The 112407-nt window shown below is 46.9% G+C and overlaps 2 protein-coding genes across 2 annotated transcripts; one reads left to right on the forward strand and one right to left on the reverse strand.

Annotated features, from left to right (window-relative positions):
• Positions 1 to 15132: 15132 nt before the first annotated feature.
• LOC140426437 (nmrA-like family domain-containing protein 1) lies at positions 15133 to 37007 on the reverse strand. Its single transcript, XM_072511227.1, has 5 exons — positions 36618 to 37007; positions 24303 to 24569; positions 21635 to 21890; positions 19343 to 19536; positions 15133 to 18349 (listed from the first exon to the last, which is right to left on the reverse strand). The coding sequence occupies exons 2-5, from the start codon at positions 24564 to 24566 to the stop codon at positions 18155 to 18157; spliced, it is 909 nt and encodes a 302-aa protein (XP_072367328.1). The 5' UTR covers positions 24567 to 24569; positions 36618 to 37007; the 3' UTR covers positions 15133 to 18154.
• Positions 37008 to 37106: 99 nt separating this feature from the next.
• Positions 37107 to 111554, forward strand: ncf2 (neutrophil cytosolic factor 2). Its single transcript, XM_072511226.1, has 15 exons — positions 37107 to 37383; positions 48115 to 48197; positions 48572 to 48680; positions 50299 to 50433; positions 51492 to 51596; positions 57347 to 57406; positions 61412 to 61455; positions 66443 to 66584; positions 72897 to 72944; positions 73573 to 73648; positions 81091 to 81149; positions 91294 to 91445; positions 97803 to 97917; positions 98041 to 98125; positions 110947 to 111554. The coding sequence occupies exons 1-15, from the start codon at positions 37195 to 37197 to the stop codon at positions 111051 to 111053; spliced, it is 1509 nt and encodes a 502-aa protein (XP_072367327.1). The 5' UTR covers positions 37107 to 37194; the 3' UTR covers positions 111054 to 111554.
• The last annotated feature ends 853 nt before the right edge of the window (positions 111555 to 112407 follow it).

Below are 112407 nucleotides of genomic sequence, written 5' to 3' on the forward strand. Positions count from 1 at the left end.
ATGACAGGAAAAGCTACGATAAAATAATTGAGCGCTTCGATAACTACTGCCATCTAAAGAAAAATGTAACGTTTGAGCGATATGTCTTTCGGATGGGTTACAAAAATCGGCGAAGCATTCGACTCTTTTGTATCAGATTTGCGTCTTAAAGTGCAATCCTGCAATTTTGCAAACCTGCAGGATTCATTAATCACAGACCAAATTTTTATGGACTTAAAAGCGACACGTTACGTGAACAATTGCTGCGCGAATGTGATTTGACTTTATCCGTTGCGGTATGGATATACAAGGCCAGCGAAGTTGCTTTGCAACAAACCACTGAAATTCAAGCACGAAACGAGAAAGCGAGACCGACGCCACCTTGGCTGTGTTGCAGCAAAACAACCAATGTGGTCAGCATGGGGTCGGCCATTTTAGAAGACCATCGGACATGCTCATCTTGCCTACTCCGGATGGCATTTTGCAATGTAGGAGAGTCGTTCTCGTTTCATTTACGTAGTTGATGCTCCTCGGCCCCTGTGTTTGTTCCAAGGACTGACATTGCTGGGAAAAATGGTTGCACTTTGAGCATCTGGCACACGTTTTGCCATATGCAGGGCACTTACGTGGGCTGTGCGTTTTGCCACACCTCGGACACAAAGAGAATCAAACTAAATCGGGTACTAAGCCGACGACCCATGAGCACCTCAGCGGGGGCCACCCAAGTTACTGCATGTGGAGTGGCCCTGTATGAAAATAAGAAATGTGCCAGCCTGGTGTCCACTGAGCTGGAAGTCTGTTTCTTTAGCCCCCTGTATAACCACAGACATCGGAGCGAAGGTGCGCCGTAACCAAGGGTTGCAAGGGCATTGCCCAGTTTAACGTCGTCCTCTCCAACGCTTCGCACCTGACGTCATGGTGTTCATTCATAACTTCACCGACAGTGCTAGCAGGCTCTCTGGGAGTGCCGTCCGTCAAACAGGATCAGTCTCTTACCAAGTTTGGGTCCAGGGCAACTGATAGATGGTACTTGGGTCACATGGAGGTTGCCCCCTCATGAGGTTCCTCAGAAGAAACCTGTCCTGGGTCCTCCGACTCCATTGCTGAACCAGCCTGCTGTGACACCTCCAGCCTATGTCGACGCCAACATGCCCAATGTTGTACCTTCAGATTCAGACATGGAAAAGCAAACGTCTGAGGTCTCAGATACAGATTCAATGGTCTGGCCGCCTCCTGCCAATCGTCCACCACGGCATTCCTGCCGCAAACGACATTCCTTTGCGAGGTATACAGCGACTGATCCACCGCATCAGGTGCACGATGATTTACCGGAGCCAAAGAGAGTCCGACCCCGCCTCCTGCTCCTCCTCCTCCTCATCAGCCTTCAAGGGGGTCTTCGGACTTTGGGGGGGGGGGGCGGGGGGAGGAATGTAATATCCCGCATGGGACATATGGAGTGGGAATGATTATCTCCCCTGATGTTCTTGCGGAGTATGAGCTCCCCCGCTGAGGGGCGGTGGAATTCCATTCAGCTATATATGAAAGGTCGGTCAGCCCGCCAGGCACTGACCAAGGGTCCCGGTAGTGATCTACCAGGGGTTCTATATAACCTAACTCAATAAACCAAAGTTCTTTATTTTACTCGATGTGGACTCTCTGTGTCCTTATTAAAATCTCTTTCCTCCCAAAGGTCTTTTTAAAATTTAGAGTACCCAATTCATTTTTTTCCAATTAAGGGGCAATTTAGCGTGGCCAATCGACCTATTCTGCACATCTTTAGGTTGTGGGGGCGAAACCCTTGCAGACACGGGGCGAATGTGCAAACACCACACAGACAGTGACCCAGGGCCGGAATCGGACCTGTGACCTGGGCGCCGTGAGGCAGCAGTGCTAACCACTGTGCCACCGTGCTGCCCTTTTTCCTCCCAAAGTTAGCCACTCCACCTCACTACCAAGGACAAACTGATCGACAGAGCTTTGCTGCAGCAGGTAAGATAGTTTTTGAGAAATTATATGTGTAACCATTTTGGTGGGAGGTCTGATGGTGCAATGGGCCAGATGCTGGATTCAAGTCCCACTTCAGGATTTGATGGCCACAGAAGCTCTGTACAGCAAGCAAATTAATGGACCAATCTAATGGAAGTCCATGGTCATTAATAGTCTCTTGGAGCCTGGTACCTGAAGGAGGAACAGTTTTGATATTTGGGCAGATTCGAATGTCTTTTTGACATAACCATACCAGATCACTACTGTATCTAGAAATTTCAGTTAGCCCTCAGCCAAATATGTATAATCCATCAGTTAGAATAGTTCATATCAAGTAGAGTTGAAACTGAGCCCCTCAAGGCACCTCTACCATTCAGGATGCTCATGGTTGATCTTATCGTGGCCTCAACTCTACTTTGCTGCCTGCCTGCTATTATCATTAATTCCTTTGCAGTTTAAAAATCTGCCAACTCAGCCTTGAATATAATCACTAACCCAAACTCTACTGCTCTGGGTAGCAGAGATTAGCGAACCTCTGAGAGGGGAAATATCTCTTGGGGTCTGATGACTGAGGTCAAGAGGAGGATTTTACATACCATTTTCATTGGGTGGGAATGGCAGAGGATGCGGAGAATTCAGCGGGAGTACCAAAATGGTGTTTACCCAGGTGGGATGTCCCCACTCGATTGTCCCCGCCCCTCGCCAATTACTTCTCTTTAAGTATGCAGATCGGGTGTTTACGCCTGATGGCTGCCCTGACGTTGAATTGTCCATTCATGGCAGCCCTCACGCTGACAGGAATTACGACAGGTCCCCCTCGAAGTGTACCTGGTGCATCGAACATGCCACGGGTACACAGGTGAGTGCAGCCCCGCGGGAGAGAGGGTCATGCCCGGGCAGTACCCTAGCACTGCACAGACACTACCCCCTCGTACTGGCCCCTGGCACTACCAGGTGGCAGAAACAGAGGCAGTGCCTGGGGTTTAGGGTTTGTGTCTGTGGGGAAGGGGGTGGCATGGTTGGATTCCATGATGGGGGGTATTTTGTGGTGTGGTGTGGTATGGTGGGAGGGGTTTCCTTTATTTTAGAGTGCCTTGATCTCTCAAGAGCCAAAGTTGGTGGTAGGGTGTGATAATCATAGCCTGCCCCATCAGCGTTACATCGTGGAGCCTGCCTCTTTGATTTCTTTTGACTAAGCATCGAAATATATGGCGGGGAAAGCAGTCAGTGCAGCTGGCGGGCTACATCCTGCTTTTCCTGCCTGAGTTGACACTTAGTCAAAAGATTCCGCCCCACCGTTTGTAAGGCCCCAAGTGATTAAGCTGTGTGTGTGTGTATGTTGTAATGATATGTATAATCTAAGGAGAGTAAAGGGTTAACAAGCTGATGTTCATGTATATCAACACTAGATGGCATCAGTGAGTAGTCTTATAAAAGCTGCGTCTCTAAGCATTCTGGGAGAAGCTGATGGAGAAGCTGTTGGAGAAGAAGGATAGTGTGAGATTAGAGTGTCGGTTGTATTAGAGAGAGATAATTAATTACTGTAACATAGATTCAATACTATTATTTTGTTAGCTGTTACTCAGTCGAGTCTGCGGACCATATTAAGTAGTGTAAAATAAACTAGCTTTGGTTTAAGCACATAGCTTTATGTTCTTTGTAAACACAACGACTCTGGCTATCTTGGAGAACAATACAAGGAACATAACGTGGTACCAGGAAATTACTGAAAACCAGCGCATGCTCAGACTTCGATAGCAAGACTGCTTCCAGACCTGTTACATCGACACACACAGACAAGTCCAAACCTCATGGAGAAACTGCAAACCCTGAAACAGTTCCGGACTTCTGGGACAATTGATGTAAATTGGAAAATATTTAATCAGCAATTTCAACTATACCTCTCTTATCTCAGATTTAGATAGTGATAACAGAAAACTTGCGTTATTTTTAACAATGGCTGTACCACCAGGCTGTTGAACTACATAACTCTTTCCAATTCTCCACGGAAAATGATAAAAAGAAATTTGCTTGACTCATTGAAAAATTTGATCTCCAGAGCGCAAATTAATGAAATGTATGAACGATTTGTCTTTAAAACTAAATTGCTTCTTTGCAGATTTAAGATTAAAGTCACAAATCTGTAATTTCTTGGTTTTATCAGACTCAATGATCAGAGATCAAATTGTTTTTGGCATCAAAGATGAGAAATTCAGAGAACGTTTATTAAGGCAAAAAGAATTAAAATTGGGAGATGCAATTGAAATGTGTAGAGCGAATGAAATATCCAAAAATCAGTATTCAGAAATACTGATTCAGAGAAAGGGCGCGAAAACGCACCTCGGGGCCAATTGCTTTGGATCTGTGGCGCAGTTGAGAAAAAAGTGGTTTTCAGATGGCAACTATATTGCGCATGCACGTAGTCGATCTGCACATGCACACTTCAACAAATTATGCGATTTGGACAAAACCATTCTGCGCATGCACGCAACCAATTTGCGCATGACGAAAGTAACGTCAAGACGTGTGGACACTGTGGACACTCCCACCCACATACAAAATGCCCAGCAAATGGAAACATTTGCTCCAAATGTGGCAAACTGAATCACTTTGCTGTCCAGTGCAGATCTGCATTAAAAGGTTCACTTTAAAACTTCAAACTTAATGAACAAACATATGAATGTTCAGAGTGTTAATACAAGTGCAGAAACCTCCAAAATGGATAACCCTAATGTTAATATAGATGCTCATTGGCTTGAAGATTCTATCTTTGTGGGAATTGTAGAGAAGTTCCAGACAACTGTAAAGAACGCTTCCTATCCACAGATACTGCATCCCAGACAATCGATTAACACAGAATCTGAATGGAACACTCCATTATAAGTTAATGGTTCCGAGATTGTGGTCAAACTGGACACTGGAGCATCTGCAAATTTAATCAATACTCTTGATTTATCACAACTTTGTCGTAGTCATAAGATTCAAAAACTGACTGCCAGTTACGTGACTACAATGGTAACACAATTGCTTCTTTAGGGTCATGCTATCTCTTAGTGACAAACAACGACACTGTGATATCCTTTTGGTTCGAGATTGTTGAATCCAAACGATCTTCACTATTAGGTGCACAAGCCTGTCAAGACTTACACCGTGTGAAATCTACAGCACAAGCAAACTTCTTCCACCTGTGCAGGAAGATATTGAAAGCATCCTCACTAAATTTCCTCAGGTATTTGAAGGTGTGGGTACTCTTCCTTTCCAATACAAAATTCAACTAACAGCGAATGCTAAACCAGTGGTGCACCCTCCAAGAAGAGTTCCTGCTCCATTATGTGACTGTCTCAAGCAAGAACTGGAATGCATGCAGCACCTTGAAATCATTTCCAAGTTCACAGACCGACAGATTGGATCAGCTCGATGGTGTGCGTTAAGAAACCAAATGGTAGGCAGGTGGCAACTTCCGGTGATGGCGGGCAGGGGGCAGCCGCACACTGGAGGGCTCCCACTCGGGAATAGAAATTTCAGGGTTTTAACGCCCGGTCCCAGGGGCAACGGAGGCTGAAAACGCTGTAAGAAGGCACAGGGAGGAGAAATGTCCAAGCTTGGGAGAAGAAGGGCCGTGAAAAAGGGGTTAATGAAAGTCCGCCGGTGAGTGGAAAAGTCAGCGCAGGAACTGTAAGGAAAGCGGAGGCTGGAGCACCAGGGGAGGTTGCATCGCTCACAGCAGAAGAAATTACCAAGGTGATGGTTGTGGAACTTGAAAAACAGTTCACAAAAGCACATGGAAGCGATGAAGAAGGAGATGGGGCGGTAATGAAAGTGCTGGTGGAGGAGGCAATTGCCCCGGTGAGGGCGGTGGTATCAAACGCAGCGGCGGATGTGTGGGAGCAAGGTGAGACACTAAAGGAAGTGGAAGAGGCATTATCGCAGCACAGTGTTCAACTCACCTCGATGGGGAAGGAGGTGTGGAAGGTGACAGAGACCAACAAGGGTCTGCGAGCAAAAATGGAAGACTTGAAAAACAGATCCATGCGTCAGTCTGAGGATCGTGGGTCTGCCCGAAGGGGTGGAAGGCCCGAGGCCGACGGAGTATTTTTCCACAATGTTGGCGGAGCTATTGGGGGAGGGGGACGATCCCTCCCGATATGAACTCGATCGGGCTCATCTGTCGTGAAGGCCTATACCAAAGGCGAGTGAGCCGCCAAGTGTAGTAACTGTGTGTTTCCGTAGGTACAGCGTGAAGGAGAATGTCCTGTGCTGGGCAAAGCAGAAGCGGGTGGTGCAGTGAGCTGGAGCTGGTATACGTGTATACCAGGACTTTACGGTGGAGCTGGCGAGGAGGCGGGCTGCCTTCAGCCAGGTGAAGAAGGCACTGTACATCAGCAAGGTGCAGTGTGACATAGTATATCCAGCTAAGTTGAGGGTGACCTACGAATCCAAGGACTTTTATTTTGGGACGGCGGAAGCGGCGGAGGAGTTTGCGAAGGCAGAAGGACTGTGACAGAATTGAGAAATGGGACTGAGAGCGGGTCGTGTACCGATGTAGCCTCATGTAACTTTATTTTTTCACTGCGTGTTGGTGTATGTACGAAATGAGTCGACGGTGTATATTTGGACAAGGGAAGAGTTGGGACTTTCCTTTGCAATGATGGTTCTTTGGGGCTTGGGTGTGTATGCTAGGGTTGTTTGGCCAGTGAACGGGAGTGAGGTGGGGGAGGGGCTGCGGCCATCGGAGCCTGGTAGAACAGATTTTGGTGAGTTTAGCCGCGGTGAAAAGTTCGGGGAAGGAACTGAGGTTGGGGGGAAGAGTTTACAAGAGGAAGTGGAGGGGAGGAGTCCGGGAGGGGGTGGGGGGGTGGGGGGGGTGGGGGGGGGGGGGGGGGTGGGGCGGGGGGGGGGGTCTACAATTCATGGGTGTCATTCACGGTACTCTTTTGGGGATTGGATGGCGTTGAATATTAGGGGGGGGGGGGTGGACTATATGTGTCAACGGTGACCTGGGGCGATTCCTGATTCCTTTTTCCTCCTTGGGAGGTTTAGTTTTATTTGATGCTTATATTGTCAGGTGGGTCGTTATTTGGGGGGTGGTGGGAGGATGGGATCGTTGTTGTTGGTAGGGGGATTGACCTTGTATTTGTTACCGTTTACTGTTTGTTGGTGGGGGGGGGGGGGGGGTAAATTCTGAAGAAAATGTGAAAATGGAGAATAAATATATATATTTTTTAAAAAAAGAAACCAAATGGTAACCTCAGGATTTGTATTGATCCGAAGGATCTGAATATGAACATCAGACATGAACACTATCCAATACCGAAATGTGTGGACCTCCGGTTGCGGCTATGCGGAGCTAAGCCGCACGATTCGGCAGCTCCCGCGAACACGGACTTTCGGGCTCGCTAGAAGAGCCCCAACTGAACTTTTTTTACAGCCAACCCGTGGGGAAGAGAGGAGAGAGGTCCCCTACTAACTTGTATGGACCGGACACGCAGCGAAACGGCCAAAAAAGTGGCATTGGAGCAGCGGGAGAAGAGAGGGAAAATAAGCAAAATGGCAGCGGCCGTGGACAAAGAGGAGATGCAGGAATTCATCAAGCACTGCTTCGAGGAGCTGCGTAAGGAGATGGTGGCGCCGATGTTGGCAATAATTGAAGGACTTGGGGCAACCCAGAAAGCCCACGAGGTGAAGATCCAGGAGATCCAGGAAAAAGTGAGTGAGAATGAGGTCGAGCTCTTGGGCCTGGCGGTGAAAGTGGAGTGGGACGAGGCGCTACACAAGACGTGGGCGGGAAGACTCGAAGAACTGGAGAACAGGTCGAGGAGAAATAATCTGAGGATCCTGGGTCTCCCAGAAGGAGTGGAGGGGGCCGATGCCGCAGCATATGCGGGCACAATGATCGGGGCGCTGATGGGCGCGGAGGCCCCCCCGAGGTTGCTGGAGCTGGAAGGGGCGCACCGGGTGCTGGCGAGGTAGCCCAATGCAAAAGAGCCGCCAAGGGCGATGGTGGTGAGATTTCACCGGTTTACGGACAGAGAGAGGGTCCTGAAATGGGCCAAGAAGGAGCGGAGCAGCAAGTGGGACAATGCAGAGATCAGAATATAACCAGACTGGAGCACGGAGGTCGCTAAGCGGAGAGCGGGTTTCAACCGGGCCAAAGCGGTGCTGCATCGGAAAGGAGTGAAATTTGGAATGTTGCAGCCAGCGCGACTGTGGGTTACACATAATGGCCAACACCACGACTTCGAAACGCCCGAAGAGGCGTGGACCTTTATACTAACTGAAAGGTTGGACTCTAATTGAGGGTTTGTGAGGGCGGGGGGTGTTTGAGGGTTGAAGTATGATGGTTGTTGTATATAGGGGGTCAGGAAATGTTATATGGGCTGGGGGAGAGAGACAAGGCCGTGACAGGAGCTGCGCCAGAGGGGGCGGGGCAGGCTTTGGAAAGCGCGGGGTTCTTTTCCTGCGCGCGGGAAGAAAGGCGGGAAGGGGAACGAAGGAACGTATATTGATGGGGAGACTCCCACACGGGGGGGGGTCACGGGATGGCGGGGGAAGCCGGGGTCAGCAGGTGTCAGCTGACTTACGAGAGTGATATGGGGGGAGCAAAAAAAGCTAGACAGGGATCTAGCGGGGGGGAGGGAAGGGGGGTAAGGGGGGAGGGGGGGAAAAAGGGTTGCTGCCGCAATGGCCGAAAGGGAATGGGACACAGAAGAGGTGTTCGGGACGGAGGTCCCCCAGCTGGGGGACGGGATGGTGTGGGAGACGCGGACACGGGATTGGCCCAGAAAAGGAGATGGCTAGTCGGCGGGGGGGGGGGGGGGGCGGGGGGGGGGGGGGGGGGCGTGAGAGCCCCTCCAATCCGGCTGATAACGTGGAATGTGAGGGGCCTGAATGGGCCGGTGAAGAGGGCTCGAGTGTTCGCGCACTTGAAGGGACTGAAGGCGGACATGGCAATGCTCCAAGAGACACACCTGAAGGTGGCGGACTAGGTCAGGTTAAGAAGGGATGGGTAGAACAGGTATTTCACTCGGGACTGGACGCGAAAAATAGAGGGGTGGCAATTCCTGTGGGAAAGCATGTGTCATTTGAGGCCAAGACTATCGTAGTGGATAATGGAGGGAGATATGTGATGGTGAGTGGTAGGTTGCAAAGGACGTGGGTGGTGTTGGTAAATGTATACGCCCCGAACTGGGATGATGCTGGATTCATGAAGCGCATGTTGGGGCGCATTCCGGATCTGGAGATAGGCGGACTGATAATGGGAGGGGACTTCAATACAGTGCTGGACCCAGCACTGGACCGCTCCAGATCAAGGACGGGAAAGAGGCCGGCGGCGGCCAAGGTGCTCAGGGGGTTTATGGATCAGATGGGGGGAGTAGACCCATGGAGGTTTGCAAGACCGCAGGCCAGGGAATTTTCTTTCTTTTCCCACGTGCACAAGGCCGACTCCCGGATAGATTTCTTTGTTCTGGGTAGGGCGCTCATCCCGAGGGTCGAGGGGACGGAGTATTCGGCCATAGCCGTTTCGGACCATGCCCCGCACTGGGTGGAAATGGGGCTGGGAGTGGAGAGGGACCAACGCCCGCTGTGGCGGCTGGACGTGGGACTGCTGGCAGATGAGGTGGTGTGTGGGAAGGTGACGGGGTGTATCGAAAGGTACTTGGAGGCCAACGACAACGGGGAGGTGCGAGTGGGGGTGGTATGGGAGGCGTTGAAGGCGGTGATCAGGGGAGAGCTAATCTCCATCAGGGCTCATAGGGAGAAGACAGAGGGCATGGAAAGGGAGAGGTTAGTGGGGGAGATTTTGCGAGTGGACAGGAGATACGCAGAGGCCCCGGAGGAAAGATTACTTGGGGAAAGGCGACGGCTCCAGACGGAGTTTGACCTGTTGACCACGGGGAAGGCGGAGGCACAGTGGAGGAAGGCGCAGGGGGCGACCTACGAGTACAGGGAAAAGGCCAGTCGGATGCTGGCACACCAGCTCCGTAAGAGGACGGCAGCGAGGGAAATAGGGGGAATCAAAGATTGAAGGGGAGCCACGGTTCAGAGTGCAACAAAAATAAACAAGGTATTCAAGGCCTTCTGTGAAGAGCTGTACAGATCCCAGCCCCCAGGGGGCGAAGAGAGGATGAGACGATTCCTAGACCAACTGAGGTTCCCGAGGGTGGAGGAGTAAGAGGCGGCTGGTTTGGGGGCACCAATCGGGTTGGAGAGCTGAGTAAGGGTTTGGGGAGTACGCATGCGGGGAAGGCCACGGGGCCGGACGGGTTCCCAGTGGAGTTCTATAGAAAGTATGTGGAACTGTTGGCCCCGCTACTAGTGAGGACCTTTAACGAGGCAAGAGAGGAGGGGACCCTGCCCCCGACAATATCGGGGGCGACAATTTCCTTGATTCTGAAGCGAGACAAGGACCCACTGCAATGTGGATCGTACAGGCTGATTTCGCTCCTCAATGTGGATGCTAAGTTATTGGCAAAAGTGCTGGCCACGAGGATTGAGGACTGTGTCCCGGGGGTGATTCATGAGGACCAGACGGGATTCGTAAAGGGCGGCAATTAAATACTAATGTGCGGCGGCTCTTAAACGTGATAATGATGACATCGGAGGAGGGAGAGGCGGAGATAGTGGCAGCTATGGACGCGGAAAAGGCCTTTGACCGAGTAGAGTGGGAGTACCTCTGGGAGGTGTTGCGTAGGTTTGGGTTCGGGGGAGGGTTTATTAGCTGGGTTAAGCTCCTTTACAGCGCCCTGGTGGCGAGTGTGGTGACGAACCGGCGGAGGTCGGAGTACTTTCGGCTGTACCGAGGAACGAGGCAGGGGTGCCCCCTGTTGTTTGCATTGGCGATCGAACCCTTGGCCATATCACTGAGGGAGTCTAATAAATGGAGGGGGGGTGGTCCGCGGGGGAGAAGAGCATCGAGAGTAGGTAGGAGTATTATGGGGTTTGTGCGGGCGAATAAGACCCCGAGGGTAAGGAGAGGGTTCCTCGAACGCAATAGGGACTGAGGAGGGTTGGCGCTGCCAAACCTAGGGAGCTACTACTGGGCAGCAAATGTGGCGATGATCCGCAAGTGGGTTATGGAGGGAGAGGGGGCGGCATGGAAGAGGATGGAGATGGCGTCCTGTAAAGGAACGAGCTTGGGGGCATTGGTGACGGCATCGCTGCCGTTCTCGCCATCAAAGTATACCACAAGCCCGGTGGTGGCGGCAACGTTAAGGACCTGGGGCCAGTGGAGACGGCACAGGGGTGCAGTGGGATCCTCGGTGTGGTCCCCGATCAGGGGTAACCACCGGTTTGTCCCGGGGAAGATGGATGGGCGGTTCCAGGGCTGGCATCGGGCGGGGATTAGAAGAATGGGGGACCTGTTCATTGACGGGACATTTGCGAGCCTAGGGGCACTGGAGGATAAGTTTGAGTTACCCCCGGGAAATGCATTTAGATATATGCAGGTGAGGGCTTTTGTGAGGCGACAGGTCAGGGAATTCCCGTTGCTCCCGGCACAAGAAATTCAAGACAGGGTGATCTTGGGTGTATGGGTCGATGAGGGCAAGGTTTCGGCAATACACCAAGAGATGAAAGAGGGAAGCCCTTGCAGAAGAGTTGAAGGGTAAATGGGAGGAGGAGCTGGGGGAGGAGATCGAGGAAGGTTTGTGGGCTGGTGCCCTGGGTAGGGTAAATTGCTCCTCCTCATGTGCCAGGCTCAGCCTGACACAATTTAAGGTGGTCCACAGAGTGCACTTGACAGGGGCGAGGTTGAGTAGGTTCTTTAGGGTAGAGGACAGATGTGGAAGGTGTTCAGGGAGTCCGGCGAACCATGTCCATATGTTTTGGTCATGCCTGGCACTGGAGGGGTTCGGGAGAGGAGTGGCGGGAGCAATATCTCAGGTGCTGAAAGTCCGGGTCAAGCCAAGCTGGGGGCTAGCAATATTCGGAGTAGTGGATGAGCCGGGAGTGCAGGAGGCGAAAGAGGCCGGAGTTCTGGCCTTTGTGTCCGTAGTAGCCCGGCGAAGGATCTTGCTATTGTGGAAGGAGGCGAAGCCCCCTAGCCTGGAGGCCTGGATAAACGACATGGCTGGGTTCATAAAGCTGGAGAGGATTAAGTTTGCCTTGAGAGGGTCTGCGTAGGGGTTCTACAGGCGGTGGCAACCGTTCCTAGACTACCTCGCGGAGCGTTAGAGGAAGGTCGGTCAGCAGCAGCAGCAACCCTGGGGGGCCGGGGGGGGGGGGGGGGAACGAGAGATTGTTTGAGGGGATGGATGAGCAGAAGATAACATGGAGGGTGGGGGAAACTGGCAGGTGCGGAGAGCCAGTGTATAAAACTATGTAAATATACCATTTTGCCATGTATATATCTTGCTCAGTGCGATTTTGTGTTATTTTGTTACGGGAGGGGGGGGGGGGGGGTTATTGTTTGTAAGGGGAAAAAATTGTCTGGTTAAAAAACTTTAATAAATATATATATATTTTTGTTAAATACCGAAATGTGAAGAACTAACAAGTGAGATGGCTAATGCAAAGATATTTTCTAAGTTAGATGCTTCCAAAGGTTTTTGGCAAATGCAACTGGATGACACAAGCAAAAATTTGTGTACATCCAACACACTGTTTGGTCGTTACTGTTATAACAGAATGCCATTTGGCATAATCACAGCATCGGAGATATTCCACCGTGCCATGGAACAAATGACAGAAGGCATAGGTGGAGTTCGGGTGTATGTTGATGACATTATAATCTGGTCAGCTACTTGTGAAGAGCACAATGCAAGTGTTGCAGAGAATACATAAATATGGATTGAAGCTCAATCCGGCTAAGTGCAACTTTGGTATCTCAATGTGAAAATTTCTGGGTGACCAAATTTCAGAACATGGTGTGCAAGCAGATAATGATAAGATTGCTGCTATCCAGAAGATGTCAATCCCAGAAGACAAAAACAACAGTTCTGAGATTCCTTGGCGTAGTGAATTTCTTCAGAAAATTCATCCCCAGTCTTGCTTCATTAACAACTGCCTTGTGTAACCTCATTAAGAAGAACACATTCTTCTCGTGGAGCACAAAAAAGAATGGTTAGATCTCAAGTCAGCTTTGACTACCGCACCTGTCCTTTCCTTCTTTGACCCTGGACAAGAAACAAAGATTTCCACAGATGCGAGTCAGAATGAGATTGGGGCAGTCCTCCTTCAATAGAATGTTGATGCTTTTTGGAAATCCATTGCATATGCATCCAGATCTATGACTACCACAGATGCTCAGATCAAGAACAAGTGTTTAGGCTTGCTTATGGGAATACAGAAATTCCATGATTACGTATATGGACCTCCGATGTTCACGGTTGAAACAGATCACCGAGCATTAGTTCATATCATCACGAAAGATTTGAATGATATGACTTCAAGACTGCAAGAATAATCATGAAACTAAGAAGGTATGACTTTCAACTGGTCTACACTCCAGGTAAAGAACTTATCATTGCCGACGCATTATCTCGTGCTCCAGAAACAGATGAACAGCAACCAGAGATAGTTCAACTAATAGAAGCTCAAGTGGAATTTCTAGCTGAAACTCTTCCTGTCTCTGATGAAAAACTCAAGCTCATCAGAGCAGGGACTGAAAAAGATGCAATGTAATCAGCCATATGAAAATGGTTGACCGAAAGGACACTATTCAAATTTCAGAAACATTCAATCTGATCTCACTGTTGTAGATGTATTTCTACTTCGTCTCGATCGTCTTGTTATTCCTACAACACTGAGGCACATGATCCTCCAGAAGGTTCATGAAGGTCATTTAGGAATAGAAAAGTGTAAACGCCGGAGAAGGCTGGTTCCGGCCTTCCCGCTGCTGCCACCATGGGGGATACAGGACAGAGTTGTCGCCAGTACCTGGGTGGGAGAGGGGAAGGTATCGGATATTTACCAGGAACTTTTGGATGCGGAGGAAACTCTGGTGGAGGAGCTTAAGGGCAAGTGGGAGGACGAGCTAGGAGGGGAGATAGAGACACGTCTGTGGGCAGATGTCCTAAGCAGGGTTAACACATCCTCATCATGTGCCAGGCTTAGCCTGATACAATTCAAGGTAGTCCACCAGGCACACATGACGGTGGCCCGGATCAGCAAGTGCGAGGTGCAGGAAGCCCAGCAAATCATGTCCACATGTTTTGGGCATGCCCGAAGCTTAGAGGGTTTTGGCAGGGTTTCGCTAAGGCAATGTCCACTCAAAACATGGGTGGTGCCGAGTATGGAGGTAGCGATCTTTGGAGTGTCGGAAGAGCCTAGAGTGCAGGGGGCGAAAGAGGCCTAAGTCTTGGCCTTTGCCACCCTGGTAGACCGGAGACGGATCTTATTAATGTGGAGGGATTCGAAGCCCCCGAGTGTAGAGTCCTGGTTAGTGACATGGCTGGGTTTCTCAGTCTCGAGAAAATAAAGTTCCCCTTAAGAGGGTCAATGGTTGGGTTCACTCGGAGGTGGCAGCCGTTCATCGACTTTCTCGGGAAAAGCATTCCAAAGGGGGGGGGGGGGTGGAAAAGAGAGGGAAGAGGGCCGGACTGTTGTTTTATGGTTGGGGTGTGTGAAGATTGTGATGGAGGTGGAAATGTTTATTGAACCATGTTTATGTCGCTGTTATTATTATTATAAAAAGTTGCAAATACCCTCATAAAAATATTTTTAAAATAAAGAAAAGTGTAAACGCCAAGCGAGACAGGCAGTATATTGGCCTGGAATAAATACTGACACAGCCAATTTTGTGCTAGAATGTGAGACATGCCAGCGAAATCAATCATCACAGAGTAAAAAGAAACTCACAACTCACAATCTCGAGAAGACTCCGTGGTCGCAAGTTGGTATTGAATTTTTTCATTTTCATGGTCGTGATTATGTCTTGATCATCGACTATTTTTCAAACTACCCGGAAGTGATGAAATTGTCTGATTCTACTTCGAAATCCGTGATCAAAGTGACTGAAGAAATATTTGCTCGTCATGGGATACCTTGCAGAGTCATGACAAACAATGGACCTTGCTTTGATTGTAATGATTGGACAGAAATTGATCGTAACTATAATTTCACTCATATCACATCCAGTCCTCTTTATCCGCAATCTAATGGCAAGGTTGAAAAAGGCGTTCACATTGTGAAACAACTTTTCAAGAAAAGATTTGACTCTGACTCAGATATGTTCTTAGCTTTATTGAATTACAGAGCTACTCCTCTCTCAACTGGTTTATCTCCTGCTCAGTTGTTAATGAACAGAAAGTTGCATACAGCTCTTCCATGTTTACAACTAGCTGATCCTGATCTTCAACAAGCCACAGAGAAAATGCAGCATCAAAAGCATCTTCAGGAGAAATACTACAATGAACATGCAAAATCATTTGAACCACTTAATCCAGATGATCCGGTGAGAATTCAGATTCCCCCTGGAGAATGGTCTGATCTAGCTAAGGTCATATGCCAAGCAGCAACTCACTCGTACATTGTTAAAGCGACTGATGGTTCTGTTCTTAGAAGAAATCGACGTGCTCCTCTGAAAGTCAAATCTTCTCGAATGTTATTTCCATGTCTTCAGTTTGATGATAATTTATTACATACTACAACATCATCTGATAAGCACAAGATGACTTCCAGAAACCGTTGGACAAATATACCACTCAATTGACTGGATTGAGGAGATCATCCAGAATAAGAAAGAAACCTGACAGACTGAATTTGCAAAGAAACAGAAATGAACTGTTTAACAAACTTTGACTCGCTTGTTAACTTTTGGCATACAGATCAATGTATCATGTAATAATGTTACTTATATTTTCCTGTTTAAGGGGGATGGAATAATATGTATAATCTAAGGAGAGTAAAGGGTTAACAAGATGATGTTCATTTATATCAATACTAGATGGCATCACTGAATAGTCTTATAAAAGGCTGCGTTTCTAAGCATTCTGCAAGAAGCTGTTGGAGAGGTTGTAAGAGAAGAAGGATAGTGTGAGGTTGAGTTAGAGTGTAGGTTGCATTAGAGAGAGGTAATTAATTACTGTAACATAGATTCAATATTATTATTTTGTTAGCTGTTACTCAGTAGAGTGTGCAAACCATTTTAAGTAGTGTAAAATAGACTAGCTTTGGTTTAAGCATATAGCTTTATGTTCTTTGTAAACACTACAACTTTGGCTATATTGGAGAATACAAGGAACATAACATATAGGTGTGCTGGTGGTTGAGAAAGGGGATCATTCAACCTTTGCTGTCTCAGTTTAATCCAGTAGTTCTCATATAATAACCCACTCATACTAGTAATCTTGCACTTGAGGCCTGCAGCAGGCTAGATGAGCCACCTGCCCTGAACTCCCTTTAAAATTCTTCCCAGCTTTGGAATATTGGCAGTTAGAAAATGTTACCCGTTATCTATCCCAACATCCATGGAGCTAGTGAGGGCTATATCGAAACTATTCCTCCTAGAATGTTCTTCACCCCATTTCTCGGAAGTCCTTGGTTTGCATTTGGCAATCATTCACACTGACAGCACTAAAATTAGGAGCAGAGTACAAGGGGAGTTCTGGTTACAGCCTGCATTCAATGGTTTAGCAAGTTAGTACGTTCAGGAGCTGAAGATACTACTCAACAAAAATGAGCATGTAATATTGGTTTAAGAACCGATGGAGTCAGGCTTCATACACTCAAACGTTGAGGATTCTACATCTTAAAAATATAAGACCATACAAAATTGGAGTAGGAGTAGGCCACTCGGCCCATCCAGCCTGATCCACCATTCAATAAAATCATGGTGGCCTCAGCTCCACTTTCCTTTTTACCTCCTATAAACTTTGACTCCCTTATTTATAGACCAAAAATCTGTTTTCCTCAGCCTTGAATATATGCAATGATCCAGCCCCCATTGCTCTGTAATGTAGAGATTAACGATCCTCATGAGAGGAAATATCCTCATCTCCATCTTGAATGAGATGGTGATCTTCTGTCAAATAGAGCTTGTAAAATTAATTCCAATTGTACCAACACAATGATTTTTTTCAGAATTGTTGCAATTCGGAGACAAGTACACAACACTAAGAATACCAACCAATTCATATGAAGTACTCTTTTATACCAGAAATGAAAACTTCATCCTATAGGGTAGTAATGAGGGATGGGTGTTTAAATCATTGAGGAAAGAGCGATTTCAGTTCAAGTATGGGATAGTGGCAGTGTTAGCTGGAGTTTCTAGGCTGTAACCAGGAGCAGGTAGGTTAAAGGGTTACATTTGGGGAAAAGAAAGTGTCGCCTTGACTTGTTGTCAAATCAAATCTTTGACAAAGGGTCATTTGGACTCGAAATGTTAGCTCTTTTCTCTTCTTACTGATGTTGTCAGACCTGCTGAGATTTTCCAGCATTTTCTCTTTTGCGGCAATACTGGATATTAGGGGCTGGTTTAGCACAGGGCTAAATCGCTGGCTTTGAAAGCAGACCAAGGCAGGCCAGCAGCACGGTTCAATTCCCGTACCAGCCTCCCCGAATAGGTGCTGGAATATGGCGACTAGGGACTTTTCACAGTAACTTCATTGTGACAATAAGCTATTTCATTTTCATTTTTTTGCTCTTAAGTTCTCTTGTTTTACTGTTGCAGGATGGCCAACACTATTATTGTAAACTAACTTTATTAATAAAAAACATGAACACACAGTTGCAAGGCATCTGAAGCCTTGTTACAATCTCCCTTTAACTGTGCTATCTGACCTTCAACCCCCAGGTCAGGTGACCTCGTGGAGTACAGAGTGTACTGTATTTTATCTAATACTGGAGTCCACTACCATAATCACCATATTATCATGACGCAATTTGCTCACAGTGTGGGTGAACTTACAAACATTGAATTGAAATGGTAATTCGGAAACCTTGAAATGGGAGAAGATTTTAGAGGAGTGCCACTTCTGGGCTACTCGCTTCTTCAGAATGACACTGGCAGAGGCCTGCAAGCAAATTGCCATGTAAGCTTCAGGTAGAGTTTGCCTCAGTGAGAGAAATTTTATACACATAAACCCAAAAGTATAAATAGTACTCCCGAGGACCAACTTTAACTAAACATGGTCAATGGTGTAGTCTCCAGTGACCTCCCCTGTCCACTCGCTTTGCCTCCCTGTAAAAGATTTTAAAATGGGTATTACTTTTGACCTATATGTCCTCAGATGCCTATCAGTGCTGTCTGTTAATTATCCAGAGCAGTCCTGAGTATGGTGCTGTTAGCTGAAACCCACTGTTGGAATTGTTGTAACTCTGGATACAGTTCCAGAGTCAAAGCACAGTTCATTTTCTGTCCACCTCGCTTCCAAAATTCAAACATATTCCCAAGGTCCTGAGCTCCCGGTCCTCCAAAGCACTCCACAAACTCACGGAGTGAAATCTGTCACAAAGAAAAATAAATGGGAAAGTGTCATTCAGATTATTATGGAAACTGTATAAAATATGTCGAGGATCAGAGTGGGGTGTTCTTTCACAATTTATTGTTCGAGATAGATTTGCTTTGGAATATGTAACAACTGCAAATGCCAGCAAGAGGGGCTGTATAGGGTTACGAGCAGGAAGAGTTGTCTGTGCACTTTCATTCCAGCTGCATGTTCACAGTATTCCGAGGATTGAAGAACAGGTGATGAGCTAATTAAAGAGATTATACTGGTGATGCCAAGTCTAGGCTTCAAAAGGAGGAAGGAAGTCTGGAAGGAAATGAGATGCTTAACAACATTGAGCCCTTGAGGTGATGTGGTGAGTTTTGTTTTAAACAGAGGGTGCAGAGGAATAACTAGAGCTCAGAAAGATTAAGGGAGGATATTTTCAAAGCACAATGACCACTGTATAAATGATAAGAAAAAAGACTAGAATAGGGACCTTAACAAGAAAACGTTGAGGGAAGAATCACACATCAGACAATAAATTTTTCTTATTCAGTGTAGGAGTACAAAACAGATGCTCGAAGTATTCAGTGCCTCGCTCTTGAAGAAGGAATCTTTCTTCAACCCCTATCATCAGCAGCATTTTCAGAAATGTTTAAACTATGCAGAATTAAACTCTGGTCAACCCCAGAGTGCATCGCTGCTGCACCCTGTGTGATGTTTCCAGTTTTCCCACCAGCCCTCCTTGTGATCTGAATGATGCTCCTTAATTAAGGGCTGTTCTTTGCCAAAGATTTACATCCATAATAGATTGGTTGTAAAAATCCAAAGTGAAATGAATTTAGACATTGTGGAGGACACATTCATCCATGTTGTCTACCTTTCTAACCTAAGTCCCTGAAGTGAAAAGACAGTGTGCTCAACAGCAACTCTGTTTCGTTTTCACCCACACAACGCTTATGAGAAAGATCTAATTTAACAGCAGTGCTTTCTTAAGATAGTCATACCCGGGAATCTTTAAACTGTTTGGGATACAGTTGATTTGTGAGGATTTGAGAATATTCCTGGATCCGGAGACTGCCTGCTGATAGAAAGCAGCTCTTTCCTATCCAGCGCCGTGGGTTTTTAAACAAGGTCGTTACAATCGGACCGATCTGTTTGATACTTATTCCGTCCATGGCCGCTTCTCCCATAGGAATGGCTGAAAACAACACAAAAGTTCTAAAAAGTAAACCAACAGCATCTGGAATCGTTCCACCCACTAAAAATATTGAACACTCATTATACAGTTTATGAAACTTTTCTACACTTTATATGGTGCCCGTTTAGACTTTAACAATTCCTTTTCTTTAATCATGTGCCAAGAAAAGGAAGGAACAGTGTGTATTTATAAACCATATTTCACATCATAAAACATGCCAAAGCACTTCACAGTCAAGATTTTTTTTTAAATTTAGAGTGCCCAATTCATTTTTTCCAAGTAAGGGGCAATTTAGTGTGGCCAATCCACCTATCCTGCACATCTTTGGGTTGTGGGGGCGAAACCCACGCAAACACAGGGAGAATGTGCAAACTCCACACGGACAGTGACCCAGAGCCGGGATCGAACCTGGGACCTCGGCGCCGTGAGGCAGCAGGGCTAACCCACTGTGCCACCGTGCTGCCCAAGAAATTATTTTTGAAGCATAGTCACTGGTGGTATGGAGTCAAACACAGCAGTCAATTTGCTCATGGCAAGAACCCACAATCTACTAAAGACCAGTTATTTTGTTTTGTTGGCTGAGGGATAAATGTTGGCCAGGACACTGGCAGAACTTCACCCTTCTTCATCAGATCTTGTACCTCCTGAAGAGCGGTCTCATTCTAAAGTGTCATCCAAAAGATGGCAATGCCAATTACGCAAAACTACCTTAGTGCTACACTTAATGGTCAGCTTCAGATTGTTGAATGAAGTCCTGGAGTGGAACTTGTCCTCTCTATCTTTTGTCATTTTGATCAACAGTATGTGTCAGAGGTGGAAATGTCACTGCCCGTCCAACTGAATCACAGGATTGTTACAGCGCAGGAGGAGCTCATTCAGTCTATCATGTCTGCATAGTTCTCCAAATGAGCAATTCACCTGGTGCCATTCTCCTGCCTTCTCCCTGTAACCCTGCACATTCTTTCTTTTTAATAACAGTCTAATTCCTTATTGAATGCTTCAAATGCACCTACATCCACCACACTCTCAGGCTGTGTACTGTTGACTATTACCGCAAATTGCGTGAAAAGGGTTTTCCTCATCATTCTTGCATCTTTTAGCAATTACTTTAAATCTGCACCCTCTCATTCTCGATCCTTTCATTCCTTATCTGCAGGTGTGAGTATGCAGCCATGTGCTCCAGAAGAAGGTGTTAGTAAGAAGTTGATAGCAGTTGCATATTAGAGTAGCTCTATTTTAACTTAGTGTAAGTTAATGTTAGACCATTATTTCCAACTGTATTAATCTTAGACATTACAGTAATCCTTTAGAGTAGTGTTAGCAATAAATAGTTGAGTTGTAAAACAAAGTCTAATGTTATTTGTTAACACTACCATATCAAGATTCAACATCAGCATAATCAAAGAACATTACACACAGAATATGCAAATGTGAGGCTAGTGACTCCACTCTGCCTTCACCCTTTTCAATGGGAAATGCAAGAATTCTTAGTATAGCTGATGTGTGAGCAATTGTCTAAGCACAATGCCATGTCCAGCCATTCAGTGGGACTTCAACTCACTGAGCCACTGTTGATGATCTAGTCGGGCAGCATGGTCGGCACGGGCTTGGAGGGCCGAAGGGCCTGTTCCTGTGCTGTACATTTCTTGATGTGGAGATGCCGGCATTGGACTGAGGTGAGCACAGTACGAAGTCTTACAACACCAGGTTAAAGTCCAACAGGTTTGTTTTGATGTCACTAGCTTTCGGAGCGCTGCTCCTTCCTCAGGTGAATGAAGAGGTATGTTCCAGAAACACATATATAGACAAATTCAAAGATGCCAAACAATGGTCACATTCCTGCATTGTTTGGCATCTTTGAATTTGTCTATATATGTGTTTCTGGAACATACCTCTTCATTCACCTGAGGAAGGAGCAGCGCTCCGAAAGCTAGTGACATCGAAACAAACCTGTTGAACTTTAACCTGGTGTTGTAAGACTTCGTACTGTACATTTCTTTGTGGGATATATTGTGGATTCTTTGGAACATTCCCCCTTGAGATGATAGTATGTAGAAGGTATATTTGTAATTCACCAAAACTGAAATGCTAACCTTACCGATCTTGTAAGTATTATTTCCAGCTGGGCTTGGTTTGAATGTTGTCAGAAAACTTTCAAAGTAAAATGGAACTATAATCTCAGTCTTGGGCAAAGCAATTTCATTCATATAATCGTTAATGCAGGCCTTTGCATCCATGTGCCTCGCTGGGAGGCTATATTTCCTGTGAACATGATGAGCTCCACTTAGCACAACATGTTTGATATTGTGCAGTTTACATAAGTCTGCTATCGTGTAACCCTGCTGAATTTCAGTCTGTAAAAGATGCAATGGTTTTTGATCAGAAAAGGCAACTGTTTCTAAGTGATAAAGCCTCATGTAAATTTCTTTCAATGACTAAGTGTTTCATTCCATCAACTGCATAGGACCAGCAGTTATACTCCTAATACAGCCTGGGTATATATGGCTGCTGAACAGATGCTGGTAGACATGATGGTAACCTCATTGCATTCATAGACTTTCACGATACTTGGCTACAGTAAACTGTCCACTATTTTCTAAGCCTTTGAACACACTCTATTCAGACTGAATTGGATGGCAAATGGTTCTCTTGTCACTAATTGGCCAATTTTTAAAAATTCAGTGCTGGGTGACTGCATCCGACACAGTGCTGGACCCTCATTTGATTTCACATTAGGATCGCAACCCAAAACACAACTCCTCCCCAGGGCTAGCGGCAGTTATATTCTCTGCACTGTGAGTTGGTGATGTATGCCTCATTCAGCTTTTGCCAAACAGCTCCCCCATTGATTTGATTTTGATTTGATTTATTGTCCCATGTATCGAAGTGAAAAGTATTTTTCTGCGGCTGCGGGAATGTACACAGTACGTACATAGTAGACAAAAAGAATAATCAACACAGTACATTGACAAATGGTACATTGACAAATAGTGATTGCTTACAGTGTGGAACAAGGGGCCAAACAAAGCAAATACATGAGCATGAGCAGTATAGAGCGTCGTAAATAGTGTTCTTACAGGGAACAGATCAGTCCGAGAGGGAGTCGTTGAGGAGTCTAGTAGCTGTGGGGAAGAAACTGTTCCTATGTCTGGATGTGTGGGTCTTCAGGCTTCTGTACCTTCTGCCTGATGGAAGGGTCTGGAAGAAGGCAATGCCTGGGTGGGAGTGGTCTCTGATTATGCTGTCTGCCTTCCTGAGGCAGCAGGAGGTATATACAGAATCAATGTGGGGGTGGCAAGCTTGTGTGATGCGCTGGGCTGAGTTCACCACACTCTGCAGTTTCTTGCAGTCTTGGACTGAGCAGTTGCCATACCAGGCTGTGATGCAGCCGGTTAGGATGCTCTCTATCGCACATCTGTAGAAGTTTGAGAGTCGATGCAGACATGCCAAATTTCTTTAGCCAAATTTCATGACCAGTTGAAGTACTAATCCATTATTTTTTTTTCCAATATGTTTACTTAATGGACAGGATTCTCCATTCCAGAGACACGGTGCTCCTACCAGCGGAGAATCGGGACTGTGTCCCGCTGGTACCAGGAGTGTTGCCGAGGTGGAATTCTCAGACGTTTGCTAAGCAAATGATTGCACAGCAATATGCTGGTTTCCCAGCACTTCCTGGTATCGAACCGCCATTTCAAGTGGCCGCTCCAATCCCAGTATTCAGAGACAGACCCCCCACAGCGCAAATATTGATCTCGCTGCTGACAAGGGGAGCACCCCCAATGCCTCATCAAGGAGAGGCATCCTCTCTTTCCTGTCCTTCCCCCCCCCCGCCACTACAGGAATGATAGGTCACCCCCCCTTCCCCACCCCCACACCACGCTTGCATGAGAGTGACCCACAATTGTTAGAATCCATTATTAAGAAGGTAATAGCAAGATATTTAGAAAATCAAAACGCACTCCATCAGAGTCAGCATGGTTTTATGAAGAGTAAATCGTGTTTGATTAATTGCTCGAGTTCTTCGAAGATGTAACAAATCAAACAGATAATGGACATTCTGTAGATGTAGTATATCTGGACTGCCAGAAGACATTTGAAAAGGTGCCGCATAACAAGTTAACACACAAGGTAAGATCACATCGAATTAGGGGTAATTTATCAACTTGGATAGAAGACTGGCTAACCAAGAGAAGGCAGAGAGTAGTAATGAGTCTTTTTCTGGTAGGCAAGATGTAACTAGTGGGGTGTCACAGGGTTCAGTTAATGACTTGGATGTAGGAATAGAGGTACCGGAGCCAAATTTGTGGATAGCACTAAAATAGGTGGGGTAGTAAGTTGCCATGAGTAAATAAAAAAAATTACAAATGGATATAGATAGGTTAGGTGAGTGGGCCAAAATTTGGCAGATGGAGTTTAATGTGGATAAGTGCGAGGTTATCCTCTTTGGTCGGAAAAATGGAACGGCAACTTATTATCTAAAAGGAGAGAAACTTCAGTGTGCTTCAATGCAGAGCGATCTGGATGTCCTCGTGATGAATCTCAGAAAACTAGTATCCCGGTACAGCAGGTAATAAGGAAGACAAATGGAATGTTGGCCGACTGTAGACCCTGGGATTCTCTGCCCAATCGGGATTCCAGATCTTAGCAGTGGGGAACGGAGAATCCCGCCCAATAGCTTCAGTAAATAGCCTCAGTGAACACCATCTAAAACAAAAGCATCTCCGACATTTAGATGTTTGATTGTAAATTGTGATGTTACTAACCCTCAGAGGATCCTTGTGGTTGAAATCTGTGTGGGTGATGACAAAACACTTGTGTGCCCCACACAAAGCCGAGCCGATACTCGCAGGGTTGTTATAGTCTGCCAGGAAGATGTGTGCCCCACCTGTCTGTAACTGCTGAGTGCTCAGAGAGCTTAACTCTTGCACTACAGCACGCACTGTGAAATGACCATCCTGGAGCAAGGCTGTGGCCACTGCATTCCCTTGACACTTGTCAGCACCAAAAACAGTCACAGTCTCGGACATTCTCTGGAAAGAAAGGATAGTTGAGGATTAACCAGGAAGATTGGGAATCAAGTTCTGCCTGATAATTGATAAGAAAAAATAGAAAAGCTCTTCCGAAATTACATAAAATTTGTTCACTGAAACTAAGTAAATGTAAAGTTACCATAGTCTGCTTTGAAGGGGAGAGCTGACTGATGGTGATTTAACCTGAGGGTCACCACACCTCAGGGGCAAGGTTGAGAAAGCGGGCCTTTCTGAATAACCTCAGCCAGTACAGGAATTGAACCCACGCTGCTGGCCTTGCTCTGCATCACAAACCAGTTGTCGAGCCAACTGAGCTAAACCAGCCCACAGGACCGTGCCCTTATGATGGATTTCCTCCCCATCAGCTTATTCGTCAGGTGATGACAAATTGAGTTCATGCCAGTTTTTAATGAGCAAGAAAGCTACTAGTTGAGGTTTGGTTACTTTAGATGTAAGCAGGCTTTGTTGTTGACAGAACTGAAGGACATGGGGTAAAATTAACAAATCTGATTACGACTGAAGATCAGGAAAAAAGGTTCTTTCATCAGAGCGAACAGTAAAATCCAGTCAAATCTCAGACGCTCAATCTTGTTGTGAGCTGAATAAATCGTTGGGATTGGAGCAGAGAGGAATAGGAGTCTGAGATGCATTCGCATGGAACATGCATTGTGGGTTGAGGATTGTAAATCAGCAATGAAAAACGAAGATTGCAGTACGGTTTGGTGTCTCGGCTTTTAATTATATTTAGGAATTAGCATTAATTTCAAATGGATTGAACAGCACAGATGATGGTGTCTGCATTAAAACCAATAGGTAAATAGCCTTTCTTCTATGTTTCTATCTATTAAACCAAAATGTAAAGTACTTCAACAGAGGATTAGACTACAGTGGTCAGGAAGGAGAGATTAACACCAGGGTCTTCAGTGTAACCAGGGATGACAGATTGAAACCAGGGACATCAGTGTAACCAGGGATGACAGATTGAAACCAGGGACTACAGTGAAACCACAGAGGAATGTTTGAGACCCAGGTCGACAGTGGTCAGAGTGCACAGTTTGAGACCAGGTACTACAGTGTAACCAGAGAGGAGAGATTGAGACCAGGGTCTACAGTGTAACCAGGGAGGAGAGATTGAGACCAGGGATCACAGTGTAACCAGGGATGAGAGATTGAGACCAGGACCTACAGTGTAACCAGGGAGGAGAGATTGAGACGAGAGTCTACAGTATAATCAGGGAAGAGTGATTGAGACCAGGGATTACAGTGTAACCAGGAAGGAGAGATTGAGACCAGGGACTACAGTCTAAAGAGGAAGTAGAGATTGAGACCAGAGTCTACAGTATAACCAGGGAGGAGAGATTAAGACGAGGGACTACAGTTTAACCAGGGAGGAGTGATTGAGACCAGGGATTACAGTGCAATCAGGAAGGAGTGATTGAGACCAGGGACTACAGTCTAAAGAGGAAGTAGAGATTGAGACCAGGGTCTACAGTGTAACCAGGGAGGAGAGATGGAGACCAGAGTCTACCGTATAACCAGGGACGAGAGATTGAGACCAGAGTCTACAGTGTAACCAGGGAGGAGAGATTGAGTGCAGGGTCTACAGTGTAACCAGGGAGGAGAGATTGAGACCAGGGACTACAGTGTAACCAGGGAGGAGAGATTGAGACCAGGGATCACAGTGTAACCAGGGATGAGAGATTGAGACCAGGACCTACAGTGTATCCAGGAAGGAGAGATTAAGACCAGGGACTACAGTGTAACCAGGAAGGAGAGATTGAGACCAGGGACTACAGTCTAAAGAGGAAGTAGAGATTGAGACCAGGGTCTACAGTGTAACCAGGGAGGAGTGATTGAGAGAAAAGACTACAGTCTAAAGAGGAAGTGGAGATTGAGACCAGGGTCTACAGTGTAACCAGGGAGGAGAGATTGAGACCAGGGTCTTCAGTGTTACCAAGGAGGGGAGATTGAGACCAGGGACTACAGTGTAACCAGGGAGGAGAGATTGAGAACAGGGTCTACAGTGCAACCAGGGAGGAGAGATTGAGACCAGGGACTGCAGTGTAACCAGGGAGGAGAGAATGAGAACAGGGTCTGCAGTATAATCAGGGAGGAGTGATTGAGACCAGTGATTACAGTGTAACCAGGAAGGAGAGATTGAGACCAGGGACTACAGTCTAAAGAGGAAGTAGAGATTGAGACCAGAGTCTACAGTATAACCAGGGAGGAGAGATTGAGACCAGGGACGACAGTGTAACCAGGGAGGAGAGATTGAGACCAGGTACTGCAGAGTAAGCAGGGAGGAGAGATTGAGACCAGGGACTACAGAGTAACCAGGGAGGAAAGATTGAGACCAGAGTCTACAGTATAATCAGGGAGGAATGATTGAGACCAGGGATCACAGTGTAATCAGGAAGGAGAGATTGAGACCTGGGACTACAGACTAAAGAGGCAGTAGAGATTGAGACCAGGGTCTACAGTATAACCGGGGAGGAGAGATTAAGACGAGGGACTACAGTTTAACCAGGGAGGAGTGATTGAGACCAGGGATTACAGTGCAATCAGGAAGGAGAGATTGAGACCAGGGACTACAGTCTAAAGAGGAAGTAGAGATTGAGACCAGGGTCTACAGTGTAACCAGGGAGGAGAGATTGAGACCAGGGACTACAGTGTAACCAGGAAGAAGAGATTGAGACCAGGGACTACAGTGTAACCAGGGAGGAGAGATTGAGACCAGGGATCACAGTGTAACCAGGGATGAGAGATTGAGACCAGGACCTACAGTATAACCAGGGAGGAGAGATTGAGACCAGAGTCTACAGTATAATCAGTGAGGAGTGATTGAGACCAGGGATTACAGTGTAACCAGGAAGGAGAGATTGAGACCAGGGACTACAGTCTAAAGAGGAAGTAGAGATTGAGACCAGGGTCTACAGTGTAACCAGGGAGGAGTGATTGAGAGAAGGGACTACAGTCTAAAGTGGAAGTAGAGATTGAGAGCAGGGTCTACAGTGTAATCAGGGAGGAGAGATTGAGACCAGGGTCTACAGTGTTACCAAGGAGGGGAGATTGAGACCAGGGACTGCAGTGTAACCAGGGAGGAGAGATTGAGACCAGGGACTACAGGATAACCAGGGAGGAGAGATTGAGACCAGGGAATACAGTGTAACCAGGAAGGAGACATTGAGACCAGGGACTACAGTCTAAAGAGGAAGTAGAGATTGAGACCAGGGTCTACAGTGTAACCAGGGAGGAGTGATTGAGACCAGAGACTAGAATGTTAACACGGACGGGAGATTGAGACCAGGGACTATATTGTAACCAGGTAGGAGAGATTGAGACGAGGGTCTACAGTGTAATCAGATGGAGAGATTGAGACCAGAGTCTACAGTATAACCAGGGAGGAGAGATGGAGACCAGAGACTAGAATGTTAACACGGACGGGAGATTGAGACCAGGAACTACAGTGTAACCAGGAAGAAGAGATTAAGACCAGAGTCTACAGTGTAACCAGGGAGGAGAGATTGAGACCAGAGTCTACAGTGTAACCAGGGAGGAGAGATTGAGACCAGGGATCACAGTGTAACCAGGGATGAGAGATTGAGACCAGAGTCTACAGTGTAACCAGGGAGGAGAGATTGAGACCAGGGATCACAGTGTAACCAGGGATGAGAGATTGAGACCAGAGTCTACAGTGTAACCAGGGCGGAGAGATTGAGACCAGGGACTACAGTGCAACCAGGGAGGAGAGATTGAGACCAGGGATCACAGTGTAACCAGGGATGAGAGATTGAGACCAGGACCTACAGTGTAACCAGGAAGGAGAGATTGAGACCAAGGACTACAGAGTAACCAGGGAGGAGAGATTGAGACCAGGGATCGCAGTGTAACCAGGAAGGAGAGATTGAGACCAGGGACTACAGTCTAAAGAGGAAGTAGAGATTGAGACCAGGGTCTACAGTGTAACCAGGGAGGAGTGATTGAGAGAAAAGACTACAGTCTAAAGAGGAAGTGGAGATTGAGACCAGGGTCTACAGTGTAACCAGGGAGGAGAGATTGAGACCAGGGTCTTCAGTGTTACCAAGGAGGGGAGATTGAGACCAGGGACTACAGTGTACCCAGGGAGGAGAGATTGAGACCAGGGTCTACAGTGTAACCAGGGAGGAGAGATTGAGAACAGGGTCTACAGTGTAACCAGGGAGGAGAGATTGAGACCAGGGACTGCAGTGTAACCAGGGAGGAGAGAATGAGAACAGGGTCTACAGTATAATCAGGGAGGAGTGATTGAGACCAGTGATTACAGTGTAACCAGGAAGGAGAGATTGAGACCAGGGACTACAGTCTAAAGAGGAAGTAGAGATTGAGACCAGAGTCTACAGTATAACCAGGGAGGAGAGATTAAGACCAGGGACTACAGTTTAATCAGGGAGGAGTGATTGAGAGCAGGGATTACAGTGCAATCAGGAAGGAGAGATTGAGACCAGGGACTACAGTCTAAAGAGGAAGTAGAGATTGAGACCAGGGTCTACAGTGTAACCAGGCAGGAGAGATTGAGACCAGAGTCTACAGTGTAACCAGGGAGGAGAGATTGAGTGCAGGGTCTACAGTGTAACCAGGGGTGAGAGATTGAGACCAGGGATCACAGTGTAACCAGGGAAGAGAGATTGAGACCAGGACCTACAGTGTATCCAGGAAGGAGAGATTGAGACCAGGGACTACAGTGTAACCAGGGAGGAGAGATTGAGACCAGGTACTACAGAGTAAGCAGGGAGGAGAGATTGAGACCAGTGACTACAGAGTAACCAGGGAGGAAAGATTGAGACCAGAGTCTACAGTAAAACCAGGGAGGAGAGATTGAGACCAGAGTCTACAGTATAATCAGGGAGGAGAGATTGAGACCAGGGACTACAGTTTAACCAGGGAGTAGAGATTGAGACCAGAGTCCACAGTATAAGCAGGGAGGAGAGATTAAGACCAGGGACTACAGCGTAACCAGGGAGGATTGATTGAGACCAGGGATTACAGTGTAACCAGGAAGGAGAGATTGAGACCAGAGTCTACAGTGTAACCAGGGAGGAGAGATTGAGACCAACGACTACAGAGTAAGCAGGGAGGAGAGATTGAGACCAGGGACGACTGTGTAACCAGGGAAGAGAGATTGAGACAAGGGATTACAGAGTAACCAGTGAGGAAAGATTAAAACCAGAGTCTACAGTATAATCAGGGAGGAGTGATTGAGACCAGGGTCTACAGTGTAACCAGGGAGGAGTGATTGAGAGAAGGGACTACAGTATAAAGAGGAAGTAGAGTTTGAGACCAGAATCTACAGTGTAACCAGGGAGGAGAGATTGAGACAAGGGTCGACAGTGTTACCAAGGAGGGGAGATTGTGACCAGGGACTACAGTATAATCAGGGAGGAGTGATTGAGACCAGGGATTACAGTGTAACCCGGAAGGAGAGATTGAGACCAGGGATTACAGTCTAAAGAGGAAGTAGAGATTGAGACCAGGGTCTACAGTGTAACCAGGGAGGAGAGATTGAGACCAGGGACTACAGTCTAAAGAGGAAGTAGAGATTGAGACCAGGGTCTACAGAGTAACCAGGGAGGAGCGATTTAGACCGGGGACTACAGTGTACCCAGGAAGAAGAGATTGAGACCAGAGTCTACAGTGTAACCAGGGAGGAGAGATTGAGTGCAGGGTCTACAGTGTAACCAGGGAGGAGAGATTGAGACCAGGGACTACAGTGTAACCAGGGAGGAGAGATTGAGACCAGGGATCACAGTGTAACCAGGGATGAGAGATTGAGACCAGGACCTACAGTGTAACCAGGGAGGAGAGATTGAGACCAGGGACTACAGTCTAAAGAGGAAGTAGAGATTGAGACCAGGGTCTACAGAGTAACCAGGGAGGAGCGATTTAGACCGGGGACTACAGTGTACCCAGGAAGAAGAGATTGAGACCAGAGTCTACAGTGTAATCAGGGAGGAGAGATTGAGACCAGGGTCTACAGTGTTACCAAGGAGGGGAGATTGAGACCAGGGACTACAGTATAACCAGGGAGGAGAGATTGAGACCAGAGTCCCCAGTATAACCAGGAAGGAGAGATTGAGACCAGGGTCTACAGTGTAACCAGGGAGGAGTGATTGAGACGAGGGTCTACAGTGTAATCAGATGGAGAGATTGAGACCAGAGTCTAGTGGAACCAGGGAGGAGAGATGGAGACCAGAGACTAGAATGTTAACACGGACGGGAGATTGAGACCAGGAACTACAGTGTAACCAGGGAGGAGAGATTGAGACCAGAGTCTACAGTGTAACCAGGGATCACAGTGTAACCAGGGCAGAGAGATTGAGACCAGGGACTACAGTGTAACCAGGGAGGAGAGATTGAGACCAGGGACTACAGAGTAACCAGGGAGGAAAGATTGCAACCAGGGATCACAGTTTAACCAGGAAGGAGAGATTGAGACCAGGGACTACAGTCTAAAGAGGAAGTAGAGATTGAGACCAGGGTCTACAGTATAATCAGGGAGGAGTGATTGAGACCAGGGATCACAGTTTAACCAGGAAGGAGAGATTGAGACCAGAGACTACAGTCTAAAGAGGAAGTAGAGATTGAGACCAGCGTCTACAGTGTAACCAGGGGGGAGTGATTGAGAGAAGGGATTACAGTGTAACCAGGGAGGAGAGATTGAGACCAGGGACTGCAGTGTAACCAGGGAGGAGAGATTGAGAACAGGGTCTACAGTATAATCAGGGAGGAGTGATTGAGACCAGGGATTACAGTGTAACCAGGAAGGAGAGATTGAGACAAGGGACTACAGTCTAAAGAGGAAGTAGAGATTGAGACCAGGGTCTACAGTGCAACCAGGGAGGAGAGATTGAGACCAGAGTCTACAGTATAACCAGGGAGGAGAGATTAAGACCAGGGACTACAGTTTATCCAGGGAGGAGTGATTGAGACCAGGGACTACAGTGCAATCAGGAAGGAGAGATTGAGACCAGGGACTACAGTCTAAAGAGGAAGTAGAGAGTGAGACCAGAGTCTACAGTATAACCAGGGAGGAGAGATTGAGACCAGAGTCTACAGTATAATCAGGGAGGAGTGACTGAGACCAGGGATTACAGTGTAACCAGGAAGGAGAGATTGAGACCAGGGACTACAGTGTAATCAGGGAGGAGAGATTGAGACCAGGGTCTACAGTGTTACCGATGAGAGATTGAGACCAGAGTCCACAGTATAACCAGGGAGGAAAGATTAAGACCAGGGACTACAGCGTAACCAGGGAGGATTGATTGAGACCAGGGATTACAGTGTAACCAGGAAGGAGAGATTGAGACCAGGGACTACAGTCTAAAGAGGAACTAGAGATTGAGACCAGGGTCTACAGTGCAACCAGGGAGGAGAGATTGAGACCAGAGACTTGAATGTTAACACGGAAGGGAGATTGAGACCAGGGACTACAGTGTAACCAGGAAGAAGAGATTGAGACCAGAGTCTACAGTGTAACCAGGGAGGAGAGATTGAGACCAGGGATCACAGTGTAACCAGGAAGGAGAGATTGAGACCAAGGACTACAGAGTAAGCAGGGTGGAATGATTGAGACCAGAGTCTACAGTATAATCAGGGAGGAGTGATTGAGACCAGGGATCACAGTGTAACCAGGAAGGAGAGATTGAGACCAGGGTCTACAGTGTTACCAAGGAGGAGAGATTGAGACCAGGGACTGCTGTGTAACCAGGGAGGAGAGATTGAGAACAGGGTCTACAGTATAATCAGGGAGGAGTGATTGAGACCAGGGATTACAGTGTAAGCAGGAAGGAGAGATTGAGACCAGGGACTACAGTCTAAAGAGGAAGTAGAGATTGAGACCAGGGTCTACAGTGTAACCAGGAAGGAGAGATTGAGACCAGGGACTACAGTCTAAAGAGGAAGTAGAGATTGAGACCAGGGTCTACAGTGTAACCAGGGAGGAGAGATTGAGACCAGAGTCTACAGTATAACCAGGGAGGAGAGATTAAGACCAGGGACTACAGTTTAACCAGGGAGGAGTGATTGAGACCAGGGATTACAGTGCAATCAGGAAGGAGAGATTGAGACCAGGGACTACAGTCTAAAGAGGAAGTAGAGATTGAGACCAGGGTCTACAGTGTAACCAGGGAGGAGAGATTGAGACCAGAGTCTACAGGGTAACCAGGGAGGAGAGATTGAGTGCAGGGTCTACAGTTGTAACCAGGGAGGAGAGATTGAGACCAGTGACTACAATGTAACCAGGGAGGAGAGATTGAGACCAGGGATCACAGTGTAACCAGGAAGGAGAGATTGAGACCAGGGACTACAGAGTAGGCAGGGAGGAGAGATTGAGACCAGGGACTACAGTGTAGCCAGGGAGGAGAGATTGAGACAATGGACTACAGAGTAACCAGGGAGGAAAGATTAAGACCAGAGTCTACAGTATAACCATGGAGGAGAGATTGAGACCAGAGTCTACAGTATGATCAGGGAGGAGTGATTGAGACCAGGGATTACAGTGCAACCAGGAAGGAGTGATTTAGACCAGGGACTACAGTGTAATCAGGGAGGAGAGATTGAGACCAGGGTCTACAGTGTTACCAAGGAGGAGAGATTGAGACCAGGGACTACAGTATAACCAGGGAGGAGAGATTGAGAACAGAGTCAACAGTATAACCAGGGAGGAGAGATTAAGACCAGGGACTACAGCGTAACCAGGGAGGATTGATTGAGACCAGGGATTACAGTGTAACCAGGAAGGAGAGATTGAGACCAGGGACTACAGTCTAATGAGGAAGTAGAGATTGAGACCAGGGTCTACAGTGTAACCAGGGAGAAGTGATTGAGACCAGAGACTAGAATGTTAACACGGACGGGAGATGGAGACCAGGGACTATATTGTAACCAGGGAGGAGAGATCGAGATGAGGGTCTACAGTGTAATCAGATGGAGAGATTGAGACCAGAGTCTACAGTATAACCAGGGAGGAGAAACTGAGACCAGAGACTAGAATGTTAACACGGACGGGAGATTGAGACCAGGGACTACAGTGTAACCAGGAAGATGAGATTGAGACCAGAGTCTACAGTGTAACCAGGGAGGAGAGATTGAGACCAGGGACTACAGTGTAACCAGGGAGGAGTGATTGAGACCAGGGATCACAGTGTAACCAGGAAGGAGAGATTGAGACCAAGGACTACAGAGTAAGCAGGGAGGAGAGATTGAGAACAGGGTCTACAGTATAATCAGGGAGGAGTGATTGAGACCAGGGATTACAGTGTAAGCAGGAAGGAGAGATTGAGACCAGGGACTACAGTCTAAAGAGGAAGTAGAGATTGAGACCAGGGTCTACAGTGTAACCAGGAAGGAGAGATTGAGACCAGGGACTACAGTCTAAAGAGGAAGTAGAGATTGAGACCAGGGTCTACAGTGTAACCAGGGAGGAGAGATTGAGACCAGAGTCTACAGTATAACCAGGGAGGAGAGATTAAGACCAGGGACTACAGTTTAACCAGGGAGGAGTGATTGAGACCAGGGATTACAGTGCAATCAGGAAGGAGAGATTGAGACCAGGGACTACAGTCTAAAGAGGAAGTAGAGATTGAGACCAGGGTCTACAGTGTAACCAGGGAGGAGAGATTGAGACCAGAGTCTACAGGGTAACCAGGGAGGAGAGATTGAGTGCAGGGTCTACAGTTGTAACCAGGGAGGAGAGATTGAGACCAGTGACTACAATGTAACCAGGGAGGAGAGATTGAGACCAGGGATCACAGTGTAACCAGGAAGGAGAGATTGAGACCAGGGACTACAGAGTAGGCAGGGAGGAGAGATTGAGACCAGGGACTACAGTGTAGCCAGGGAGGAGAGATTGAGACAATGGACTACAGAGTAACCAGGGAGGAAAGATTAAGACCAGAGTCTACAGTATAACCATGGAGGAGAGATTGAGACCAGAGTCTACAGTATGATCAGGGAGGAGTGATTGAGACCAGGGATTACAGTGAAACCAGGAAGGAGTGATTTAGACCAGGGACTACAGTGTAATCAGGGAGGAGAGATTGAGACCAGGGTCTACAGTGTTACCAAGGAGGAGAGATTGAGACCAGGGACTACAGTATAACCAGGGAGGAGAGATTGAGAACAGAGTCAACAGTATAACCAGGGAGGAGAGATTAAGACCAGGGACTACAGCGTAACCAGGGAGGATTGATTGAGACCAGGGATTACAGTGTAACCAGGAAGGAGAGATTGAGACCAGGGACTACAGTCTAATGAGGAAGTAGAGATTGAGACCAGGGTCTACAGTGTAACCAGGGAGAAGTGATTGAGACCAGAGACTAGAATGTTAACACGGACGGGAGATGGAGACCAGGGACTATATTGTAACCAGGGAGGAGAGATTGAGACCAGGGACTACAGTGTAACCAGGGAGGAGTGATTGAGACCAGGGATCACAGTGTAACCAGGAAGGAGAGATTGAGACCAAGGACTACAGAGTAAGCAGGGAGGAAAGATTGAGACCAGAGTCTACAGTACAATCAGGGAGGAGTGATTGAGACCAGGGATCACAGTGTAACCAGGAAGGAGAGATTGAGACCAGGGACTACAGTCTAAAGAGAAGTAGAGATTGAGACCAGGGTCTACAGTGTAACCAGGGAGGAGTGATTGAGAGAAGGGACTACAGTCTAAAGAGGAAGTAGAGATTGAGACCAGGGTCTACAGTGTAACCAGGGAGGAGAGATTGAGACCAGGGTCTACAGTGTTACCAAGGAGGAGAGATTGAGACCAGGGACTGCAGTGTAACCAGGGAGGAGAGATTGAGAACAGGGTCTACAGTATAATCAGGGAGGAGTGATTTAGACTAAGTCCTCAGCAGAGAGTTACTCTACACTAATGATGTTACAACAGCACTGGATACAGAGGAAGCTCTTCAGCAGCAATTGCACAGACCCTCTCATGCCTATAAACAGTTTGTTTTCACCATCTGCGTTTGGAAGACAGATCTCATGGTTCCAGAACTGGCCACTCCACTATCTATCGCCACTGATAATGTGGCAGTGGGAATTGTTGATAGCATTGTGTCCATAATTGTCAGCAAACTGTCATTTGAAGGCAACACAGAAATCAATACACGTATCACAAAAGCTGTACCTGTTGTGTCCAAGCTGGACAATGGTGTGGAACAACATCAAGCTCACTGAGAACACCACACTGCCTGCATTCTCAGCACACTCCTCCATAATGGTGGGCTATATAATCTAGGCAGGAGAAATGTCTGAAGCGTTGCTACCTTCACCGATTCAGATGGATTGCCAGCACCTCTTGGCAGGACAAGGTCATCAACCCTGAAGGGGGCTAAATCCATCAACATGCACCCATTCTCATCCAGTGACTTCTTCACTGGCTTGGCCCCGTTCATCAGATGAATGATGTCCATGTATCCAAAGACCTGCTGTATTGTGACTAGGCCTCATAGTCATGGCCTCCTGGGCATCCATATCTCCACTACAAAGACAGCTGTTCGCGAGATATGAAGATGGCAGACGCTGACACTGTCACTCTGGAGACAGCCACTGATAGCCCATGTTCTCTAGCTGGAGGCTGACTGTCCGGAAGGATATAGGAAGAGTGAGGAAAAATGGAAAGCACAGCTGGTTGAGAAGAAGGTCCAGAGAAAACAGAGGCAAGGGAATTGTACACCTTTTCAGTGTATTGTGTCACCTGCTGCAAATGTAGCAGAGACTGCCTTGTCAGACAAGAGCTGCCGAGTCGCACCAGGCAGAGTTAAGCATCACAGCGCAAACTACCACCTCATGAGATGGAGGCTGCCTAAGATTATTGAGGGATAAAGTAGAGAATAATACAAACAAAAATGTAATTCTTAACTGTTGTGGAAAAGAACAATCTCCTGTCTACCACACTAGCTGCTACCAGAATGGCAATGAAGTGGAACACTTTCATGCAATTGAATCATTCAGCTGGTAATAAACATAATTCATAATACAGTGAGGTAAAATCCACCAAATTACTCACCAAGTTATAGTGGGTTTTTAAAAAATTCTTAATTGGAAAAGATAGCTATTCAGCAGTTAGTTGGTCTCCGGGAGGTGGATGGCTGAACTGTTTGTTGATCATTCCCTTGTTGCCAAAGAAACAGCAAGGCGGAGCAGTTTGAGCAAGACAGCAATTGGCCTTTAGACTGCCCAGAGCTCGATCCTTTATTACATTTAGTGAATTAATTCCAGTATTGGATGTGTAAGTTTCAACAGAAAACTAAAAGACAAAAAAAATACAAAGGAGTTTGTTAATGGGATGGGGTTAGGTAAATAAAAAACTTTTCTAATCCTTCTGAACAACTTCAGTATCAGGATCGGATTTTTCAGTCTATTTACATTTCTACACAATCCCCAGCAAGTGAATCAAATGGCACTGTCACTGCATTAACTTCCTGTGAAACGGGTCCAGTCAGAGCTGAAGTTAGTCACGTGGTCACATTTCCTGAAGTATTTTTATAGCCTTGTTAGTGAAGGAAGCAGATGGTAAAAGAGGTAGTGTTTGGAACTAGTTCATTAGTTGGACCAGTGCACAGGACACACTGCACACATACTAAATGGCAGGGCGCAGCATGTCTTTGACAGATACTATAAGACAGTGGGATGAAGGAATCAGTGCAGCAGACCGGCAAGAATGGGTAACGGCGCTGGACTGGTTTACTGGTATTCTAGAGCCCACCTCCAAAATCTGCTACAACATTGGCTGCCTGCGCCTCTTACTGGAAGAATTAAACCAGGCTGAAAAGGTAAGTAAGTGACTGGTAAATTGATTTCACCTTTTGAAGGAGCAGATACTTCTGTGTCCATTCTCGCAAGTATTGAAAGAGCAAACAAAAGGATTTATAATTAACAGATTAACATTGTATATCCTTGATATATCTTTGAGCAGGTTACAAAAAATAATAGATGCATTTCATTGGAGAAAGTTCAGTTCATTAAGAATTGTAGACACTTTTTTTTGTAGTTTAGGGAAGGGAAGCATGAATTTATTGTTCTATGGATGTATGCAATTTATTTTAAAAAGTGGAAATGAAACTGCTCATGACACATGTTTCCAAAATATGCCGGATATTAATCTAACTACTGAGAACTGCATTGGGGAAGTTGTGGAGTTGAGTTGTAATAGCAATTAAATAAAAACAAAGGTTACCATAAACTTGTTTGAGCATTACATCTAGCAACTTTGGGCTAACAAGCAGCAGTTATCACTCCTGTTCAAGGCAATGACTGTCAACACCAAAAAGCTTAAGCACCTCCCCCCTAATTCTCAACATCAACACAATAGAGGCTACTATTAAACCATCACCTCCAAGTCACACTCTAACTTGACTTCTAGCATTGACACTGGTTCAATATCCTACAATTTCCTAACCAACTCCACCATAGCAGCATCATCATCTCAGCTATTTTTATCCCATTATGAAGCTTAGCTCAGAGACCTGACATCTATTAGCCCGTTGAAACCCCTGTGTGCAAAGGAAAACATTGCTTGATTGTTAGATTTTTCTGCTCTCCCAAGATCCTCTTTTGTCAACATTGAAGTGAAGTACTTGTTAACTATATCCATTTCTGCTTATCCTCTACTAACTCTGTCTTCTCTCAGGATCCACCTCACATTTAACAATTGTCTCCTGAGATTTGTACAATACTTTGCTGTTCTTTTTTTTAAAAATGAGATTCCCTTCTCATACTTCCTCTTTACTCTCCTTATCCCTCTTATAACCTTGTCTCTTTTTTTTGTAAAATATATTCCATGATCAATATAGGCCTCATCTGCCCTCCTCTTTAATTTGAGTTTATTTCTAATCTCTTTATTCATTCACAGATTCCAGGAACTTGAGGTAGTTTTGATTTTTAATTGTATGCATTTATTCTGCAATTATTTATAAATAATCATGGAACCCAATCAGAAAAAGGGTAGGGCCAGGAGCAGAGCACCACTGCAATCTGCCTTTGAGTCTGAATTGAATAAGTGTGAAAAAAGATCATGGGCAAGGTTCACCGTTTTTGAGCCTAAGTGCGGAGGATCTGTGGTGTTTTATGTCAACTTTTGGCGATGCCCCCTCATCAATCCTGCGACCGGTGAGGAGCTAGCAGCTGTGCCGCGTAAAACTCCCGGCTCCCACAATAAAAATGGCTAGAGAATGGCCAGGTCTGTGGCCATGCATATGCACGGGCGACAATCTGCAGTGGTCATGCCATAAAACATGGCGCCGGCCTTGCGCAGACCCAACGTGCCAGATAGTGTCCCCTTGGCCACCCCCCACCAATCTCCCCAGCCCTCACGGAAGCTCCCCCCCCCCCCCCCCCCAGTCGACTGTGGCGACGCTGAACACAGTCTGCAGCCGCCACACCGGGTTCCTGACCGCAGAGACCACACGTCAACTGTGCGGTTGTGAACTCGGCCCATCGGGGATGGAGCATCAGAGGAGGGCCTTCAGGTGATTCTCTACGGCCATCCCAATGGCACGTGTTGGGTGATAGGGCAGGTTGACAAAGTGTTTAATGAGGCATACCAGATCCTGGGATTTGGAAATAGAAGCATACAGTAAAATGGTGATGGTGATGGTGAAACTTCAAAACATTGCTCAGCCTGAACTGAAGCATTGAGCTTAATTCTGGGTATGGCACTTCAGGAAGGATGTGAAGAAATTATAGAGGATGCAGAAAAGTTTTCTGAGAATGATTCCAAGCACGCGTGACTTCAGTTGCATGAATAGTTTGGAAAAAGTAGGGGCTGTTCTCCTTCGAGTAGAGAAGGTTGAGAGGAGATTTGATAGAGGTGTTCAGAACCTCGGAGTTTGGAAAGAGTAGATAGTCAGAAACTGTTCCCAGGAGGGTTGAGGGTACCAATTTATGGTGAGTGACAAAGAACCAAAGGCAATTTTTTCTTTCATGTTTTTATGCAGTGAGTGTTTAGGATCTGGAATGCGTGTCTGAGAGTGTGCTAAATACAGATTCAGTTGTGGTTTTCAAAAGGGAATTGGAGAATTACTGGGGGGGGGGGGGGGGGGGGAAATATTTCTAGGACTATGGAGAAAGGGTGGGGAAGCAGGACTGGAGGAGTAACTCTTGCTGAGATGACATGGACACATTGGCCAGATGGAAGTCTGTGCTGTAACCATTCCATGAATATATTCAATTTTTCCAATCCAATTTTTTAAAACAAAAAAATCCACTTATTGATCAAGAGGGTTTGTCACTTATACCTACTTTCAAAAAAGTGTAGTGAGGTGGTATGTTCTATTTCAATCTGATCACCTTTGTTTTTGTATTAACTCCTTCCCCTTCGATGGATGTAATGGGGCTACTCACCTATGTTCAATTCAACTACTTGATCTACTTTGTTACACATACCTAGAACTAACAATGCCTTACCCCATGTAAAGACCAAAACATATTGCTGAGGAAGGAGCTACTCCTTAGGAATTCCATTCCCATTTCTGTGTAAACTTTACTCACACCCCGGACCCCAATTAATGTGTGTGTGTGTTTATAAATCTTCCAGAACCATTTTGTTATTCCCTAATCATTTTGCTGATCTGTCTGCATGTGAAATGAAAAATTAAAATGAAATGAAAATCGCTTATTGTCACAAGTAGGCTTCAAATGAAGTTACTGTGAAAAGCCCCTAGTTGCCACATTCCGGCGCCTGTTCGGGGAGGCTGTTACGGATGGATGTGACATGCAGACACATTTCTACAATTACAAGCTCTTTGGTACAATACTGCTAATTTAACAATCCCTCATTTTGCAATTGTAGATATTGTACACACACTAAATGCTTACAGAAATGTTAACCATTGTAATAGCTGACTAATATATCAATTTTCTTTATCCAATTCTAGCAATTACTTTCTACAAGTCAGCTTTTTCTCATTTGCAAAATGATCCCTCATGTTCCACAGGGTATTTAAAAAAAGAAAATGTTTTTATTCTCCATTTTCACATTTTCCTTTTAAAATTTACACCCCACCCACAAACAGTAAACGGTAACAAATGCAAAATCAATCCCCTTAACAATAACAACGATCCCATCCTCCCACCACCCCAAACAACGGCCCACCTGTCAATATATGCATCCAATAAAACAAACCCTCCCACGGTGGAAATAAAAAACAAAGGAGAAAAAGAAAAAGGAGTCCGGGACCGCCCATGATCACCATTAACCTATATAGTCCAACCCCCCCCCCCCCCCCCCCCCCCCACTCAACTCCATCCAACCTCTGAAAGAGTACCATACATGATACCCAAGAGTTGTAAACACCCCCCTCCCTCTCCAACTACTCCCGTCCACTGCCTCTTGTAAAACTCCTTCCCCCAACCTCGGTTCCTTCCCCCCAACTTTCCACCCCGGCTAGACCACTCTGACCCTGTTCTGCTAGGCTCCGATGGCCGCAGCCCCTCCCCCATCACACTCCCGTTCACTGGCCGGCTTAAACCGGCCAGCGTGGAGGCCCCCGCCCGGGTCCCTTTTCCCCTTGCCCGGCCCTAGGAAAGCCCAGAAATCCCCTTTTAGCGCACAAACCCCGCATATCCACCTAAACCCCAAAGAGCCCTCATTTCGAGTGAAAGTCCCGTCCCTTCCCTTGTCCAAATATATACCAACTTGGCTCCTTTAGCCCATACACCCGCACGCAGTGAAACATAAAAGAAGAAAATACAGTCATGAGGTTACATCGGCACATGGCCATTTCTCAATTTGTCAGTTCTGCCACAGTCCTTCTGCCTTCGCAAACTCCTCCGCTGTTCCAAAATAAAAGTCCTTGAGCTTGTAAGTCTCCCTCAGCTTCGCTGGATATACAATGCCGCACTGCACCTTGCTGATGTACAGTGCCTTCTTCACCCGGCTGAAGGCAGCCCGCCTCCCTGCCAGCTCCACCGTAAAGTCCTGGTATACATGTATACCAGCTCCAGCCCACTGCACCACCCGCTTCTGCTTGGCCCAGCTCAGGACCTTCTCCTTCACACTGTACCTACGGAAGCACAGAGTCACTACCCTTGGCGGCTCACTCGCCTTTGGTACAGGCCTCCACGACCAATGAGCCCGATCCAGTACATATCGGGAGGGATCCTCCCCCTCCCCCAATAGTTTCGGCAGCATCGCAGCAAAATACTCAGTCGGCTTCGGTCCTTCAACTCCTTCGGGCAGCCCCACAATCATCAAATTCTGTCGCCTGGATCTGTTTTCCAGGTCTTCCATTTTTCCTCGCAGATCCTTGTTAATCTCCATCACCTTCCACATCTCCTTCCCCATCGAGGTAAGTTGATCACCGTGCTGCAATAATGTCTCCTCCCCTTGCTCTCGCACCTCCGCCACTGTGCTCGCCACCGCCGTCGTTACCGGGGAAATCGCCTCCTCCACCAGTGCGCACACAACCTCTCTCATCTCCTTCCTCATTGTCTCCATGTATTTTGTAAACTGCCTTTCGAATTCCGCAGCCATCACCTTAGTTATTTCTTCAGCCATAAGCAATGCGGCCTCCCCTGGTGCTCCAGCCTCCATTTTCCTTGGTGACCCCGCGGTGACCTTTCCACTCCCCGACGGACCTTCAGCTGTTTTTTTTACGGCCGTATTTTTGCTCACCCTCAACATTTTCCTTTACTGTCCCTTCGCTGTGCCTTCTCCCTGCTTTTGCTGCCTCCATGGACCCTGGGACCGGGCTTAAAGCCCCGAAAATGCCGTTCCCGAACGGGAGCCCTCCATTGTGCGGCCGCCTCCCGCATGCCGTCACCGCGTTCCACAGAGTATTTAACCAACTCTGACTACAATCTTCAATCCTGGTCAGAACTAAATGTTTCCCTCCAAACTTTAAAACAAGGTAATTGAAATAAAAGTTACTCATGGTGAGATTCCATTCTTCACATCAACTATCGTGAGTAAGGGGATTTCTTTTATCTCTGGTTCGTTTGAAATTTATTAATTTTGAATCCATAGCCTCTAATTGGCATGGTAGCACAGTGGGTAGCATTGTTGCTTCACAGCTCCAGGGTCCCAGGTTCGATTCCTGGATTGGGTCACTGTCTGTACGGAGTCTGCACGTTCTTCCTGTGTCTGCGTGGGTTTCTGCCGGGTGCTCCGGTTTCCTCCCACAAGTCCTGAAAGACATACTGTTAGGTGTGGTAGTCACCACTGTTTGTAAATAGTACACATATGAGATGTAATACGGTAAGGCTCCTGTACTACAGGTACGGGGGTAGATCCCTGCCTGCTGGCTCCGCCCAGTAGGCGGAGTATAAATGTGTGTGCTCACCGAGCTGGAGCCATTTCGGCAGCAGCTGTAGGAGGCAACACATCTCTGCATAATAAAGCCTCAATTATTCTCCACTCTCGTCTCGTTGTAATTGATAGTGCATCAATTTATTACGCAGAGATTTTACAGCGATGGACCTTCGCATCAAGCCAGATTGCCTGCAGCTGCACCCTCAAGCAGACAACGCCACGTCGGCCTTAGACCACTGGCTAGCTTGCTTTGAAGCCTACATCGGATCAGCAACAGAACCACCCTCAAGAGGTACAGAAACTACAGATCCTGTACACACGGTTGAGCTCCGATATTTTTCCTCTTATCCGGGACGCGCCCAACTACACTTGAGGCCATGGCGCTTCTGAAAGAGAACTACACACGGCCGATCAACAAACTCTACGCCAGGCACCACCTGTCCACGCAGCAACAACTCCCTGGTGAGTCATTGGAAGATTTCTGGCGCACCCTGCACGCCCTGGTGAGGAACTGTGATTGCCAGGCAGTTTCGGCCGTTGAACATTCCGAACTCCTAATCAGGGACGCTTTCGTTACGGGCATAGGGTCGGCATACATCTGCCAGCGCCTCTTAGAAGGGGGTACACTCGACCTCGCAGCGATCAAGAAACTTGCGACCTTGCTAACGGTAGCCTCCCGTAATGTACAAGCGTATGCCCCCGACTGCACGGCAACCTCATCCTGGACATCGTGGACCTCACCAGCGACTGACCCCAAGCCTGCGCCGCAGCCAGACAACCCGGGGGGCCCCCAAGTGCTATTTCTGTGGGCAGACAAAGCACCCCCGCCAGCGCTGCATGGCGCATAGCGCACTCTGCAAGGCCCGCGGGAAGAAAGAACATTTTGCTGCGATGTGCCAGGCCTGGTCGATCGCCGCTGTAACCAGCCCCATTGTTCCTGCGACCCGTGGGTGTCGCCATTTTCGCCCCTGCAACCCACGTGCGGCCCGTGGGTGCCGCCATCTCTTCTCCCCCCCCCCCCCCCCAAATCAGACCTTGTGCGGCCTGTGGGCGCCGCCATCTTTAATGCTGCCCGCCATGTGCGCCCCGTGGGCGCCGCCATCTCCGGAGCCATTTTGGACGGTGCCTCAGGACCCCTGCTCGTTGGGCACCTTATCGCCCGCAACCGCCGCCGACCAGCCTGGGGCCCACCAACACCAGCCGCAGCTCGCCTCCATCACGCTCAACCAGTCCCAGCCACACAGCCTCGCAACCGTGACCAGGACGGTGAAAGTCGATGGTCACAAGACATCTTGCCTTCTCGACTCCGGGAGCACTGAGAGGTTCATCCACCCCGATACGGTAAGGCGCTGCTCCCTCGCGGTACACCCCATTACCCAACAAATCTCCCTGGCCCCCGGATCCCACTCTGTGGAGATCCATGGGTACTGCACCGCCACCCTCACCGCCCAGGGCGTAGAGTTCAGCAACTTCCGGCTCTACGTTCTCCCCAACCTCTGCGCAGCCTTGCTACTCGGCCTAGACTTCCAGTGCAACCTCCACAGCCTAACTCTGAAATTCGGCGGGCCCCTACCACCCCTTACTATATGCGGCCTCACGACCCTTAAGGTCGACCCACCTTCCCTGTTTGCGAACCTCACCCTGGATTGCAAACCCGTCGCCACCAGGAGCAGATGGTACAGTGTCCTGGATCTTCATCAGGTCGGAAGTCCAGCGGCTACTGCGGGAAGGCATCGTCGAGGCCAGCAAAGCCCCTGGAGAGCCCAAGTGGTAGTACCGGGTCTTCTCTACAGTGGACGTGAAATCTGCCTAACACCAGCTCCCATCCACAAGGCGGACCGCCAATATACGGCGTTTGAAGCAGACGGCCGCCTTTACCACTTCCTTAGGGTTCCCTTCAGCGTCACTAATGGGGTCTCGGTCTTCCAACGGGCGATGGACCTAATGGTACCTGGATAACATCACCATCTGCGGGCAGGACCACGACGCTAACCTTTCCAAATTTCTCCACACCGCCAAACTCCTGAACCTAACGTATAACAAGGAGAAGTGCGTGTTCAGCACCAACCGCTTAGCCATCCTCGGCTATGTGGTGCAAAATGGAGTTCCAGGGCCTGACCCCGATCGCATGCGCCCCCTCATGGAACTCCCCCTCCCCCACTGCCCCAAAGTACTCAAACGATGCCTGAGGTTCTTCTCATACTATGCCCAGTGGATCCCTAACTATGCGGACAAGGCTCGCCCACTCATTCACTCCATAGTTTTCCCCCTGACGGCCGAGGCTCACTAGGCCTTCAACCGTATCAAGGCTGACATCGCCAAGGCCGCGATGCACGCGGTCGACGAGACCCTCCCCTTTCAAGTTGAGAGCGATGCATCAGACGTCACTCTAGCCGCCACCCTCAACCAGGCAGGCAGACCCGTGGCATTCTTTTCCCGCACCCTCCACGCCTCCGAAATTCGGCACTCCTCCGTCAAAAAGGAGGCCCAAGCGATCGTTGAAGCTGTGCGGCATTGGAGGCATTACCTGGCCGGCAGGAGATTCACTCTCCTCACTGACCAACGGTCGGTTGCCTTCATGTTCAATAACACACAGCGGAGCAAGATCAAAAACGATAAAATCTTGAGGTGGAGGATCGAGCTCTCCACCTACAATTACGAGATTTTGTATCGCCCTGGAAAGCTCAACGATGCCCTATCCCGAGGTACATGTGCCAGCACACAAGTGGACCGACTCTGGGCCCTGCACAATGGTCTCTGTCACCCAGGGGTCACCCAGTTCTTTCACTTCATAAAGGCCCGCAACCTACCCTACTTCATTGCAGAAGTCAGGGTGGTCACCAAAGTCTGCGCGGAATGCAAACCGCACTTCTACCGGCCAGACCGGGCACACCTGGTGAAGGCCTCCCGTCCCTTTGAACGCATCAGCATGGACTTCAAAGGGCCCCTCTCCCCGCCCCCCCCTCTGACCGAAACACATACTTCCTTAACGTGGTCGATGAATACTCCAGATTCCCCTTCGCCATTCCATGCCCCGATATGATGTCTGCCATAGTCATCAAGGCCCTCAATAGCATCTTCACTCTGTTCGGTTTCCCCGCTTACGTCCACAGCGACCGGGGATCCTCCTTTGAGTGATGAGCTGTGTCAATTCCTGCTCAGCAAGGGCTTTTCCTCGAGCAGGACGACCAGCTACAACCCCCGGGGAAACGGGCAGGTGGAGAGGGAGAACGGGATGGTCTGGAAGGCCGTCCTGTTGGCCCTACAGTCTAAAGATCTCCCGGTCTCCCGGTCTCCCGCTGACAGGAGGTCCTCCCCGATGCCCTCCACTCCATCCAATCGCTACTTTGCACTGGGACTAATGCAACCCCCCCCATGAACGTCTCTTTACCTTCCCTAGGAAGTCCACCTCCGGGGTTTCGCTCCCAATGTGGCTGGCAGCTCCAGGATCCATTCTCTTCCGCAAACACGTGCGGCTCCACAAGGCGGACCCGTTGGTCGCGAGGGTACAGCTACTCTATGCAAACCCGCAGTATGCCTGTGGCGTACCCGACGGCCGCCAGGACACAGTCTCCCTCAGTGTCCTGGCACCAGCTGGACCCCCCCCCCCCATCTGCCCCGCGCCACCCGTCCTCCCCCAGCACATCTCACCACAGCCCCTGCTCCAGGATGATACGTCCTCCCCTTGGTCCCACCCGGGGATGAAGATGAGGACTACACGCTCCCGGAGTCACCGCCGATCAAGCCAGCGCCTGCATCGCCACCGGGACTGCGCCGCTCACAACGGAGGATCAAGGCACCCGACCGGCCTAATTTATGAACTTCTCCAGAACTGTACACTTTACAAATGCTCACTTACATGTAAGTAGTTTCCCACCACCCCCGCTGGACTCTTTAACAGTGGGTGACTGTGGTAGTCACCCACTGTTTGTATATAGTACACAGGTGAGATGTAATATGGTAAGGCTCCTGTACTACAGGTACGGGGATAGATCCCTGCCTGCTGGCTCTGCCCAGTAGTATAAATGTGTGGGCTCTCCAAGCTGCAGCCATTTCGGCAGCTGCTGCGGGAGGCTGCACATCTCTGCGTAATAAAGCCTCGATTACTCTCTACTCTCATCTCGTCGTAATTGATGGTGCATCATTAGGTGAATTGGACATTCTGAATTCTCCCTCAGTGTACCCGAACAGGCGCCGGAATGTGGAGACTAGTGGCTTTTCACAGTAACTTCATTGCAGTGCTAATGTAAGCCTACTTGTGACAATAAAGATTATTATCATTAATTATTTTTAATGGAGTCTCTGCATTAAATAAAAGCACACTCCTATTTAGCGCTTACGAATTTTAGATTATAGATGACCAAGTTTCCTACAGGAGCCCTCTGCATTAACATTGTACATTTGGGGTCTCCAATTCTGCTTTCATGTTTAGGGAGCTGCGTTTAGCAGCATAACAATGAGAAAGACCAGCACAAGGGTGCAAGGATCCAAATTCCACAAGTTGTAACTGGACAAACCTGTGCGAAGAGGAAGAATTTATAATTGAACAACACCTTTCACCTCCTGCGAATGTTCCAAACTGGTTCACAGCTAATGAAATATAGTCACACTCATAATGGAACCAAATCCAACAACTCATATGTTCACAAGACCCCACAAAAGGCGTAAGATAAATGAAAACTGTTTTGGTGATGTTGTTTGAGAGATTGTTAGCTGGGCACCAAGAGAACCCTCCTTTTCATCAAATAGAGTTGTGAGATTTTTTTTTTTCTCCACCTGAAAATGGTAGGTTTAATATCTCACTGAAAAATCACCTCAAACATTGCAGCACTCCACTGGAGTCTCAACTTTCTGAGGTGAGTATGTTACCATGGAGCCAAGACAGACCCTGAAGGGACTTCTCAAACCAAACTACACCAGTTCCAGTCAGAGCATTTGGCAGCTTTTGCCTCGGTGTAAGATACTCTTTTTAATTATGAGCAGGAGAATGGTCAGCATTTCTGCTCTAACACTTTCAGCATCATTTTATTTTGTTCCCACAATTTTGCCTGTAAGTTGAAAACAGGCATTTTCTTGTTTTGTGGTGAAAGATGAACATCGCCCCACAGAACCGTTATTATCCAGGTATCCTCATCCAGGTAAGTGGAGGGTATTTCATCACACTCCTGACTTGTCTTGCAGATGGTGGACAGGCTTTGGGGAATCGGGGAATTTGATTGAAAAGAAAGATTAATACGTACACTTTGTTCTCTAGGCATTTGATAAAAGCATCTGCAGGGATGAGCACTTGGCGGTCGCTTTCTTTCAACGTGGAATAACGTTGTATAAAAATGAAAAGTAAGTTGCTTTCCTATGTTGTTTTGGAGTCAAATGCTACCACTTCCAATTGAAATTAGAGACTGCTTATAGGTTCCAGTGGTAGAGCAGAGCAAATGTTTTGGAAAAGCGTGAAATTAATCTTTACAGTTGCAATAATCTAGAATTACATCTTTGAAACTTTTTAAAAAAAACTGTTGATGTGAGAATTATGACTGACTCATATAGCACTGCTTTTATTGAGGCTGCTTTTGAGCGCAGTTCTATATACATTCTAGATCCTGCAATTCAATAATTCTTGATGAAAATATTCATTTAATTTGAACATTTACTTGTGTGATGTATATTTGGAATTGAGTTTTTCTTTGTGATGTTGCTCCGCATTCTGTGCTCAGGTATGACGAGGCCTTGAGGGACTTCATTGAAGCCTTTAACCGTATGAGAGGGAATCAGTTGATCGACTACAACCAGTTGGGCCTGAGGTACAAGCTGTGCACTTGCCAAGTAAGTATATTGAACAGGATGATGCGCTGGGCAGGGGGGAAATGAACTGTCCTTTCCCAGCTCACCAGGAAAAGTGCAGTTGTGGTGGTGACAGAAAAGATCAAGTGTTCACAAGACTGCAGTAGAAACAAGTAGGGAACACTGATGATCTTACTGAGAGAAGTGACAAAAAGGAAGGTGAGCTCTGAAGATGAGCACCATCTTTCGGTAAAAATATTTCTATCATCTGGATAGATTGCCGACTGCATCCCTAACTCCAAAAGAGGAAGCAATGCAGCTGTCCGAGGGTAATGGTAAATGAACTGCTGAACATTGCAGGGATTTCATGTGGGGTCCATCAAGTGTGGCAAAAAGCTGAGTTGTGAAAAGCTGCACTTTGTGGATTGTGCACATTCTTTCAGTATGCTAAAGCTTTTCTTGATGGTGGTCACAGATTTACAAACAAATGCTGAGATGGGGATGTTTTCAAGTTTGATTGGCAGACATATGGAAGAGACTATTATTCATCTAAATCTACCCAGTGTTTCACTTGCTCCAAATAATGTGGGAACCACCTAGTGCTGCACATTGTTGCTCCCTGGATAACATGCAGGCGGATTTCCTACAGTGGATACAACCTGATTATGAATTGATTGAAAAGCTTTTCATTTCATGAAAAGATGGGTAATGTGAAGAACGTTATCTCAACATTATTAGATAAGTACATGTGTGACCATTTGTAGATGAGAACAACATCTACCTGGCAAAATATAAATACTGTGTTGAACTAATGCCTCCACCCACAGGAAAAATGATGAACATGTTCCCCTGTCCAAATGAATATTCATCACTTGCTTACAGAGCTGTGAACTGTGGATTGCCTGCCCTGATGTGGCAGATGTTCCTTGGAATGGGTTGGAAGGATGCTAATACTATAGCAGCCTGTTCCGCACAGTGAAGGTGACCAGCAGGTGTGCGCTAAACTGTCTCAGAACAGCTCCTGCACTATCAATGGTCATGGCCAGAATATGCTCATTGGTTCATCTCAATTACGTGTTAAGAACCATTCCAGGAATGCCCATTCTGATCTATTGTAAAGTGCCATGCCAAAACCAGCAGCATGCAAGAATAGTGAAGAAAAGTAATCTTGGATTAAAAAAACATTCAATTGCAGAGACATTGAGATAAAAGCAATGATCATGTGCAGCAACATTTAGCTGCGGACACATGAACATGTAAATTCACAACTCCCTATCGTCTCCCGTTTAAGAGGGTGACCTGAGCAGCCAAGCTCCCAAACATTCCGGTGCACCTAATCTTCTCGGATAAGACTGGAATTGTGATGGAGTTGAAAACAAAATGTAATATGTAACAGTCCGACTGCTCATTTAAGTAGGTAACAGAGCCCAGGTATGCCAGTGCCTTCACCAGCTTGACTTTGCCAAAACATTGGTTGTAAGATCAGGCATGTTGGAAACTGGGCACATGAAGTCTCGTGTCCAATTCCTGAATATGCAAGGTTAGTAAAGTCACAGAATATTTACTTGGTCATGTATCAATGATTGTTATTAACAATGATGTTTTAAACTTACAGGTGGAAGATTACTCTGTACTTAAAAACTTTGATTGACCTGTCTAGGTACTTCACAATGTAGCACTGGCATATGCTACTATAAAGAAATGGAATGAAGCCGAAGAGGCTTTAAAGAAAGCCTTAACTTTTAAAACTGAGGCCAAGTCCAACTTTGTGGATCAAGCTCTGGAAGCAGTTCTGGTATTGGCTTTATTCCGATGTTCACAGGCCTTCTCTCACTGTACCTTTTCTTTACTGTGCCCACTGAATCTTCCTGTCTACTCCTCTTACTGATTTGGGTATTATTTCCTAGAATGCTTGTGTAGTTTTGCCTGGAAGAAGATATAATTGCTTAAATATCACTAATTCCCTGGCCGTGTTAAATGTGCGCAATAAGAATCAACTATAACTAGCACAGGGAGTAACCTCAGTTCAGAAGTTTTATTCAGCTGATAGATTAAGCAGTTGATCTCTGCTTCAGACTGATGCAGTAATGGGCAGGCCTCGATTGATATTTTGCTATGAGGAGAGGTTGAATAAACTTGGTGTGTTCTCACTGGAACGACGGTTGAGGGGCGACCTGATAGAGGTCTACAAAATTATGAGGGGCATAGACAGAATGGATAGTCAGAGACTTTTTCCCAGGTTAGAGGGGTCAATTACTAGGGGGCATAGGTTTAAGGTGTGAGGGGCAAGGTTTAGAAGAGATGTACGAGGCAAATGTTTTACACGGGGGAGTGGATGCCTGGAACTCGCTGCCGGAGGAGGTGGTGGAAGCAGGGATGATAGTGATGTTTAAGGGGCACCTTGACAAATACATGAATAGGGTGGGAATAGAGGGATACGGACCCAGGAAGTGTAGAAGATTTTAGTTGAGACAGGCAGCATGGTCGGCACAGGCTTGGAGGGCTGAAGGGCCTGTTCCTGTGCTGTACTTTTCTTTGTTCTTTGTTTTCATGGGTCTCACTAACATGCAGGAATGGCGAGGATAGAAATCATCTTTCCTTCAGTGAAGACATTTAGTCATTGGGTTTGTGACTGATGTCAGTTAAACATCAGTCAGAGATGTCACATCTTGTATTGAATCAGGACAAGATTTGATGATGGAACTATAGTGAAAATAAACTTAAAGAGCTGAAAGCAATTGCTCCCGCGATAAAATGCCGTGTGCCGTATTCTGATAGCTCCTGCAGGGTTGGGAGGTACGGTGTGTTTTTGTCACGTGTCGACTGGATCTAATCCGTGATTCCTCTTCACAGAAGCAGGAGTTGTTTCAACTCTTACAACTGCCAACAGAACTCTTCAGACCTAAGAGAAAAATAGTAGCTCAGCTGGAAAAACAGGACTTCCTGGGAGAGGCCAAGGTACCGAATTATCCCTAAAATATTCCCACTTCATCAGACAATACAGAATGATTTTGAATTTTAGATCTGTGAACTTGATTATCAAGTGATTTGTTCAGCATGGACCCAAAAAAGAAACCCTCCAATCAGCTGTGCGCCCGACCCTCCACGTCCGCACAAGCATTTACTGTCCGCTTATAACGACCCCGCCCAACCACCGATCGGCTCGTCCCCGACCAGGGTGGCCGCGGACTCAGACCGCAGCCACCACGCGAGTATCCCAACCGGCTGGAGCACATTAGTTCCACGCCGTCGGGACTTCAGCTGGTCGGGGGGCGGAGAATGGCGGAGCAGGCCTCTGGCAATGGCCCCAAGTAGGTCACAGGCAGCGCGGTGTACTCCCCGAGTACGCTGCTTTTCGGGGTCCACAGAATTGGGGGAAAGGCGCTGGTCCTGATTTCTTGCGGGGAAAATGGATTCTCCGCCCCCACGCCAGCCATGGTTTCGCCGTTGGGGTGCGGAGAATCCAGCCCCATGTCTTTCGGGACTTGTGGGTGGAACCCGGAGGAAACCCACACAGGCACAGGAGAACGTGCAGACTCTGCACAGACAGTGACCCAAGCTGAGAATCAGACCCGGGTCACTGGCTCTGTGAAACAACAGTGCTAATCTGGTGAGCACCACACTGCTGCTGATGCACATCAGGTGGAGGCAGGAATCCCCAGGTAACAGCAGTAGGAGGGCTGCTGGATTCCAGGACCCAGCTGGGTCCCAGCCTGATGCTGAGCCTCTGGAACACGTTTACCCGGAGCTGATGGAGATGATAAGGAGTGGCCAGGACCAGAGGGAGATGTCAGCCACACCCCAGCTGGTCCATAGCCGATTGGAGGAGTCCCAGAGGCTTCAAAACCATGGTGCAGACATTGGGGAACTACTAGAGCTGGCAGAGCCAGATGGTGCAGAGGCAGCCGGGGCTTGAACCAGCTGCCCCACCATCCCGAGATGCACTCCAGGGCCCTATGCGCACCGGCCGGGAGGAGGGGGCGCTGGGTGGCAACCCGGACCCATCCTATGGACTGGCGACGATGGCCAGCAGCTCACCCGAGTTCCACCCCTCTGAGGCCACGTCTCGCAGTCAACACCCGGACCAGCGCGGCACGGCTATGCATATGCTGCGTCAAGTGTGCCGGGGCCCTCTGGCCTCAAGCTCCCAGAGGATGCCCGCCAGGGGCATCAAAGGCCACGGGATGTGGTAAGCAGCTGGCTGCCTCCACCTCTGATGTGCATCCTGGGGATACACCTAGATGGAGCTCGGAGGGCCAAGCAAATTGGATCACCGAGGGGACTTGGGGGGAGGGAAATGAGGGTAGGTTGGGGGGGGGGGGTGAGGAGTTGAATCTGTGTTGGGCCAGGGAGGAGAGGGGGCTTTGTCAGGTGTTTGGAGGGGGAGGGAGGATGGGGCAGAGGTTTACACTTGTACGAGGAACATTAAAATACACTGAACACAATCAGCATGACGCCTCTGGCTCTTTTTCCATGATGCAGGGCAACCACCAGACATACCCTAACCCCCACTCGACACTCCCTGCCCATGCACACCCGGCCGAGGACATGTGCCCAAGGCTGGGGCCCATCACTTAAGTCATCGGATGTTGGCTGCTGCGTGTATGTGCTGCCTTCCGCAGCGTTCAAGCACCGTGTCCATGCATCAAGGTGTGATTGGGATGCTCGGCAATGAGCCTCCCATGCTACATGGTCCGCCCACCCTCAGGAATCCACTTGGGATGTGTGACATGCTCAGTTAACCATGATTGCCAATTCCCGATTATCAATGGCCTTCAGCTGCATTGCCAGAGGCCTCCGTGGTCAGTGCGAGTTATGGGTGGTCGGTGGGGCAGACAGGCAGGGAGTAGCATTGTCCCCAGTACGGGAACACACGGTACAGGGGTTGGCATTGTGGACCCACACACATCCGCTCCCCCACTGCCCTGCAGGGTCCCTCCCCAGATCCGATACACCCATCCCACCATGGCGGCCCACTCCTAACCAGGGCTGCAACCCCCCCCCCCCCCCCCCCCCCCCCCCAATAGACCGGGGCAGTGTGCCCGATGCCCACTGGCTCATTGCCTGTGAGCGAAGATGGTTTCTCATCTCCTCCTCTCACCGCAGCAATCCATCTAGCAGGTTCTGCGCGGTTCTCGTTTTCGCCCCTCCCGCTATTCAACGGCCTCATCTTGCTCAAGTGAGAGCGCAATGAGGCCGGAGAATCGTGCTGTCTGTCTTTGTGTAACAGTGTAAAATGCGTGGTAGTGACTCCGCAACTGTTTCATGTCACTTACTATTTTTATTTCTGTTGCAATAAAAAATCCAGAGAGATGTAAAACAAGCTGCTGAGTCACTCTTGCATTCAGTTAAAATGACCTCTGTGTGGAGCTTGCAGACCTCTGTTACTATGGGGAGGAGGCGGTGTGATGGTCTTGTCACTGCTCTGGTAATCCAGAAGCCCAGGTTAATGCTCTGGGAACCTTGGTTCAAATCCCATCCGTGGCAGATGGTGAAATTTGAATTCAATAAAAAGTTTAATGATGACCATGAAACCAAACCATTCTTGATTCCTGTAAAAACCCATCCTTTCCCAGACTGGCCTACATATGACTACTCCAGATTACTGATCCACAGCAGTGTGGTTGACTCTGAAATGACCAGTTCAAGGGCAACTATGAATTGGCTCAGTCAATGATGCCCACATCTCATAAAGAGTTTTAAAAATCTATGTGGCAGAACTCTCCATTCCTTTTTTTGTTTAAATTTAGAGTGCCCAATTATTATTTTTTCCAATTAAGGGGTAATTTAGCGTGGCCAATCCACCTAACCTGCACATCTTTTTGGTTGTGGGGGTGAAACCCACGCAGACATGGGGACAATGTGTAAACTCCACACAGACAGTGACCCAGGGCCGGGATTCGAACCTGGGTCCTCAGCGCTGCAGTCCCAGTGCTATCCACTGCGCCACATACCGCCCGACAATTCTCCGTTCCTGAGACGTCTCCGTTCCTGAGACTAAGTGTTGATGCCGGGACAGGATTCGTGGGCTTCCACAACAACAAAACTGGTGTCGGACCTTGACTGAGTCCGTGACCGTTAAGTGGCGAGCACCGGCTCCACGTGGAACACAATCGATTCCAATGAGAAACTGTGCTGGATTCACCGGTTTTGTGATTGACACTCAGGAGCATTTCACTCCCCACACACACACACACACACACACACACACACACACCATCCCAGCCAACAAGATGGCAGCAAGGAGGGCGGCCCCGAGATTCATGGACGCCGGGCTCGAGGCTCTCCTGGACGCAGTGGAGAAGAGGCGGGTGACCCTGTACCCTGGCCCGGGAAGGAGGATGCCAGCCGCCGGCGTTTGCTGTGCCTGGGTGCAGGTGACCGAGGATGTCAGCGACACCGTCTGGACCAGCCAGCAGTGCCAGAACAAACTACACGGCCTCCTCAGGGCGGCCAGGGTGAGTAGGCAGCACTCAGCCCCTGACCAACCTTTGTCCCACATACCCGTTACCCTGCACCCCCCGCTCCTCGCCAGGAGGGCGGCCGAACCCCCACCCTGCACCACATGCCGGCACCCATACCCGCCGCCTTGGCCACTGAAGCCACCAGCTACCTATTCCTTGGCTGCATGCGTTGAACTAACACCGTGTTTCCACCCCCCCCCCCAAGGAGTAGGTTGCCAATAACCGGCAGGAGTGGGAGAAGAGGGGGACCGCCGGTCCTGCGTCCCCTCACTGCGGCAGAACAGCGGGCCCTATACGTGGTCGGCGGGCCCAAGGAAAGGGCAGTCACTGGGGTGGAGATTGGCTTCGGGCGAGGAAGCGTGATCCCGCTGAGTTGAGGTTCCCGTGGCACGCGTGTCACCCACCCCAACACCACGCTCACATCACCCTCAACCCCACACCTCCCCACACACTCCCACCACCCTCACTCCCTCCCAGCCCGCGGTGTAATCATGTGTCTTGTTCTTCTGGAATGGACAGACCCATTGATCGTGGAGATGCAGTCACAGCCAGGAACTACATGAGGGGTGCAGGTGGAGGAGTCGAACCGTGAGCAGGAGGTGGTGCTGGCCATGCATGCCACTCAGGCCAACACCACAGGGGTGGCGTCCGTGGTGGAGGCCTTTGGGGCGAGGATTTCGGCCGTGGATAAGCATGTCCAAGGCCTGGGGAAATCTGTGCAGGCGGTGGACGAGGCCCTGGGAAGGGTTGCGCTCTCACAGGTAGCCATGTGCCAGAGCCACTGGACATTGCAGCGGCGCTCCTGAGCGTGGCCTAGACACAGCGGGCCATGGTTCAGAACGTTGGCAGCATTGCCCAGGTGCTGGCCGACTTGGCACAGATGCAGAGGGAAACCCCAGTCCCAGAGGGAAATGGCACAGTCAGTGGCTGATGTGGCACAGACTCAGAAGGTGGTGGCACAGCCGCAGCGTGATGTGGCGCAGTCCCAGATGGAGGTGGTCCACTCCATGTGCTCCATAGCCACGAGCATGCAGATCCTGTTTGAGGCCAGAGTGGGCCTCCAGAACTGGTGGAGCCAGGTGACTGGGGAGTCTCGAGGGTTAGCTCCATTCACGCCCCTGTCCCATGGAGTAGTCCATGGGCATCCGGCACCCTGAGGGAGGAGGAGGTGATGGGGCCAATGCCGGTGATTCCCACAGGGAGCAGCTGGTGATGCACCCACAATAGCTGCTGGTAATGCACTTGCTATAGCTGCTGGTAATGTACTTGCTATAGCTGCTGGTAGTGCACTCGCTAGGCTGCTGGCAGTGCCCTCACTATAGCTGTTGGTAGTGCCCTCGCTAGGCTGCTGGCAGTGCACCCGCTATAGCTGCTGGCAGTGCACCCGCTATAGCTGCTGGCAGTGCACCCGCTATAGCTGCTGGCAGTGATGCACTCACTGTGGTAATCACCACTGTTGTGTATATATTAGGAGATGTGTGGTAAGGCCCTGTACTACAGGTACGGGGGTAGTCCCTGCCTGCTGGCTCCGCCCAGTAGTCGGAGTATAAATATGTGTGCTCCCCATACAGCAGCCATTTCGCCAGCTGCTGTAGGAGGCCACACATCTTAGTGTAATAAAGCCTCAGTTGTATTCAACTCGCGTCTTTGTGCAATTGATTGTGCATTACTCACTAAAGCTGCTGGTGATGCACCTACTATCACTGGTGGTGAAGTATGCACTATCACTGCTGGTGATGCACCCACTACAGCTGCTGGTGATGCTCTCATCAAAGGCTCCGGATCACCAAGAAACCCTGGCCACACTGCGCGAGGGTGGGATGCCGGTCAGGGGAGGGAATAAAAAAAATGAGAGAAAACCCAAAACCCGTGAAGACAAAAGGAAATAAAGTGATTGATCTCAATGTTGAGTTGAGAAGGCTGTAATGTGCCTAACTGAAAGATAGTTGCTGTTCCTCGAGCTTGCGTGAACTTTATTGGAACTCTGCAGTAAACTGATATCAGAGTGAGAGCAAGTTGGAGGTTTAAAATGACAGATGACCAGCAGCTCAGAGTCACATTTATGGACTTTCATGAATGAACTTGTGTTTGTTGTGTGTTTTCATATAAATAGTTTATATTAAAAGTGGGGGGGGGGGGTGGTTATTAACCAAGTCAGCATCGTGCAAACTGCTGACCTGACAGAACATTACCAACGTGAAAAGATTACAGACTGATTCCAGCTGCTTTTTTCTTGGATTCTAGGTGGTAGCATCAATCATTGACAAAGATGCATTCTCTGGCTTCGCTCCCCTGCAGCCTCAGGTACATTTTACTGTTTAAAATTGGTTAAACAAAAAGTCATGAACATCTGGCTTAGACCACAGGTATTAATTACACCAATTAATCTGTTTTCTATCCAGTAGACTTTATGCAAAAGTTACTTTTTTGGGGGAAAGAAATGCCCTGAAATGTCTTTGTTCTGGTGCCACTGCACCAGTCTATGTAGATGGGGAATGAATTTTGAGTTGCACCTGGTTCCCCTGCGAATTCACCCCATTTTGCCTCTGTCAGAAATTCTTTTAGTCTTAGGGCTTGATGTATAATAAACAAAACTGGCTTACCATTACCTAACTCTCAAACACCTCAAATTGGAATCATGCTCCGTATGTTGCTAGAGAATTGAAAAGTGCCTGTGCCTTTAGTTAGATTTGTCCGTGAACATTTAGATTTTTAACATGGCAAGTTGCTGACAGTGCCATCCGATAACATCAAAGTGAGGGAAGGCGATCTGGGATCTGACTGAGCAGGACAATGTCCTTAATCAATCAGATTGAAGGATTGAGAAATGAGCAGAGCAAGGACTGAGAAGGAAGTAAAAAAGTGAATACATTCAATGCAAAAACAGATATACAAAGAGAAATAAATGAGGGGGGGGGGGGGGGGGGAAGAAAAGAGATTGAACTAATAGAAAGAGAAAGAAAATAATGAGCCAGAATTAAAATATAACATTCTTCTTACATTTTTAAAATTTCCAACAATTAACCCCTGAAAGAATGATATTCGGATGCAGATCCAGGTACCTTTTATAAACGAGTTGAGTGTTTCAGCCTCAACTACCAACTTATGCAGTGAATTCCATATGCCCACCTCCTTGTGGGCGAAAAAGGTTTTCCTCATGTCCCCTCTAATCTTTCTACCAATAACCTTAAATCTATGCCTCTTTGGCATTGACCCCTCAGCTGTGGAAACAAATCTTTCCTGTTTACCATGTCTAGGCCCCTCATATACGTTTGTACATCTCAATTAGGTCACCCCTCATCCTCTTCTGTTCGAAGGAAAACCACCCTCGCCTCTCCAATCTTTCCTCACAGCTGCAATTTTCAAGCCCTGGCAACTTTCTTATAAATCTCTCTGTGTACTCTCTCCAGAGCAACATTATCCTTCCAGAAATGTGGCAAATGGAACTGTACACCGAATTCCAGCTGTGGCCTAACCAGTGTTTTATACAATTCCATCATTACATCCCTGCTTTTGCATCGAATCTCTCGCCCATTAAAGGAAAGCATTCCATATGCTTTCTCCACCACCTGTGCTGCCACCTTCAGGGACCTGTGGACATGTCTTCCATGGTGTCCCACTTCCTCAACCTCTCTCAACATCCTCCCATTTAGTGAGTATTCCCTTGCTTTGTTAGCGCTCCCCAAATACATTATTTCACACTATTCCAGATTGAATTCCATTTGCCACATTTCTGTCCACTCAATCAAACCATTGATATCATTCTGGAGTCGACAGCTACTATCTTCACTATCAACTATAGGGCCAATTTTTTTGTCGCAGGCAAATTTCCTTATTATACCTCCCGCATGAAGTCCAAAATGCCCCTCCAAAGCCATTAGCCCCTCCATAATATCAATGAGAAAATCTGAGCTGAAACTACGGAAAATGCTCATGCTTAAATTTTAATTCTGCTGTTTCTACTTAGTTTGGGCTATATTGTCATTTGGAAACTCTTTTGTTCTACATATCCATTGTGCAACTGCATTCAGTACTGGAGAAAGTATCAGTGCTTTAAAAGAATTGTAATTACTGTACAATTTTATTGGTCAAGATAAAATTATAATTTTCTGGAGCTATTTATTAACTTATGCTTCTACTATGATTGCCTATTCTTGGATTTCTAACATTCCATTTTTCCTGCTACATTTATTCAGCATTGCTGATTCACTTTCATTTCTCACTCTCTCACTTTCTCCACTTTATTGGCTCTGTGAAAACCCAATCCTCTGTGCCAACCTACATCTGCTGATTTCTAATGTATATTATTTGGAATTTTTCCTTCACAGCCCATTTGGGCATATTCAGAGGCCCACAGCCCAAAGAAACTGTGCCAACAATATGTTAGATCCCACATTGTCCAATCTTCAAAAGGATAACTTTCAAAAGAATACATACAAGCAAGTTATCTGGTTCAGATCACCAGGAAGGCAGGGAGTGTGAAAATGTACAAACTTTTATCCCTCCTTCCCTTCCTGACCTGATGGTAACAGTTCAACATGTAGCAGTGGTGCAAGCTGATCATTCTTTCTTTGTGAATCTGGTTTGTGAGTGCGAGTAGTTGATTCATTCCAGGGATCCATGGCGACCAAACCTTATCAAATAACCATACATGTGGACTTTTGAGTACCCAATTAATTTTTTTCTTTCGAATTAAGGGGCAATTTAGTGTGGCCTACCCTGCACATCTTTGGGTTGTGGGGGTGTGACCCACGCAGATACGGGGAGAATGTGCAAACAACACACGGACAGTAGCCCTTGGCTAGGATCGAACCCAGGTCCTCTCCGCCATGAGGCAGCAATGCTAACCACTGCACCGCCGTGCTGCCCTACATGTGGACTTTTCGTTAATGCTCAATCAATAGTAATCTTTTTTTTAATAAAATATTTTATTGAAAACTTTTGGTCAACCATCACAGTACATTGTGTATCCTTTACACAATTAAATAACAATGACCTGTTTTATAAACAAAGAATAAATAATATAACAATATCAATAGTAATCATAAATGGAGACCTTGATGATTATTGTTGCCCTCTCTCCATCTGTAACTTTGGGAAAGCGATGCCATTCCACTCCTAGGTGAGATCATTTAGCCCCGTTATGATATTGCTGCCCATACTTTCTTAGTCTGGTTTAGTCAGTCCTCCACAATAAGATGCAACAAACCATTGAAACCTTGGAGATTAAAAGTGTCTTGTACTCCTGTATCCTGTGAATTACACAGGACGTATATACCATAAGACCACCATATAGGAGCAGAATTAGGCCACTCGGCCCATCGAGTCTGCTCTGCCATTCAATCATGGCTGATATTTTTCTCATCCCCATTCTCCTGCCTTCTCCCCTGATCCCCTTATTAATCAGGAACCTATCTATCACTGTCTTAAATACACTCCGTGATTTTGCCTCCACAGCCTTCTGCGGCAAAGAATTCCACAGATTCACAACCCTCTGGCTGAAGAAATTCCTCATCTGTCTTTTAAAGGATTGTCCCTTTACTCTGGGATTGTGTCCTCTGCTTCTAGTTTTTCCTACAAGTGGAAACATCCTCTCCACGTCCGTTCTATCCAGGCCTTGAAGTATTCTGTAAGTTTCAATAAGATTCCCCCCTCATCCTTCTAAACTCCGAGTACAAACCCAGAGTCCTCCACCATTCCTCATACGACAAGCTGTTCATTCCAGGGATCATTCTTGTGAACCTCCTCTGGACCCTTTCCAAGGCCAGCACATCGTTCCTTACATATGGGGCCCAAAACTGCTCACAACACTCCAAATAGGGTCTGAACAGAGCCCAATACAGCCTCAGAAATGCATGCCAGCTCTTGTATTCTCGCCCTCTTGCCATGAATGTCAAACCAGCATTTGCTTTCCTAACTAGCAACTGAACCTGCACATTAACCTTAAGAGAATTGTGAACAAGGATTCCCAAGTCCTTTTGTGCTTCTGATTTCCTAAGCATTTCCCCATTTAGAAAATAGTCTATGCCTAAATTCCTCCTTCCAAAGTGCATAACCTCACTTTTCCACATTGTATTTCATTTGCCACTTCTTTGCCCACACTCCTAGCCTGTCCAAATCCTTCTGCAGCCCCCTTGCTTCCTCCATACTACCTGCCCTTCTACAGATCTTTGTATCACCTGCAAACTTAGCAACAGTGCCTTCCATTCCTCTGGATTATCTTCAGTAATTAATGCACATCCTATGTATCTTTCAGTGCAGTTTGGTGTTTTTCAACACTTTAATGAGATATTCTAATTTAATGAACAGGCACCGGAACCTGTTCCTCAAAAGAAAGTTCCAGAAAAATTCAAGTAAGTGAATCTTACTCACTGCTTTGTTCTACTTTGAGCTCCGGCCAGCATTTAGGCTTGTATGCTGGTTGGTACACGGCCGTTGAGAGTGGTGCAAGAATACCAGTATATTCTGTATGATGTGTGGCTGCAGTGAGTTATGGAACAAATCATGGCTATTTCTGATAGGAATGCATACTACAGGAATGACGATCCACAGAATGGGCAGTATTTCCAGCACTAATGAGCAGAGGCTAAATTGTTAGCTCTAAGTCACTGTTATTCTTGATGGATTTGGGTTCTGTTCTACTCCAGAAAGTCTGCTGGTGAAAGATAGAATGGGAGTGTAATCTTTACGCACTTGTAAGCTTTTAATTACAGAGGCACACATTACAAACATGCACCTCCAAACCCAACAATTGCAGTTTCAGCCTTCTCCTTTATGTAGGAACACCAGTGAATTCCCAATTAACGGCCATCACCTAAATACAATGGAACACTCAATGACTTTGCAATTAACACTGCTTGTGCTGTTACATTCTTTGTATCTCCGAAAAGGTCATCCCTGTACTGCAGCTCCCGCAGATCACGTGTAATCTGCCCCTTTTGTAAACTTCACCTGATTCATTTAATCTCCCCAGAGAAAGGTCTGTAAAATACTCCATAATCTTGAAAGGCAGTAAAATCATCATCCAGAATAGTTGTCTGTTCTTACATCTCCACTGTGGGTTCTCCTTGCCTCCATCGAATAATAATAATCTTTATTATTATTATGGTAGCACAGTGGATAGCACTGTGGCTTCACAGCGCCAGGATCCTAGGTTCGATTCCCCGCTGGGTCACTGTCGGTGCGGAGTCTGCACGTTCTCAGTGTGTCTGCGTGGGTTTCCTTCGGGTGCTCCGGTTTCCACCCACAGTCCAAAGACATGCAGGTTAGGTGGATTGGCCATGCTAAATTGCCCTTAGTGTCCAAAAATTTAGGAGGGGTTACGGGGATGGGGTGGAACTGAAAAATAAGAAGGGAGAGATCACCTTGGTAGGACTGTACTACAGGCCCCCAAATAGTCAGCGGGAAATTGAGGAGCAAATATGTAAGGAGATTACAGATAGCTGCAAGAATAATAGGGTGGTAGTAGTAGGGGACTTTAACTTTCCCAACATTGACTGGGACAGCCATAGCATTAGGGGCTTGGATGGAGGGAAATTTGTTGAGTGTATTCAGGCGGAATTTCTCATTCTGTATGTGGATGGACCGACTAGAGAGGGGGCAAAACTTGACCTCGTCTTGGGAAATAAGGAAGGGCAAGTGACAGAAGTGCTAGTGAGGAATCACTTTGGGACAAGTGACCATAACTCCATTAGTTTTAAGATAGCTATGGAAAATGATAGGTCTGGCCCAAGAGTTAAAATTCTTAATTGGGGCAAGGCCAATTTTTATGGTATCAGACAGGAACTTTCAGAGGTAGATTGGGGGAGACTGTTGGCAGGCAAAGGGACGGCTGGTAAATGGGAGGCTTTTAAAAATGTGTTAACCAGGGTTCAGGGTAAGCACATTCCCTTTAGAGTGAAGGGCAAGGCTGGTAGAAGTAGGGAATCCTGGATGACTCGAGATATTGAGACTCTGGTCAAAAAGAAGAAGGAGGCATATGACTTACATAAACAACTGGGATCAAGTGGATCCCTTGAAGAGTATAGAGATTGTCGAAATAGAGTTAAGAGGGAAATCAGGAGGGCAAAAAGGGGACATGAAATTGCTTTGGCAAATAATGCAAGGGAGAATCCAAAGAGATTCTACAGATACATAAAGGGGAAAAAGAGTAACTAGGGACAAGGTAGGGCCTCTTAAGGATCAACAAGGGCATCTATGTGCAGAGCCACAAGAGTTGGGTGAGATCCTGAATGAATATTTCTCATCGGTATTCATGGTGGAGAAAAGCATGGATGTTAGGAAACTAAGGGAAATAAATAGTGATGTCTTGAAGTGTGCATATTACAGAGGAGGAGGTGCTGGAAGTCTTAAAGCGCATCAAGGTAGATAAATCCCCGGGACCTGATGAAATGTATCCCAGGATGTTGTGGGAGGCTAGGGAGGAAATTGCGGGTCCCCTAACAGAGATATTTGAATCATCGGCAGCCACCGGTGAGGTGCCTGAAGATTGGAGAGTGGCGAATGTTGTGCCCTTGTTTAAGAAGGGCAGCAGGGAAAAGCCTGGGAACTACAGACCGGTGAGCCTAACGTCTGTAGTAGGTAAGTTGCTAGAAGGTATTCTGAGAGACAGGATCTACAAGCATTTAGAGAGGCAAGGACTGATTCGGGGCAGTCAGCATGGCTTTGTGCGTGGAAAATCATGTTTCACAAATTTGATTGAGTTTTTTGAGGGGGTGACCAAGAAGGTAGATGAGGGCAGTGCAGTAGACGTTGTCTACATGGACTTTAGCAAAGCCTTTGACAAGGTACCGCATGGTAGGTTGTTGCAGAAGGTTAAAGCTCATGGGATCCAGGGTGAGGTTGCCAATTGGATTCAAAATTGGTTGGACGACAGAAGGTGGTTGTAGAGGGTTGTTTTTCATACTGGAGGCCTGTGACCAGTGGTGTCCCTCGGGGATCGGTGCTGGGTCCACTGTTATTTGTGATTTATATTAATGATTTGGATGAGAATTTAGGAGGCATGGTTAGTAAGTTTGCAGATGACACCAAGATTGGTGGCACAGTGGATAGTGAAGAAGGTTATCTAGGATTGCAACGGGATCTTGATCAATTAGGCCAGTGTGCCGATGAATGGCAGATGGAGTTCAATTTAGACAAATGTGAGGTGATGCATTTTGGCAGATCGAATCAGGCCAGGACCTACTCAGTTAATGGTATGGCGTTGGGGAGAGTTCTAGAACAAAGCGATCTAGGAGTACAGGTTCATAGCTCCTTGAAGGTGGAGTCGCAGGTGTACAGGGTGGTGAAGAAGGCATTCGGCATGCTTGGTTTCATTGGTCAGAACATTGAATACTGGAGTTGGGACGTCTTGTTGAAGTTGTACAAGACATTGGTACGGCCACACTTGGAATACTGTGTGCAGTTCTGGTCACCCTATTATAGAAAGGATATTATTAAACTGGAAAGAGTGCAGAAAAGATTTACTAGGATGTTGCCGGGACTTGATGGTTTGAGTTATAAGGAGAGGCTGGATAGACTGGGACTTTTTTCCCTGGAGCGTAGGAGGCTTAGGGGTGATCTTAGAGGTCTATAAAATAATGAGGGGCATAGATAAGGTAGATAGTCAACATCTTTTCCCAAAGATAGGGGAGTCCAAAACTAGAGGGCATAGGTTTAAGGTGAGAGGGGAGAGATTCAGAAGGGCCCAGAGGGGCAATTTCTTCACTCGGAGGGTAGTGAGTGTCTGGAATGGGCTGCCAGAGGTAGTAGTAGAGGCGGGTACAATTGTGTCTTTTAAAAAACATTTAGATAGTTACATGGGTATAGAGGGTTATGGGCCAAGTGCGGGCAACTGGGACTAGCTTAATGGTTAAAAACTGGGCGGCATGGACTGGTTGGGCCGAAGGGCCTGTTTCCATGCTGAGAAAAAAAGAAAAAAAAAAAAATGGGTTGGTGCAGACTCGATGGGCCGAATGGCCTTCTTCTGCACTGTATGTGCTGTGTTCTATTAGTGTCACAAGTAGGCTTACATTAACACTGCAATGAAGTTACTGTGAAAATTTTCTAGTCGCCACATTCCGCCGCCTGTTTGGGTACACTGAGAATTCAAAATGTCCAATTCGCCTAACAAGCACGTATTTTGGGACTTATGGGAGGAAACAGGAGCACCCGGAGGAAACCCATGCAGACATGGGGAGAATGCGCAGACTGCATACAGACAGTGACCCAAACCGGGAATTGAACCCGGGTCCCTGGGGCTGTGAAGCGACAGTGCTAACCACTGTGCTACATCTCCAACAGCTGAGAGAAATGTGTTCTGTGGAGAAATTTGAATACTGCAGTTCAGTTCTACTGCCATTCAAAAACCATTTCCTAACTAGGCAGTTGTGGTAACATTTGGATCTCTGAGTCACAAGGTTCCTGGTTCAAAGCCCACTTCCGGGCTTGAACACAAAAATGAAGCTTAATATTCCAGTGCAGTACTGAGGGAGTGTTGCACTGTCAGAGGGCCATCTTGCAGAGGAGAAGAAGTCCCATCTGCCTCATTGAATTGATGTACAAGATCGACGAAAAGCAGGCCTGGTGTATGTATCCTTCAATCCACATCACAAAAACAGATTCTCTGATAATTATCAAATTGTTGTCTGTGGGAGCCTACTGCGTGCAAATTAGCTGCTGTGTTGCCTACATTACAACAGTGACTATACTTCAAAATTACTTCATTAGTTGTAAAGCATTTTGAGATTCATTTTAGTTATCATTCTTTTTGAAAGAGTGAGTCACTTTAACTCCTAGCTGGAGGCCTTCTTGAGGCCTCTCTGTTTATAGTCATAAAGTTTAATAAACTTTATAAGAAAAGGTATCGGAAATTTGACAATCCCACAGATTCTCCTTGTGGGAGAGACTAGAACTAGGGGACGCAGTTTAAAAATAAGGGGTCTTGCAGTTAAGGCAGAGGTGAGATGAGAAGTATTTGTTTCGCTTGTGGATTGTGAGTCTGTGGAACCCTCTCTTCTCCAGAGAGCGGTGGAGGCAGGATTATGTTTAAAATTGAATTAGATAGGTTCTTGCTTGACAAGGAAATCAAAAGAGTATAGGGGGTAGGAAGATAAGTGTTGAGGCCACAATTGAGTCAGCCATGATATTACTGAAAGGTAAAGCAGGCTCAAGGGCCTGAGTGACCTACTCCTGCTCCTAATTCATATGTAGCACTGCAAGAAAAAGTTCTAAAGGCTTTAAAAGGAATGCGTCTAGATAAACCAATCATAAAATGGACTACTGTTGTGATATTCTATATTGACAAAGACAGTACAAAGGGGTTTGACTTCAGATTTTAATAAATTTACTTCTTCCTTGCAGGACACTGGAGGGTGCACCTCACCGGGTGTTGTTTAACTTCATCCCAAATAATGAATGGGAGCTGGAAGTACAGTCAGGAAACATAGTCTTCCTGCTGAAGAAAGGACAGGACAACTGGGCCACAGTCACATTTAATAATGAGGCAAGTTCCAACTGAGGAGCGTTCAACATCCAGAGCAAACCAATGAGTGATTGAATAAAACCACAGGCTGTTGGCCAGCTGTCCCAGAATCATATTCCAGATTCTCTTACTGCAATAATATTTTGGTAGTTTTATGATGGAATCATGGACAGAGATCCAAGGGCATTCAAAGCAACCTTCTGGTAAAATGCTTTTATTATCAGTTAGTTTCGGCAGTTCAGTTTCGGGAGCGGCCACAGGGAGCAAGTGGTGCTGGGAGAGGTAAGTACTGTTTAAAAACTTCCTTACCTTGCAGGTCAGCTGTTAGTTTCGGCAGTTCAGTTCCGGGAGCAGGCCTATTGGCTGACTGTAAATCAGGAAGGATACAAAAGGTGTGGCTGAAGTGCCTTTAGAAAAGGAGTGCTGGAAGCAAACAGAGCGTATCTGAGTTTGGGTAAGGCTGAGTTCGGGTCAGGTGAGTGAGGGCTGTGTTTTTTGGAGTTTGGTGTTTGGGGTTGAGTTTCCCCCAAAAAAACAAAACAATTGATTAAGTAAATTAATTAACTGGTTAAGGGAATTTGGTGCTCATCTCAAGGAGGTGCAGAGAAGCAGACCTGTGAGGGAGTCTCGGGAGCAATTACATCACAGACAGCAGGTAAGTGATTGGCTTGTGACTGGTAAGTGTTTTTTTTTATCTTTTCTCTCTTTGACTTTCTCTTAGCTGTGTAATGTAGTTCAAATTTAACTTCAGGTTTAAGTCATGGCAGGAGAGCTCAGACCCGTGTCATGCTCCTCTTGTGAGATGTGGCAATTCAGGGACCCTTCTGGTGTCCCTGACTCCTTCATCTGCAAGAAGTGTGTCCAACTGCAGCTCCTGTTAGACCGCTTGACGGCTCTGGAGCTGCGGATGGACTCACTTTGGAGCATCCGCGATGCTGAGGAAGTTGTGGATAGCACATTCAGTGAGTTGGTGTCACCGCAGATTAAAATTACTGAGGCAGATAGGGAATGGGTGACCAACAGACAGAGGAAGAGTAGGAAGGCAGTGCAGGGATCCCCTGCGGTCATCTCCCTCCAAAACAGATTTACCATTTTGGAAACTGTTGGGGGAGATGGCTCACCAGGGGAAGGTGGCAGCAGCCAAGTTCATGGCACCGTGGCTGGCTCTGCTGCACAGAAGGGCGGGAAAAAGAGTGGCAGAGCTATAGTGATAGGGGATTCAATTGTAAGGGGAATAGACAGGCGTTTCTGCGGACGCAAACGAGAATCCAGGTTGGTATGTTGCCTCCCTGGTGCAAGGGTCAAGGATGTCTCGGAGCGGCTGCAGGGCATTCTGGAGGGAGAGGGTGAACAACCAGCTGTCGTGGTGCATATAGGCACCAACGATATATGTAAAAAAACGGGATGAGGTCCTACAAGCTGAATTTAGGGAGTTAGGAGTTAAACTAAAAAGTAGGACCTCTAAGGTAGTAATCTCAGGATTGCTACCAGTGCCACGTGATAGTCAGAGTAGGAATGACAGGATAGCTAGGATGAATACGTGGCTTGAGAGATGGTGCAAGAGGGAGGGTTTCAAATTCCTGGGACATTGGGACCGGTTCTGGGGGAGGTGGGACCTGTACAAATCAGACGGTCTGCATCTGAGTGGGACCGGAACCAATGTTCTCGGGTGTGTTTGCTAGTGCAGTTGGGGAGGGTTTAAACTAATGTGGCAGGGGGATGGGAACCGATGTAAGAAGTCAGTGGGGACGGAGAGTGTGTAAAGCATGACCAGAGAAAGCAGGGCAGAGAGCAAGGAAAGTCTACATTAAACTGCATTTATTTCAATGCAAGGGGCCTGACGGGCAAAGCGGATGAACTCCGGGCATGGATGGGCACATGGGACTGGGATATTATAGCTATGACTGAAACATGGCTAAGGGAGGGGCAGGACTGGCAGCTCAATGTTCCGGGGTACAGATGCTATAGAAAGGATAGAACAGGAGGTAAGAGAGGAGGGGGAGTGGCGTTTTGATTAGGGAGAACATCACGGCAGTACTTAGAGGGGATATATCTGAGGGTTCGCCCACTGAGTCTATATGGGTGGAACTGAAAAATAAGAAGGGAGAGATCACCTTGATAGGACTGTACTACAGGCCCCCAAATAGTCAGCGGGAAATTGAGGAGCAAATATGTAAGGAGATTACAGATAGCTGCAAGAATAATAGGGTGGTAGTAGTAGGGGACTTTAACTTTCCCAACATTGACTGGGACAGCCATAGCATTAGGGGCTTGGATGGAGGGAAATTTGTTGAGTGTATTCAGGCGGAATTTCTCATTCCGTATGTGGATGGACCGACTAGAGAGGGGGCAAAACTTGACCTCGTCTTGGGAAATAAGGAAGGGCAAGTGACAGAAGTGCTAGTGAGGAATCACTTTGGGACAAGTGACCATAACTCCATTAGTTTTAAGATAGCTATGGAAAATGATAGGTCTGGCCCAAGAGTTAAAATTCTTAATTGGGGCAAGGCCAATTTTTATGGTATCAGACAGGAACTTTCAGAGGTAGATTGGGGGAGACTGTTGGCAGGCAAAGGGACGGCTGGTAAATGGGAGGCTTTTTAAAATGTTTTAACCAGGGTTCAGGGTAAGCACATTCCCTTTAGAGTGAAGGGCAAGGCTGGTAGAAGTAGGGAGCCCTGGATGACTTGAGATATTGAGACTCTGGTCAAAAAGAAGAAGGAGGCATATGACGTAAATAAACAACTGGGATCAAGTGGATCCCTTGAAGAGTATAGAGATTGTCGAAATAGAGTTAAGAGGGAAATCAGGAGGGCAAAAAGGGGACATGAAATTGCTTTGGCAAATAATGCAAAGGAGAATCCAAAGAGCTTCTACAGATACATAAAGGGAAAAAGAGTAACGAGGGACAGAGTAGGGCCTATTAAGGATCAACAAGGACATCTATGTGCAGAGCCACAAGAGTTGGGTGAGATCCTGAATGAATATTTCTCATCGGTATTCACGGTGGAGAAAGGCATGGATGTTAGGAAACTAAGGGAAATAAATAGTGATGTCTTGAGAAGTGTGCATATTACAGAGGAGGAGGTGCTGGAAGTCTTAAAGCGCATCAAGGTAGATAAATCCCCGGGACCTGATGAAATGTATCCCAGGATGTTGTGGGAGGCTAGGGAAGAAATTACGGGCCCCCTAACAGAGATATTTGAATCATCGGCAGCCACAGGTGAGGTGCCTGATGATTGGAGAGTAGCGAATGTTGTGCCCTTGTTTAAGGGGGCAGCAGGGAAAAGCCTGGGAACTACAGACCGGTGAGCCTAACGTCTGTAGTAGGTAAGTTGCTAGAAGGTATTCTGAGAGACAGGATCTACAAGCATTTAGAGAGGCAAGGACTGATTTGGGGCAGTCAGCATGGCTTTGTGCGTGGAAAATCATGTCTCACAAATTTGATTGAGTTTTTTGAGGGGGTGACCAAGAAGGTAGATGAGGGCAGTGCAGTAGACGTTGTCTACATGGACTTTAGCAAAGCCTTTGACAAGGTACCGCATGGTAGGTTGTTGCAGAAGGTTAAAGCTCACGGGATCCAGGGTGAGGTTGCCAATTGGATTCAAAATTGGCTGGACGACAGAAGACAGAGGGTGGTTGTAGAGGGTTGTTTTTCAAACTGGAGGCCTGTGACCAGTGGTGTCCCTCTGGGATCGGTGCTGGGTCCACTGTTATTTGTGATTTATATTAATGATTTGGATGAGAATTTAGGAGGCATGGTTAGTAAGTTTGCAGATGACACCAAGATTGGTGGCACGGTGGATAGTGAAGAAGGTTATCTAGGATTGCAACGGGATCTTGATCAATTAGGCCAGTGGGCCGACGAATGGCAGATGGAGTTTAATTTAGATAAATGTGAGGTGATGCATTTTGGCAGATCGAATCAGGCCAGGACCTACTCCGTTAATGGTATGGCGTTGGGGAGAGTTCTAGAACAAAGCGATCTAGGAGTACAGGTTCATAGCTCCTTGAAGGTGGAGTCGCAGGTGGACAGGGTGGTGAAGAAGGCATTCGGCATGCTTGGTTTCATTGATCAGAACATTGAATACAGGAGTTGGGACGTCTTGTTGAAGTTGTACAAGACATTGGTACGGCCACACTTGGAATACTGTGCGCAGTTCTGGTCACCCTATTATAGAAAGGATATTATTAAACTGGAAAGAGTGCAGAAAAGATTTACTAGGATGTTACTGGGACTTGATGGTTTGAGTTATAAGGAGAGGCTGGATAGACTGGGACTTTTTTCCCTGGAGCGTAGGAGGCTTAGGGGTGATCTTAGAGGTCTATAAAATAATGAGGGGCATAGATAAGGTAGATAGTCAACATCTTTTCCCAAAGATAGGGGAGTCCAAAACTAGAGGGCATAGGTTTAAGGTGAGAGGGGAGAGATTCAGAAGGGCCCAGAGGGGCAATTTCTTCACTGAGGGTAGTGAGTGTCTGGAATGTGCTGCCAGAGGTAGTAGTAGAGGCGGGTACAATTGTGTCTTTTAAAAAGCATTTAATAGTTACATGGGTATAGAGGGTTATGGGCCAAGTGCGGGCAACTGGGACTAGCTTAATGGTTTAAAAACTGGGCGGCATAGAGTGGTTGGGCCGAAGGGCCTGTTTCCATGCTGTAAACTTCTATGATTCTATCAATTAACAAAGTGAGTAAATCAGAAAAAAAGAACAAAAGTTGACTCAAAATGCTCAACAATGTAAAAGTTATTTTTGCTGTTCTGTTGGTGGGAGATAGATATCGCCGAGTCCAGCATTAACCACCATGGGTTACCTCTCCGCTCAGAGAGATGGCCGTTTCTTCCCCAATGTGAGCAATAGTACGATGAGCTCAAAACAAAATTGGTAGGTTGGTCGTTTCAGTGTCCAGCATTGGCAAGATACAAAGGATAAACACCAGATTGTACAGCTAACCCTCCAAATTCAGGTTAAATTTAAAAAAAAAACTAAATCCTTATCCCCCAAAATAAGTGCTACATTTTGATTGAGCTCCTGATTGCTACATTATGGCCAGGAGTTTCCCAAAATTCAACCATTTCAATTCACCCTCTGCCCTACACCCTTATTCATGGTGTCCCTGGCTGTGGAAGGGAAGCCTTTGGCACAGTGACATTGCCAGCAGAGTGGTGAGCCACTAGTGAAGAGGCTGGAAGGTTGCTGTATTTGGAGGGGTGTCAGCATTTGGAAATTCTCAGTTGTTGGAAAATGTCAATAATAGCTAATAAGCAAAAAGTACTCAATACAGGAGAAAAAACCTTTCTAAGATAAATGCAGTAACACGGTAGAAGTCATGTGAACACATTGTGATTAAATGTTGCAGATCCAGCATCAATGTGGTCAGGATGTCATGTATTGAAACATTTAATGTCTTTATCCAGTTAGCACCTGTATCTGTCCTGTGGCTAAAAAAGCTCCGGTAAGAGGAAAGGGTGAAGGACTAGTTGCAATGGACCTCCACTGTGGAGCTTTACAGGAAGACAGTTTATCTATACAGTTGTTGCGCTTTCTGTTCCCCTTCCTGACCTCTGTACCCTGCACCATCTAGTGGCCTGGCTGAAAACTACAAGAACTCACCAAAATTGAGGCTGGCTTAGCTGCAATTCCTTTACCCTCAATCTCACTTTTGGCCTGACATAAGGTGGCCTCCCTATTTTGGGTCATGGCATTGTGAAGCTAGAGTTCCGGGACTATTGAAATGAAATGAAATGAAAAGAAAATTGAAATGAATGAAAATCGCTTATTGTCACAAGTGGGCTTCAAATGAAGTTACTGTGAAAAGCCCCTAGTCGCCACATTCCGGCGCCTGTTCGGGGAGGCTGGTACGGGAATTGAACCGTGCTGCTGGCCTGCCTTGGTCTGCTTTCAAAGCCAGCGATTTAGCTGTATGCAAAACCAGCAATGGCTAATGTTAGTCTACATTGTACCAAACATTGTGACTGAATGATGCAGGGCACAGGAAAGTTATTGATCATTTCAACAAGAAGTGTTTGTGAACACAATAGTTTCAATAAAACCATAACAACACAAACCCTGTCCAACCCCTTCCTTGAGCCCTCAAAATTACATTTCAACACTTGACTTCAATCTGTATAGAATGATTGTCCAATAAAACACGGCAGTTCTATTCCTTGGATTTGTTATGGTACTTTTTCTGCTTTACATTTGACATAAAATGTCATTTTAAAACCTCGTTCTACTGTTATTGTGAGTAAATCCATGTTGTTTTAGTTTGCCCTTTGTGTGATGTACACTGGTTATAGATATTTCCTAATTATGTTTTCTCTTGTTTGTCAGACTGGGTTAGTCCCCTACAACTACTTGGAGCCACTGAAACCTGAAAAGGTAAAGCTGTGAGTAGCGTGGGTAAGGGAATTGTGCTATTCTGCTTGATGAAGAAAATAACTTTTTTTTTTTTTTTTTTTTCTTGATCTTGAGAAGCTCCCCCGATGATCATGTAGATCCGGAAAACACCATATTCAATCGCAGCTTCCCGCTGATCAGAGCTAAGGCAGTGATAGAGACTCTATAAGTGGATTCAGTGTACCTGGGTTGGGTAAAGGATCACCATCCTGGTTGCTATCCAATGACCCTTGTTGGCAGGGCATGTGTTGCTGTGCTACCATTCTGGTCAGCCTCCTTGTGACGAACAGCCTATTGACATGCAAGAGAGGTACAGATTGTGCCTTGACTGCCATCAATGATGGCCACTGAATCGCAAGCAAGAAATACAGTTCAAGCATCATTTAATTTCTTTACTTCCGAGAACTGAATTATTGTGTTCCCAGGTGTAGACACCAAGTAAAGGATGTTTGTCCAAATAAGGCAAATCGGGATTTTATGCTTTAAATTTAGTTTAAAAATGCATTAAGCTATTCTTATTGTAATTTATTTTGAAAAAAGTCCTATTTCAGCTCTTATAAAGAACCTGAACCCATAAAGAGATCATGTATTCTATGTGTTTCTTGATTAGGGTGAAAGATCTCCCCCACCCGATATCCCAGCACCACCCACGACAACAGCTCCTGAAAAACCAGCTGGTGTGAAAGGTGAGGAGGTTCAGAATCTTGCCAAACAGTGCAACAGTAACTGCATCAGCTAGTAAGTTAGAGACATTGGCCTGAATCTTTCATCCATCAGACCCAAGCACGCAGCGGGCCCAGAGGCAAGCACAAAACATCCTCGGAAGATCATTTCACACTGGCTGGCCAATTCATGGGCAGCCAACACGAAAGGCACATTTGGAAAGGCGGGCAGGAAGAGGGTGGGCACGGGCTGGCACTTCTAATGTGCCCCCTCAGGGGGACAGCTGCTGTGGAACTGTCTCAGCAAGCTGCAGACCTCTTTCTAAATAAATTGCAATAGCGAAACGCTGCAAAAAATGTCTAGGCAGCATATTCAAGTACACACCTCAGTATCCAGACATCTTTTAAAATTTTATCTCAGCCCAGACAGTTCGCCTGCCCTGGATCAATGTTGCAGTTAAAACGAAAAGGCCGCCAGGCCAATCAGTCCACCCGCCAACTGTAAAAGCAGAGAGGCCATGAAATCTAGTTCAATTAGCCTCCATGATGGGCTAAATTGGCTGCTTGGTTGTCGGCGGACGTATTTCCAACTCCTGCGTGTGCCCGCTGGCCGAAATCGTGCACAATGTTGTCGGGATTCACAACCAACGTCATAACACACAAGTTCATATTCTTCTGGGTCAAGGGTTCACCTACCTGAGCAAGGCCTTACTAATTATGTGAAAAGCAAAACTGCCAAAATCCTTTTGAAGAATTAAAACTGTTGAGGTTCAGCACATTCTACAAATGACTTATGGTGGTATGGGATTACAGGTTTCAGTGTTACTGTTGTGGAAATGAGTAAAATGTATGCCAGGCTAGCTGTCATTAATGGGAGCAGGAAATTGCAAGTAACTTTCAAAACTTAACTGGATAAACACTCAAATCAAAACCATTTGCAGATCTATGGGAAAAGAGGGCGAGTGGGACTAATTAGATAATTTTATCAACGCGATGACAAAGTTATAATTGGCCAAATGGCCCCCGTGTTGTTTCATTCTATAATTCTTCTACATTCAATTGGAGGAGACCTTGCTGTTAGGAAAACAATGGTAGTTTTAAGGGAATTCTATATATATTGGTAAACATTAGAAATACCAGTTTTAAGTATGTTTAATTTAATGTTACTCTCCCTGGAAGGGTAAAACATAAAATTAGATTCATGATGGACAAAGGTGTTTGCATTTATGGGGGGTTGGTTAAGTTTCCAACTGTGTTCTATTGTGTTTAGGGAGGGCTATGGCATGAAGAATAAATGAACCAGCAGTGGTTGCTTAGCAACATATCCTTTTAAGGTAGAAAAGCTTTTAAGTTTTAGCTTAGCGAATTTGATTGAAGTTGGAGGAAGGTAGTGAGAGATAAGGCAGCTCTGCTAGAAACAGTTGGCTTAGAAGGCTAGAGGGCCCATCTCTCTCAGCTTTGTAAGAAGTCTAACAACACCAGGGTAAAGTCCAACAGGTTTGTTTTGAATCACCGAGGAAGGAGCTGTGCTCCGAAAGCTAGTGATTCGAAACAAATCTGTTGGGACTTTAACCTGGTGTTGTAAGACTTCTTACTGTGCTCACCCCTGTCCAACGCTGGCATCTCCACATCATCTCTCAGCTTTGGTTGAAGAAAAGCCATACCATGGTACAATGGTTAAGAAAACAAGTTTAGAGATCTGAAGAGTAGCTAGTTAAAGAAACTAGGGAAATGAAGATTAATTTCTAAGAAGTCAGAGGTTAAAGGTACTAGAACGGAGCACTGTTCAGTAAAGACAGACTGAGCTGAGAGGAAGGCTGAGATATATGAAGTGATTTTCAGGTTTGAGAGATTTTAGTACAGCGTGTGGAATGCGTGTTGAAATAACTATGGAAATTGGTGGCTGTACCTCAGTTTGTGTAAAAGCAGTAAAGACAAAGAAAACATAAGCGGTTGGTGTGGCTGGATTCCCTGTTGAAAGTATAATGAAAGCTTTGTTTATCATTTGGAAAACCTGGTCTGGATTTCACAATACAAACCATTAAGAACATAAGAACAAGGAGCAGGAGTAGGCCATCTGGCCCCTCGAGCCTGCTCCACCATTCAATGAGATCATGGCTGATCTTTTGTGGACTCAGCTCCACTTTCCGGCACGAACACCATACCTCCTTAATCCCTTTATTCTTCAAAAAACTATCTTTATCTTTAAAACATTTAATGAAGTAGCCTCTACTGCTTCACTGGGCAAGGAATTCCATAGATTCACAACCCTTTGGGTGAAGAAGTTCCTCCTAAACTCAGTCCTAAATCTACGTCCCCTTATTTTGAGGCTATGCCCCCTAGTTCTGCTTTCACCCGCCAGTAGAAACAACCTGCCCGCATCTATCCTATCTATTCCCTTCATAATCTTATGTTTCTATAAGATCCCCCCCCCCCCCCTCATCCTTCTAAATTCCAACGAGTACAGTCCCAGTCTACTCAACCTCTCCTCATAATCCAACCCCTTCAGCTCTGGGATTAACCTAGTGCATCTCCTCTGCACACCCTCCAGTGCCAGTACGTCCTTTCTCAAGTAAGGAGACCAAAACTGCACACACTGCTCCAGGTGTGGCCTCACTAACACCTTATACAATTGCAGCATAACCTCCCTAGTCTTAAACTCCATCTCTCTAGCAATGAAGGACAAAATTCCATTTGCCGCCTTAATCACCTGTAAACCAACTTTTTGCAACTCGTACACGAGCACACCCAGGTCTCTCTGCACAGCAGCATGTTTTAATATATTATCATTTAAATAATAATCCCTTTTGCTGTTATTCCTACCAAAATGGATAACCTCACATTTGTCAACATTGTATTCCATCTGCCAGACCCTAGCCTATTCACTTAGCCTATCCAAATCCCTCTGCAGACTTCCAGTATCCTCTGCACTTTTTGCTTTACCGCTTATCTTAGTGTCGTCTGTAAACTTGGAAACATTGCCCTTGGTCCCCAACTCCAAATCATCAATGTAAATTGTGAACAGTTGTGGGCCCAATACTGATCCCTGAGGGACACCACTAGCTATTGATTGCCAACCAGAGAAACACCCATTAATCCCCACTCTTTGCTTTCTATTAATTAACCAATCCTCTATCCATGCTACTACTTTCCCCTTAATGCCATGCATCTTTATCTTATGCAGTAACTTTTTGTGTGGCACCTTGTCAAAGGCTTTCTGGAAATCCAGATATACCACATCCATTGGCTCCCCGTTATCTACCGCATTGTTAATGTCCTCACAAAATTCCACTAAATTAGTTAGGCACGACCTGCCCTTTATGAACCCATGCTGCGTCTGCCCAATGGGACAATTTCCATCCAGATGCCTCGCTATTTTTTCCTTGATAGATTCCAGCATCTTCCCTACTACCGAAGTTAAGCTCACTGGCCTATAATTACCTGCTTTCTGCTTACCTCCTTTTTTTAAACAGTGGTGTCACGTTTGCTAATTTCCAATCTGCCAGGACCACCCCAGAGTCTAGTGAATTTTGGTAAATTATCACTAGTGCATTTGCAATTTCCCTAGCCATCTCTTTTAGCACTCTGCGATGCATTCCATCAGGTCCAGGAGACTTTTCTACCTTTAGCCTCATTAGCTTGCCCATCACTACCTCCTTGGTGATACCAATCCTCTCAAGGTCCTCACCTGTCATAGCCTCATTTCCATCAGTCACTGGCATGTTATTTGTGTCTTCCACTGTGAAGACCGACCCAAAAAACCTGTTCAGTTCCTCAGCCATTTCCTCATCTCCCATTATTAAATCTCCCTTCTCATCCTCTAAAGGACCAATATTTACCTTAGCCACTCTTTTTTGTTTTATGTATTTGTAGAAGCTTTTACTATCTGTTTTTATATTCTGAGCAAGTTTACTCTCATAATCTATCTTACTCTTCTTTATATCTTTTTTAGTAGCTTTCTGTTGCCCCCTAAAGATTTCCCAGTTCTCTAGTCTCCCACTGATCTTTGCTACTTTGTATGTTTTTTCCTTCAATTTGATACTCTCCCTTATTTCCTTAGATATCCACGGTCGATTTTCCCTCTTTTTACCGTCCTTCCTTTTTGTTGGTATAAACCTTTGCTGAGCACTGTGAAAAATCACTTGGAAGGTTCTCCACTGTTCCTCAACTGTTTCACCATCAAGTCTTTGCTCCCAGTCTACCTTAGCTAGTTCTTCTCTCATCCCATTGTAATCTCCTTTGTTTAAGCACAAAACACTAGTGCTTGATTTTACCTTCTCACTCTCCATCTGTATTTTAAATTCCACCATATTGTGATCGCTCCTTCCGAGAAGATCCCTAACTATGAGATCCTGAATCAATCCTGTCTCATTCCACAGGACCAGATCTAGGACCGCTTGTTCCCTCGTAGGTTCCATTACATACTGTTCTAGGAAACTATCGCAGATACATTCGATAAACTCCTCCTCAACGCTGCCTTGACCGACATGATTAAACCAATCGACATGTAGATTAAAATCCCCCATCATAACTGCTGTACCATTTCTACATGCATCAGTTATTTCTTTGGTTATTGCCTGCCCCACCATAATGTTACTATTTGGTGGCCTATAGATTACTCCTATCAGTGACTTTTTCGCCTTACTATTCCTGATTTCCACCCAAATGGATTCAACCTTATCCTCCATAGCACCGATGTCATCCCTTACTGTTGCCTGGATGTCGTCCTTAAATAACAGAGCTACACTACCTCCCTTACCATCCACTCTGTCCTTCCGAATAGTTTGATACCCTCGGATATTTAACTCCCAGACGTGACCATCTTTTAACCATGTTTCAGTAATGGCCACTAAATCATAGTCATTCACGATGATTTGCGCCATCAACTCATTTACCTTATTCCGAATACTACGAGCATTCAGGTAAAGTACACTTATGTTGGCTTTTTTACCTCTGTTCTGAATCTTAACACCTCGATCAGTAACCCCTCAAGTTATATTTCCTCTTAACCTTTCTCCTAATTTTCCTTGTCGTTGAACCCATATCTTCATGTAACAACCTGCCGCATCGCTTACCATTAATGTTTTCACTTCCCGTTTTATTCCTTTTAGTATTCCTGGTCCTATTCACTGAGCTCCCCTCAGTCACTGTACCTTGTACTGTCGCCCTTTTTGATTTTTGACTATGGCTTCTCTGCCTTACACTTTTCCCCCTTACTGCCTTTTGTTTCTGACCCTGTTTTCCTACCTTCCAACTTCCTGCATCGGTTCCCATCTCCCTGCCACATTAGTTTAAACTCTCCCCAACAGCTCTAGCAAACACCACCACTCTGACATCGGTTCCAGTCCTGCCCAGGTGCAGACCGTCCGGTTTGTACTGGTCTCACCTCCCCCAGAACCGGTTCCAATGTCCCAGGAATTTAAATCCCTCCCTCTTGCACCATCTCTCGAGCCACGCATTCATCCTCTCTATCCTGACATTCATACTCTGACTAGCTTGTGGCACTGGTAGCAATCCTGAGATTACCACCTTTTGAGGTCCTACTTTTTAGTTTAACTCCTAACTCCCTAAATTCAGCTTGTAGGACCTCGTCCCATTTTCTACCTATATCGTTGGTGCCTATGTGCACCAGGACAGCTGGCTGTTCACCCCCCCCCCCCCCCCAGAATGTCCTGCAGCCGCTCCGAGACATCCTTGACCCTTGCACCAGGGAGGCAACATACCATCCTGGAGTCTTGATTGCGTCCACAGAACCGCCTGTCTATTCTCCTATTAAGGGAGAGCATTTTCATGAGAGAAGATTTTAAAGTGTGTTTTTGTGAATGAAGTTTGGAAATTCCCATGTGATCATCATCATCTGGGAGGATTCGGAGGAGAAATCCACTAACTTGGGTTCCGAACAGAGTGCGTGTATTTGATGACAGTCATCTTGTGTACTTAAAAGGGGCTTTTCGTGTTTTGTAGCTTAAGGTGTACTTTGTAATCCATATTAATCTTTAAATCTGTGTGTACCTGTAAAGATAAGAAGGGTAAAGGAGTATTGTATAATAATCTAACTTTTCATGTTACTAAAATTAATTTGTGGTCCTAGAAACTCTGTTCATCCACGTTTCATTTTAAAAAAAAAAAAAAGTTCCGGTCTTTTGAGCCAGGGTTCCATTCTGGGATCTTCCTGCCCAGTTATATCAACTGTGATTGTAACATGGCCCCTTTGCAACCTGAGCTCATACACAGGAATGACCGAGACATTATCATAGGAGTCCGTCCAGTGTCTGTTTGTGGGACTGAAAGTCCTCTGAGAAACTGAAGAGAAATAGTTTTTCCAAGTGATTATGATGCTTCCCTCCATCCTTCCTCTGATAAAGGCCTTGGCTTACGCACTTATACAGTTAGTATCAGTAGCACTCTGGGTTCTCGTGCAGAAAATTTCAATTGACTATTGATTTTGGAAGCAATTTTTATGCATTCAGGTTTCTGCATGTACAGTTGCATGTAAAATGAGTTTGGGATTTAGAACATCTGCAGAGCTGTGGCATCTCCATTTTTGTACTGGAATTAGAGCTGGATCGAGAGCATGGGAACCTATCACTCATTTTAGAATGATTCAGGGGAATGGATGGCTGTTGTTCAGTTGTCTTATGAAGAAGCAGAACTGACCATGGCTATTGATAAGTAAGGCCCAGAGAGCCATCAAGTCTGAGCGACATGTGCGGCTCTCTGGGAGGATGCTGAGCAGAGTCAACACGTCCTCATCATGTGCTAGCCTCAGCCTGATACAATTCAAGGTGGTTCACCGGGCACACATGACGGTGGCCCGGATGAGCAAGTTTTTCAGGATAGAGGACAAGTGCATGAGGTGTGCGGGAGGGCCAGCAAACCATGTCCAAATGTTTTGGGCATGCCCGAAGCATAGGGGATTCTGGCAGGGGTTTGCAGATGTCATGACCACGGTACTAAAAACAAGGGTGGCGCAGAGTCTAGAGGTGGCGATGTTTGGAGTGTCGGAAGATCCGGGAGTCCAGGGGGCGAGAGAGGCTGCTGTTTTTGCCTTTGCCTCCTTGGTAGCCCGGAGACGGATCTTAATAGTGTGGAGGGACTCAGCCCCCAAAATCAGGGGTTTGGGTTAGTGACATGGCTGGGTTCTCAGACTTGAGAAAATTAAGTTCGCCCTGAGGATCAATGTTAGGGTTTGTCCGGAGGTGGCAACCATTTATCGACTTCTTCGGAGAAAACCAAGGCAGGGACAAGGGGGGTGGAGGGACGTGTTACGCACTGAACTATGTGTACATTTGTATTTGTATTGTTTGTTATAAAATCATAAATGCGTAATAAAATGTTTTTTTTTTTTTTAAGTCTGAGCGACATGGCAATGAGTAGTCCACAAAAGAAAAAAATTACAAATTGAACAAAAATCTAATACACTGTTGAGAGTTAAATACACCAAAACGCATTTGCTCATTTTTCAGATGAGAATTCGCTCATCAATACAAGCCAACGGCCGATAGAATCATCAAAAACGATTCTGGTAAGGGACCTTATCTTAAGTATCAAGGAAAATAGAAAATAAGCTGTGCATTTATTTCATATCGTAGATTTTTTAAAACAATTTTTATTGAAGTTTTTCGTTTATGATAGGTAAATCTTATCATAGTACAATTATACAGTGGTGTCAATCATAACTGAGGTTATAAATAATTTATATACTTTTACTGTACTTGTGGTTGAAATTTACATTAGCATTATCAAACAAAAACAGAGCATAAGAAAAAAATGCGACGAGATAAGTGGTCTATTTACATTGCAGTGATCAGCATCATATCGATATAGTCCAAGCTACCCCTTTTTGTAGCCTGAAGTGGCGGATACCCAAGGTGCACCGCACCTCAGGAAGGAGCAAAACAGGAGCTCTGGCAAAGTGGTTACACCCTCCGTATGGCAGCATTGCGGTGTTGCCGTATGTGGGCACCTTCCCCTCGCTGTGGTGTGGGTGCTCCCTCCCCCCACTCCCTGTCCCCTACTTCCCTTCTCTGGCTGTTTATACCTCCTCCTCCTGCTCGCTCTAGCTGCTGGTTATGAACAGATCGTCAAAGAGGCTGGTGAATTATTTCCACATGTGATGGAACCCTTCTTCTGATACCCTGATCATATAACAGAATTTCGGTTTTTCCAGTTTTGAATCTCCGCTAGGTCGGATAACCAGTAGGAGGCCCTGGGTGGCTCTGCCAACCTCCATCCAAGCAGAAGTCTCCATTAGCCAATAAGGTGGTGAATGCCCCTCTTCCCACAAAAAGATCTGGATGCTCCGATACCCTGAAGACTGCCATTAAAGGACATGACTCTATCTTTACTCCCACCACTTTAGACATGGCCTCAAAGAAGGCGGTCAGAACCCGGAGAGTTTGGGGCAGGAACAGAACATGTGGGTGCTGTTGGCCGGAGGCCCCTGCTACCACTCACATTTATCCTCTACCTCTGGGAAGAACCCGTTCATCCGAGTCCTGGTTACGAGCTCTCTATACACCACCTTTAGCTGTGTTAGACTCAGTCCTGCACATGAGGAGGTGGAGTTTACCCTGTACACATTGAGGGAGAGATTGTTGTCGATACACCATGCCACTAGGTTCTCTGTCTCCCTCCTGTATTCTGACTCATTCTGTATTGAGGGCGTCACGGTAGCTCAGTGGTTAGCAGTGTTGCTTCACAGCTCCAGGGGCCCAGGTTCGATTCCTGGCTTTGGTCACCTTGTGTGTGGAGTCGGCATGTTTTCCCCGTGTGTGCGTGGGTTTCCTCCGGGTGCTCCGGTTTCCTCCCACAGTCCAAAGATGTGCAGGTTAGGTGGATTGGCAAAGATCAATTGCCCTTAGAGTCCCCAAAAAAAGGTTAGGTGGGGTTACTGGGATAGGGTGGAGGTGTGGGCTTGAGTAGGGTGCAGACTCGATGGGCCGAATGGCATCCTTCTGCACTGTAAATTCTATGATTGTTTGTGATACGACCCACTACGGTTGTGTATCAGCAAACTTGTAAATGGAGTTGGAGCCACATTTTGCCACACAGCCCCCTACTACATTTCCTATGCACAGACATCTAAGCAGGCAGCCCTGTGATATTGAGGACTATCGTGGAGGTGGGTGTTGTTGTTGTTTATCCTTACTGATTGTTGTCTTTGGGTCAGGAAGTAGAGGATTTGGTTGCAGAGGGAGGAGCCAAGTCTTAGGTTTGGAGTTTTGATACGAGCTTGGCTGGGATTATGGTGTTGAAGGCGGAGCAGTAATCAATGAACGGGAGTCTGACGTAGGAGTCCTTGTTGTTGAGATACTCCAGGGATGAGTGTAGGGCCAGAGAAATGCCATCCGCTGCGGACCAGTTGTGGCGGTATGCGAATTGCAGTGGATCAAGACACTCAGAGTATGGAATTGATGTGTCTCATGACCAACCTCTTGAAGCACTTCAGAATGATAAATGGCAAGGCCACTGGATGGTAGTTGTTGAGGCATGTTGTCTGGTTCTTCTTTGGCACGGGTATGATGGTGGTCTTCTTGAAGCAGGTGGAAACCTCGGAACGGAGTAGGGAGAGGTTGAAGATGTCCGCGAACATCCCTGCCAGATGGTCTGTGCAGGATCGGAGTGCACGACCACGAACCCCGTCAGAACCCGTCACTTTCCGAGATATGGTTGTGTTGAGACTGCTGGGGCAGTTGACAACAGTTTGATGCTTTCCTGCTCAAACGGAACATAGAATGCATTGAGTTCATCAGGGAGGGGTGCTTTTGGTTTTGCTTTGTAGCCTGTTATGTTGTTTAAGCCTCGCTACAATCAACGAGAGTCAAGTCGTTAGTCTGTGACTTCGCTTAATCTGGTATTGTTTCTTGGCATCCCCGATAGCTTTTCGGAGGTCGTACCTGATCTTCTTGTACAGGTCAGGATCGCCTGTCTTGAACGCCGCAGGCCTTCAGTAGGGAGTGAATCTCCCAATTAAACCATGGTAGGAATGGGTGTCTGAGGCTCCTGGGGTGTTGACAACGGTTTGACGGTTTCCTGCTCAAACCGAGGATAGAATGCATTCAGTTCATCGGGGAGAGGTGCGCTGCTGCCAGAGGTTCTACTCAGCTTTGCTTTGTAGCCCGTTATGTTGTTTAAGCCTTGCCACAACTTGTGAAAGTCAGTGTCATTAACCTGTGCTCTAGCTTAGTCTGGTAATTGTCTCTTAGCATCGAAGAGCAAATCCAATCTCCAAACGTCCCTCTTCACCACCTCCACCAGGCTGGACAGGTGCCACTTATGGAGCGTGGACAATGGGCACTTCTGCCTCGTAGCTCTGTGCAGCCAGAAATATTCAGAGCCATGGGAGCGCTGTACAGTAGTTTCACCCACGAGGTGAACACTGCCCAAACCGTTCAAGCACCTCTTCCGCGATTACTTCTGGCAAGCAGCTCTCCAGTCACCTCGCCAGAATTTTAGCATCAGTGTTAAGCAGCGAGATGGGTCTCTATGACTCACACTCCATTGGGTCTTTGTCTTTTTTGGGGATCAGTGACATCGAGGTCTATGCCAGCATAGGCTGTTGGACCCCGCTTGACAGTGAGTCAATGAACATCTCCTGCAGGTGCGGGGCCAGTGCTTCTGCAAACTTCCACTGGGAACCCATCTGGACCTGGTACCTCCCCGACTGCATGGAATTATTACATTCCATGATCGCTGCCAGTCCATCTCCTTTCCTCCCCCACGACTGGTATGTTCAGCCTGTCGAGGAACTGTTTCATATTCAAGTCTCTTGGAGGTGTCTAGTCCCTGGTAAAAGGTTGCGAAGACTACGGTGATCTTGTCTGGAGCTGTGACCATCCTACTGTTCCCATGCCTTACCTGTGCTCTCGAGGCAGCCTACTTCCTCAGCTAATGTGCCAAATAGGCGGCTGACCTTATCTCTCTGCTCACAACAGGTCTCCCGTATTTGGTGGAGCTGGTTTACTGCTTTGCAAGTAGGAGCAGGTCAAATTCCATTTGTAGCTTTTTCCTCTCCGCCAGCAGTTCCATGGTTGGGGCCTGGAATACCGTCAATCCACTTCCAACATGGAGTCAATCAGCTGCTGCCTAACTGCCCCTTTCCTTTGTCATCCCCCCTGATTGCTGCCTTCCTTGCCTCCCAGAACGTGGAGGGTGAGACCTCCTGGTTTTGGTTGCAGATACATATCTGTCGATGGCTTGTCACATTTTTTCGCAAAACGTCTCGTTGGTGAGGGGGGACTGTGTCCAGTCTCCTTGGAGGGGGGGCGGGCAGGGCCTGGCCGGCCCGTCTCCCACCTCACATCCATATAGCGTGGACTTAGATTACGATGGCAAGATATTCCACCCCACCGCCCCTGGAAGCACCGACTTCCCCAGTATGAAGAAGTCTCTGCGGGAATAGGCTTTGTGTACATGAGAGAAGAATGAGAATGCCTTCTCCTTCAGGTGGTTGAACCTCCACAGGTCCACCTCTCACATCTGCTCCATGACGGGGGTTATTTCTTTCCATCCCCGATTTGGTTCCCATTCTAGGGCTGGGTTCGACTGTATTTGGGTCCTACACACAGTTGAAGTCTCCCCCATGATGAGTTGGTAGGAGCCGAGGTCGGGGATTTCAGCCATTGTTTTTTTAAAAAAAACTAATTTTGTGTTATGTGGGACATATATATTTTCAAGGACCACCAGGCCTACTTTTCTAATTCTGTTAACCATCAGGTATTGTCTCGCTGGGCGCGTCACCGTGTTTGTTGATGCAAATGCTACTCTTTTGTTAAACTGTATGGCCACCCCACTCTCAAGCCTGAGATGTCTGTCCCACCCAGCTTTTCCTTACCCTCAGTCAGTCCTCCTCTCTTAAATGTGTCCCCTGTAGAAAGACTACTTCCATCTGACCCTCAGGCTTTTAAGATGGGTGCAGAATCTGGACCTTTTCACTGGTCCATTGAGTCCCCTCATGTTCCAGGTCACTGTTCTGATGGGGGGGGTTTCTGTACCATTCCCCCCTCCTCTCCTGTGGGGTAAGCCATACGTAACTTGTGGACTTGTCCTTGCACGCCACAGAGATTCCCTTTGTTCATGGGCCACCAAAGATGGCCATCACCTTCTTCCCATTTCCAGCCATCTCCATGTGCGACCTGTTGTATCCATAAGTATGGGACTTATTGTACTAGAGTAGCCCAGATTATGTGCTCAAGCTCCAGTATGTGACTTAAACTCCCAAGTATGTAAAATTTCTACCAGTTAAAACAATTTGACAGTACGGAAAGAGGCTCTTTGGCCCAATGTGTCCACTTCGGCCATCAAGTACCTAACTATTCTAAATTGCATCTCATCCGGTGATAATTACAAAAGTTGATTCTTTACTTCAGTAGTAGAGCAATGTGGTAATTTATTTTAAAATTAATTTTATCTCCACCTACTAGAGCAGGAGGCTTGTGAATCGTTGCTATGATGTTTGTGAAGAGGATTATGCATGTCGGAAAGAGTTTTCTACTGCAATGAAAGGTGGTTTTGTTTTGACATGAATTTTAACGTGGGTGTGGCGAGCAAGGCCAGCCTAATTTCTCTCGCAAGGGTGATGGTGAGATACCTTCTGGAAGCACTGCTGTCCCAGCTGTGAATGTTCTGTTGGGTGAGGAAAACCAGGGTTTGAACCAGAGATTGAGAAATGTAAAAGCAAAATACTGCAGATGCTGGAAATCTGTAATAAAAACAAAAATGCTGGAAATACTCACAGGTCAGGTAACATCTGCGTAGAGAAATGGAGTTAACGTTTCAAGTCATAAGAGGTTTACAGCTCGGCCCAACTTGTCCATGTCGCCCAGTGTCTATCACTAAGCTAGTCTCAATTGCCTGCATTTGGCCCACATCCCTCTATACCCATATAAATGTCTAAATGCTTTTTAAAACACAATTGTACCTGCCTCTACTACTGCCTCTGGCAGCTCGTTCCAGACACTCCCCATCCTCTGGGTGAAAGAATTGCCCCTCTGGACCCTTTTGTATCTCTCCCCTCTTACCTTAAATCTATGCCCTCTCATTGTAGACTCCCCTAACCTTTGGGAGAAGATATTTACGATCTATCTATCTATGCCCCTCATTCTTTTATAGACCTCTATAAATTCACCCTTGAACCTTCTATGCTCAAAATGTCCCAGTCTATCCAGCCCCTCCTTATAACTTAAACCATCAAGTCCCGGTAGCATCTCTGTAAATCTTTTCTGCACTCTTTCTAGTTTAACAATATCCTTTCTGTAATAGGATGACCAGAATTGTACACAATATTCCAAGTGTGGCCGTACCAATGTCTTGTACAACTTCAACAAGACGTCCCAACTCCTGTATTCAATGTTCTGACCAATGAAACCAAGCATGCCAAATGCCTTCTTCACCACCCTGTCCACCTGTGACTCCATTTTCAAGGAGCTATGAACCTGTACTCTTAGATCTCTTTTTTTTCTGTAACTCTCCCCAACTCCCTACCATTAAGTGGGTAGGTCCTGCCTGATTCGATCTACCAAAATGCATCTCCTCACATTTATCTAAATTAAACTCCATCTGCCATTCATCGGCCCACTGGCCCAATTGATCAAGATCCTGTTACAATCCTTGATAACCTTCTTCACTGTCCACTATGCCGCCACCGATCTTTGTGTCATCTGAAAACGTACTAACCATGCCTCCTAAATTCTCATCCAAATCATTAAAATAAACAAACAGTGGATCTAGCACTGATCCCTGAGGCACACTGCTGGTCACAGGCCTCCAGTTTGGAAAAACAACCCTCCAAAACCACTTCTGTCGTCAAACCAATCTTGTATTCAATTGGCTACCTCATTCTGGATCCCGTGAGATTTAACGTTATGCAACGATCTACCATGCGGTACCTTGTCAAAGGCCTTACTAAAGTCCATGTAGACGTCAACTACACTGCCCTCATCTACCTTCTTGGTTACCCCTTCAAAAAATCTGAATCAAATTCGTGAGACATGATTTTCCACGCACAAAGCCACGTTGACTGTCCCTAATCAGTTCTTGCCCCTCTAAATGCCTGTAGATCCCATCTCTCCGAATACCTTCTGACAACTTACCCACCACAGACGTTAAGCTTACCGGTCTGTAGTTCCCAGGCTTTTCCCTGCAGCCCTTCTTAAACAAAGGCACAAAATTTGCTACCCTCCAATCTTCTGGCATCTAACCTGTGGCTGTCGACGTTCAAATATCTCTGCTAAGGGACCCACAATTCCCTCTGTAGTCTCCTACAAGGTCCTGGAATACATTTCATCAGGTCCCAGGGATTTATCTATCTTGATGCGCTTTAAGACTTCCAGCAGCTCCTTCTCTGTAATATGTACACTTCTCAAAACATCACTATTTATTTCCCCAAGTTCTCTAACATCCATACCTTTCTCAACAGTAAATACTGATGAGAAATATTCATTTAGGATCTCACCCATCTCTTGTAGATGACCTTGTAGATCTTTAAGAGGCCCTACTCTCTCCCTAGTCACTCTTTTGCCCTTTATTAATTTGTAGAAGCTCTTTGGATTCTCCTTTGCCTGATCTGCCAAAGCAATCTCATGTCTCCTTTTTGCTCTCTTAACTACTCCGACAACCTCTATACTCAAGGGATCCACTTGATCCAAGCTGCTTATGCATGTCATATGTCTCCTCCTCCTTTTTGACCAAGGCCTCCATATCCCGAGTCATCCATGTCTCCCTACTTCTACCAGCCTTGCCCTTCACTCTAAAAGGAATGTGCTTACCCTGAACTTTGGTTAATACACTTTTGAAAGCCCCCCCCATACCAGCCGTCCCTTTGCTGGCAAACAGAGTCCCCCAGTCAACTTTTGACAGCTCCCATCTAATACCATCAAATTAGCCTTGCCCCAATCTGGAATTTTAACTTTTGGGCCAGACCTATCATTCTCCAGAGTTATCTTTAAACAAATGGAATTATGGTCCTTTAGGACAGATGTGGAAGCTTTGGAAAAGGTGCAAAGGAGATTTACCAGGATGTTGCCTGGAATGGAGAGTAGCTCTTACGAGGAAAGGTTGAGGGTGCTAGGCCTTTTCTCATTAGAACGGAGAAGGACGAGGGGCGACTTGATAGAGGTTTATAAGATGATCAGGGGAATAGATAGAGTAGAGTAGACAGTCAGAGACTTTTTCCCCGGGTGGAACAAACCATTACAAGGGGACATAAATTTAAGGTGAATGGTGGAAGATATAGGGGGGATGTCAGAGGGTAGGTTCTTTACCCAGAGAGTAGTGGGGGCATGGAATGCACTGCCTGTGGAAGTAGTTGAGTCGGAAACATTAGAGACCTTCAAGCAGCTATTGGATAGGTACATGGATTACGGTAAAATGATATAGTGTAGATTTATTTGTTCTTAAGGGCAGCATGGTAGCATTGTGGATAGCACAATTGCTTCACAGCTCCAGGGTCCCAGGTTTGATTCCGGCTTGGGTCACTGTCTGTGCAGAGTCTGCACATCCTCTGTGTCTGCGTGGGTTTCCTCCCACAGTCCAAATATGTGCAGGTTAGGTGGATTGGCCATGATAAATTGCCCTTCGTGTCCAAAATTGTCCTTAGTGTTGGGTGGAGGTGTTGACTTTGGGTAGGGTTCTCTTTCCAAGAGCCGGTGCAGACTCAATGGGCCGAATGGCCTCCTTCTGCACTGTAAATTCAATGATAATCTATGATTAATCTAGGACAAAGGTTCGGCACAACATCGTGGGCCGAAGGGCCTGTTCTGTGCTGTATTTTTCTATGTTCTATAGTCTCAAAGTGATCCCTCACTAGCACTTCTGTAACCTGCCCTTCCTTATTTCCCAAGAGGTCAGGTTTTGACCCCTCTTCTAGTCGGGCCATCCACATACGGAATGAGAAATTCCTCCCGAATACACTCAACAAATGTCTCCCCATGTAGGAGGTTCCCACCCCCTGCCATATTTGTTTAAATCCTCAACAGCACTAGCAAACACTCCCCCTGGGACATTGGCTCCAGTCCAGTCCTGCCCAGGTGCAGACTGTCTAGTTTGTACTGGTCCCACCTCCCCCAGAACCGGTTCCAATGTCCCAATAATTTGAATCTTTCCCTCTTGCACCATCTCTCAAGCCATGTATTCATCTTATCTATCCTGACATTCCTACTCTGGCTAGCACGTGGCATTGGTAGCAATCATGAGATTACTATCTTTGAGGTTCTACTTTTTAGTTTAACTCCTAACTCCCTAAATTCAGCTTGTAGGACCTCATGTTTTTTTACCTAGATCGTTGTTGCCTATATGCACCATGACAGCTGGCTGTTCACCCTTCCCCTCCAGAATGTCTTGCAGCCGTTCCGAGACATCCTTGACCCTTGCAACATACCATCCTGGAGTCTTGTTTGCTTTTGCAGAAATGCCTGTCTATTCCACTTACCATTGAGTCCCTTATCATTGTTTTGCCACTCTATTTCCTGTCCTCCTGCACAGCAGAGCCAACCATTGTGTCATGAACCTGGTTGCTGCCACCTTCCAAGGTGAGCCATCTTCCCCAACAGTTACAAAACAGTATATCTGTTTTGGAGGGAGATGACCGCAGTGGATCTCTGCACTGCCTTTGTACTCTTCCTAGGTCTGGTGGTTACCCATTTCCCATCTGCCTCAGTTAACTGCTGTGTGATCAACTCACTGAACATGCTATCCATGACTTCCTCAGCATTGTGGATGCTCCAAAGTGAATCCATCCTCAGCTCCTGAGCCATCAAGTGGTCTAACAGGAGGTGCCGTTGGACCCACTTATTGCACTAAGGAGCCAGGGACACCCGTGAATTCCCACATTGCACAAGAGGAGCATGTCATGGGTCTGGGATCTCCTGCCATGACTCAACTCTTAACTTAACTTACAACAACTACAATGTCAAGAGAAAGAAGAAAAGATAAAACTGCTTACCTGCTGGCTGTGACGTCACGGTTCGATTTCTTTCAACCTCTCACTTGCCCTCAAGTCTCCCTCATGGGAATAGAAGGATACGGACCCAGGAAGTGTAGAAGATTGTAGTTTAGTCGGGCAGTATGGTCGGCACGGGCTTGGAGGGCCGAAGGGCCTGTTCCTGTGCTGTACATTTCTTTGTTCTTTGTTATGTGTCCGCCTCTCCACTCCTCCCGATGATGAGCACCTCTTTCTCTTCAGCAGCAAAATCCCATCAAATTCTCAATACTTTCACTCTGGTGGAAACCTCACTCTGGTTGACTGATCATGTGCAAGCTCTGTTTGTGAGCTTGCTTAACCTACTTATGTGCAGCTGAGGTGAGCAGGATGTGCCTTGGTCATTTTCAGTGCTGAGGTCAATACCAGGCTTTTTTATACTTTTCTGGGGCAGTTTGATATAACTGAGTGACTTTCCAAGTCAGTTCAGGGGACAGTTAAGAGTCAACCACATTGAGGTGAGTTAGGAATTGCATGTAGGAATGGATGGTTGAAGACAGTCTTCCTTACCGTATCGCTGTTGTGCAATAGCACAAAATGAAGAAATGCAATTATTAAGAGTGCAAAGACATGCGTTTTTTACCACTTTTACTTCCTGAAATAAGCCAATAATTTGACCAATATAATCCATGAGTTCCTGTCTGTATAATATAAAATGTCATCAATCTTCAATTTTCTTCCTTGTGGAAAGAGCAAAGATCACCTTGTGCCTGTACCTTCCATCGTTAAAGTGCACTTCAAGTACACCGTAGCTATACGTGTGAAACCAGGGCTGTCACATAATGAACTGTTGGCTGTCATCAGTAAGAAGCTTCATCTTCCTGACAAAAGATTGGAGTTGAGGTACGAGTGAAACTTTTAAAGTATATGTAATACTGTCACAAAAATATTTAATTTTACATGTTAACTTTTCATCGGGCTTTTGCACAGATCAGATGAAGAATTATCATGGCTGGGAAATCTTTTTTTTTTTTAAAAAATATTTTATTCCAAACATATTCAACATAACACCATCCTGACAGCCAGAGTATATAATTTATACATTTTCTCTCTTCCGCACCTAACCCACCCACCCTTCCCCCAAGTCAAACAGCTCCTCAAATATAGCCATGAACGGCATCCACAATACCTCACAGCCCTCCTCTGACCCCCTGAGGGAAAATTCGATTTTCTCCTAACTTGAGAAACTCGTATAGGTCTCCCAACCATGCCGCAATCCCACCTCCAATTCAAAAGTATCTGTCGCCAGGCAATCAGAGAGGCAAAGACCACAACATCGGCCCCCTTCCCCTCCAGCAGCTCCGGCACCTCTGATACCCCAAAGATCGCCACCACATGGTCCAGCTTCACCTCAACCCCTACAATCCTCTAAGTTCCCGAACACCGCATCCCAAAAGTTCTCCAACTCCTCACACCCCCAGAACATATTGGCATGGTTTGTCGGCCCCCTCTCACACATCCACTACTCTCAGAAAAAACTCACTCATCCCAGAGTCATGTGGATCCTGTGCGTGCACCACCGTAAATTGTATAAGACTCATCCTTGCGCAGGCGGTTGAGTTCACTTGGCACATTATTTTGCACCAAAGCCCCCAATCCTATCTCCCTTTCCAACTCCTCCTCCCATTTCCACTTGATCTTTTTCACTAAGACCGTGCCTGCTCACTAGGCCACCCATATATATCTCCAATCCTACCATCACCCCCCTTCCCCGGGAGCAACATTTTCTTTGAAACTAGATATTCCAGCACCTGAGAGATTGAAGGCAGCTCCTTGCCCCGCACCTGCCAATATCTAAATTCCCTCCCCCTCGGTAGCTCAAACCTCTCCCACCGCTCCTCTAGCCCAATAAAGTTCTCCTCCACAAACATGTCCCTGACTCGTTCTAACCCCTCCCTCCATCTCCTATACATCCCCATCCCGGAGTAAACCTATGATTCCCACACAGTGGAGTCATCACTGCCATGTGACCCAGTTTAAAGTGCCTCCTCAGCTGGTTCCAAATTTTTTATAGATGACTCCACCACTGGACTCCTCATACACTTCCTCAGGGTGAACGGCAGCAGGGTTGTCACCAGAGCCCTCAGGCTCGTATCCTTGCAAGACTCCTCCTCTAACCTGACCAAATCTGACCCTCCCCGTCCCACCATCTCCACATTTGCCGCCCAGTAGTAACGCAACAAATTTGGGAATCCCAGCCCCACTTTCCCGCCTCTACCTTTGCAACGGAACCCTGTTCACCCTCTGCACCTTCCCTGCCCATGCAAATTCCAAGATTAACGCATCTACCTTCAGAAAAAGACCTTGGGGAGGAAAATTGGGAGGGACTGAAACACAAACAGGAATTTTGGCAGTATGTTCAAGTTCACCACCTGCATCCTGCCAACGTCAGTTGCAACGCATCCCCCTTAACCTCCTCCACCAACCCCATCAAATTCTACCTATGCATAGTGGTCCACTCATGCATTACCCAAAACCCCTGATACCGGAACCGCTCCCTTGCCACATTAAATGGTAGTGCCCCCAGATTCGCTCCCTGCCCCGCAGCATTCACATTCAATTTGTAGCACAAAGTCCCCAAACCTCTCCAACAAGCCTATAATTCTGACCATGCTTTCTAACGGGTCTGTCATGAACAGAAACAGGTCATCAGCATACAACGACACCCGGTGCTTCCTACCCCACCACCTCAACCCTCCGCCATTAAGCCGAGGCCCAAAGTTCATCGACAAGGGCTCAATCGGCAACAATAGCGGAGACAGTGGACACCCCTGCCTCGTGCCATTGTGCAACCCAAAATACCCCGAGTTCATCTCATTTGTTCGCACGTTGCCATGGGGGACGCATGCCCATGCAACTTCTTTCTTTCCGCCAACAATTCCTTTGTGGGGTCCATAGAGTACAGCCTATCCCACCTCAACTATCTTGTCCAACAGTCGCCGATGCTCCTCCCTCCCCATCCTATCCTTATGGGTCGTGAACTAAATAATTCCCCCCTGGACCGCCGCCTTTAGGACCTCCCAAAATGTGACTGCCGACACCTCCCCATTCTGATTGAACACACCATAATTCCATTTTTAGAAATTTTATTGAGGCATTTTATAATTTTAACATTTTTAAACATCAGGTTTCACGAAGAAAACAATATAACCAACAAACCCCAGCCAACATGGCTTGCACAGACAGTACCACCTTCCCCAGCCCCCCTTCCGTTGGTTCTCCTGCCCTTACTCGCCCCCCCCCCCCATGCCCCTGCAGACAGCCTAATTTTTCTGGAAGGAGTCGATGAACGGCTGCCTCCTCCGGGCAAACCCCTGCAGTGATCCCCTCAAGGTGAATTTAATTTTCTCGAGTCTGAGAAACCCGCCATATCACTGACCCATACCCCGACATCAGGGGTTCAGAGTACCTGCATCCGAGTAGGATCCGTCTCCGGGCCATCAGGAAGGCAAAGGTCAGGTCATCGGCCTCTCTCACCCAGAGTTCCCGGTTCTTCCGACACATCAAAGATCCCCACCTCTGAACTTGGCACCACACTCACCTTTAAAACCTCTGACATGATGTCTGCAAACCCCTGCCAGAAACCCCTCAGCCTCGGACACACCCAAAACATCTGGACATGGTTAACCCACCATAATTCTTAATCACTGCTGCCACTTTCCCACAGAACTCCTTGTCGTACAAAAGCCCCGAATCCAACCTCCACCCTGGCCTCTGGGCCTGACCCAAACAAAGTCTCACATCTAGATAGTGGGGGGCCGTGGGCCAAAATTACTATTCCCCCATCAGCACTGCCCAGCTCACCAAAAATGTCAATCCAGGAATAAACCCTACACACATGCCAGGAGAAGTACTTCCTCTCTCCCAGGTGCCCAAACCCCACGGATCCACCATTCCCATCCCCTCCAAAAACCCTCCCAGCTCCTGCACCATTCTCAAGCTCCCCATCGACTTAGGGCTCGACTTATCCACCAATACACAATTACAATTTCACCCCCACTCCATAATCAGCTGGAGAGTGTCCAAATCCGAGATCACCACTAATAGCCTCTTGGTGAATCCGGTATCGTCCCAATTATGTGCGTACAATTTCACCAACACCACCGGAGTCCCCACTAGCACCCCACTCACCATCACAACCGGAGTCCCGCACCTCCCTAGCCCGCATAAACCCCGTTTTCTTGTTCAACGGTATGGCAATCCTCCTCGATTTCAAGTCAAACTCTGAGTGGAACACTTACCCCTCCTATTCCTTCCCCAGCCTCATCTAATCTTTCACCCAGAAATGCGTCCCCTGCAGGAAAATCACCTGTTCTCAAATTCTTCAAGTGCGCGAACCGCCAGGACTGCTTAGCCAGTGCATTTAACTCACGAACATTCCATGTCACAGCTGCACCAATGTCCTGATAAATCCAAATTTGGTTTCCTTCCCAATCTCAATCCTGCTGTGCCCTGGCCCACCTCAATCTTTTCCTTGTCCTGGAACTTGTGTATACGGACAATCCCCCCACGTGATGGCTCCCCTGCTCTTGGCCTCTTCCTCAGGGACCCATGGGCCCTATCCAGCTCTGGGCCCTTTATCCAGTACACCCTCCCATCCACCAACCTGGCTAGCATCCTTGCGACATAGCCCGTGCATTTATTCCGTTCATTCAACTCCTTAGCCACGGCTCTCACTGTCTTCTGTCGAGTTTGGTAACCCACAGACATATCCACCTGGGGGAGAATTAATCCCCTCCACTCAACTTCTCTGTGAAATTAATTCCCCAAAGTTTGGGTAAAAGGGGACAAAACCAACGCCTTCAAGTAGGTGCCTCTGTGTGCGACCACTCATTCCATGGCCGCCACCGGAAGTCACTGCTGGGAAATGTTATATTCAAAGTTGTCCTCAGTTACTTGGATCAGGTAAAACACAATTTAGATGCAACATAAACTTTTTTTACCCTACTGTCTCAACTCTAATTTTCAACTGCACTAACATCACTCTAAACCACCGTGGTAATCTGAGGAGCCCTGTCAATTTACTTCCAAAATGGGGTGTAGTTGTATTGTGGGTGCTACAGCTGCATGAAATGGAGCTGAGCATGTCCAAACACATTTCAACTGAGCTATTATGGTTAGTGGAGAAAGAATGGAGAGGTGAGAGGACAATGTACCCACTTACTGCATCACCTAAGCCAATTAATTTCACTTGAACCTAAACTTATTAAGTTAAATGTTCTCCACCACAAAGACATATCTACCCATCAGAACTTACTTGGAGCAGGTCTAGAGTTGTTTGGATCCAAAGATGAATTGTTATGAGTTTCTATTTTCTTTCACAAATATTTTGAACTTGCCATTTGCAGGTAATTTTCTGTGGGCTGCTCCTATTTTGCCACTGTTATTGCACAAAGTGTGGCAGAAGGAGAATGCTTTGGAGAAGGTGCAGAGGAGGTTAACCAGGATGTTGCCTGGTATGGAGGGCGCTAGCTATGAAGAGAGGTTGAGTAGATTAGGATTATTTTCATTAAAAAGTCAGAGGTTGAGGGGGGATCTCATTGAGGTCTACACAATCATGAGAGGTATACAGGGTGGATAGCAAGAAGTTTTTTTCCCCCAGAGTGGGGGACTCAATTACTAGGGGTCACGTGTTCAAGGTGAGAGGGGAAAAGTTTAAGGGAGAATTGCGTGGAAAGTTCTTTACGCAGAGGGTGGTGGGTGCCTGGAACGCATTGCCGGCGGAGCTGGTAGAGTGGGCACGAAAGCGTCATTTAAGATGTATCTAGACAGATACATGAATGGGCAGGGAGCAGAGCGATACAGAGCCTTGGAAAATAGGCGACAGTTTTAGATAGAGGATCTGGATTGGCGCAGGCTTGGAGGGCTGAAGGGCCTGACCTGTGCTGTAATTTCTCTTTGTTGTTTCTTTGTTCTTTGAGTACCTACTCATCTAAATGGGGTCATTGATCATGCAAGGTTTTGTAAAAAGATCAGTGAACAGTGCAAAGAGTTTGTGATGAGGAGTTTCACTGGCATTTGAATTTTCACTTGCCTTTCTTTTAGATTCTTTTCAATTATCAATTTTTTTTTAACCAATCTTACCTTGTGTGTGGTTTTGTACTTTGAGAAGGCTAATGAAATAAATGGAATTTTAGGGTGTATGGAGGAGAAATTCAAGATTTGGATTAACTCTACATGGGTACTGAATATTAAATAAATCTGAAATAACAAATTATTGGGAATGTCTAGCAAGTCAGGCAGCATGCGGACAGTATTAGCATTTCAGGTCATGTGACCCTTCTCATTGTGAAAATATGCTTCACACTAACAAAGTAAATGTTAGAGTCTATGAATTTTCTCAATGGTCCATCACATTTCTACTGGATGAAGATTAAAGGCATGCACTGAAGACAAGATGGTGCTGTTATTGACTATGTAATGAAGATTGTAAAATACTAATCCAGCACAGAAAATAAGTTTCACAAATGGAATGATCTATTCTTATTCCAGATTAAATTTAGAAACTTACAAAACATAATGTCAAAGTAAGTGATTCAAATGATTTTACTTGCTCATATTTAGTACCCACAGTTTTCATTTCTTCATAATTCTGCTTTTTTCTGTTTGAATTTCTGTTCAGTGAAGCTAAATTATTTTTGAAAGGCATTTTCACTTATTTATTAGATATTTGTGATTCTGCATGAAGAACTACAAAAATCCATTAAAAGGCATCTTTTTCTCATTTTGACAATGATTGTGCTACCTCTTATTTTTCACACAGTACTGGTTTGGCTTTTGCAGCAACCTGGTGATTTAGATCGAACACTCCCACCAGCTATTGAGATTTTTAAATGCTGTTCCTAAATTAAACATGCCAGTCAGTTGCATGTCATTCTCCCATATCACTGAGCCCCAGTATGTACTTGCTGTTCACCTCTTGACCCTATATTTCTAATACCATTAGAAAATTTTACCCTTAGACTTCTACAGATGTTGGTAATTTTCATGTCAAAGAGCATGAAAATAGCTTTGGAATTAGGTTCTCTTTATAACAATATCTTTGATTTAGGGGATGAGACATACAAAAGTGATTTAAACATATCTGAAGTGCTGGCAATTGGGGGACATAAGACCACAAATGTGCGATCTGTCTGCTCAAAGCAGTCCAAAGTAAATCCAAAAAAATTGCTTTCCATCTCCAATGATCCTTTCTTTCAGTTACAAGTCACGGGAGAGTGGTGAACTCACTCCCATTACTAATGAAACCAAGATGAAAAACATGTGGGCCGAGGTGGGAAATCAGCGTTTGACCATTTGGTGCAAGTTTCCGGAGGTAAGTTGTGTTTATTCATATGGTAAATTTTCAGACTTCTAATATTTACTGATGTTATTTTTCTCATGCCTAGAGCTATTAAATGACCTGAGATTTTTAAATTAATTCATCTTTCCACAACAGGTAGTAGCACTGTTTGATTATGAGGTCTCTGTCCCTGCTGATCTAGGATTTCATGAAGGAGATATCATCCATGTCTTAGCACAAGGTGAGAACCATAAGGCGTCACTCCAAATTACTTGAAGTTCTGAAGTATTAAATATTTATCACTACCTTTTTCTTGGGGATCCCTCCAACACAATTTTTTGGACTAGCCATTTTGTTAGTTGTTTGCAGAAAGTAGCATCTGATAAAATACCTGAAGTACCACTTGTGTATATTTGCATAGTCTCTTCAACTCCAGAAAAGCTGGGCAGCGCAGTGGTAGCACTGCAGTCTCACAGCGCTGAGGTTCCAGGTTCGATCCTGGCTCTGGGTCACTGTCCATGTGGAGTTTGCACATTCTCCCCGTGTTTGTGTGGGTTTCGCCCCCACAACCCAAAGATGTGCAAGGTAGGTGGATTGAACATGCTAAATTGCCTCCTTAATTGGAAAAAGTGAATTGGGTACTCAATTTTTTTTTTTTTAACTCCACAAAAGCTATATTTTTCTGCTTATGCTGGAAGAAAAGAAAAGTTAAAATCCAGTCAACTATTACAGAAAAAGCAATCAATACATGGAAACATAAATAAGCTGCAACACAGAAACAGATCATTCAGTTTATATTACCATTTATTGCCAGAAACCGGAGCACCAGGAGAATGCGCAGACTACGCACAGTGACCCATGCCAGGAATCGACCTGGGACCCTGGCGCTGTGAAGCAACAGTGCTAACCACTGTGCCCCGCTGCAATAACTTATGCAATGTTTAAATTAATTTGCCAATTAGATTACATTCCACAAATTTGGGTTCAGAAACAATTTCTCAATTACAAGATGACAAAGTCTAAATTGTGAACTGTGAAGTGCATGAAAGAGAAATTCAACTGCTTTCTGTTCTGTTATATTTAACTGTGTATCTATGGCCTCATGGTCTTAACACCTAAACCACTAGAAGCTGTCTACTTCTATCCTTTTTATAATTTTAAATACCCATGTCATTTTAATGAAAGGATGTGATTTTGCATGCTTTTCATATTTGTTTCTTGCTAGTAATAGGCAGCAATCTAGTAAAATTGAGCCGCAACCTCCAAATATCCTTTCCATACTGCAAAAAGACTTGCATTACCACAGACATCTCAAAGTGCTTGGCTGCCAATGAGGTACTTCTTGAAGTGGGGTCACTGCTGTAATGTAGGAAGTGTGTCAACTAATTTGCATTCTGCAAGCTCCCACAATTAGCAATTTGATAATAACCATTATTTTTATTGACGTTGAATGAGTGAAAAATATTGGCTAGTTTACTGAGGCGAACTTCCCTGCTCTTCTTCAAAATAGTGCCAGATTTTATACATCAGCAGGCAGATGGACCTAGGTTTAATGTCTTATCTAAAAGATGGCAGCTTGGTGTCATGGTCCTTCAGTACTGCACTGGATTTTCATGCTTAAGTGGGATTATACCCAGAATCTTTGAATTCAGAGACAAGTGTGCTACCTACTGAGCCACAGTTGACAATGCACACTGAGGTCTTAATATTTTATAAAACATTTATGACCTACACTCCTTGCATAAACGTAGCTACTTTTTAAATATAATATTAACTAAAGTTGAATGCCAAAATCCATCTGCTATTTCAGAGCACAATCACTGCTGTCTTTTCTGAAAATACATAATTTAAAACTTAAATTCCGTCCGCCATCTTTATTCTCTGCGGGTTTGGGTTTGGCCTTGGGCAAGTGCCACACATACATCTGCCAGTTTCAACACTACTCCCTCCCTCCAGGTTCACATCAAAATTATTTTTTTTTTAATAAATATTTTATTGAGAATTTTTGGTCAACCAACACAAATAACAATGACCTATTTTATAAACAAAATGAATAAATAATAAAAAACAAAAATGAAAACTAACCCTAATTGGCAACTGCCTTATCACAAGTAACACAAAATATAATTTAACAGTCCAATATATAATTATCTGTTGCAACGACCTATACATATTATACAGTATATATTAACAACCCTGAGAGTCCTTCTGGTTCCTCCTCTTCCCCCCCCCCCGATCCTGGGCTGCTGCTGCCTTCTTTCTTCCATTCCATCTATCTTTCTGCGAGGTATTCGACGAACGGTTGCCACCGCCTGGTGAACCCTTGAGCCGACCCCCTTAGAACGAACTTAATCCGCTCTAGCTTTATAAACCCTGCCATGTCATTTATCCAGGTCTCCACCCCCGGGGGCTTGGCTTCTTTCCACATTAACAATATCCTGCGCCGGGCTACTAGGGACGCAAAGGCCAAAACATCGGCCTCTCTCGCCTCCTGCACTCCCGGCTCTTGTGCAACCCCAAATATAGCCAACCCCCAGCTTGGTTCGACCCGGACCCCCACTACTTTTGAAAGCACCTTTGTCACCCCCATCCAAAACCCCTGTAGTGCCGGGCATGACCAAAACATATGGGTATGATTCGCTGGGCTTCTCTAGCACCTCGCACACCTATCCTCCACCCCAAAAAATTTACTGAGCCGTGCTCCAGTCATGTGCACCCTGTGTAATACCTTAAACTGAATCAGGCTTAGCCTGGCACACGAGGACGACGAGTTTACCCTGCTTAGGGCATCTGGCCACAGCCCCTCCTCGATCTCCTCCCCCAGCTCTTCTTCCCATTTCCCTTTTAGTTCATCTACCATAGTCTCCCCTTCGTCCCTCATTTCCCTATATATATCTGACACCTTACCATCCCCCACCCATGTCTTTGAGATCACTCTGTCCTGCACCTCATGCGTCTGGAGTTGCGGGAATTCCCTCACCTGTTGCCTCGCAAAAGCCCTCAGTTGCATATACCTGAATGCATTCCCTTGGGGCAACCCATATTTCTCGGTCAGCGCTCCCAGACTCGCAAACTTCCCATCCACAAACAGATCTTTCAGTTGCGTTATTCCTGCTCTTTGCCACATTCCATATCCCCCATCCATTCCCCCCGGGGCAAACCTATGGTTGTTTCTTATCGGGGACCCCCCCCCCCCCCCCAAGGCTCCAGTCTTTCCCCTATGCCGTCTCCACTGTCCCCAAATCCTCAGTGTAGCCACCACCACCGGGCTTGTGGTGTAGTTCCTCGGTGAGAACGGCAATGGGGCTGTCACCATAGCCTGTAGGCTAGTCCCCCTACAGGACGCCCTCTCTAATCTCTTCCACGCCGCTCCCTCCTCCTCTCCCATCTACTTACTTACCATTGAAATATTAGCGGCCCAATAATACTCACTTAGGCTCGGTAGTGCCAGCCCCCCCCCCCCCCCCCCTTATCCCTGCTACGCTGTAAGAATCCCTTCCTCACTCTCGGGGTCTTCCCGGCCCACACAAAACCCATGATGCTCTTTTCAATCCTTTTTTTAAAAAGCCTTCGTGATCACCACCGGGAGGCACTGAAACACAAAGAGGAATCTCGGGAGGACCACCATTTTAACCGCCTGCACCCTCCCTGCCAGTGACAGGGATACCATATCCCATCTCTTGAAATCCTCCTCCATTTGTTCCACCAACCGCGTTAAATTTAACCTATGCAATGTGCCCCAATTCTTGGCTATCTGGATCCCCAGGTAACGAAAGTCCCTTGTTACCTTCCTCAACGGTAGGTCGTCTATTTCTCTACTCTGCTCCCCTGGATGCACCACAAACAACTCACTTTTCCCCATGTTCAATTTATACCCTGAAAAATCCCCAAGTATCCGCATTATTTCTGGCATCCCCTCCGCCGGGTCTGCCACGTATAGTAGCAAATCGTCCGCATACAAAGATACCCGGTGTTCTTCTCCTCCTCTAAGTACTCCCCTCCACTTCTTGGAACCCCTCAACGCTATCGCCAGGGGCTCAATCGCCAGTGCAAACAATAATGGGGACAGAGGGCATCCCTGCCTTGTCCCTCTATGGAGCCGAAAATATGCAGATCCCCGTCCATTCGTGACCACGCTCGCCATCGGGGCCCTATACAACAGCTGCACCCATCTAACATACCCCTCTCCAAAACCAAATCTCCTCAACACCTCCCACAAATAATCCCACTCCACTCTATCAAATGCTTTCTCGGCATCCATCGCCACTACTATCTCCGTTTCCCCCTCTGGTGGGGCCATCATCATTACCCCTAACAGCCTCCGTATATTAGTGTTCAGCTGTCTCCCCTTCACAAACCCAGTTTGGTCCTCGTGGACCACCCCCGGGACACATTCCTCTATTCTCATTGCCATTACCTTGGCCAGGATCTTGGCATCTACATTTAGGAGGGAAATAGGTCTGTAGGACCCGCATTGTAGTGGGTCCTTTTCCTTCTTTAAGAGAAGCGATATCGTTGCTTCAGACATAGTCGGGGGCAGTTGTCCCCTTTCCTTTGCCTCATTAAAGGTCCTCGTCGATACCGGGGCGAGCAAGTCCACATATTTTCTATAGAATTCGACTGGGAATCCATCCGGTCCCGGGGCCTTTCCCGCCTGCATGCTCCTAATTCCTTTCACCACTTCTTCTACCTCGATCTGTGCTCCCAGTCCCACCCTTTCCTGCTCTTCCACCTTGGGAAATTCCAGCCGATCCAAGAAGCCCATCATTCTCTCCCTCCCATCCGGGGGTTGAGCTTCATATAATTTTTTATAAAATGTCTTGAACACTCCATTCACTCTCTCCGCTCCCTGCTCCATCTCTCCTTCCTCATCCCTCACTCCCCCTATTTCCCTCGCTGCTCCCCTTTTCCTCAATTGGTGTGCCAGCAACCTGCTCGCCTTCTCCCCATATTCGTACTGTACACCCTGTGCCTTCCTCCATTGTGCCTCTGCAGTGCCCGTAGTCAGCAAGTCAAATTCTACATGTAGCCTTTGCCTTTCCCTGTACAGTCCCTCCTCTGGTGCTTCCGCATATTGTCTGTCCACCCTCAAAAGTTCTTGCAGCAACCGCTCCCGTTCCTTACTCTCCTGCTTCCCTTTATGTGCCCTTATTGATATCAGCTCCTCTCTAACCACCGCCTTCAGCGCCTCCCAGACCACTCCCACCTGGACCTCCCCATTATCATTGAGTTCCAAGTACTTTTCAATGCACCCCCTCACCCTTGAGACACACCCCCTCATCTGCCATTAGTCCCATGTCCATTCTCCAGGGTGGGCGCCCTCCTGTTTCCTCCCCTATCTCCAAGTCTACCCAGTGTGGAGCGTGATCCGAAATGGCTATAGCCGTATACTCCGTTCCCCTCACCTTCGGGATCAACGCCCTTCCCAGCACAAAGTCTATTCGCGAGTAGACTTTATGGACATAGGAGAAAAACGAGAACTCCTTACTCCTAGGTCTGCTAAATCTCCACTGGTCTACACCTCCCATCTGCTCCATAAAATCTTTAAGTACCTTGGCTGCTGCCGGCCTCCTTCCAGTCCTGGACTTCGACCTATCCAGCCCTGGTTCCAACACCGTGTTAAAGTCTCCCCCCATTATCAGCTTTCCCATCTCTAGGTCCGGAATGCGTTCTAGCATCCGCCTCATAAAATTGGCATCATCCCAGTTCGGGGCATATACGTTTACCAAAACCACCGTCTCCCCCTGTAGTTTGCCATTCACCATCACGTATCTGCCCCCGTTATCCGCCACGAGTCTTTGCCTCGAACATTACCCACTTCCCCACTAATATAGCTACCCCCCTGTTTTTCGCATCTAGCGCCGAATGGAACACCTGCCCCACCCATCCTTTGCGTAGCCTAACCTGGTCTATCAGTTTCAGGTGCGTTTCCTGTAACATAACCACATCTGCCTTAAGTTTCTTAAGGTGTGCGAGTACCCGTGCCCTCTTTATCGGCCCGTTCAGCCCTCTCACGTTCCACGTAATCAACCGGGTTGGGGGGCTTCCTACCCCCCTCCACGTAATCAACCGGGTTGGGGGGCTTCCTACCCCCCCCCCCCCCCCCCCAAATGTCGATTAGCCATCCCCTTTTTCCAGCTCCTCACCCGGTTCCCACGCAGCTGTATCTCCCCCAGGCGGTGCCCCCCCGCCCATCCCCTCCCATACCAGCTCCCCCCTCTCCCCAGCAGCAGCAACCCAGTAATTCCCCCCTCCCACCCCCCCCCCCCCCGCTAGATCCCCCGCTAGCGTAATTACTCCCCCCATGTTGCTCCCAGAAGTCAGCAAACTCTGGCCGACCTCGGCTTCCCCCCCCGTGCCCTCGGCTCGCACCGTGCGACGCCCCCTCCTTCCTGCTTCTCTATTCCCGCCATGATTATCATAGCGCGGGAACCAAGCCCGGGCTTCTCCCTTGGCCCCGCCCCCAATGGCCAACGCCCCATCTCCTCCACCTCCCCTCCTCCCCCCATCACCACCTGTGGAAGAGAGAAAAGTTACCACCTCGCAGGATTAGTACATAAAACTCCTCTTTCCCCCTTTTTAACCCCCCTCTTCGCCCCCCCACATTCGCCCCACCACTTTGTTCAAACGTTCTTTTTAATAACCCGCTCATTCCAGTTTTTCTTCCACAATAAAAGTCCACGCTTCATCCGCCGTCTCAAAGTAGTGGTGCCTCCCTCGATATGTGACCCACAGTCTTGCTGGTTGCAGCATTCCAAATTTTATCATCTTTTTATGAAGCACCGCCTTGGCCCGATTAAAGCTCGCCCTCCTTCTCGCCACCTCCGCACTCCAGTCTTGATAAACGCGGATCACCGCGTTCTCCCATTTACTGCTCCGAGTTTTCTTTGCCCATCTAAGGACCATTTCTCTATCCTTAAAACGGAGGAATCTCACCACTATGGCTCTGGGAATTTCTCCTGCTCTCGGTCCTCGTGCCATCACTCGGTATGCTCCCTCCACCTCCAACGGACCCGCCGAGGCCTCCGCTCCCATTAACGAGTGCAGCATCGTGCTCACATATGCCCCGAATTCCGCTCCCTCCGCACCTTCAGGAAGACCAAGAATCCTCAGGTTGTTCCTCCTTGCATTGTTCTCCAGTGCCTCCAACCTTTCCACACATCGTTTCTGATGTGCCTCATGCGTCTCCGTCTTCACCACCAGGCCCTGTATGTCGTCCTCATTCTCGGCTGCCTTTGCCTTCACGACCCGAAGCTCCCGCTCCTGGGTCTTTTGTTCCTCCTTTAGCCCTTCGATCGCCTGTAGTATCGGGGCCAACAGCTCTTTCTTCATTTCCTTTTTGAGCTCTTCCACACAGCATTTCAAGAACTCTTGTTTTTCAGGGCCCCATGTTAAACTGCCACCTTCCGACGCCATCTTGGTTTTTGCTTGCCTTCCTTGCCGCTGGTCTAAAGGATCCACTGCAATCCGGCCACTTTCTCCTCCTTTTTTCATCCGTATCCAGGGGGGATTCCCTTCTGGTTTACCGCACAGTGTTTTTAGCCGTCAAAATTGCCGTTGGGGCTCCTATCAAGAGCCCAAAAGTCCGTTTCACCGGGAGCTGCCGAAACGTGCGACTCAGCTGGTCATCGCCGCACCCAGAAGTCCACATCAAAATTATTGATATATACAGTAATCAAAAGTGGTCCCAGAACTGAATCCTATGGAACATCACTATCCACGGTGGAAAAACTGCCCTAAACTTCTCCCCTCTCTCCCTTCCAAACAACTTTACTATTCTCCCTCATGATCCCAAGATGCATCCTGTCAGGCCGTAGCATGTCATCTTCATTTGAGCTGAACTAGGTTATCTAAAATGTCCATCATAATAGTACACAGTGGTTAGCATTGCTGCCTCACGGCGGTGAGGTCCCAGGTTCGATCCCGGCTCTGGGTCACTGTCCGTGTGGATTTTGCACATTCTCCCCATGTTTGCGTGGGTTTTGCCCCCACAACCCAAAGATGGGCAGGGTAGGTGGATTGGCCACGCTAAATTGTCCCTTAATTGGAAAAAATGAATTGGGCACTCTAAATTTTTTTTAATTAAAAAAAAAAAAATAAAAAAAATAATAGTACTCCTTCTACATTCGGCCACTTCTGAATGAATCTCTTAAGATATTCTTTTTGGTAAAGGCAAAATATTTCTTAAATACCACTGTCGTTTATTGTTTTGTTTTTTTAAATGGACAATTTTCTCCTCTTAAGGGTCCTCACTTGTTTTTAATTTTATTTACTGATATTCCTTTAAAAATATTTACCCATGCATCTTAGCTTTCCTTATCCTGGTCTATTTCTGCATGAATGGTGGCATTTTTGAAAAGGAACAAACATTGGCAGCACAGTGGTTAGTACAGTTGCTTCACAGCTCCAGGATCCCAGGTTCGATTCCTGGCTTGGGGCACTATGCAGAATCTGCATGTTCTCCCAGTGTCTGCGTGTGTTTCCTCCGGTGCTCCGGTTTCCTCCCACACGCCAAAGATGTGCAGGTTAGGTGGATTGGTCATGCTAAATTGCCCTTCGAGTCCAAAAATTGGTTTGGTAGGGTTACTGGGTTTCCGGGATAGGGTGGAGGTGTGGACTTGAGTCGGGTGCTCTTTACAAGGGCCGGTGCAGACTCGTTGGGCCGAATGGCCTCCTTCTGCAATTTAAATTCACTGTAAATTCTATGGACAATGGTTAATGTATACACACCTACTTTGTGAAAGTTAGCAAAAATAGGAGAACTTAATTATGAATCTATGAAGTAAATTCAATCATTGTAGTCACAAATCTACTTGTGGTGAACCACTGTATTATATTGTACATACTGTTCTTATTGTATTTACTGTTTGTTACATGTCTGGGTTTGTCCCTGCTGGCTCTGCCCCTTGGGCTCAAGTATAAAGGTAGCTAACTTCCAGCCCTGCCCTCATTCTGGGACTGGCTGCCAGCAGGTATCTTTTAGCTGATTAAAGCCACAGTTTACTCTTCCGACTCTCTGCTGTCGTCATTGATGGTACATCAATTTAATCAGCTAAAATGTTAAGATGGATCCTTCGCTCAACCCTGATCGCCTGGAGCTGGACTCGCAAGTAGCCGACGCCACTGCCACGTTTGAACACTGGCTAAGCTGCTTCGAATCTTACATTGATTCCTCCGCCGCCGCTGAGACCCACAAGCTGAGAGTCCGCAACACCCGGGTGAGCCCACAAGTTTTCCTTCTTATCAGAGGCGCTACCTCGTACGAGGATGCGATAACTCTGTTGAAGGGGCAGTATGTTAAGGAAGTCAACGAGGTGTACGCTAGGCATCTCCTTGCCACGAGGCGACAGCGCCCCGGAGAATCACAAGCTGAATTTCTGCGCGCCTTGCGGGTACTCGGCCGGAACTGCAGTTGTAAGGCGGTATCGGCTGTCAAGCACACCGAATTGCTGATCCGGGACGCCTATGTCGCAGGCATAAAATCTAACTACATCCGCCAGCGCCTACCAGAAGGGGGTACACTCTACCTCCAAGACACAGTACAACTCTCTTGGAAGTGGCCTTTCATAACATGGATGCCTACACCTCTGACCAGGCGGCACCCTCGTGGGCGCCGCAGGCCTGTGCCGCGCAGCGACCCGCCAACTCCGGAGGCCCGAAATGTTACTTCTGTGGCCAGGGTAAGCACCCCAGCCAACACTGCCCAGCGAGGAGCACGATCTGCAACGGGTGCGGAAAGAAGGACCATTTCTCTAGAGTCTACCAGGCCCGACCTGTTTCTAAACCCAGCAGCGCTGAGTGTAGCCTGTGGGGACCGCCCCCATCTTCCACGTCATCCGTCACGTGCGACCCATGGGGGCCGCCATCTTGGAATCACCCCACCGCCTCCCGGAACCCCAGCTAACCAGACCGTACACTGGCCTCCGCTACCCTCGATTAGCCCACCCACATTCCGAAGCTCGCCTCCATTACCCTCGACCAATCTCGACCTCATCACCTCACTAAATCCACGATGGCCGTCCGGATCAACTGCCACGAGACTCCGGGAGCACGGAGAGTTTCATTCACCCAGATACGGTACGGCGCTGCTCCCTCCCAATTTTACCCGCGATCCAATAAATCTCCCTGGCTTCCGAGTCACATTCCGTGGAAGTCCGTGGGTACTGTGTCGCAACCCTTACAGTACGGGGCGTTGAATCCAAAAGTTTCAAGCTCTACGTCCTCCCCAAACTCTGCGCTGCCCTACTACTAGTTCTAGATTTCCAATGCCACCTCAAAAGTCTTACCTTGGAGTTCGATGGATCCCTGCCCCCTCTCACCGCCTGTAGCCTCTCGACCCTCAAGGTCGCACCACCCCCGCTCTTTGCTAACCTCACCCTGGACTGTAAGCCCGTCGCCACTAGGAGCAGACGATACAGTGCTCGGGACAAGGCCTTTATCAGCTCGGAGGTCCAGCGACTCCTGCGGGAAGGGATCGTAGAGGCCAGTACTAGAGGCCCTGGGAGACCCCAAGTGGTGGTCGTCAAAACTGGGGAGAAGCACCGGATGGTCATCGACTACAGTCAGACCATCAACCGGTACACGCAGCTCTATGCGTACCCTCTCCCTCCCGCATATCTGACATGGTCAATCAGGTTGCGCAGTACCGAGTCTTCTCCACTATTGACTTGAGGTCAGTGTACCACCAGCTCCCTATCCGCCCGGAGGACCGCCAATACACAGCCTTAGAGGCGGCCATCTGCCTCGACCACTTCCTCAGGGTCCCCTTCGGCATCACCAATTGGGTCTCGGTCTTCCAACAGGAGATGGACCGAATGGTTGACCAGTACGAGCTGCAGGCCACGTTCCCGTATCTGGATGTCACCATCTGCGGCCATGACACTAACCTCCAGCATTTCCTCCACACCGCTAAGCTCCTTAACCTAACATACAATAAGGAGAAATGTGTTTTCCGCAGAACCCGCCTAGCCATCCTTGGCTACGTTGTGGAAAACGGTGTCCCGATCCCGACCGCATGCGCTCCCTCCTGGAACTTCCATTCCCCCATTGCCCCAAGGCCCTGAAGAGATGCCTGGGGTTCTTTTCCTATTATGCCCAGTGGGTCCCCAATTATGCGGACAAGGCCCGCCCCACTCATTAAATCCACCATTTTTCCCCTGACAGCCGAGGCCTGCCTGGCCTTCAACCACATCAAAACAGATATTGCCAAAGCCACGGTGCATGCAATAGATGAATCCATCCCGTTCCAGGTGGAGAGCGATGCGTCTGACTTTGCTCTGGCCGCTACCCTCAACCAGGCGGGCAGGCCCGTGGCTTTCTTCTCCCGTACCCTCCAGGGCTCCAAAATTCGACACTCCTCCGTCGAGAAGGAAGCCCAGTCCATTGTGGAAGCTGTGCAACATTGAAGGCATTACCTGGCTGGCAGGCTATTCATTCCTCACTGACCAACGGTCGGTTGCCTTCATGTTCAATAACACACAGCGGGGCAACATCAAGAATGACAAGATCCTAAGGTGGAGGATTGAACTCTCCACCTATAATTATATCTTCTATCGACCTGGGAAGCTCAATGAGCCTCCAGATGCCCTATCCCGCAGTACATGTGCCAGCGCACAAGTAGACCCGACTTCGGTCCCTCCACAATGACCTCTGTCACTCGGGGGTCACCCGTTTTAAAATTTTTTAGCAAGGCCCGCAACCTGTCTTACTCCATCGAGGAGGTCAGGACCATGACCAGGGACTGCCAGGTCTGCGCGGAGTGCAAACCGCACTTCTCTCTGCCGGATAGAGCACACCTGGTAAAGGCCTCCCCCGCCCCTTTGAGCGCCTCAGCATCGATTTCAAGGGGGTTCCTCCCCTCCACTGACCGTAATGTGTACTTTTTCAACATCATTGATGAGTACTCACGTTTCCCTTTCGACATCCCGTGCCCTGATATGAACTCTGCCAGTCATTAAGGCCCTGCACGGCTTCTTCACCTGTTCGGTTTCCCCACTTACATCCATAGCGATCGGGGTTCCTCTTTCATGAGTGATGAGCTGCATCAGTTCCTGCTTAGCAAGGGCATCGCCTCAAGCAGGACTACCAGCTACAACCCCTGGGGAAACGGACAGGTGGAGAGTGAGAACGCGATGGTCTGGAAGGCCATCCTTCTTGCCCTACGGTCTAGAAGTCTCCCTGTCTCCCGCTGGCAGGTCCTTCCCGATGCGCTCTACTCCATCCGGTCGCTCCTGTGTACCGCCACTAATGCGACACCTCATGAGAGAATGTTTGTTTCCCCCAGGACGTCCACCTCAGGGGTCTCTCTTCCGTCCTGGCTGACGGTCCCAGGACCCGTCCTCCTCCAGAAGCATGCGAGAAGTCACAAGTCGGAACCCCTGGTCGAACAGGTCCTTCTCCTCCATGCTAACCCCCAATATGCCTACGTGGCACACCATGACGGGCGGGACGACACAGTTTCCCTTCGGGACTCGGCACCCGCAGGTTCCCCAGCGATTATCACCACTACCCCGACACTACACTGTCTCCCTCCGTTGCTACTTATCCGGAATACAACACGCTCCTGGAAATGCAGGCCTCAACACTTCATCCGACACCAGTGTCCTCACCACAGACTGGACTGAGGCGATCACAGCGGAAGGTCACAGCCCCCGACAGACTCGATCTCTAATTCAACCCGTCCACGTCACCCCCGCCGGACTCTCTTTTTTTTTTTTTTAAACAGGGGGTGAATGTGGTGAACCACTGTATTATATTGTACATACTGTTCTTTCTTATTGTACTTACTGATTGTTACATGTCTGGGTTTGTCCCTGCTGGCTCTGCCCCTCGGGCTCAAGTATAAAGGTAGCTAACCTCCAGCCCTGCCCTCATTCTGGGACCGGCTGCCAGCGGAATCTTTTAGCTGATTAAAGCCATAGTTTACTCTTCCGACTCTCGTCTGTCATCATTGATGGTACATCACTACTTTTCTTCGAAGTCATCAAACTTGGACATCTCTCTGGTATCTTGTCTCAGATGTGTTGTTTAAACATACTTTCACTACTTTGCTTTCTTTCACAGTGAACAATAATTGGCTGGAAGGACAATGCAAAGGAAACACTGGTATCTTCCCAGCAACGTTTGTCAAAGAATTAAGCATGGTTGAAATTATGAATTCAGGAATGTAAAGCTCATGCAAGTGTGTGCAGATTTTGATGTGGGCTCTTTCTCCTAGGGTTATACTTGAATGATTATCCACAGAAAAGGTGTTTTAGTGATTTGAACTTTTAAAGTTGATTTTTCCAAACGTTCTTGAATTTAGGTTTGTGACTGCTGCCAAAGGATTGAGAAAATGCTGAATTTCCATTGCGTATTGTGTTGCAAGGCAATGTAACTTGCACCACTCAATTGTTTTGTATGAAGTCAGAGCATATTGTACAACCACAATGTGACCTTCTTGAACATCAACCAACATCTTGCTTTCCCAAAAATGTTTGTTTTGAATGCCCTTTGGTTTCTTCCTCTGAAGTTGTAACTGCAACTAAGTCAAATTGTTTGGCTGCTCCACTGATTCCATTCTCAGATGACCAAAAACAAAATACAATTTTTACTTTGGAGGAATGAGTGGATTCCAATACATATTATTTCTGCAATAACAAGGAATGAAAATAAACCTATAATGGATCAGATTGTTTTTCCTCTCATTCATCAGTTGTTGATTAGTAAGTGATTGATTAGTGAATATTTTTCTCACTGCAAAAACAAAATGAAACAGGTTTACAGCATCCAACATCGCCTACCTGAGCTCTTCAATGACTGGGGTTATAGTGGTCATCTTCTTTGATTCAACCTAAGTGACTGAAATTTATTAGAACAATCTTATAATTCCATTTTAAAAAATCTTAGCAAGAGGTTAAAGCATAGAAAGTAACTATAGACCCTTGTATGAGATGGTGTTCGCCAAATGTTGAAGTCCAGGATATTCAAATTTATTGGCAGCGAGTTTCTTCGACATTGGATTAAATAAAAATTGGGAGGCTAAAAAAACTCCTAAAAGAGCTTGTTTGAGGCAGCAACAGGTTTTTGCCAACAATCTTAGCTAATGTCTTCCCTTTATATGTGGTTATAGGGGCAATGCCTTTTTTCTCCCCAAAAGCCATGTCTATAAAATGCACAACCAAATTGTTACACATACATTTCTCAACTTTATCTGAACTTCATCCTTCTCCCTATCAACTGTCTTGAAGTTGAACCACTGTTCACAGTCATGGTGTCAGATTTGGCCCTGGGGAAAGCCTATAACCTCATCTTCACACCAAAATTGTCCATTTACACCTCCTCAACATTAGTTGCCTCAACTCGTCTGCTGCTGAAATTCCCATCCGTGCCTTTTGTTATCCGTAAAATCGACTACTCCAACAGAGTCCTGAACAGCCTCCCATCTTCCACCCTGAGAGTTTTGTTATTCCAAACTCTACTGCCTGTGTCCTAACTTGCATCAAGTCCCATCCACTGATGTACAATGGATCCCAGTATCAGCTC

This window comes from Scyliorhinus torazame, chromosome 7, assembly GCF_047496885.1.
Source record: "Scyliorhinus torazame isolate Kashiwa2021f chromosome 7, sScyTor2.1, whole genome shotgun sequence".
Lineage (NCBI taxonomy): Eukaryota > Metazoa > Chordata > Chondrichthyes > Carcharhiniformes > Scyliorhinidae > Scyliorhinus > Scyliorhinus torazame.

Bases quoted from the DNA above. Each gene is read 5' to 3' on its own strand.
- LOC140426437 (XM_072511227.1), bottom strand. From the start codon at position 24,566: ATGTCCGAGACTGTGACTGTTTTTGGTGCTGACAAGTGTCAAGGGAAT. The intron at 21,891-24,302 runs GTTAGTAACATC...CATCTTTTACAG, and splicing joins ACCACAAGGATCCTCTGAGG to ACTGAAATTCAGCAGGGTTA. The intron at 18,350-19,342 runs GTATGACTATCT...TCTTTGTGACAG, and splicing joins AACAGTTTAAAGATTCCCGG to ATTTCACTCCGTGAGTTTGT.
- ncf2 (XM_072511226.1), top strand. From the start codon at position 37,195: ATGGCAGGGCGCAGCATGTCTTTGACAGATACTATAAGACAGTGGGAT. The intron at 61,456-66,442 runs GTAAGTGAATCT...TCTTCCTTGCAG, and splicing joins AAAGTTCCAGAAAAATTCAA to GACACTGGAGGGTGCACCTC. The intron at 72,945-73,572 runs GTAAAGCTGTGA...TTTCTTGATTAG, and splicing joins AGCCACTGAAACCTGAAAAG to GGTGAAAGATCTCCCCCACC.